Source organism: Necator americanus, chromosome II, assembly GCF_031761385.1.
Source record: "Necator americanus strain Aroian chromosome II, whole genome shotgun sequence".
Lineage (NCBI taxonomy): Eukaryota > Metazoa > Nematoda > Chromadorea > Rhabditida > Ancylostomatidae > Necator > Necator americanus.
In genome coordinates, this window is record NC_087372.1 from 2836268 (window position 1) to 2965252 (window position 128985).

Sequence of the window (128985 nt, forward strand, 5' to 3'; positions counted from 1 at the left end):
TGTGTTGTTGTTGCTAGCTGAAATCGCGAAGATTCAAACATGTTTAGGTTTAAAAAATCAATAAAATAAGTTTTAAAACAGAATTATAAATAAATTAAATAAAGTAAATCTCGAAAATAAAACTATAAAAATTCAAACATTAATGGCATACATACATAGGACAAAAAATCAATATTTGAGTGAAACCATTGTGTACTTTTGTACTAATCCTATACAATCAGTAACGTCTTTTTTTGTTCATACAGAAATAAAATACGAGTAAAAAGTATCCTATCGTGACTATGAATATTTGGGAAACTGCGAAGTTTCATTTTGGTTGTATCCATCCAGTAATTTTATGGAGTGGTCTCTATCATTTACTAAAATGTTCGATACTAGTGCTATGTGTGTGCGCTGATTCCAGATGTGCCGACGGGATTGGAATCATCGTAATGCGTTGAAATTTGCAAAGTTTTGTTCTCAACTATACAAATAAAAGGCATCACCACACGAATCCGAGGAGGTACGGATTTCAGGTGGAGTATTCGTATACGGGATCGTAGATTATGGAGAGAAGGGTGATTCCGTCCAATTCTTCCTAATTGCCGTAAAAAAATAGCTTGGAAGATACGGCACCGAACGTTTCGGTGCGCTATTTTCTACAACGATTTCGATTGGAGCGCGCCAGCCTTGTGCACGCGCCGTATATTCCGGACCGTTTTTAACGGCAATTAGGGAGAAATAGAAGGAGTAGCTCCTCTCTTCATAATCTACTATCCCATATACGAATACACCACCTCAAATCCGTATCACCTCAGATTCGTGGGGTGATGCCTTTAAGATTGAAGAGGTTTCTTTCACCACTGCCGGGTGTCATAATCTACCATTTCTATGAGGTGGACGTTTTTAAGCATATTAGCGAATAAGATTGTACAACTTTGTGAAGCATTTTATCAGTTCTACTATGAAATCTTTTAAAAAGTACAGCAGTAACTGTGATTGTTCAGATTAACACAAATTAATGCTAACCACTTGATCTTTTTATCAAAATATGTAATATATATGATAATATATAATAATATAATGTTATATATAATGCACATGATACCTCAAACCTTATCAGTGAATTTTATTGTCTACAAATTTCTATCAAATAAAGTGTTGTGAACGAAAATGACAAAAAAAAAATTGATTCACTTCATATTTTAGCCTTCTCCATTTTACAAGTTTTCAAGATCGAGCAGATTTTGAGACTCTTTCACCCAATGAAACAGAAACTGAACAAAAAGATATGCCAAGAACCGGAGTGAAAGTGGGAGATAGTCCCCGCCCATGAGAAAGTTTTAACCATTTATAAAAAGACCAAATTAAGGTCGTAAAAGCTTAGTCGGACACAAATTAGTAGCAGCAAGTTTTCTGGAAATGTTCCGGACAACATTTGTCATATTGCAAAAGCAATTTTCGCTACGGAAAACATACGCATGATACTTAAAGGCATTACAAATCATTTTACATCTTTGCAATTTATACTGGAAAAAGGTGTATTTCATTACATACATCCTGTTAATATGTGCATAGCTTAGCGTAATGAACACTGTACTCACCGGCGAGATTAGGAGCATAGAAATAGAAAAAAGGAGGTCTTGAACAGCAGTGAAAAAGAAGAAATACTTGTGAGAACGCAAACTTCTTGAAGAGCAACCGAAGAATACATAGACAAGCAAAAAATTCGTCAGAATTGAGAGAACACTGATGATTGCAGTAATTGCATTGTAGGCAGATTCTTCCATCTCTGAGATAACAAAGTCTGCAATAAATGAAAAATTCTTAAGATATTCATGTAAGATCAAAGGAATCCGCTATTCCTGTAGCATGTGAGCAAAACGAAGCGATAGTTTTCTCTTTTAGAGTAAGCTATGCGGAAAACATTGTATACTACATCAAATATGTAGTATACAATATCCGTTGGGACTTCGTATTTCAAGTGTTATTGTTACCTACACCCATTAGTCTTGCTTTCAAAAAGCAATCACGCATCTGAATATACGCATTAGGGGCGTATTTGTCGGCTCTCGTTTAACAACACGAAATTAGTCATTTAAAAGTTTGTCTTGGGGGCATATGAGCTGAATAACTCTCACAGTTAAAGGCATCACCCCATGATTCTGAGGTGGTACGGATTTCAGGTGGAGTATTCGTATACGGGATCGTAGATCATGGAGAGAGGGGTGATCCCGTCCATTTCTTCCTAATCACTATAAAAAACGGCTGGAAGATGCGGCTTGGAGCGTTCTGGGGCGCTATTTTCTACGACGAGTTCTGTTGGAGCGCACCAGCCTTATGCATACGCCGCATCTTCCTGACCGTTTTTTTACGGCAATTAGGAAGAAATGGACGGAATCACCCCCTCTCCCGTATCCCGTATACGAATACTCCACCTGAAATCCGTACCACCTCAGATTCGTGGGGTGATGCCTTTAACTGTGAGAGTTATTTAGCTCATATGCCCCCAAGACAAACTTTTAAATGACTAATTTCGAGATCGCACCTTCATTAGCATCAATGTTAGAAGTATACATCAGGCTTTCCCTCCTGGACACTCAATGGTTGGAGCCTAAAGTGGAAGCCTGATAGCATTTAACTCAGCCTACGCCACCTACTGCAACGATGATGACAATTGGAAAGTAGGAAATTATGGAAAAGGGTCCCCTACAACAACCTGGTGGAGGACTTTGAATCAACGTGGTCAGAATTTGTGTTGTATTTGTGTTGTGGGATCGCAGAGGACTCCAACTCTCCACACTAAGTGTTCACGCATTGCTGTTTAACATACCAAGCCAGCGGCCAATAGCTGCATTTGATGTAAATGCTTTGATGGGAGACGATCAGCATGTGCTTGGAAAATGGTATTATCCCGCGAAAGAAACGTCGGACAACGGGAGACCTTTGTGACCAGATGTATTCATTGCTCATCATTGCTCCCTCGCACAAGGAATCGTTGACGCCATCAGTTTAGCAGGGGACAACCATTCTAACGATAGAAGAGCAACCTAAACGGGAGATACCTAAACTTTAGCTTGATTACGTTATGACAGGTAGCATTCTTTTGTCAGAAATCCGAAGATATGGAGCTGTCTGGGACGTTGCATTCGATTTTGACCACCTCCAAATTCTTATCCGTTCAACCGCACAGTTCAGGAAAGGAGTCGCGGAGTTCCATCTTAACTGAAATTTGGCTGCGTAGGACTAACAGACGATGGGTGTAGAAAGAAATTCCGTTAACGGGTTTCGATTAGTATTGGATTACGTACCAAGAAAAGAGTGGATGGGGCCTACTCTTTTATTTAATCTGTACTGGATGGTACTCAAAGTCTATGTAGTTAGCTTTTCTGAACTTTTAAGTCAGTTTCGACTTACCTTATCGAGGCCGTCTTTTCAGCTGTTCTGATAGAATTTCAGGAAATCGCTTAATGTATAGAAGAATAACTGCTGCGGTTCGACTGCTACTCAAATATGGTCCATCGTTTGAAGAGAAAATTGGAATGAACTGAACTATGGGACCCTTTCGCTTCAACTTTGCCCTTCGTTGATGATATGCGGAGAAGAGTTGATCACTGTCATTTTAATGTCGTTTTAGCACCATTAGAAAATCTCCTAGCCGATCTCGAGTACGCCAACGATGTAGTATTATTCGCTTCAAGAAGCACGAAGTTGCAATGTTGTTGTGTTGTGAACCTTGTATTGAGATTTGCTGCACTATGTGAACTGTGATTTCGACCTGACAAGTGCAAGCAGATGTAGATCTCCGCAAATCAGGGTGGACCGACGAAAATCAACTTGTGGATGAGTTCTTCTATCTGAGATACGTGTTGAAAAACGATGGAAGCTACAAAAGAGATCTTCATGCGCTATAGCCAGTCCAGCATACACCTCTTTGACGAGTGACTCTGATCGACCTCCATCACCAAGAGGGTAGTTGGGGACTGCCATCAACGGCGATGGAGCATCTTCACTTCAGAGAGAAAGCAGAAAGAAGGAGAGAAAGCTGTTTCGTCGATCGTTAAGCTACTTTCGGCCGAATGTGCTATAACAAGTAACCCTACGCAGAAGTAAATATGGTGTGCATGCGGATGACACGTCTCAGATTCCGTCGTGACTGTCCTTGTCTAGTAGATTTCAAACCTTCTTTTGGTAATTCTTCTCGTTTTTTAGAACGATAAAAAAATAAATAGCATGTTGTAGAATTTAGATTGTAGAAACAAAATAAGAGAGGCCTTTTTTTGGAGGAAAACTCCTGATATAAAAAAAGCTAATAAAAAATTATTAATAATAAATAAATATTAATAAATGAATAATAATGAATAATAACAAAAAATAATTAATAGTAATAAATAGTGATGAATAACTGATAACAGCTAATATTCTTCGAACTAATTATTATAATTATTTACCAAATAATGTAATATAGGTAGTAAGAAGTTGCACTACACGGTCTATGGTTCAAACCCCTGCTAAGTCAACGGCGCCTTTCATTCCTCTGGGATCAACGGCACCAAACTTATCTTTGAAGATAAAACACTAACTTGAAAGAGAGGCTGGATTCGAAAGGATATGACTGTTTTTAGGACAAAGCATCTTTTCTGGAAAAACTACTTAGATTTTTCCTTTTGATTCTCTCTTATATCGAAACTATTTGCGATCTCCTAGACCTAACAATGTTCACCGAATCTCGGCTTTTGTGGTAATTAAATTCCATCAAATCCACTTTTAAGTGCTGTAAACTACATCAAATTAAATTCTTCATTTTCTTAAAAAAAATTGACTCAGCCGAATGTCGAAGCTACGAGGTTTTATTGTTACATTGTCAACACGTTATCATTTTCAAAACAAGATGTTGGGACTTCCGGGCTGTCTTACGTTTGAAACTAAATATACTATTTTGAAATTTATGTAATCATTTAATATTATTTCTTGTAATACTTTATAATGCATGAAGTTTTCTACTGCGTAATATTTTGTCGTGGTTATCATGCCATCCTCCATTTACTACAGCCCGCGGCACATTACCTTACGACCCGTTTCACTGCAATCCCTTCCCTTTACGACTCCCCGTTGGGAAAATCCAATCACACGCTTGACATTGACTTTATGTCTAGTTTTACTTATCAGTTGAAAGAGAATTGAAAAACAAACTAGCTTAGCTGTTCTTTTAGACGTGAGAGAAAACTGTCACACCCACATTAATCATAGACCACTTGAAACGACATGAAGCATGGTGCATGGGCGCGGTGTATCATAGCGATTTGGATCGAGACGATACGTTTGGTAGCTTCAGTCGGACTCCTGTGATGAGTAGCGCAAGAATAGCAAAGGTTCTTTTTCCACTTGAACTGCTACGCTCCATCTTGCCGCATCGGGGGCAGGCGCTTACGCTCCTACAGAGAAAAGGAGATCGTTTTGATCCGACTAAGCACATTGGATAATTTGAATAATTAACAACAAAGAGGAATTAATGTCTATAAGGGAGAAATTTCAGCTAATTACCAAAAGGCAAATAAAGGCATCACCCTACAAATCTGGATTGGTACGGGATTTAGGCGGGTAATGCCTACCCGAAGTCGTAGTCTGTGGGGATAAGGGTGACTCAGTTTATCTCCCCCTATATCAGTGTAAACGGACAACTCCGGAACGCTGTTTCTTACGACGTCCCCCATGCAGCGCGCTATCCTTGCACCCTTTCGCCTGCGATTCGTCGAAAACCCATTCGAACGAATCGAAGGCGGGGCGGGGCGCAATGGTTGCGCATCGCAACAAAAGCCTTCGTAAGAAATAGAGTTCCGGGGTTGTCCGTTTACACTAACACAAGAAGAGATGAACGGAATCACCCTCTTCTCCACAATATACGACCCCGGATAGGCATTACCCGCCTGAAACCCGTACCACCCAGGATTCGCGAGGTGATGCCTTTAGTGAACATTGAGCATAATTTTAGCTTTATACATCCGGAACGGTAGAATTGAATGGACTTTTTCTCTGTAAATGCGAGTCTCTTGAGCACGAACTCAAGTAGTCCCAGTTTGAAATTGTGATGTTTCAGCACCTGTGCAGAAAGGATGTCTGTTTATTTCTTCAACTTACCAGAATGTTGTGCGTATGAAAGTTTCTCTTTCCTTTTTTAATTCATGCAAAGAAAGACTGAAGGTTATGTAGTTTCTGTGACAGCATCTTCATCAGAGGTACAGAAACCTTTGGGAGCTTCCAAGTCCCACTTTTTCGTTCTTTTCCGCTTTCAAATGCATAGTCCCAAATCATTCAAAGTATTTATTCACTACCTTTAACAGTTGCTGTCCGTCGTTGGTCACATTTTAATTGAGCAGCTGGAAATTTTTGGTAAATGACATCGGAACGTATGGAATTCACATTAGGCTAAGTGCACTACGTATAGGTTTACAAAGGAAAACAATTTTTGCGTGAATCTTTATCCGAAATCCTTCCGAATCCTTCATCCTCCGTTGACAATTCGCTTTCGCAAATCGTAGAGGAACCGTAGAGGTGGATACTGTAGTGGATAACGTAATATCTGTGAAACTTCTAATGGCTCAATAGAATTCGGAGAAAAAAAAATGAATACATTTTTTGTGACTTTCTTATTAAATGACATGAGTCATTTATATTATGTCTATTCCACGACCTATTCTTATTTTTTATTTTCTTTATTTATTCATTATATTTATTATTTATTTATTATATCTATACTACATATTTATTATTATTATACTTATTATTGTTGTTACTCATTATTTATTATTATTATGTTCATTATATATTATATTATTATATATTTATTGTTTATTATTATATTATTATTTATTTATTATACTTATTTATTTTTTTTTATTTTTCTTTCCTATTGGAGCACGTTATTAAATTCCTCCCATGGTTCTTACCGTATATATATATATATATATATATATATATATATATATATATATATATATATATATATACACGGACGTATGCTGGAAATAAATGATTCTGAACTCTGAGACTCAACCAGGAAAAGCTGTGTCGGTTGCTAGTCACGTTTTAATTGAGCGGCTGCAAATTTTCGGTAAATTACACGGAACATATGGAATTCACATTCGGTAAGGTGCACTGTGTTTAGGTTCACGGAGAAAAAAACAATTTTCTCGTGAATTTTTCTAAGAAATTCTTTCGAAGCTGGCATCCGCCGTTGGCGATTCGTTTTCGCAAATCAACGAGGAGCAGCAAAAATGAGAGCACGCAGAGATTACTAAGACATTTTCAAACTTAGGGAAGGATTGAATTTTGCTTTATTTTTTTCTCATTTTGCGATTTTTTTCGATTCATTTTTTTAGTTTTATTTTTGTTCCCTCATTGTGCGAGATTAATTACAACTACTATTCTTACGTCATATGGATGGCTATTTTATTACTACACTACAAATTTTTACACGTGTTCTAATCGCGTTTCCGGTACGATTTTGGCTCGAATTTCTAAGAAAAAAAGCAGGAAATAGATTTTAACAAGGACATATGTATTTGTGACGACACTTCTTCATTAAGCAGAATCGCCCCCCGTTTCACACTCATCGAGTACGTTCAAGTACACGGTTACCTACAAGTAAAATAATTATTTTTCTTTTTTTATTACACCACAGCAGATGTTTTCTCATCTATAGAAACAGCTGAAAAATGACCAACGAAAATTTTATGTGTGTGCGTTTTTTGTTTGTCCATTCAGTATTCAAACAGGTGTTTTTAGAGAAATCTTTAAACTGCACGGTGACAGAAAAATAGCTAATTTTGTTCTTGGATAGAGCTCAACAGTAAGAGGACGGGAATAGATTTCTAGTAGCGAATCTTATTGTTTCTGTAAGTTAACTGGAAAATTGTTTAGTTTATTGACAGATATAGATACGTAGAGAAATATAACATATATTCACGATTTTCACCTACAAATTTAGTGAAATCATTTTAACCAACGAAAAATAAATTACATAGGGAAAGGCAGTTAAGGGAAACCATTGTAAAAGCTCTGAAGTGAAATAGGAAGCGTTTTGAAGGAAATCACCTTTATTGGGAGTGAACCCAGTCTACTTTTCGTGTATCATGTCTAATATTTATCAAATTTACTGGAGCTGTTTTTTTTAAATATTTATCACTTTTCTTTTGTTCGTGACGTCGCCGCGATGAAAGCTGGTGGACGGAAGTTCTTGAACAGCTGAACTATGAACACGGTTATCGTGCTCCAAGAAAATATCAGCTTTATTAAGTGAAATTCTGTTTTTAGAAGATATAAGATTTTTGGATTAAAACAGTACAATAAAAATCTAAACTAGCATACATTGAAGAAACGGAATCTGCTTACGAAAGTTTAGTTTTGTTTACGAAAGCTGTAGTTCCATTCTCTGTAGAAATGATAAGCGATTGAGTAGTAGGATTTTCTAATCGAACCAGTCTTAGAAAAAATCTTGTTGGTTTTCATACATAGAAACATTATTTTTGGAGAACAAAAATTTTAGGAAGCCAACAGTATGCCAACAGCCTATTTACTGGTGGAATTGGGATACCGGCGAAAAGTAGAATAGTGGTGCCAAATAGAGGAATGTATAGAAAAATTAAAAAAAAAAAAAAAAAAAAAAAAAAAAAAAAAAAAAAAAAAAAAAAAAAAAAAAATAAAAAAAATTAAAAAAAAAAAAAAAAAAAAAAAAAAAAAAAAAAAAAAAAAAAAAAAAAAAAAAAAAAAAAAAAAAAAAAAAAAAAAAAAAAAAAAAAAAAAAAATAGAATAGAAAAGACTGTAAAGCTCGAAGTTATAGCTCTGTGTTTAAAAAAAAAAAATTTTTTAAATTTTAAAAAAAAAAAAGAAAAAAAAAAACCTAAAAAAAAAAAAAAAAAAACCCAACAAAAAAAAAAAAAAAAAAAAAAAAAAAAAAAAAAAAAAAATAAAAAAAAAAAAAAAAAAAAAAAAAAATTGGTAATACATACGTTTACATGCTTCTAATTTTACATATACACATGTAATGATCCGACAGAACCTAGAACTTTTCTTAATGGGACTTTTACTCATGTATTTATCAGGATCACGTTGCCAAGGGAAAGTGTGATCTCCTTCAAAATGTTTCAATACTTGTTACAAGGATCGTATGTGCCGCCCTAGTCAAAGTATAACTAGGGGTGATCAACGGTCACATCGTTGAGCGATCGTCGTTCACGCCTCGTACGGCACACGTTCACGGTTGTGTTAAAGGCATCATCCTACGAATCTGGTATGGATTTTCGTTGGAGTACACCTATATCGAGTCGTAGATTAGATTTTTAGAATCAATTCGGACGCCCCGATAGGGAATCCATTTCATTCGACGAATCCCAGGCGGGGGCGGGACGCAAGGGTGGTGCGTTGCAATAGAGGGCGTCCTAAGGACTCGCATTCCGAAGCCGTCTTTTTACCGTGATGTAGAGAAAGGGAGAGCGGAACCACCTCTGTATACATAATCTACGACCCGATATAGGTATACTCCTACGGAAATCCATACCACCCCAGATTCGTGAGCTGATGCCTTCAATTTCACATAAACTGCTCTTATCAAAACCGGGAATCGTTCGATCCCCCTCCTTGCAAGCGTGCATAAGTCACGTGAGAATTAAATATTGGAGTGAATGACGTCTTTTTTCTTATTAATCTCCGTAGCAAGCAATTTCATTAGTTCAGCAAGCGAGTGGATAGAAAAAATCTAATTTCAATTCGAAAAAAAAAAGAATTTCTGGGCAAATCATTTGTATTCATGGACAGGGTTTAGAGAAAAAAAGAAGGAAAAAGGGCAGGTAAGTGGTTTTCATTAAAACTGACAATCCTCAGAGCACCTCGTTTACGTTCGGAATGTTATAGCTCAAGTAGTTGCAAAGAAAGTAATGTGGTGGGAGTGGAGGCAACAGGTAAGGCAATCAGGTTCCAGCTATTGATTGATTAGTTTGCAAGTTGCGTTATTTTATTTTTATCTATGTATTTATTTTATAGTTTTATTTGTCAAGCTAACCTCACCAGATAGGGTTAGGGATGAACTACACAAGCATAAGCTCCATCAATTTCACTTGATTATACAGAAAAACAACGTTAGGAACGCGATTTTCTACAAAATCCTCCTAACTTCCTACGAGAGAACAGACGTACACATTTCGTTTGCGATGGAACGAGAGAGACAGTGAGCCTGTTGATTGTCCGCGTGCTGGTGGACGCAACGCTTGCTTCCGCCCTCGCATACGTGCAGTGTTGTCAGGTGCTTCGTTTGGGAATTTGAGGCAGAAAAACTGCTTTCTACGTAGTATTTCTTAGTAATTGGAGAAATCCACGCGTTATGGTGATATTAGTGAACAACTCCCTTACCCTATCTATTCGGAGAGAGATCCCAACACCATCAGATTCAAAAGAAAAACCAACAAGGATTCTTGCTGGGCACCAGTTCTCGCCGTAGGTGCTACATCGCGATATCAAGTTATTTCTACTTACTGTAGTCTTTAGTAGTTTTACATAAGATGAGAAGCATTCAAATCTCCCATGTACAACGTTCCACACGTTTTTTGCGACTTTTACGTCATTTATTTGTTTATTTGTTTGTTTTTCTTTGTTTATTCATAATAATTTGTTCATTTATATTTACTTTTTTATACTTTTTTACATTTTTATTTATTTTCATTTGTTTGTTTATTTATATTTACTTGTTTATTAATATTTGTATTTATTTACTTATTTATTTTTTAAATTTATTTATACTTACTTATTTATTTATATTTTTATTTATTTACTTATATTTACTTATTTGTTTACACTCATTTATTTTTATTCATTTATTGACTTTTATTTATTTATTTTTATTCACTTATTAATTTTTATTTATTCATTGATTCCTTTATTTGAAAACACCTACAGGTGCGCCTTCAAACAAAAAAAAAGAAAATGGAACAGAGATCACTAGAATTTCGCCTAAGTTTTACACAACAACACTGGTCCTTCACAGCTAAATGTGTGGTTATTTTCCTGCTGGTGAAGGTGAGAAATCCTCGCGCGACATCCTTTCGCAAATCCAGAACGATGCAGTAGACGAATGGATACTAGGGTTTGGGTGACCAACTTAACCCAGAACGGAGGAATCCGTCTGGGACATTATGCACTAGGCTGTGTACTTTAGAGTGCATAAAATCATTAACGTGTGAATCCGTGGGAATCTAATAATCTTCGTGTGAAATTAATCAAAATCAATCATATGGCTTCATATATATCTCGGATACGGGTCTCAACGGATGGTCTGATCAAACTTTGCACCCAGAGCCCCCAGACGGTGGAGATGCCGGAGCAGGTTGCATAAGAGAATTTCCCCTTCGTTCACTTTAATTGACTTAAGAATTGCTTGCGTATGAAACTTGTAGATGGTGATTGGTGACACACACACTGGTTAAGAATACGGTAATCTTTCCGACGTTCATGTTGACTTTATCGATTTATTGACTGTTATCAAGTTGAAGATTATCATATTCTTGAACGGTATGTGTAGGAATAGCGAGTGTTACGAATACGGGAATTTTTCCGACGTTCATGTGGACTTTATCGATTTATTGACTCTTATCAGATTATTGATTGAAACCCTTTCTTCCTAACATTAGTATTACGTTGGTCCCGGCTATTCCTATACATATCATTCAAGAATATGAATAATTCTCAGCTGAAGATGTCGATTAGGTAGATTTATTGATTTCCACGGACTCTCCTCAAAAATTCCTCAATAAAACCTTGTGTTTAACCTATAAGACAGATATTTATGGTGATTATTACAAATTTTTTAAGACAAATTTCAATCCCGTGTCTTTTTTTAGTAGCAAGTAGAGCTCGTTATGTAGTTTGCAAAGAGCACAAGACGGAAAATTTTCACGAATTCGAGGATTTAAAGCCCTGAAACCTGGAATTGTTGGGAAGGGCGAAAGCACTGACTCGATACATGGACTGCCGTTCGCAAATCTGCAAGTTCATTTTGTAGGCTACATACGCGTTTGTGGGATTCTCATGATTCCAAAGTGAAGTCGAAAATGATGGCGCATCTGGAGCAGATCGACCAACGCCAAGCACTTTACCTTTCCGCCACTTTATTAGATAAAATACTGTCAACAGCGTTTGCAAAACTAAATATAGTCCTTCGAAGAAATTCTGGGAAATTGTCTTGACTGGATTAAAACTGTCCCGACGCAGGAAACAGTGTGTTGTGTGTCCATGTGAATAATTCTATATGTTAGTTTTACCATTTTAATTTTTTTTCGCCTTGGTAGCGGCTGAAATTCGTGTATAGATATACGATGAAAGGATAAAGGATAAAGTTTCTGATGTGAATCAATCCGCTTGATATGCGCCACCACGTCCACTTCAAAAGGCTCGGTTAGCACCGGGGTGGACTCGAACCTCCGATCGATCGAGCGGGCAGCGGAACCTCCTACCGATTGCGCTCTGCACGCCATATGGATATAAGATATGACTGCAAAAGTATAAGGAGACAGTGAGTTGACGCATCAAGTAGAGGAGTAGATGATCACAAAGGCAGCATTCCGATGGGTGCGTTGCGATCGCCAGGTTAAACACAAAAATATTTTTTATTCAATTTTTGTATTTATTTGATGCTTCAATATGTACCATTGAGGAATTTTTATTACACGGTGTATAACGAAAGCTTTATTTGAGCGTTTACTATCTGCACATTACAAATATGCTTATTAGATCGAGAATAGTTTTCAGATTTGTTTATTTCGTAGTTGTCTTCCACGGATTTAAAATTCCGTTTCTTGGAGCCACGCTAACAGCTGCTGTTGAACTTATAACAGGTTCTACAAGCTTCAGTTTTACCAGAAAGAATTGACGATACTCCTTCATGGATACTATTATTATAATCGGTACAGAAAGAGGAAATGTAGCCATCAGAACACCAATAATGAATGTCATTACAATTGGGCTAGTAATTCCAGCGAAGAACAACAAGTACATCGTTCCTAACGGTACGTGCATGAGTAACGTTGGACAGGCTGTCTAAATAAAAAATAATAATAAAATAATAGTAAAAAAAATGACGCTAAAAGAGCTTTGTTTTTAACAAGAATAGCTATTGCAACAAATTTACCTGTACCGTTAACAATTTCAACATTTGACGATGTATTTTCTTCGTCTGCAAACTGAGCGCGTTCATCTTTAGACAAGTGTGGATTTTCATAGCACAATAGGGATTCACTTGAGCTAAGGACAGCAACAAAACCAAGGATTCAATTAGTAAGGTGGTTTTGAACGGATCCACTCTATCCTGAAAATATTTTCATTTGTATCAGCTGAAAAGCTACAAAGTATGTTCCGTAGAGGGGTTGTCATACAATCTTGCAAAGGTAGCAGTAGGTTACTGGTGTCTTACTGATTCCGAGCGATTATTCTAATCCATAAAATTTCTATTGTTATTTCTAGTTTGTTTCATTAGAGTCATTCTCTACATATTTTTTCTGTGTATCTAAGAATTTTTTTCTGGCAAAAGTTTTGGGAAAACTGCTCGAAAGTGCACGGAACAACTTCCACATATTTTAGACGCGTTCACACTATGGAAACCCTTCTTGCCCAAGTGGTTACCAATATCTTAAGCACTCTATTAGTATGTGTTTTATGGTAAAAATTGTGCTTTGTTAATTAAAAGTGATCTCCTTTGTTCAAGAGCACGTCACACCTCATCTACCTTTCTTCTTCCCAGTTTGATTCTCCCCTCATTTTATCTTTTCGTTTTCTTCGTTTCTACTGTAGTTCTACCGCAACTACTGGACTTTTGCAAGAGCGTCTGTGAATGTGTATTTCAACTCGGTACCAACCAGAAAAAGAAATGAACGTACCCGATTAGATATACCTATGTAGGAGGTCATGGCAATAGACGAACTTTTATTCGGCCATATTTCCTCAGTGACACTGAGGTACTCATCGCTAGGCCATAAACAGAAATAGATCATTGCCATCCAGTTCGCCACACACAAAAAATTAATGACAACGCATACGGATCGGAGTACGTACGGTGGATGGTGAAGCAGATGACTTCTGAAACAGTCTGAAGAATTATTTACAGCAAATTCCAGAAACTATTTGCTTTTCAGTAGCACCACGTACTTGCACAGTTGTATATATTGGTACAAAAAATTAGTTGTGGCAAACATTATTGTCGATATTGTTGTTAAACAAAAGAAAGTCATGAAAATCATTCCATTAGGCCAACGACGAAGTGGTCCAGTGCAAAGAAATATGAATGTAAATTCACGGGTAAGTGCCATCTGAAAGTCATTGTTTTTCTTTATGTTTAGTACAGAACCAAGTTTGTTAATGGCTCTTTGCTTTCAGAAAAGCGAAAGTTTAAATTGGACTATCGAGTTTATTTCAGTTAAAGTTTTGGTGCAGTCGTCTTTTTTCAGACCCTAGAAAGTCAAGGATTTGCAATCTACTCTCCTAGACGTTTCATTAGAAAACAAGCATTCAACAAGAGAGTAAAGTAAGAACTGGGTCAGAAAATTACAAAACCGTTATACTCGTAAGACCGAAATGTGGGCAGCTTGCCGCTTTCGGAGATGCACTCTTCATTTCCGCTCATTTTTGGAGTTTTGGATATTATACGATCCAGTCGAGATATCCTACGCCAAGTGGATGATCGTTATGATTTCCTATGCGATGAGCACCAAGTTGAGTGGAACATCTTGACTTTACCACAAAATTTAAATGTTTTTTATACGAATACAAAATTGAGGTCCTGCTTCTCCATCATAGTGTTGTTCTCCAAATCCTGACGAATGGTTAGAAAAACCATACGCAAAGTTATGCGATCTCCTCTAGTACTTCGTATCTCCACAGAGTTCAGCCAGATACGGTTCAGGAACCTTATCAACGTCACTCGCGAAACTTGAGAATATTTTGGATGACGATGGCAGGGGAACGAAACGATTGGAAGAGTTGCTGGGATTCGCACGTTTGGTGAAGACGGGGCATCTAAGTATCTAAGTAAGTATTTAATGAGCTATTCCACTTTTTATTCCACTACTTCTACGTAGTCCACGCGTTGCCCGCGCCGTTGTGAAGTCTGCTGGCAGAAACACACTTCGTTACGGTTCCATAGTAATTTTCTATAGTTCTATAGTGTTCTATAGTTCTTCAGTTCTATAGTGGGATAGTGTGAGATTTTCCTTAAAAAGTGCTACTTAGGACAATAATGACTCATTTATTTACTTTTTATGCCAAAAAGGATTGGCGGGGACAAATACAAAACAAACACGACAAATATCCAGCGAAAGGAGAAAAAAGGGAATAAAACGAGCATAGAGCAGTTTCGTGTCCTACACCGGTTTAGGTGATTTAGCACTCAAACAGAACCATTTTAAAAACATTTTTAACAGGTAAAGTTACATATTGAATGAGAGTGGCACTTCCATCTACTAACATTATGCAAATCCCCAGTTAACATTTCTATCACCTTTAACTCTTTATCAATGAACACAAGCTGACTTTAAAAAAAATTCAGTAATTCTCACGATAAGCACTCTGAATCTAAGCGATGTTCCTAGCCAATTAGAAAAAGGATTTTGGAGATTTTAAAAAAGGAAAAGAATTAAGCTTGCAAACATTCGGGAGCGAGGGCACAAGTTGGAATGCAGCATATTTTCGTCTGGGATAGTTCCAGGGGACATTTGTTAAAGGCATCACCCCACGAATCTGGGGTGGTACGGATTTTAGATGGAGAGTTCCTATACGGGGTCGTAGATTATGGAGAGGAAGGTAATTCCTTCCGTTTCTTCCTAATTGCCGTAAAAAACGGCCCGGAAGATGCGGCGCGTGCACAAGGCTGGCGTGCTCCAATCGAACTTGTTGAGGAAAATAGCGCGCCGGAATGCTCGAAGGCGTATCTTCCGGGCCGTTTTTTACGGCAGTTAGGAAGAAATGGACGGAATCACCTCCCCCCATAATCGGCTCCGATCCGTATACGAATACTCCACCTGAAAACCGTACCACCTCAGATTCGTGGGGTGATGCCTTTAAATTACAAAAAATTACAAATGTTCCGTCACGAAAAAACACACACAAATATTTCAAAACATCACAAATTTTCGTATATCTCCACAATATACATTATAAAAAGACTTCTTTGATTCTTTACGCGCTATTAGTGGCTTTCACATAGCTTAGCTAAAAACAAACTGAAAACAACACTTACCGGTGAGACAAGCAGGAAACATGTGGAAAAGATGAGATCTTGAAGAGCAGTGAATAAGAAGAAAATTTTATGAGAACTCATACTCCTTGATGAACAACTGAAGAACACATAGACAAGCAGAAAATTTGCCAGGATCGACAGAGAACTAATAGCGGCAGTAACTGCATAATAGGCTGATTCTTCCATTTCTGCAACGAGCATCGCTTAGAACAGCTGAAACATTCCTGAATTGGCTCACAAGAGCTCCACTATTCGTGTACGTGTGTGTGTGAGAGAGCGAAACAAAGCCGAAACATTCCTCTTTTAGAGAAAAGAGTGACCGCTTAACCACGCCCACAACAGAAATTTAATGCTACAATCAAACACATAAATGTACAGGCATAAGCCTTTTTTCTCCTCGTCGTCGTTTGCTGCCTGTTCTCATTTAAAAAAAAAGATCAAAGAATAAAACATGAGATCCGGTTCAAATCTAAGATGAAGATAAGAAAGAGGATGATTGCGAGGATGATCAGGATGATCGCTCTGCTAAAAATAGTTGAGTTCCTAAGGTTTAAACGGTACATAGTTGTTCTTTTTTTCTCTCTTTCTCATTTTTTTTTTTTGATAAATTTAGGAAAGGGGAAAATGGCTTTTAATAAATCCATGGGAGCACGTTCACTTCAATTCGGCAGTCATATTGGATTTATGAACGCGTATGCAGCCTGTGGGTATGACTTTCGAGACGGAGCCGATGTACCAAGTCAGCATTTTTATCCATGAAGATAGCCAGCAATTCCGGAGGAGTGAAACACCCCACTGAAAGAAAACCCAACGGGTTCGAATTGTCTAGCGCTTGCTCGTAGTCGCTTCTTACCTCTTACCACCTGCACTAAATCCTCCGGACTGATTCTTGAATAATTCTATAGCTCCTAAATTATGGATATTAGTTTCGAATTCTTGTTCATTAGAAAATCCCCTAGAGAAAACAGGGCACTTGGTTCGTTTTATGATCCAAATCTCACGATATTATGATTAATAAATTCATTCATGGTGTCCGAGTGAATGAAAAAAGTCAAAAGAATTACTATTGGAGGATATGAGACCTCAGAATTCGAGAACAACTAAACTATCACACGGATGGTAGGACTAGCGATTATGGATTGAGGTTGAGTGTAGCTCTGCACATCTAGTAATGGAGTTTAAGGGCATCACCCCACGAATCTGAGGTGGCACGGATTTCAGGTGGAGTATTCGTATACGGGATCGTAGATTATGGAGGTAGGAGTGATGCCGTCCATTTCTTCCTAATTACGGTAAAAAAAGGCCCGGCAGATACGGCGCCGCATAAGGCTGGCGCGCTCCAGTCGAACTCCCTGCAGAAAATAGTGCGTCAGAGCGCTCGAAGCCGTATCTTCGGGCCGTTTTTTACGGGAATTAGGAAGAAATGGACGGAATCACCCTCCTCTCCATAATCTACGATCCCATATACGAATACTCCACCTAAAATCCGTACCCCTTCGCATTCGTGGAGTGATGCCTTTAAGAATTACTTTCGTTTGAAACTTGTAGATGGTGACTGGCGGACTCGAACCACCGATCGATCGTGCGGGCAGCGGAACCTCTTCCTGACTGTGCTACAGCCGCCACATGGATATAAGATATGACTTCAAAAGTATGAGGAGACAACGAGTGGAAGCATCAGGTAGAGGAATAGATGATCACACAGGCAGTATTGCGGCGGGTGCGTTGCGGTCGCCAGGTTGAACACAAAAATATATTTTATTTAATTTTTGTATTTATTTGATGCTTCAATGTGTACCATTGTAGAATTTTTATTACACGGTGTATAACGATAGCTTTATTTGAGCGTTTACTATCTACACATTACAAGTATGCTTATTAGATCGAGAGTAGTTTTCAGATTTGTTTATTTCGTAGTTGTTTTCCACGGATTTAAAATTGCGTTTCTTGAAGCGAAGCTAACAGCTGCTGTTGAACTTATAACAGGTTCTACAAGCTTCAGTTTTACCAGAAAGAATTGACGATACTCCTTCATGGATACTATTATTATGATTGGTACAGAGAGAGGAAATGTAGCCATCAGAACACCAATAATGAATGACATTACAATTGGGCTAGTAATTCCAGCGAAGAGCAACAAGTACATCGTTCCTAACGGTAGGTGCATGAGTAACGTTGGACATGCTGTCTAAATTTAAAAAAAAAATAAGATAATGACGTTGGAATGGACATAATTTTCCACAAGAATAGCGATTGTAATAAATTTACCTGCACCGTTAACAATTTAAGCATTTGACGATGTATTTTCTTCGTCTGCAAACTAAGTGCGTTCATCTTTAGACAAGTGTGGATTTTCATAGCACAATAGGGATTCACTTGAGCTAAGGACAGCAGCAAAACCAAGGATTCAATTAGTAAGGCGGTTTTGAACGGATCCACTCTATCCTGAAAATATTTTCATTTGAATCAGCTGAAAAGCTACAAAGTATGTTCCGTAGAAGGGTTGTCATACAATCTTGCAAAAGTAGCAGTAGGTTACTGGTGTCTTACTGATTCCGAGCGATTGTTCAGATCCAGAATGCTCCTATTTATTATTTGTACTTTCTTTCATTGCAGTCATTCTCTACATATTTTTTCTGTGTATCTAAGAATTTTTTTTCTGGCAAAAGTTTTGGGAAAACTGCTCGAAAGTGCACGGAACAACTTCCACATATTTTAGACGCGTTCACAATATGGAAACCCTTCTTGCCCCAGTGATTACCAATATCTTAAGCACTCTATTAGTATGTGTTTTATGGTAAAAATTGTGCTTTGTTAATTAAAAGTGATCTTCTTTGTTCAAGAGCACGTCACACCTCATCTACCTTTCTTCTTCCCAGTTTGATTTTCCCCTCATTTTATCTTTTCGTTTTCTTCGTTTCTACTGTAGCTCTACCGCACTTTGACGCAACTACTGGACTTTTGCGAGAACGTCTGTGAATGTGTATTTCAACTCGGTACCAACCAGAAAAAGAAATGAACGTACCCGATTAGATATACCTATGTAGGAGGTCATGGCAATAGACGAACTTTTATTCGGCCATATTTCATCAATGACACTGAGGTACTCATCGCTAGGCCATAAACAGAAATAGATCATTGCCATCCAGTTCGCCACACACAAAAAATTAATGACAACGCATACGGATCGGAGTACGTACGGTGGATGGTGAAGCAGATGACTTCTGAAACAGTCTGAAGAATTATTTACAGCAAATTTCAGAAACTATTTGCTTTTCGGTAGCACCACGTACTTGCACAGTTGTATATATTGGTACAAAAAATTAGTTGTGGCAAACATTATTGTCGATATTGTTGTTAAACAAAAGAAAGTCATGAAAATCATTCCATTAGGCCAACGACGAAGTGGTCCAGTGCAAAGAAATATGAATGTAAATTCACGGGTAAGTGCCATCTGAAAGTCATTGTTTTTTTTGTTTACGTTTAGTACAGAAACAAGTTTGTTAATGGCACTTTGCCTTCAGAGGTGCGAAAGTTTAAATTGGACTATCGAGTTTATTTCAGTTAAAGTTTTGGTGCAGTCGTCTTTTTTCAGACCCTAGAAAGTCAACGATTTGCAATCTACTCTCCTAGACGTTTCATTAGAAAACAAGCATTCAACAAGAGAGTAAAGTAAGAACTGGGTCAGAAAATTACAAAACCGTTATACTCGCAAGACCGAAATGTGGGCAGCTTGCCGCTTTCGGAGATGCACTCTTCATTTCCGCTCATTTTTGGAGTTTTGGATATTGTGCGATCCAGTCGAGATATCCTACGCCAAATGGGTGATCGTTATGATTTCCTATGCGATGAGCACCAAGTTGAGTGGAACATCTTGAGTTTACTACAAAATATAAATGTTCTCTCATCCGAATACAAAAGAGAGGTCCTGCTTTTCCGTTATGTTGTTTTCCACATCCTGACAAGTGATTAGAAAAACTTCACGCAGAGTTATACAAGTACCCGCTCCTCCGCTAGTACTTCGTATCTCCACAGAGTTCAGCCAGATATGGTTCCAGAACCTTGTCAACGTCACTCGCGAAACTTGAGAACATCTTGGATGACGATAGCGAGGGAACGAAACGATTGGAAACGATGCTGGGGTTCGCACGTTCGGTGAAGACAAGCCACCTAAGTATCAAAGTAAGTATTTAATGAGCTATTCCATTTTCTTTCCACTACTTCTACGTAGTCCACGCGCTGCCCTCGTCGTTGTGAAGTCTGCTGGCAGAAAAACACTTCGTTAAGGTTCCATATTAAGCTTCTGTAGTTCTTCAGTTCTATGGTGGGATAGTAAAAGATTTTCCTTAAAATATGCTACTTAGGACAATAATGACTCAGTTTTTTAATTTTTTTTATGCCAAAAAGTAGCGGCAGGGACAAACACAACAAATATCCAGCGAAAGGACAAAAAAAAGGAATAAAACTAGCATAGATCAATTCCGTGTTCTACACCGGTCTAGGTGATTTAGTACTCCAATAGAACCATTTAAAAAAAACTTTAACCGGTAAAGTTACGTATTGAATGAGAGTGGCACTTCCATCTACTAACATTATGCAAATCCCCTGTTAACATTTCTATCAGCTTTAACTCTTTATCAATGAACACAAGCTGACTTTAAAAAAATTCAGTAATTCTCACGATCAGCACTCTGGATCTAAGCGATGTTCCCAGCCAATTAGAAAAAGGATTTTGAAAAAGGAAAAGAATTAAGCTTGCAAACATTCGGGAGCGAGGGCACAAGTTGGAATGCAGCATATTTTCGTCTGGGATAGTTCCAGGGGACATTTGTTAAAGGCATCACCCCACGAATCTGGGGTGGTACGGATTTTAGATGGAGAGTTCCTATACGGGGTCGTAGATTATGGAGAGGAAGGTAATTCCTTCCGTTTCTTCCTAATTGCCGTAAAAAACGGCCCGGAAGATGCGGCGCGTACACAAGGCTGGCGTGCTCCAATCGAACTTGTTGAGGAAAATAGCGCGCCAGAACGCCTGAAGCCGTATCTTCCGGGCCGTTTTTTACGACAGTTAGAAAGAATGGACGGGATCATCCCCCTCTCCATAGTTTCCCAATACGTATACGAATACTCCACCTGAAAACCGTACCACCTCAGATTCGTGGAGTGATGCCTTTAAATTACAAAACCATGTTCCGTTACGAAAAAAAAACAAAACACACATACACAAACACAAATACTTCAAAACATCACAAATTTTCGTATATCTCCACAATATACATTATAAAAAGGCGTCTTTGATTGTACACGCGCTATTAGTGGCTTTCACATAGCTTAGCTAAAAACAAACTGAAAACAACACTTACCGGTGAGACAAGCAGGAAACACGTGGAAAAGATGAGATCTTGAAGAGCAGTGAATAAGAAGAAGATTTTATGAGAACTCATACTCCTTGATGAACAACTGAAGAACACATAGACAAGCAGAAAATTTGCCAGGACCGACAGAGAACTAATAGCGGCAGTAACTGCATAGTAGGCTGATTCTTCCATTTCTGTAACGAGCATCGCTTAGAACAGTTGAAGCATTCCTGAACTGGCTCATAAGAGATCCGATATTCGTGTACGTGTGTGTGAGAGCGAGATAAAGCCGAAACGTTCCTCTTTAAGAGAAAAGAGTGACCGCTAAACCACGCCCACAACAGAAATTGTATGCTACAATCAAACACATAGAAATACAAGCATAAGCCCTGTTTCTCCTCGTCGTCGTTTGCTGCCTGTTCTCATTCTTTTGAAAAAAAAAGATCAAAGAATAAAACATGAGATCCGGTTCAAATCTAAGATGAAGATAAGAAAGAGGATGATTGCGAGGATGATCAGGATGACCGTTCCGCTAAAAATAGTTGAGTTTCTAAGGGTTAAACGGTTCATGCTTGACCTTTTTTCTTCTTTCTTTCTCCTTTTTTTCATAAATTTAAAAAAGAAAAAATTGGCTGCTAATAAGTCCATGGGAGCACCTTCACTTCAATTCGACAGTCATATTGGATTTATGAACGCGTATGCAGCCCGTGGGTATGACGGGTTGGGGCGGAGCCGATGTAACAAGTCAGCATTTTTATCCATGAAGATAGCTAGCGATTCCGGAGGAGTGAAACACCCCCTCCCCCCCCCTAAAAGAAAACCCAACGGGTTCGAATTGTCGACCGCTTGCTCGCACTCCCGCTTCTTACCTCCTGCAATAAATCCACCGGGCTGATTTTTGAATAATTCTATAGTTCCTAAATTATGAACATTAGTTTCGAATTTTTGTTCATTAGAAAATCCGCTAGAGAAAACAGGGCACGTGGTTCGTTTTATGATCTAAATCTCACGATATTATGATTAAGAAATTCATGTTATCCGAGTGAATGTATTCTTCGGAAAAGTCAGAAGAATTTTTATTGGAGGATATGAAATCTCAGAAGTCGAGAAGAACTAACCTATCACACGGATGGTAAGACTAGAGATTATGGATTGAGGTTGAGTGTAGCTCCGCACATCTAGTGATGGAGTTCAAAGACATCACCCTACGAATCTGAGGTGGCACGGATTTAAGGTGGAGAGCTCCTATACGGGATCGAGGATTATGGAGAGAAGGGTGACTCCGTCCATTTCTTCCTAATTGCCGTAAAAAACGGCCCGGAAGATACGGCTTCGAGCGTTCCGGTGAGCCGGAAGATACGGCTTCGAACGTTCCGGTGAGCTATTTCCTACAACATGTTCGATTCGAGCGTGCCAGCCTCGTGCACGCACCGCATGTTCCGGACCGTTATAAAAAAGTTATAAATGCTTCAAAGTTATTTTTAAAAAAAACCCTCAAAACTTATTTGTACCCCTAATAAAAGTAGTAAGTACAGTAATTGAGGAAATTTAAGTGTCATACATCCACAACAATCGAATCATCGAGTTTTTTTTCCGCTTCTGTTAGTATGGGTTGCCTGAGTACAATCGAAATCCAGAAGTTCTACAGTGTGAAATTGCAATATTCCTACTGTAGTAGCACATAGGCACCTTATTTCTCTCCTTCTTTCTTTAAACCGAGTGCTGCGATTATGAAAAAAAAACTTTTTTTCTTCTTCTTTTAATTCCATAAAGAGATAGAAGAGTATGTATTCTCTGCAACAGTACGTCTAACAGAATTCCAAGAGACTTCTGGAAATTTGCTGGATGTTTTTCTTCATTTTTCCATTATCATGTTTTTTTTCTTCATTTTCAAATGCATAATCGTTTGATATGTTCCAATACATTTTTTCCTTACGCGAAACAGGTGCACATTTGTCGTTTCAATTTACTTTCAATTGAGTGTTTGTAAAATTTTAGGAGTAACAGAGAGACATATGAAATTCACTTCATTTTGGTTGTTTCAGTTAAAGTTCACAGACGAAAAGACTTTTAAGTGTGAGACTTTTACGGTAATTCGTTCGAAATGAACATCTGCTGTTGGCGGGACCTTTACCGATTACTACTGCACTATTTCTTCTAATTCTAACATATCAACGGGTGCTACGGTAAGTGCAGTAGCAGCCGAACAACGATCAACGCGATATCTTACATTTGTTTTTGAAGGCAGCATACTATGAATCTGACGGAGTAAAAGTATTTTTCACTAGTAGAGTAGTAAGAGGTTTTTTTTTGAAAATTCTGAACCACCCTCTTACATTTGGGCTCTGTCTAAAAAGGAAAGTAGGTATCACGTGCATTTATTTAAATCTAGATGCTTTGATCAATGATGCTAAAAGGCAGGATACTAGGAATTTGGGGCGGGTGTAGTGTAGCGATTAGAAGTCCCGCTTCTTGTACGATCGATCGAAGGTTCGATTCCGCCCTAGTGCTCACCAAGTCTTTCATCGCTCCGGGGTCGATAAACTGGTACCAGACTTGTCTGAGAGGATAAAAACACTGACTTGACACATCGGCTTGACACCGCAAGTCATTGTATAGGCCAGATACACGTTAGTAAACCTCAAACGATTCTGAACTGAAATGAACCTGGTGACACATCCCGAGCGGATTGTTTACCGCCAGGCAATTTCCACACTTTACTACGAATCTGATGCGATTAAGGAATCCGCGAGAAAGCTAGAGATGGGATTGTGGATTGTGGGATCCGGGACGGTTCCGCTCATCTCTCCTTAGTCGTCGTAAAGAAGAAGAAGTTAAAAAGAAACCATCTTCCACGACGATTTCAGTTGCAACGCGCAACCGTTGTGCACGCGACGCATCCGCGAGCGAGCGGTTGAAGAACAGTAATTTCTTCTCAGCACCCTATTGAAGTGTTACTAACGAACAGACTGATGAGAGAACCGCAACGTGTGCGTAGAAGAATGTACTAATGTACCACGTAGAAATTAAAGAGTACAAGACGGTTCACGATTTTTCAAAAAAAAAAAAAACTCTTACCTTTGTTTTTTTCTTCATGTCAAAATTATACGTCTTTTTGCTTCGTAAATTCCTTACTTTTATAAACATTTATTCAATAAAAAGTGCATAAGTCGGCCGCTAAGAGCCAAATCCGCTTCACTTGCTTCCAGAGTGATCAATAAGAATTTCAAACAAGCGCCACTTTCCGTGTATTTCTGCCAAAGAATCATTTTAGAATTGTATGTTCTCTAACAAAGTTTGTTTCGCTCTTTTTCTTTGGAAATATTTATGGGAAATTTCATCAATCTCTACCCTTGGATTTTTTGCTAATTGCGTCAATTCTAAATTTGGAGAGTATTCAAACTTCATTTCACATACGTGTATCCGTCAAATACAGCTGTATGTTGTTGGATACAGTGCCAGTTTTTAAATTTTTGATATCCAAAGTTTTTAAAATGTCAGATGAGGTTCTTTCCTTCTAGCAGTTAACATGGAATGACGTAATAACAGAAAATTACGTGAACATCAACATCATCATAGTAAAAAATATAAGCGTCCTACGTTAGAACATGTGACCTTCTAACTACTGTTGAACGAGCTGTCCGCATTCATCCAAACTGCATTCAGTTTTTCAAGACAGAATATGGCAAATATTATTAGGATAACCAACAGAGAAGTAGATCTGAGAAGAAGGAAGAAGTAAGAAGGCACGCATAAGGATGGAACGCTACGAATCCAGTAGTCTCGGCCATGAAATGCTTCATAACGTTTCATTTATCTTTGACAAAACCCCTGGAACTATTCAACGCTGTTGGTGCACGAGCAAACTCGTTGATTCCAATTCCATAACTGATGCCGTTCGAGCCTTCTCACTGTTTTCTGGAAATTTATACATCCCCCACCCATCCACCCACAAACAAACACGCATGAAACAGAATCAGCCCATTATCATACAATTATACCGCCACATAGCATGATTGCGGGGAACGGTAAAGAGGGTACCGGCGGAGTCTCCGTGAGTACCTTCGAGACATTACGTGTCCAGTGGATAGGCCGAAGGATACACGGACATCTCTCGATGAGGTCACGCTACAGTCGAAGACGCAGACAACCATCTTAGGCGCTGTCACTGTTCCGGGCATAGAGACGCAAAGAACTACAGTTATAAAAAAAATATGTAAAGAAGAATTGTGTTACTTGTAGGAATTACCGAATAAATTGTAGCTAAAGGTACATGTCCTTTTGAGGGGTGTTATAATAAGAGAACGTGAGCGAGATCTGTTCAGATATTACCTTCAGTAAGGTAATAGCGCCCCGCCCCCGCCTTCGATTCCGCCGAATGGGTTTTCGACGAATAGTAGACGGGAGGGGGGCAAGGGCTGCGCATTGCAACAGAAGCCGTTGTAAGAAACAGCGTTATGGGGTTGTCCGTTTACGCTGATACAGGAAGAGATGAACGGAATCACCCTCTTTCGCACAATCTACCCCTCGTACTGGAATTACCTGCCTGAAACCCGTACCTCCCCAGATTCGTGGGGTGATGCCTTTGAATCTTGGAGTGAAAAGGGAAACATTTTGGAGAGAGTCACCTATGAAGCAGCGAAAAAAGTCCACTTTCGGTACCACTGTAATAACCCAAACCTTATCGAGTGTGCTGTATAGATCTGGCACAAGTCGACTCCGGATACGGTAACCTTTCTCAATGAGAATATCAGAAAAAATAAAATATCAGAAAATATAAAATTTATTAGTTGAGATTCTGTTTGTAGAACATATAACGTATTCAGATCAAAACAATACAATACAATTCCAAAGTAGCATATAATAAAGGAATGGAACATGTTCAAAATTGTATACGAGTTGTGTTTCCGTCCTCTATATGAATTGTAGACAAATTAGTAGTTGATTTTTCCAAACCAAACAATCGTAGGAAAAATCTTCGATAGTCTCTCATAAATAGAACAATTATTATCGGGAAACAAGCATTATAGGATGCTAGGAATATGCCAATCATATAGCTTATTGGTGGTATACTTGAGATACCAGCAAAAAGTAGAATAGTAGTACCAAATAGAGGAACGTGTAGAAAAATTGCTGGACATAAGGACTGAAATTCTGGCCTCAATAAAAGCACTAAGGCTCAATTTTTTCTGTGTAGAATGAGAAAAAAAAACGAATAAAAAGACATTTAGTGGCCACAGGTAGTCGCTTCCTAAGAGAAAATCTTTATTTTAACACAATGGATGGTCCCACTATACATTCGGCAATATCGTTCTCTTTGGGTAGCAAAGGTGACATTCCATCCGTGCGTGAAATAACAGTCACCTTGGAGGAAAGGGGTGCCATTTTTAGAGACACAGGCAGCAAACGAAAAAAAAGGAGACGTTTGTGAAAGTTCTGGACAAAATCTGTAAGAGTTCCCAGGTCATCCTTATGCACCCGAGGACATTCTAACGCAGGATCATCTTGTTAGGTGACATGGCGTAAATAATTTGCTTCTCCTTTCTTTGCTTACTGCTAGTAGCTCCGCGATCTGAGTAGGAGAGCTGCCCAAATGCTTTCTGTAAGGTTATGAGGGTTTTGATAGTGTTAGGTCACCTACGCCTATGGCCCTTACAGGCACACAATTCGATGGGCCCAGACGCTACTCTTTACAAAATTGAAAAATGTAATCATTTAATTGAAATCAACAAACCTCAGCCACCAACATCATGAACATCTGTTGATGAAGTCTTTTTAGGTTTGAACTCATGGCACACTGTTTGAGACAGATATGAGTGTTTATAGCACAGTACAGACCCACGTTTACTATGACAAATGCCACCACCAGACATTCTATGAATAAGGCTACATCGAGTGTTGAAGCCGTCTAAAACAAGACATTCATATACGGGTATATAAGCTAATTGAAATAGAACCAAAGTTTAACACCTACTCTTAAAGAGAATCCGAATAATGCCACATCATCTACGTTTCGATTGTAACGCGAAAGAATAAAAGGTCTGATCAAATCTCTGTATGCCTCAGTTGGTGAACTACTGTACCATATTGCGAACATCCAATTGACGACGATAGCAACGTTGACTAAGGATAACAAAAATATCCACTTTGACGAACTATAGATATACATTAAGTGGGGCCTAAATAGAGTCCTTATTGATGTTGGATCGTGTCAATTTGTGATGTTTGAGAAAAGCCCACGAACATGAGTTTTGTACATCGCTCACTTCATGATGTGATCGGCTCATGACCTGGCATATGTACATGCTTTTGCATCAGAAACAATAGAGAGAAAAAAAAACCCATGGTAAGGTCAAAACATAAGCAGCTCGAGGTGATCCCGTAAAACTAGCGGCTGCAATCGTGACGGGACCCTCATTTATCTGCGGTCTGATTGCAGCGCGCGGCTTTTCCGCTCTCAAAGCTGCGGCTCTCAGGCATCAGGCCGTTTTGAGCCGACCACATCACACTAGTTTACGGCAGCTCGTAATAATTTTTGTACCGTTGACGGAGATTGGTCGCACCCAGTACAAACATTTTATTAGGTTGTTGCAAAAATAATGCTGGTTTTCAAACATTCACTTCGAAACGCTATAACACGCCTCAAAATCGACTTTGTCGATCGAAAAAAGAACAATTACAGTCCACGCATCTTTGATAACGAGACACAGAGTTGGTTATTCCCACTGCATAAAAGTCCGAGCTTTTGGAATCTACGAACTTCCGCAAGTCGTTTTCGGCATCATGTTGGTTTTGCAAGATCTTACCACTTAGACAGCTGTCCAGATGTTTGAAAAAGTGATAGTCAGTTGACGAAAGTTGTAGCGAATATGGTGGGTGAGGCAGAGCCTCCTAGGCTAAATCGTCTAACTTCAGTAGGGTCACCTTCGAAATGGTGGCCGAGCATTGTCGTGTAGGAGAATCAAGCCTTTTCTTTTCACCAACGCCGGACGAAGAAGTTGGGGTTTCCGGTGCAATTCTTCCAGTTCTTTGCAGTACTTCTCTGCGGTCATAGTCTTGCCGGGTTTCATGAAGCTGTATTGGACTACAATTGTAGCACATTCACACAGTCAGTCCTTTTGGTTGCATTTTCGACTTTGGAAAGTGCTTGGGAGTTTCATCCTTGTCCATCATTGAGCGGGACGCTTCCTACTGTCGTAAAGGATCCACTTTTCATCGTACATCCACTTTTTTTTCCAAATGGCGAACGACTGTTGAATGGTCAACGACTAGTTCTTGGGCAACCTCTCATGTTTTTTCAAGCGGATCATCTACGATGATTCCCTTCAGGTGATCGTCAACTTTAGAAGGGTGGCTGCAACGTTGCTTAAGTTCGAGCCTCATATTGCCACAACGAAACCTTTGGAGCCGACGCCGTACCGTTGATTCGTTGTTATCAATGCTCTCACTCCTAAGAGCATTGATATCCCGCAGACCTGCCCAGCTTGGACTCACCTTACCAATAACAACCACAACGATATGCGCTACAAAATGCGGCTACGGCTTCCAATGTTAAGGATGAGTGTAACCGGAAAACATTTGTCGTGAAGATAAGGCAATAAGAAACGGGCATTATTTTTGCATCAACCTGATATATCCAATGTCTATACAAGATTTCAAAATAAAGCGATTCTAGCTTGGTCTTTGCAGGGAATACTTTGTTTTTTTGTTCTAATCAAGTTTCCCGCAACAGTTCCCGACTAGTTTTCAAAGAGATCACCAGTTAAAGGATTAGCCAACCGCACAGGAGGCTTATTTCTATGCTCCAAGAAAAAATGCTGATGGAGAATGCAGAATACGTTTGTGAAGCAAATTTTTAAAAGTTAGAACTTACTTGCAAACTTGGAGGTATTGAAGCAGAAAACTGTTTATAACATACACAACGGAAATCATAAACGTAACATTCCATATCATTAAAAGCACAAAAGCACAATCCATATGCTCTCCAGGTCCTATAGCGATGAAACCGTATCCATACTCGATCGTAAATGGCCTCTAAATATTGCCGAAAAATCTACTTTTTCTAAGACTTTTGTGTAAAATTAATAAACTTACAGGTACAATAATGGCAATACAAATAGCTGATACGAGATCATGAACGATAGCAAATAAGAAAAACATTTTATAAATTGCTATTGCTTTCAGGTGAACTTTGAACAAGAGAAGAAGAAATAAAGTATTGATTGCGATTGCAAATCCACAAATGCATTCCACGACTATGAAATAGCTTCTTTCCATCATCAGTTCGTGATCCGAGCCCATCGGGAATCTTTTGTTTTTAGTCGAGTCGAAACTAAAGTTCTCTCGAAGACACCTGTCCAGTAACTTTAACGACGAGTATTCGATGTACGGAACACCTTCATCAGGTGACATTAATTCTGTATAATTTGATCTCGGAGCGAATAACAGTATAAGCGGTAATTCTACAAACAACACTAAATAGACAAATCTCAATTCATCGCGACTGAATTCTCTTCTCTATCTATCGCTCAAATGAGATGATCAAAGCGAAAACCCTATTCATATTAGAAAAAGAAAACCTCTTAACACTGGTTGAATTCATATCCTTCACTTCAAATGAATTTTACCGCTTCATTTTTTCATTTACCGCTCAGAATACATCTATTTTCCAGGACAGAACGTTAAACGTTCTTTAACTTCCTTGTTATGTACAATAGTGAAAATTCTGGCCGCTAAAAAATATACGAAATTACACTGTAACTGATCAGTTCTAGAGTTAAAGATGGAATAAAAATACTAAAATAAAAATACACAGAATAACTCTATTAGTGCTACTTTTCATTAGCTTTCAACGCAAATATATTGACAGCTTTGCTTAAGGCGAATGTGCGAATTTTCGGGGAACAAATATGATGAATTAATATAAAAACGTATATAGGCGAACAAAGATGAAGTTAACATGTGTCATAGTTGGAAATATTAATCTTAAGATTTAAAATTAGAGCAGACACTAAAAAATTTGAAATTCTATAGCAACAGAAAACAGTTTCGTCAATTTTTAACTAAGTAGGGAAGTGAATGGAATTTCCTAAAATTTGTAAAATGTCTACTTTAGGTATCTATTGCTCTTCACGTTATACAAAATCGAATTGCTATTAATTTTCTTGCATTACTATCAAATTTATTACTAGTTCCTGGTCAAAGCGTAATACACACGTATATATGCTTATAATAATATATAATAAGGTATACTATTATATAAACGTGTGATGATCTGACAAAATCTAAAATTTCTACTAATGACAATGTTACGATGTATTTATCGAGATCAGGTTACTATGGAAATGTTGATTATCTTCTTCAAAGTATACTTATATTTATCAGAAGAATTGTATGTACAATACTAATCAAAAGATAGTCAAGGATGAAATCAACGGTTGCTTCACTAAGCGATCATCGATCACGTTCACATTGTTTTGAATTCAGATAAACTTCCCTCTTTCTCATCTGGAGATAAAACCACCTCATCAAAAAGGGTGGTTAGTTCTGGAAGTGTGTGTAGCATGAAAAAATGATGTCTTTTTACTTCCTAACAAAATCCATGTGCTAATCATTCGCCCTCGAGAACAGCGTTAAGAAACGCTTAGAATTGATCATTTCCATTCCGAACCTATCAGAATGTACGACTTTCGATGTATCTCGGCACAAAAAGATATGGCCGGGTGAAAACGAACAACTGAATGAAGCATGGTGTAGTTGCAACGGCCGTCTGCGAGCGGACACGCTGCAGCAACGCGTTTTTCGACCGCTCGCATATGGCCTGCGAGCGGTTTGCTTGGCAATTTGCCAAATATTGACAGCGACGTTACCCGGGTCAATACTGACCGCAATTTTTTGTCTGTTTTCATTCTTTTTGCTTTATTTTTCGATTGTTTAGCCTTTTATGTTTCTTTCTTCGTTTTTTCTTATATTTGCTGTACTTTCCTTTTGTTATATAGATCTACCCTGTATCTCCTTTTGAAATTTGGTCCAAAACTGTGTTTGTTTCTATGTTCTATTTCTAATATTCTTTTTCTGTTTATTCGCTAATCTATCCTCCCTTACAAACAAAAAGAAGAACATTAACATGAAAATAAATTCGAGGGTCAAAAACAATACAATAAGTTAAGATCAATACAGATACAATACATGTCTATCAACAAAAGCACATAGTGCAAACATAAGAAAAATACAAAAAAAAGAAACATAAAAGACGAAAAAACCAAAAAGGAAAGCAAAAAGAATGAAAACAAACAAAAAATTGCGGCCAGTATCGTGACAATTTCGCCAAGTGACGTCACTCGGCGAAATCTGGCAATTTGCCAAGCAGACCGCCCACAGGGCGTTTGCCTGCGATCGAAAATCGCCTTGTTCCAGCGCTTGTACAACTAATCCTGCTTTATTCAGCCGTTTTGACCCTACCATATAACCAAGCGTACTTTTTCATCATAAGACGATTCAACTTCTATTTCCTTTCATAGCCCCACGTCAGGAATCCTGAAACCTTCGCGTCTTCACCGAGTTCGTCGAGCAAGGTACTTCTCCGTAATCCACACGTCGTACATTAAAACTGTCACCTGATCTCGGATGGATTACGATAAGACGAGAGATCACCTTGTGCTGGTTTCGTCAAGGAGAGTGATTTTTCCGCAATCCACACAAAACACGCTATTACTAACCTCTAAGTAGGACTGGATTACAGTAAACGGAGTCCTCAGAGTTCATTCTAGCATTTGAATTTTCATGAGAAAGAAAGATAGTTGAGTGGTCTTTTTTTTAAAATAAACGCTCCCGAGGAAATACTTTGCCGGCAGATACGCAGCGTGCGCCATTTCTCGTACACGAGACATGATGTTAGGTGCCTCGTAAGGGGGTTCGGTGCGACTAGGAGGCTTCCAGACTATTTTCTGGATAAAAGACACAAGGTTTCTGGCAGAGCAATCTGTTTGGAATGTACCTACTCGTTTTGAAGGCATCACTCCATTCGGGGTCGTAGATTATTGAGAGAAGAATGATTCTGTCTATTTCTTCCTAATTGTTGTAAAAAACGGCCAGAAAGGTACGGCGTTCATTTCAGCGCTATTTTCTACAACGAGTTCGACTGGAGCGCGCCAACCTTGTGCATGCGCCGCATTTTCCAGGCCGTTTTTTTTACGGCGATTAGAAATGGACGGAGTCACCATCCTCTCCATAATCTACGAGCTCGTACAGGAACTCTCCACATGAAATCCGCACCAACCCAGATTCGTGAGGTGATGTCTTTAATTTTAAGAGGACAGTTCGAGATTTTTTGAAAAAACCTTACTTCTGCATTTCTATTGGAAAGTTGTACATCATCGTTTTCAACTTTCCAAATTCCTTTCTTATATAAATATTTATTCAGTTATTAAGATAAATATCAGCCACTAACGGCCAAATTCGCTTCGCGCCTGCTTCCAGAGTGATGAATAAGAATTTCAAGCAAGCACCATTTTCCGTGTACATATTTCTGCCAAAGAATTATTTTAGAATTGTGTATTTTCTAACAAAGTTTATTTCGCTCTTTTTTTCGAAAATATTTATGGAAAAGCTCATCAATGTCGTACATTCCTTGCTAATTGCGTCAATACTAAATTTAGAGAGTGTTCAAACTTAATTTCATATTTATATATTCATCAAATACAATTGTAACATGGATACAGTATCAGTTTCTGAGTTTTTGATGTTCAAAGTTTTTAAACTATCAGATAAGGTTCTTTCCTTCTAGCAAAATATAAGCGTCCTACGTTAGAACATGTGACCTTCTAACTACTGTTGAACGAGCTGTTCGCATTCATCGGAATTGTATTCAGTTTTTCAAGACAAAATCTGGCTAATATTATTGGGATAACCAACAGAGAATTAGATCTGAAAAGAAGGGAGAAGTAAGAAGGCACGCATAACGGTGGAACGCTACGAATCCAGTAGTCTCGGCCATGAAATGCGTCATAACGTTTCATTTACAATTGACAAAACCCTTGGAACTACCGCACGCTGTTGATGCACGAGCAAGCTGACTGAATCCAATTCTTGTAGCGTTGACACACCAGCCTGCTGCCGTTCCACCCTTCTCGCTACTTTCTGGAATTTCAACGCACCCACCCACATCAACACACACGCATAGAAACAGAATTAGCACGTTATTATACAGCATGGAGATTTTGCTGGAACTTTATTTTTAGCCTGACTTTTCGACAGTTTTTTATTTTTCAAAGCCCTGAAAATGATTCAAGGTTTTCAACACAATGCACATCTCATCAAATTCCATTCTCCTTCGCTGCGAAGCTTCGAAACCTTTTCAACTACACTACTCAATAGCCAAAAACATTCAGACAAACTGACCAGCAGTTCCTCACCGACGAACGGAGCTGAATCCCCCATTCTTATACATTTTATCCACGGGGAATGAGATCTGCATGTTATGCAATGCACTTAAGTATTGAAACCACTGTAAAAGTTCTTGAAGGGAATCGTGAAACGTTGAAGATGACGGGGAAGCGAAAGTAATCCATCTTTCGTACGACTGTATAAATCCAATTTAAATTCATAGCAAGTATATTTATTTCCTTTTATTTGAATTTCTATCAACCGTGTTCTAGGGATCTTTTGATTTTGCATCATTTTTCTTCCATGGCTGACGTCAACACGTCGGGAACTCGTGAACGGAATGGAAATTCTTACACACGTCGACAACGGATACGGTAACTTTTCTCCATGAAAATATCAGCTTTATTAGTTAAAATGTTGTTTGTAGAAGATATAACCTGTTCGGATCACAACACTACAATAAAATTCCAAATTAGCTTACAATAAAGGAATGGAACACGATCAAAATTGTATATGAGCTGTATTTCCATCCTCTATATGAATTATAGACAAATTAGTAGTTGGTTTTTCCAAACCAAATAATCGTAGAAAAAATATTCGAAAGTCTTTCATAAATGCACCAATTATTATCGGGAAACAAATATTATAGAAAGCTAACAATATGCCAAATATATAGCTTATTAGTGGTAGACTTGAGATACCAGCAAAAAGTAGAATAGCAGTACCAAATAGAGGAACGTGTAGAAAAATTGCTGGACATACGGACTGAAATTCTTGCTTCACTTCAAAAACAGTTGAGGACCAGTTTTTTTTTCTGTACAGAATAAAAAAAAAAACAAATAAAGAAACCATTTAGAAGGCACCGTTGTTAGTTGGTTAGTTGTTCCCTAAGAGAAAATCACTATTTTAACACTATGCATGGTCTTACCACACTTGGACAATACCGTTCTCTTTGCGCGTATAACGATGGTAATTAAAAATTATATTACAGATAACAGTGACAGCTGAGGGAAGCAAATACCGTTTTTAAATTCGTAGACAACTGGAGAAAACGTTCGGAACCCTTTATGAAGCTTCTAGGCAAATCTGTAGGAGTTCCCCAATCTTCTTTATGCATCCTAAGATATTCGAACACAGGAATATCGTGTTAAAGGCAGCATACCATGGATCTGACGTGGTGAGGAAATCCGCGGGAAAAGCTAAAGATGAGGTTGTGGATTGCGTTGTAAGGGGTAGTTCCGCTCAGTTCCTCTCCCTTAGTAAGAAACGACGTATGAACCACTTTGGTTATTACAAGACACGGTCCTCTACGCGCACGCACCGGTCCCTTACCAGCCCATTCGTTGGTTTCACTTGATTAGGCCGGAGAAGACATCACCGATTTCCCCGCGGATTCCTTCACCACGTTAGATTAGTGATATGTTATACGTCGTATCGATTTTAATAAGCTGTACACGAGGTTGTTAAATAAATTTATTGGCTTAGCTAATAAACTAAAATGAACCGCAAGGGCGAATGTCATTCGATAACCCGGGAATTCGCGCCATATCTTGAATGGTTCTTCCGATCCGAATGTGACATTCGAACCATTTGCCCTCGTCATCGATCAGTCAATGGTCCATGCTAGGCGTCTCCGATCTAAGGTGAGCATTCAGTGTAGTCGCTAAATTGGTGATTGAAAAAGTAAGCATGGAGTTTATCAGTTAAGTTGTGAAGAGGTTGGTCGTTTAAGTTGTAGATTGAATCGCCCTTCAGGCTTTTCAGTCTCTGAAGAAGGCGATATTGTCGAAACGTTAGCCAATAAATTTATTTAACAACCTCGCATACAGCTTATCAAAATCGACACGACATTCAACTATGCTGAGGTTCATTGAAAGTCGAACTTTTCAACGTGATATGTTAGCTTCTCCTTCCTTTCCTTATTGCTCGTAGCTCTGGAATCTGAGTAGAGAAGCTGTCCGAATGCTTTCTATAGAATGATGAGGAAATTGAGAGTATAGGCCACTCTCTTTTACACGCGCTTACGAACGCGATGGCGCCGAAACGCTACCTTTTAACAAGTGCACTACTTTTAACAACACTTTTAACAGTGCCAATTTCAGCTAGAACTTAAGCAAATCAAAAAAAAACTTATGCAATCATTTCAATGAAATCAACAAACCTCAGCAACCAACATCATGAACATCTGTTGATGAAGTCTTTTCAAATTTGGGCTCATAGCACACTGTTTGAGACAAATATGAGTGTTTCTAGCACAGTACATACCTATGTTTACTATGACAAATACCACCACAAGACATTCTATGAATAAGGCTACATCGAGTGTCGAAACAGTCTGAAATAAGACATTCATATATGGATATACGAGCTGATTGAGATAAAGCAAACGTTTAACACTTACATTCAAAGAGAACCCGAAAAATGACACATCAGTCACGTTTCGATCGTAACGCAAAAGAATAAAAGGTCTGATCAAATCTTTGTATGCCTCAGTTGGTGAACTACTGTACCATATTGCGAACATCCAATTGACGACGATAGCAACGTTGACTAAGGATAACAAAAAGATCCACTTGGTCGAACTATAGATATACATTAGGTGGGGCCTAAATAGAGTCCCGATTGATGTTCGGCCGTGTCAATTTGCGACGCTTAAACAAAGCGGACGAATGTGAGTTTTGAACTCCGCTCACTTCATGGTGTGATTGCCTCAGGACTTGGCATATGTGCATTCATTTGCATCAGAAACACTAGGGAGAAAGGAGCCAATAGTAAGGTCAAAACGTAATCAGCTCGAGGTGGTCCCGTGGAGCTAGCGGCTGCAATCGTGATGGGACCCTCACTCATCTGCTATCTAATTGGAGCGCGCGCCTTTTCCGCAGCAAAAACTCTGACTCTTCCGTGCCACGCATCATTTTTGGTGCCTATGGAAGACTTCAAAAATAAATAAAAAAAGACTTTAGCTTGACCTTTTGTGAATACCTCCAATACCCTGAATAGCTTTTTTTTGTTATGTTCAAGTTTTCCACAACGGTACCCGACTGCTTTCACAAAGATCACCAGTTAAAGAATTACCCAACCGCGCTGAATGCTATTTCTATACTCGAAAAAGCGAAATGTCAAGTGTGGTTGATTATAACTGTTGCAACTTCACAGCAAAAAAAATTAAATGATATAGAAAAATAATATAATGACACATCAAAAAAATTAAATAATGTAGAAAAATAATATAATGATGAAAATAAAGTAGTAAACTAACATAGGTATAAATACAATAATAAATTACAAAGGTATCACACATTAGTACTGTCTAAATTTCACCCATGGATAAAATGCAGGTGGAAAACACGCAGAGGACGTTTGTGAGTGCAGTTAATAGTCAGAACTTACTTGCAAACTTGGACGTATTGAAGCAAAAAACTGTTAACAACAAACACGACCGAAATCATAAACGTAACATTCCATATCATTAAAAGCACAAAAGCACAACCCATATGCTCGCCAGGTCCAATAGCGATGAAACCGTATCCATACTCGATCGTAAACGGTCTCTAAATGTTGCCGGAAGATCAACTTTTTCTAAGAATTCTGTGTAAAATTAATAAACTTACAGGTACAATAATGGCAATACAAATAGCTGATACGATATCATGAACGATAGCAAATAAGAAAAACATTTTATAAATTGCTATTGTTCTCAGGTGAACTTTGAACAAGAGAAGAAGAAATAAAGTATTGATTGCGATTGCGAATCCACAAATGCATTCCACCACTATGAAATAGCTTCTTTCCATCATCAGTTCGTGATCCGAGCCCATCGGAAAGTTGCTAGTCGACTGGAAATTGGAATTCTGTCGAAGGCGGCAATCAAGTAACTTTAACGACGAGTATTCGATTTCACCCTATTCATATTACGAAAAGAAAAATTCGTAACACTGACTGAATTCATACACAACATTTAATTGAACTTATTTCGAATATACGCTTTTAACCGCATTATAGGGAAGATTCATAACATTTTACCTAGCGCTTTGTCCTTTGAATTATTTATTTATTTATTTAATAATTACAAACACATGTTAGGACTATTTGAACTAATGTTATGAACATTTCTGAAATATTATCAGCCAAAAACTTTGCTATATGCACACAACACCTATTAGAATCCAGTTTTACAGATAAGTGACACAAACCTAACAACCGTAACGTTTCTTTAATATAAAAATTCTGAAAAAAAGCGATTTTTCAACATTCTGACGAGTCTTTTTCATACTGTTTCTCCTTCCTGGGCAAAAAGTAAAGAATTCTCTGACTTCCACACTATGTACTACAGTGAAAATTCTAACCGCAGGAGATTCAGGAAGATTCGCTATAGAGGTTTTAGTTCTCAGTGAATATGATATAATACCAGGACCGGAATTTTAACAAAACGACAAAAAAAAAGAGTTTTAACCGATGTGAGCAGTACGCAAAGAAGATCTAGGAAGGACTTTTTAGGGAATTGGTTATGCTAAAATGATCCTCAATGCGTATATGAAATTACGCTGTAACTATTCATCTCTAGGATTAGAGATGGAATAAAAATACCGCTTAGAATAGATCTGTCTTCCTGAACAAAACATAAAAAATACAGATTTCCTTATTATGTATTGTAGTAGAAATTCTATTGGCCGATAAAAAGTATACGAAATTACGCTGTGACTAATCAGCTCTAGGATTAAAGATGGAATAAAAATACTAACTACTAACAAAAATATTAACATAGTCAGATAAGAAAGCCTAGAAATAGTAGTCAAGTCCAGTTTGCTTCACAAAAAAACTCTATTAATCATAGTTTTCATTAGCACTCAACGCAAATGTATCGCAGGCTCCGGAAAACAATCTTAAAGAAATAAATATGATAGATTAGTGTAAATATGATTATGGTATTATCGAAGAAAGATGACGCCAACATGTGTTAAAACTGGAAATACAAACTAAAGATTCAAAATTAGAAAAGACACTAGAAAGTTTGAAATTCCGTAGCCATAGAAGACAGCTTCGTCAATTTTCAAGTAAGTAGGAAAGTGGATGGGATTTCCTAAAAATCGTGGAATTTCTACTTCAGCTATTCATTGTTCATCCGGTCGTATAAAATCGAATTGCTATCGAATCCTACGAAACTAACATATCAAATTTATTACTAGTTCCTGATCAATACATACAAATATATGCCTATAATAATATATAATAATAATAATACATAATACATAATAATATAAAAACGTGTAATTGGTCCGAAGAAACCTAAAATTTCTCTTAATGACAATGTTACAGTGATGTATTTATCGAGATCAGGTTACTATGGAGATGTTGATTATCTTCTTCAAAGTATTCTGATATTTATCAGGGGAATTGTATGTACAATACTAATCAGAAGATATTTAAGGATGAAATCAAAGGTTGTTTCACTAAGCGATCATCGATCACGTTCACATTGTTTTGAATTCACATAAACTTCCCTTTTTTTCATCTGGGGATCATTCGATTTCACTCCTTTCAATCATGCCTAATTCAAGTGAAATTTGAATATTAAATTAATTAATTAATTGGATATTGGTAATGTTTTGAGGTTAATCCTCGTACAAAACCACCTCATCAAAAAGGGTGGTTAGTTCTGTGTGTGCAGCATGGAAAAGGAGGTCTTTTTTGTAACAATATTCACGTTCGGATCTTTTGTACTCGTGGGCGGTGTTCAGAAATCCTTAAAATAAATCACTTAGGTTCTATTTTGTTTGCCCATTTCATTTTTTTTTCTTTTCATGCCCTACCGCTGCCATATGAAGTCCCTTCGATGTGTTGGATAAACGAGTTTTCGGATAAACGAGCGAGTGCAGCGGGATTGATAGATTAGTGCCAGACTTGTATGAAAGGACAAAAGTACTGACCTGATACATCGACCGGGCTCTGCAACTCGCATACGCGGACTGACACACTTGAAACGGTTCCGAATTCGAGTCGAACAGCTGTTAGCGCATGTCAACTGGATTATTCAAAGGAAAACACTTGACTGAATAGAACTTTGCCAACAACTGTCGTGATGCAGTAAACAGTATGTGGTGTTGGGGCTTATTCACACTCACAACGTGTGGTTCCCAAACCTTCCCTCGACAGACGTTAAAGGCATCACCCCACGAATGGTGCAGATTTCAGGTCGAGTTTTCTTATAAGAGATCGTAGATTATGGAGAGGTGGGTGTTTCCGTCCATTTCTTCCTAATTGCAGTAAAAAACGGAGCGGAAGATGCGGTGGCGCGCTCCAGCCGAACTTCTTGTATACAGCAGAACTTCTGGTCGCTTCTATGTTCTTTTCATGAAAATTATGCCTATTGAATCAAACATAGTCTTCAGAACTTTTTTCTTCGTGCTTATTTCAAACGGATTTGAACTTGCAGTTCTTCACGCATATCAACAGCTACTGTTGAACTTCTAAGTAGGTTCCGCAAGCCCCAGTTTTACCAGAAAGAACTGACGATACTCCCATATGGATAGTATCATAGTAACTGGCACAGAAAGAGGAAATGTAGACATCAGAACATTAACGAACACTGTTATTGCAATCGGACTACTAATTCCAGCGAAAAACAGCAAGTACATCGTTCCTAATGCCAGGTGCATGAGTAAAGCTGGACATGGATGTCTATATTTAAAAAAAATAGTACTAAAATAATAACAAAGTATGTTGAAAGATATCTGGTTTTTAACATTAATAACGTTTACATGGTAACTAATTTAGTTGCATCTATAAAAATTTGAGCATTTATCGAAGTATTTTCTTGATCTGCGGGCTGAATGCGTTCATCTTTAGATGATTATGGATTTTCAACACAAAATAGGGATTCACTAAGGCCAAGAACAGTATCAAAACCAAAGATTCCGAAGACATTCAATGATGTTTGTTCTAAAAGACTCCTTTACTGCAAATTTAAACAATAATCCATTTATCCCTGCAAGAATTGAGAGCAACAACCAGAGGAATGGTAACATCGATAGCGAATGTAGATCATTCTCGACATAAAAGCACAAATAAAGTGGTTTTTTTAATGAAATAATTAACCTAATTATTAATTCATACTTGAGCATCATTACCAGTAAAAAATGGTTAAGTGAACTGGATATCTGAGCGATGTAATGCCGATCCGTAAACGACCACCATGAAAAAGAAATTAATGCAAAAAAACACAAATCTTTGGTGAGCACCCATTGTCACAACTAGCTGAGTACGCTTAGAAAAAAAAGTTATACACATAAATTCGGAATAGGACACAGATCCATGCGGTCTTACCACCAAGATCATTGTCACTATCCGATCAGTGAAGCATATGGTGAATCCCAGTCTCTGTCAAAAATAGCCTGGAGCTGCTGAACGATGCCGTTTTCTCCATGACTAGTCATAGCCAGTCCTACACCAGCCGTTGTGATGAAATAGTCGCCAGCCCAATTCGAAGTACCTGATAAAGATTCCAAATTCAGGTACTCAAACGCTCCGGACCTCAGGGACCTCTTCACTTCTCTTTCTCTTCTTTAGCTCACAAATAATAACGATAAAAGACAAGGTAAAGTTGGACTGCAAACTCACCAACATAAGCCGTCTGATCTGTCACCATGTATTTGTTGTGGTTTACACGAGCAAATGGAATCTTTCGTTGTTCTTCAGTTGCAGGCACAGTGAAAAGTTTCTGAAAAGGCAAAGACCATACGAAACCGAACTGACGTACTGAATCCTCTTATGTAGCTAATAGCGCAATGATGTAAATAGGAAAATGCTCAGAAAAACGTAGTGTAGAAATATTCCATATTTTTCTAATATTATAATAAAATATAATGAAGTATATAACAGTAAAGGGGAAAATTCCCAGAAAAGTTTCAAGTCAGAACAGGTAATCCCTGGCAAGGCTTTTGCGGAAGTGTTATATTCGAAAAGTAATGAAAAAGAGAGTAGTGAGAGAAAAAAAGATAGAAATAATCTTCATAACTGTATCACTCAAATAACCCTGCTCACGCCTCAGCCGCTAGAATAACAGCTATTGAGACAGATTTTTACTGTCACCATAGAAAAAACAGCTGTCTTTACTTCTCTCTTCCATTTCTTTAGCATTATAGGATCTTCAAACAAACACATGCACTACAACTAACCACTTGAATACTTCCTTTGCCACGCTTTGTTCTCGGCAGCGCATCATTTATAGCAATAAGGCTTTTGAGGAATACCAACTCCTGAGGACGGGAATGTTCCCAGTTGCTCACTAGGAGCTTTACCGAAACACCACGGAAAGCTGCCATACGAATTGCATCATCAATAAAAGGCCAATAACTGTAAACAACGCCAAATAAATATACAAATACGGTAGTTTTGGATTCTTGAACAGACCTGTTATTGCCCATATACAACGTCTGTGGTATGAAATCCATAACAGACACGCAAACTGTTCGTTCAGCGGAGGAAATGAGAGCAATAATTGTTTGCAAATCATGTTCACGATGTTTTGTGTTAAATGGTGCCGGTGAACTCCGAAATGAAAGCAGTTACAGATCCACTAACCTCGTAACTTCATCAAAAGAGTTGAAAGAACAAAATAAAAGAAAAAAACAATGTAAATCGTGTTCTTTTACATTGTTCAAGGAGTTTGCAGTCCACGGAATAAATGTGATTCTAGGATAATACATAGATGATATCCTGCTACCTATTATTTAAATAGAAGATATATTTGATAGTAAGTTATTCGCACAACGGTTAAAACTACTGCTCGAGTAATAAGTGGTAATAATAAAATTATAATAACAATAATGATATAATTAAAAGAATAAATGGTAATAACAATAACAATAAGCTAAAGTTCTGAAGAAAACCACAGTGAACTGCTGGTAATCTTTCAAAATCGCATTCATTTTTCGCAACTTTGTTCATTTGCGCCCAACGGCTGTGACCTCTTGACACAAAGCAAAGGTTTACTGTAAAATGCGCGCGAATATTGGGTTATTGGAACAGAGATGTTGATTAACTATCACTTTCATATCTGTTAGGTAGAAAATAGTAATCCTTCTCTTTCAATTTATCTCGTAAACTCCCTTTATTCATGTGATACTCGTCGCTTTTTCTGTAGGCAAAAGTTCCCCTGCGTAACTAAGACATAGCACTGTGTGAAATATTTTAATTAATAAATAGTAGCCTGTTTCTAGAATTATGTTTTGATGTAAACAGTTGGTAACTTTATTTCTCGTAGTTTCAAAAACGGCATCATTACATCGAGGAAAAACGTGCGATACATGAAAGTGACAGAAGTGATCACTGATCAGTTAACATTGATTTAGCACTATCGACAGCCGGTGATCTCGTTCACTCACCACGTTTCCGGCTTCAATCCTTATAATAAAGTTTGGAAATCCAAAAAAATAGTAAGTTGTTACTAATTGTTGGACCAGTGGCGGTGTCATTCTTAGCTATTATGAAGACTTAAAGGTTATGACTATAAGGTACAAAATCAAACAAATTTTTGAACATCGGGGCTGCTTTTATAGACTTCGAAAGTTGACAATTCAATCGTGTTGTTTTTTATTACACCCTATCTATCAGTCATATCCTACAAACCTCTACAATCAACATAATTAGATAATTAATTAAACACAGCACGAATAAACCTCCATATGAGCTTCAGAAATGCATAGATAGTTTTAAAATTCTTCTTTAAAAAGCACAGAACTACACATTACCACGCTTTTCTTCTTTTGAATTCAATGTTCATTCGACAAAAGCTCACCGATATAAACACATCAGTCTTCACGCCTTTCAAAATCATTTCCATTGGTGAACCGATGTTGAATGATGTCTCGAATTTTGCTGGCCAAGTACGTGGGATTTTTGAGCCTGTCTGGAATCAGAAACGAAACAGCAATTAGCTATAAAGCACGGTATGAAGCCTAGCACTTACCTTCCCGAGGTGCCAGTACACCCTAAATATTTTGTGCAGATCTTCAGCAAGACATGGGCAGTTTTGAATGTGAACACCAAGTTCTTTCACCTAGAAATAAACTTTCCAAAACCTAGAACAGAGCCAAAAAGCGGCAAAATAACCTCAGCTAACGATTTCCAGTCCATGTTTGCAGAGCCAAGATAGATGTCCATCATGTCAACTATGATGAATTTTGTGTGTAAAACTCCTGAGCCGAGCAATCTATTAAAATCCACCGTACGCACCTAAACTGTATGCAATCCATCGAGTTATTCTACATAAGAAATCCATAATATCTACTTTTAATGCTACCTGAGCAAGACCTTTTTCGGCAAGTCGACGTGAATCTTCGTTATCGGACAAACCTTTGCTGACATCTTGTGCTATTCGTATCTAATAATAAAAAGAACAAATCAAGTGCTCCCCTACTGTCTGTTGAGGTAACGGGATAAACTCATTAGGAACTAGGAGCTAGTGTGCATTTTGCTAGCGCAAGACAAAGAGGTCTGGGATAGAGATAAGAATCCAGAAAATAGAAAACACCGTTGCATCTCACAACACAGCTCCTGCGGACTGTAAAGTCATAACCATAATTCGTAAGCGTGACCCGAAATTCATAGAATCTGGCTCGGATTTTCGATTACACTTCAATGAAGAATTGGATCGTAGTAAAAATAAAATGTTCTGAGCGGCGCTAGAATTTTTGACATAAGTCGTGCAATGTAATGTAAATAATAATAATTAGTGCAATGCACGTATGTAGATCTTCGGCAACTATTCATACATCAGAAATACTACAAAATGCTTGCATTGGCTCCCCCGTCAAAGTATTATAAGTAAAGAATAGGGGGGAGATGTGACAAAACCGAGAAAGCGCCAACAATTGTCTAATTGGAAACTGAGACAGAAATGTTTTTAATGGAAAAAAACGTACATCCACTCCGCGTCGTCCGGCATCGACTAACTGATCATATACATGGCGTCCATATTCCGCTGTTGGATATTCGGACGAATTGAGATTCCAATATAGGGCAGCAATATGAATTGTCTTATTCGCGTTACTAAGTAGATCCAGCCACGCCTCATGAGTAGGACGGTGAACTGGACCGCCGGAGAAGTTCAATCCAGTAGGAATACTTTCCACAAACTCAATTCTAAAAGCAAATATGGTTTTCTCATCTTGGATTTCTGAAATGTTCATAAGACGTACCTGCATGGATTTTGACAGGATACATGCGTAGCTTTCTGAATGGAACGGCTACCACTGTCCAAAATAATGTAGCAAAGAATAATTAGTGAAACTATCACGAGAGCAGTAGTTGAACAGCGTACTTTCACATAGCTGTAATTTATGAGATAACTGAATGGGTCTCATAACTTTAACAAAATGTCACCGGCTTACTTTCGAGCGCTCTCAACGTCAGGATCAACGGGAGTTTTTGAACGATGCTCGTCGGACTGTAACGTAAAAAAATCAATAGACACTTTCTTCCATGCGTGTTACCTCATACTGCAACTCTTTAAAGCTCAGCTCCTGACGTTTAATCGGTCAGATGCCTTCACAAAACCTTTAGAATCTGATAACATCTCATCTTAGCTGGAGAAACCAGCGGAAACACTTGAGAATGCCACAGTAGCACCGTTCGACTTAGGATCAGAACCCTTCGCTTCTCAACTATTCCAGGAATATCATATATCATCCTGCAAAGAAATATGGAGAAGATTGGAGGCCCTTAGTCAGATGTAGCTTCTTGAAGACTATAGTCGTTTAGTAGTAAGGACAGACGCAGCATATTTCTACAGTGTGATCATTCTTCTTAAAGGTATGCGCAAACAAAAATTCTCCTCTACTTCCAACTTTAGAACTACATCTGATGACGTAACAAACCGACATCGATCTACGGAACAACGTACATTTTTCACAACGACGATCCAATCTCAGATATGTAACCACAGATAAGACCGTAGATCTACGGTCTCATATAGGGGTTACTTTTCAATGACCTTGACGTTCTATTTACATAGCTTATTGCAGTATTTTTTGAATTAACATTGCTTGTGTTCTTGCAACGGTTCCTGGCTCCCAAAAATTACTCTGCTCGTAGTAGATCTGCTAATCTGACCAAACCGGCGAATGTAGTGAGTGTTCTAGCAAGTAGAGTCACTGTGATCCTACGTACAAAAACTTTATGCCATGTTAGGGAAGGAGAGCATGTGGTAATTTTATGGATAGGAGCAGTGCCTTGCTGGTACTGTGCACGAACTTGCCTATAATGGAAATAACCTCCCGAGCTAATCCTATGACCTACTTCTTTTGAACATCCATCCAGTGCCGACTTGGTGATCGAATCGATCGAGTCATACTATCGTTGTTGGTCGAACCTATCTTCCTCCTTTTAGCATCTCGAAGAATATATAAGATGTTTCACCAATTGTATTCATTTAGGGACCTTCTTCGCTGTGATGTTGTGTCTTGGCGACTGATTTTTATTTGTGTTTGATTAGATGTGTCGCTAAGTACAAATTTCTACAAAGTGATAAATCACACATTTCCTAATGAAGTGATATAAAATTACAAGTCTTAGTACCGTTAAACTATCGACTCTTAACAAACTTCACTTAGCCGCCACCTGTTAAGTCGATCAAAACAGCTTTCATGAGGGGCTATTACCCTCCATTTAGCTCATTCGCCATTCCTTAACAAACGCTACTCATCGCCTTGTTCTCTAAAACGTTAACTTATCATGACGGTCTCCTATGTACTTCTCCTTATAAGTGTTTGAATGTGGGATTAGACAACCTCAAAGGCAACAGAACAACAAAAACATTATGCCAGTAAACTTTCGAAGAAGACGTATTGAAATAGGGTTCCACTTTGGTGAAACTTCACTTAGCCGCCAACTGTTAAGTCGATCAAAACAGCTTTCATGAGAGGCTATTACCCTCCATTTAGCTCATTCGCCATTTCAGTAGATGTTGGCAGAGAAAATAACAAATCATACAAGTTATACGAATCAACAAACACATTTTAATCAATCCAAGGAAGATGCTGCCAGATCATCCTTTATTGGACTCTATTTTAACCTGTCTATACTAATTAAAATGCTATTTCGTGGTATAAAATGTGTATTCGCCAACTCTGCAACTTCTGCTCATTATATGGTGATTTTTTTCTTTGAAGCAGATTCAAACGCTTGCCAAAATGTCAGTCACCTTCAATATTTGTTCCGATAGAAGTTGCTCACACCTCACCTTCATACCTAAAACTTTATACATTACTGATCCATTTCTATAATAGCAAAAATCAGACTATAACACGAATCACAGAATAGTCATTAGAACCAGATGTTGAGGAAAGAACATTAATGAGATAGAACTATACATTTAGTGGGAATGTGTTTGCAGTATATGGACAACAACCATAAGACATTTGCAGGGCATCTCACCCCAGATTTCAACAGAAAACAAGAAAAGAACTGACTTTTCAAGACTATCACTATAAATAAAGTTCTCTAAATCATATATTGTACCTCTTTTTGGCACAGAATCAAAGCGATTATGCTGGCAATGTGTCATATAAACCATTCGGATGAGCTGCCCAGAAATCTTACAATCCTATATAACGAACAAGCAACATTTAACACAGAGAAGACCTCGTAACCAAAATAGAAATCTCACCAGAAAAAAATAAGTGTAGCCAAAAAGTGGAAAAGCCCATTGCACAACAATAGAACAGGTTAGCTGAGAGGAAAAATGACGGGAGATGAAAGAAAACAAATTTCTTTCCTTGGGAAAATGCTTAGAATAATACTTCTAGAAGTTAGTATATCACTTGAGAAGAGCGGAAACAACTGCTCCAATGTTAAGATTACGTAAATCCGAGTATGTCTGCCCACAACCAACGAAGACTATCGGTTGTCCCGTAATGTAAGCCATAGAGACTGCAGCCCCAACCTTATCATCGATAGTGTCGAACTTAGTCAGTACGATGCCATCAATAAGACGAGGAGCAGCTCCTGGAGTTGCGTTGTCCGCAAGCGCTTGGTTAAATTTGACCAGTTGATCCACAGCTTCATTTCCAACTAGTGCTTCACCGACAAACAGTACTAAATCTGGCTCGTTTATTCGTATCAGCTTCGCAAGCTCTCGCATAAGTGGTTCGTTATCCTGCATACGACCAGCAGTGTCGACCAATACTACATCAATGGCACGTTCTGCAGCAATTCCGATAGCAGCGGCAGCTAGACTCGCCGAATCTTTTCCATATCCTTGTTCGAATAGTTGAACCGAATTTGGATGAAGGGCATTGAGATGTTTGGTGTGAGTTCGCAGCTGCTCAACAGCACCAGCACGAAAAGTATCTCCCGCAGCGATAAGGACTCGAAAGTGATTCTCGTTGAGCCAGAAAGTGATCTTTGCCAGATTGGTACTTTTGCCTACTCCATTCACACCACAAAACACGACCACATATGGACGTCCTTCGTGTTTTGCCTCCGCAATGTCACGCAAGATGTCAACACGACGTTTCGGAGTAAGCAGCTGAGTGAGAGACTCCCTGACAGCTTCCTTCACTTCAGAGCTGACTCGGCTAAAGGTACTAACAACCTTGCCTTCCAACTTTCGTTCGACGGACTGACAGATCTTATCTGCTGGCTCCGCGGCCACATTCTTCAGAATCAGATTCTCCCTCATCGTCTCAAGGACTGGCTGTATGTCCTCAGCTGTAAGCTTTTTGTTACCGACTAAATTCTTGAATGCACCAAACCATCCACCGCTGGCTTTAGTGGCCACAATTTCTTCTTCGCCGTCACTTTCTTCATCAGAAAACCCTTGCAGTTCAGCAGATTTACCAACGAATTTACGTTGCTCACTAATAAACGCCAAATCTTCCTCATCACGACCATTCGCTTGCGACTTGTCTTTGTCACCAGAGTAGTCAAGATTAGTGGCATTCTTCGTATCGCCAGACAGCTCCCACACACGCGCTTGTTTTCCTTTCTTCTTTGTCTCAGTGTCTGGTGTCTTCGGAGCAGCCTTTTTGGGATTCGCATTCATCTTACGCAAGAACTGCTCTCTCCTTTTGACAATGTCATCGGTTGGCGAACCAGGAGTAGAGCCTACATCGCTGCCCGAATCCGTGGAAACTATGGTAGTCTCCTCTTTTATGATCTTTTTTGATGGCTCAACCTTTTTCTGCTTCTTCTCCTCTCCAGGACGACTAACAATAATAGACTCTATGGTTTTCTGTGATTTCGCACTTTCTTGGAACGTTCTAGGTTTCTTCGGAAGAGCAGTCGACCTAACGTTCATTCTCATCAGATCATCACGGATGTTGACGAATTCGTTCTCGAAATGACGAAAATACTCTTGTCCATACTGATAAAGCACTTGCTTGTTTAAAAGCACATTCTTGTACATGTCGCGAAACCGCTGACGAACATCTGTGAGAAGCTTATCCGTGTAAGACAACTGAATTGCAGACTGGTAAATAACTACAAACACCAGCTCAAATTCGTTGTCTAGAATAAATTTGATGGTAACGTCATTGTATTTGAAATGAGTTACTGCGCGTTCTTGGATGAGGACGTCTTTGATGAAAGCATTGATTGCCTCTACAAAACGGTCTGCTCCCTCCTGGAACGCCCATAATCCAAACCCTCCCTTCGTGAAGATTGCAAAAAGCTCGATCATTGGGAGTTCGACCTGGAATTTTAGACTACTTGCATATCAGAGATTTGAATTTCGAAGAAAAAAAATTTCACAGATACGTTTCACTGAGCATCATTCATGGAGCTCCAAAACCATAAATAACCACAAACTCCCGACAAACAAAGAGTTTATTAACATATAACGTCATAATACAGCTTCAAGTAAGCATTCTTTGCATGCTGTCAGGAATCAGATTACAAGATAATCAGATATTATTGATAATTTTTGAACAACAACATCTCATCTAATCGAACGACGAGCATGATACAGGAATAAACATGCTTGAAAGTAGAGGAGTATTTCGAGACGTAGGAGATGCATAACGTACGGCAATATGACGAAACACACCTCCGATAACTTTCAAAATTAGCTCACTCTAAGATAACATAGAAACAACTGTAATTTTACAAGAACAGGATAAAACAGACATCAAGTTTGGCGGGCCTTGGCCAACTCCTCAGAGATCTGTGCAGTACCAGGCTAGAAATTGTTCTTCCCCACTCAAAATGCGACTATGCAGCCTCTCTAAGTATACGAATGCAAACAAATATTAGGACTACTGTAGAGTCCTGGCTTTTTCCTGATCATTCAAATTTACTGCTCCCATTTTTTCTTTTACTATTAATTATAGTAGGTATTGCGTTGTGAGAACGATTCTGTGACGTAGCACTGTTAACCGAAAGCTACTAAGACCAAGGAGCAGCAACGGCCCGAACAACTTGCTCTGGCGAGATGATGGTTCAGTCCCAAGACATGCACAAACACTCATCTCCACTCCTAACGCCGAAATGGCATAAATATCGCATTAAAACAAAAAGATGAGACCTGGATAACTCTACAACAGCCATATGTACAACAACAGAACGAGAGTGTGTTGATGTCTACACGAGACCCTCTTGACTAAACATTGCTCAAAAAAGCCAAGCATCTTGTGGTAGCCTCGAAAGAACCAAAACGGTGCTTATAAGGTAGTCGCGAGGTTAGACATAAACCACAAAGTTCGTCGGATGATTAAGAGAAAAAATTGAGAAATCAAATGCAAACGGTATAGATCATATCAACAACAAACACGGATTAATGGAGGAGTACCTGGCAGAGATTATACAGATACTGAGGCGAATCCATATAACACATGAGTTGAAGAAGCCGTTGCAGGACAACTTCCTAAAAGAATGATCGCAATTGACAAATAACCTCCATCATTGTTGAACACCGTTCGAAATTTCTATCTTGAAAATTCCAGAAGAAAAGAAACTTTGAATCACAATTACATAAATGCACTTTACAAACAAATTGTGAGCTAAATACCAACTATTATTATCGTAAATATGCATAGAAATGGAACGAAGAAACTGTCAACTAGAAATTGATTTCAGTGTAACATCAAACATAGAAAAACAGGTTTTGTTTTTTTGTATAGGTGTGCCATACAATAGGATCAATCGAAAGGCAAGAAATCAAGTGATAGCGAGAGACCTTATTCATCTTGATGATATCGTGTTTCCACTACAAACAATAAACTGTTATTAAAAGCGGCATAGACTGAGACGCTAACTACTGCACCATGAAAAAAGAGCTTACCTTGAAACCAGAAACTTAGTCCTAGAATATGCGGATCTACTATTGATGACATATGCCGTACTAATCACCTCTACCACCAAAATCTCTTCCTTTTTTGAGAGGAGGAGGAGGAGGGGCGGGGGTTTTGACGCTACAGCTTCACTGAGGGTTAGGTAGAAAATTCGTTAGATCAAACGAGATTGTGCACCCTGACAGCACTATCCAACTCGCTACATAAAACCTAATTTAATGACAATGTAATGACATGATACGCATTGCATACCTCTTAATAAAAACCTTTTAATCATCAGCAGCCCTCCCTCTTTTCTTGGGAGGAAGATTGTGGTCGGCGCCAGCGGCGCGCTTCTTTTTAGGCATGACCTAAAAGCAACGGATTTTCGTCCGAATAACAACCGGAAAACGGAGAAGTAAAAAAATGCAAGAAATATACCTCATCACCGCTAGCAGGCTCAACTGCATCATCGGACTTAGAATCATCATACACCACTTCGTTATCATCGTCATCGTCTGAGTCATCGTGTCGCTTACCCTTAAACCAACTACTCTAAGTACATGTAGGCAAACATATAAAAGACCATCATTACTTTATGGGAACCCGCAGCAGATCCTCTACCACGTCCACGTCCCCTTCCGCGTCCACGACCACCGCCTCGTTTCTTCTTAGAACCGAACTCCTATAAAAGAGTTATATCAATAGAATAACGTCCTTTCTCGAAGAAAAAAAGTTACCACATCGTCTTCGTCGCTAGCAGGCTGATCGCTATCACTGTCAGAGCCTCCGCGTTTTCCTCGGCCCCGTCCTCTCCCGCGTCCTCCACGACCGCGACCAGACTATGGAAAAAGCAGCTGAGCCAACGAACTTAGATCATACAGAGATTTCTACCTCCACCATTAATCTCAGCACTTTAAAAAAATAAGTATGGTTTTCGGAAAACTTAACCTACCCGGAAAAGTTTCCCAGGGATTTCATCATCCACTTCTGCTAAAACAGTGGACGTATCTGGGTTAGCGTAATCAACTCGGGTAGATGTAGAGCGGCGAGGACGCGAAGAAGCTATCGAAGATGGCTAGAACAGAATCATAAAAAAAAATCAAATCAAAGTGGGAGTGAACTGAATGATGTGACTTACTGCATCTTCGGATGGAAGTGCATGAGTACGAGGAGTCCGTGGAGTACGAGGTGTAGCGGTAGCTCCTGCCGGTCTACCTCGACCACGTCCGCGACCTATAAAGGTGAACATGACCTTCATTGATACTTGCTCGAAGGAAATTCATAAGGTTAACATTTGGCAGGCGAAATTATGCAGACACATTACAACAACAAAGAACAAAACGCCTTCAAATTAAATATTGTTCAACAGACAAGTGCACTTCTTTCTGGATCAATCCCTTGGGTTTGATTTTCCACATTCTCATCCCATAAATAGTACGTACAACATCAAAAGATAACAACAATAGCAGATCAAGAACGCGACGTAACGTATTTACTATTTGGATCTAATACGTGTTTCTACAGTTTTTTGCACCAAGTGCGAATGATACAAATGTCGTTGCTCATTCTCCTTAATCTATAACATATATTCTCTGTGCCAAGTAATGATGTGTAGTGATATGCAAACATGATGGCAACATGACGCTGTGGATTCAGAAGGGAGCGGATGCATTACGTTGACAAATAAAAGTTTTGACCTTTTGCAGTAATACTATCATACAAAAACTAAACAGATAACTCTAAGTGAGTGCAAATAATAAGGGATGGTCATAGTAGTAAATAGTCGTTACAAATGACTGCATATAATGAAACCAACTGGTAATGATTAAACCCCTATTCTAATGCTGGAACCACTACTCCCATAGTCGAAGTAGGTTGGCGAAAGAAACCCTTCACTTTTGGACGGGTGGAGAAGGGATCCTCTTCACATGAGCTGCACCTTATGAGATAGATAACGTTCACCTGACGAGGGATAGGCTTCTCCCTATCGCACCTATACTCCTATCTTACAAAAACCTTACTTTGCTGTTGAATCTCTGCTTCATCCAATTTTTCACATGATATGGAATACATGTTTAATATAAGCGGCGATAATATAAAGTACCTCACCATGATAATCAGAACAACCATTTATTAAACAACTTTTCAGCTGCCATGTGAAAGTCTCCTAACTCAAAGTCAAGTCAAACTAACACTAGAATACTACAAAAATAATTTTGTATAGCGTGATGAATTGCAATCCTTAGCTATAAATCGATAAAATAAAAACACCTTTTGAAGAGATAACTATTAGACTACCTTCCAAAAATAAGTTTTAGATAAAGAGATGCTCATACTTGTAGGCTAGATATTTCTGATAATTCTTCCGAAAAATCTCGTGAGAAAATAATCCTCAATTCTAAGGCTTTAAGAGAACCAACATTATCCAGAATATAGGATAGGAAGTTGCACTGATACCCTTGAATAATAATATCTAAGACTTACATCGCCCCTTTGCAGTTTACCAATACCATATCAAGCGCATTACAAAAATGAACGATTCGAGAACAAAATAACACTAACCGCGTCCTCTTCCTCTGCCACTTGGTGTAGCTGCTACAACAGGAGACTCCGACTCAGCCTCTTTCGGCTTTTCGTTCTCTTCTGCTAGTGGTTCTTCATGTTTGTCTACGTCTTCAGCCGCTGGCTCTTTCTTCTTTTCCTGAAAAGTCGAAATCTGCAGTAGGAGACGCAGAATCTCACCCGTGAATGTGCAAATTCAAACCTCCACTGCTGCCTCAGGGTCTTCCTTCAAATCTTCCTCCTCAGGTTTTGACTCTTCAGGCTTATCGTCTTCAGCAGGTTCCTGCGCAGCTGCGGGAACATCAGCAGCTCCGGCTGGTTCGGCTGCAGCTTCCTCAGCCAGAAAAAAAAAACAACATAATTCTTGCTGCAAACATGATATGAACATGAAATGAATACCTCTTCAGCTTCGGCTGGTTTGGCAGATTCTTCAACTGCTTTGGCTTCTTCAGCTTCCTTTTCCCGTTGAACCGCTTCAGCCTCTTTAGCCTGAACATCCACATCGAGTAATTTGGACTACAATAATGACTGCGAGAGACTGACACCTTACCTTAGCCACTTCATCCTCTCCTACAACTTCCCATTTCTCCGTGTCGCTCTCTTCTTTGTCATCTTGTGGCGGCACATCACCAGCAGCTTGTGCTTCGCTCGCTTCGGCTGGCTCAGTCGTATCCATAGAAATCTCCTGTATACAAAACTACTCAATCTCGTTGCACCATTTTCAAAAGTGAAAAGTAGCAGACTGAAGGTTTGATCTGGAGAAACAGAAAAACATACAACTCAGACAAACACAAAAAGTAACACCAATATTAATTTTCAGTGATACCTTTTTCTCAACCACTTCTTCTACCGACTCAGCTGCTGGCACTGGATCAGAAGGTTTAGGATTGGCAATGGTAGCTTCTGGGTGGCCATTAGAGTCACCGTTCGGCACAGACGATTCTGTGACCGGTGCTGGGTCTGCTTCTGGCTCTAGAAATAGAAATATAATAGGGATAGAGAACTGTTAACGTCTATATTCATCAAGTAAAAAGATGAAATTTTTACATCTCGCTCAATTTTGTGGTTTTAGCGGTGGACGGCATTTTGTAACATACCAGAACTGTTGGCTAGTTTTCTTTCACCAGTTAATCCAATGATGAATTATATCCAAAAACTTTGTAATAAAACAGTGATGAAAAACAGGCACAACCCTACCAAACCAAATACTTTAAGTATACATACGAATAAGGAGCATAAACATTTCAAAAATTATGTTGTTGCTCAGAAATAATGCTTCCTAACATTCTAAGAAGTGCAATGATGTTACGATGTTTTACAACTTACATTTCTTCCTATGAACGTTCTTCCAAGTAGAACTGGTTATATAAGTCCCAATTAGTTCTAAGATTAGTACCTCATACGAAAATTAACTATGATCTACAGGATGAAATCCATAAAGATGAGAACAACTACTTTCAAGAGCACAAAAAAGCAGATGATTAACTTGTGTATACTTACATCTTATCTGAACTACACAAAAAGAGCAATGAAGAATCACCATACAAACAAAGGTTGTCAGCAGTTTTTTTTTCTACGTTATGAAAGTTGTGTGCAAATAATCGAATCTTGCAAAGTAATCCAGTTTCCACGGAAATACATGTCAAAATATACGGTACTACAACGTTAATAAAATGAGCGGAAAAAAAAAGAAAAGAACAAAAAGCACCGTAAATAAATAAGAAGGGTAGCCTTGGTTGAAATATTCGAAAAAGCAGCCAATTGTAAACACGGTATAGCCGAAATCTCACCTGTTGGTTCTTTTACTGGAGTTGATTTTTGCACTGTTTCTTCGGTGTTGTTGATGGTTGGTACTTGCGCCTCCTCAGACATGGTGTAAAATGCGCACTGCAAAAAACGATCGGGCAGATTGCCAACTTCGAAAAAGAAACACGGAAAGCAAACGAATAGTTATCCAATGGAAAACATGGAATTCAAAGGCGAAAAGTGGGAAAAAAGTGATCATGACCCGGAAAAAACTGGTCGTATCGTGCAAAACTGCATTCATTTAGAACAAACAAATACGAATATCAATACGGACGCCAAAATAGCCGCGACGCACCGAGTCGCGTGCAGTTTTCGGCGCGTCGACTATTGATCACGTCCGTCGATACGCAGCCGTTCGGTGGCAGTCCGTCGTCCGGATGGGGACGTTCGTGGACCAACGATTGATAAGGGGTTCAGCTGGGCTCTGGTAGTGAAGTTGGGACTCGCTGGGTCTGTTAGTTTGTTCCGTTGTGGAGGGAAATGTGGCCAGGGGCGAGGGGCATTCAATCGTGCTCTCATTTCTGGACTCCCATCTTCCTTTTTCTTCTCTTAGTAACTCTAGCTCACATGTTATAGATCCACTGAGCCTAATGCTTAGGTTCTAGGGCCCAGATTAATGTAGTCATCTACTTCCAGAAATAAGAGAGAGACTGAATGTCTTCCTCCAATGACTTTTCCCCCCGTTGTGTTCTTGGTACCTGTTCCGAATGGGTTGTTCGCTCTTTGTGCAAACTACGAATGACTGTTCGAATGTTGATGAATGGTCCAGAGATATCTACTAAAGAAAGGTGGAAGTACTCTAGTAATCCTCTAGTGACCCTTTTGAATACTCACCCTTTTTAAAATGTCTGCTTCGGATGGTATGAAAGAATTGCATTCATTTGTTAAGATATCGCAACAGAAGTGTTGTCCGACTCTACCCCTCTAATTAATTATTACTTATTATTATTATTGTTATTTATTACCTGTGACATCATGAAGTAATAAATAATCGAAACTGTGCTTCTACTAATAGACGACACTTCCCACCAGCAAATTTGTGCTTCGATTACGGTGCTTGATCTTCTTTGCTGGCTGCTCTTTCGTCTAGCTGTTTAATGGATCAGCTACCTAGCTTCTTTTTTTTCCACTACTTTGATCGTTTTTGTACCGTAAAAAAGTGGGAAGGAGTGTAAACTTACATCATATGTATCTAATGACTTTTACTGACGAGTGGACTGAGTTTTTTTTTTTTGTTTTTGTTTTGACCGCAACATCTTTTTTTAAAGAGTGCATGTCAATTTAACGAATGTCGCTTGGAGGTGAGATGAAGATGTAACATGAGCTATTAAGTCTGAACGCTTGTCTTTTTTTACTTTTTTTCCGAAGTTCAAATGCAAGAAAGACTGCCAAGAGCAGTTTAAGCTAAAGCTATAAGTGATTTTGCTTTCATTTTTCTAATTTTAGCCTCTATACTTTTTTTTGTGATGTTTTAAGAGAAGGCGAGAAATATGGGCCGAGTACTGGATGTCTCCTTAATCCTAGTGAATGGTCTATCGATTGGAAAGGATAAGAGATGAGCAATACACATAGATTCGAGGTCTTCTTCCTTAGTGTCGAGAATAGAATTAGGAATCATTGGAGAATTAAGGACGTAAATGGTGAGCATAAGAATAAAAATGAGGACCTAGTATTCCATTTTGGAAATTCACATCGGTAGTAACTTCACATTTTTATTTTCGGATGTTATCATTTCCTAGAAATCGAGCTGCTAATGATATGTATATGCCGGAATTTTATAATATCTAGTTGTTGTGATTGTTTCGGCGATGACATCATTGTTTTTGAAGGAGAAAACGGTGAACAAAGGAATGAGTCCCGTATATGTCAATATGTGTTGTTACTAATTCCATTTCACCATCCAAGAGACAAATATCATGCTCAATTTCTTAAAAGTCTTAAAAAGTTTTAAAAGTAGTGAGCAGGATGTTCACGATCTGGTCTCATATGTCTCATAAATACTGAATCTTTGCCATAATTAAAAATTCCATGCAATCAATTATTCACATTAAGGTGGTAATTCAAATGTCAATTTCTTCGTTATGGTCGGAAAAGGGGTATGTGACATCAAAGATGTTTGCAATCGATTTCTTTCATGACTTGTTGGACGTCTCTGCAAAACGTTCGGTTGCACCTGAAGAACGTTTTATTTTGTTCATTTTATTTTCCACTTCAAAAACTTTTGAATACGTTATTTTATATTCAGAATAATTGTTTGAACTAACTGAAGGACGAAGGAAGGTAATGACGTCATTTTATATACGATGGTATATTTATATTTATTTACTATATTTATATGCGAAATACGCTATTTTTCGAAAGAAAAACAACAACAAGAGGAACCAAATGATGAGAAGGAGGAAGCAGAACCAGCAAAATAAGTGGAATCCTCACAATTGTTCATTTGAGAAAGTGACTTATCCACATTGAAACGTATGGGGACCTAATTAGCTGTTGTGAGAGGGATTTCCGTGGATAAATGTTTTTCCAACGGATAAAAGTGCTTGATTACTCGATAAACTGTGCGATAATAACTGTTTCGTAGTTTTTAAAGTTTCCAAGGTAATGATGCCTCTACTCCATGTACTGGTATACACACTCTCCTCAAGATACACCTCATGTAGTACCCTCTCTGAGATTGAAAGGGAAAGGTTGTTCGAAGGGAATGTCTGAGCCATGAAATCAGTGAGTCAGGGTGAGAGCCTGAGAGCGAGTTGTATCCCAGCGTTTCTTTGTTGTATTCGGGTAAAAGCGATCTGAATTTCGACGCTCAAATGGCGCGGTGAAGCTAGCGGCTGCTATCGATGTGGGACCTCACTCATCCTTGCGGTCCAATTGCGGCGAACGAAGGTTCCACCTCCATTGCAACCGCTAGCTTAACCTCGTCACTTCGAGTGGAGTGCAGATACTCTATACCAGGATTCGGGTCGTTTTGACCTAACTATGGCCAAGGTCACATGTGATTATCCCAGTTCTATCTTTCTTGTTCCAAAAGTATAGCAATCAGATACTGTAAAAGTTAAAAAAAAACCGAAGATCATTTATACTCACCATTAGATAACAATCTTCTCAAATCAACTTCATTTCGTCTCTACTTTGACTCCTTCATCTTCTCGAAAAGTCAAGTCAGTGAGATTGATATTTCGGAAGGATCCTAGCCGAAAAGCTTGTGTAATTTAAATATAAACTATCTATCTAATATTTAGGCGCTATTTATTTCATTCTTAGTGCAAAAAGTTACTATTTAAAATTTTGTGCCTTAGTTTCTAGAACCACCTATTCTGAAATTTCTAAAACTATCGTAGGTAAGAGAAAGGAAAGCTGAGCAAGAATTTCTAAAAATTCTAGAATTTGTGGCACAAATTTTGTAGGACTTTTTGCATGGAACTCTTCAAAACGGTCCAATTTCAAGGATTTTGTGCGGTCACTGGTTCCAGTAATAGAAAAAAGAAGGAGGAGATATAAGTGAGAAATTCGAATTTATGAATGGAAATGTTGTGAACGAATATGGTAGACTGCTGTGCAGTCAAGGGGGCGAAAAATAAGCTTCTTAGCCGTCCGAGACGGATTTTTCTCAAGTTCTCCATATTCCCAAAATAAATTGACATCAAAGTACTTGTAAATGTGGATAAAATCTTGAGGATTAGAAGTCATGCAACTTCATGCAACCAGTGGCAAAGGAAACATGAGCGATTTCGTTATGTTCATTTCATCCGTATTTCATTATGTTTATTGATTTGTCCATAACATTACAGGAAGAATGGCAGAACATGCAATTATATTAGTTTGAAATGATTTGATGGAAAACACAAGTTTTTCACACTGAAAATGTTTAGCTTTTATGGAAAACTCACGTATTTACAATTTCCATAGCCGTTAATCAGCTTTACAGTCATAATACTGCGTTGTGCCACGCTTCCAAGGAAATTACTGTTGTAATTACTGTCGTACACACAGAATGAGGTTTAATTTCTGGAAATTTGTCAAATCTGAAAAGATTTTATAAATGGGAGAAATAGATTGACGTTCCTGTGTCTATGCGTAACGGTCCGTGAGTACATCGATAAATATCGACTCGAAGATCAACTCGATTGGCGATGAATGTCGGCTTCAGCTATATGAGAGTACGGTATCGATTGGATAGAATTCATGATACCTCTGATCCACTGTCCTGTAAAATATTGATATTTGAATTGGCATTTAATAGCTGATGGGTCCCTGCGTTCAGAGTTACGCGGAATATTTTCTTTAGTAAATTCCTGGAAAACCATTGTATGGGCTATAGCGGAAATGATGAAAGCCAAGCGAGGACAAACCTTGATAACCTTGACTCGTATTGTTCTTCGAACTGGTCGAGCGGGTGCCAGCAAACCTTCCAATTGTCCCAATATTTGTATTTTTTTTTTTTGAAAATAGATTTTTGAAAATGATGAAGATCCGTGTAGGATCAATCTATCGCAACAATCCAACATTCCCAGGTGTTTTCTTATTGCCAGGAATCAAAACTTTGAATAGTAGGTTGCTTCAGAAATTTTCTATGAAATATCAACAACATGCTCCTGAAAACATAATGAAAGGCAAGAGAAAATCATGCGAAATTGACAATTACGTGACAAAAGATTGAATGAATGAGTGAATGAATGGATGAATGAATGAATGAATGAATGAATGAATGAATGAATGAGTGAGTGAGTGAATGCATAAATGAATGCATCAATGAATGGATGAATGAATGAATGGAATTGTCGATTCAAATAATGAGTTCTCGAAAACTCTGGGAATCTGAGGAATTGAATAAATCAAATCATACGAACGAGTGAATAAATGAGGTTAGAATGCACACACACGTTTCTGTATGCTTAGAAAACCATATATTAGGTTGAATCATTAATAACTTTTGTCTTATTTTTATACATCTCCATATGGTTGCAAAAAGTTGATTATGACATATTAAGCTTCTCTATAACCTATCTCGTTGTTCGACATGGATTTTGTCCCAATATTTACATCCAAAATATTGTCATCGAAGTTCCAGCTGCGACCCACTCGGTTCGTCTTTCAAGGTCCCATCTCCAGAATGGAATTTGACGAACCAAATTCTAGACCGCTCATCGGTTACCACTCTTTCACCATACACACCGCATATTTTTTGAGCCGTGGCTGCAGCACTATCACTTTTTTTAAATTCCCAAATCATCCCATGGGCTAAGTGTGCTTTTTGACTCTTTATTTTAAGGGTGAAGAAAAAAATTAAACGTAATGTGCACAACACTAGACTCCTGTCTAAAAACTACCCAAAGTTGTGCCTGCGTAACGATAACAAAAATCCTTCGTTTGGCTAACCCATTGTATACGTAAACAATAACAACAGGCGCTGGTACTATGTACCTATTTATTATTCAGGGGGAGTTATTTATAACTCAACCTAATACGTCCAGACCATCAATACCTTGGAGATTTGTGAAGAAAAAAGCACTTATAAGAATGAATGTTGCCTCATTCAAGACTTTGTTCTTTTAGACAAATTACCAAAAACGAGTATTAAAATTTCAAAGCGAGTACTCCTTGAAGTTGTTGTCAGCGCTTTTTTTAATTCATAGAAACCAAATTAGACCATAACCTTTGTAGCTTTGATGTTTCAAGGAATTTCTGGAACTGCGACTTGATTATCCATAGTCTAAATTTTGAAATAATTAAGATAGATGTAGTGAAAACGTAACACTTGCTGGGGGTATCCATAGAAGTATCGCTTGAAGGTAGCAACGAATCTGATGAGGTGAGAAAACGCGCGGGAAAAACTAGAGATGGAGCTGTAGATTCCAGGATACGGGGTGGTTCCGCTCACCTCTGTCTAATGGTCCTGAAAAAAGGCGTGGGAGACTCCGTTTTTTTTTTCAATGCGATTTCAGTTGCAATGTGGCACCCTTGTGCACGCGCCGCATCCATCTGCGCAGCGGTCGAAGGCGAATGAGTTCTCTTCGACTGCCTATTCTAGTGAAACCCATAAATAGGTTGCTGAGAGGACCGGAACGTAAACACAGGGGAGCGTTCTAACGTATCTCGTAGGAACTAAAGCGGTTCTCACGCTATTTTTTAGGACGACGAGGGAAAGGTGAGCGGAACCACCCCAGATTCTGCAACCTACAACCCCATCCCTAGTTTTTCCCGCGAATTCCCTCAGCACGTCAGACCCGTGGTATTGGTGCCTTGAAGTACGTAGGTAAACGATCGAAGTAAATTGTTTGGGGGACTGTACTGGAGCTAACCGTTTTTCGTTACATAATATTTCTAGTTTCGTAAATATTTTAAAAGTTTTAAGCAAGAAGTAACAATCTGAACAAATTACTTGAACTTGAAAGAATTGACTCAATGATGTAGTAGAAAAAAAAAAACTGATGTTGTATCCTACCACGAAGCATGGAATAAGAGTTGAGCGGAAAAATTTGATGCACTGAGACTGAAATAGAGACCTATAGGAGACCTCCTTTGCGCAAACGATTTATTTTGATCTACAATCTCCATCTAGATCGAAATAAGTAAGTTAGATACAGTCTTTGATGTCGTAGTAAAGGACCGTGAATATAAGTATTACAATCCAATCTAGACAAATTAAAATAGAATTCATACGTCTCCAAGTTTTCCTGAAAAAAAAAAACCACTTTGTTGCTTCCAAGAGTCGATGACCTAAATAAGTCAATGACCGCACTAGGCACCCTCTTCCGATTCAATCAGAACCTGAAAGCGATTTACTACGAAAAATTGCACAATATATAATTTTAAGTCATACTTCCAGCAAGTCCCAGGATTCACTTTCTTTGAATCTTTATGTTGTAGCGTTGAATCGTGCGCTACTTCCTGAGGAGAAATAGGATTGTTATCGATTTTTATTCTGGCTAGCATATCGGTGTCGTTACCGAGGCGTCAGAGGCTGGGAAACCAAAAAGACACGTGTAACCCCCTCAAAGTGCCTCGTCACTCCACAAAATATGATTTAACAAGCAGATTACTCTGAACTGAAAGCGTAAGGAGAAGCAGACCACAATAGCACTCACCTTGATAGCCATAAAGCCTTCATGTTACCGAGTCACCGGTTTCCAGAGCTGCGCCACTAATAGTAACTAGTAGCGATGCTCCTTCTATATGACCCCGTAGGTAGATCAAAACCCGCAGAGGTGTTGATACGGGACCAATTCGTTGGTCACAGCGATGTATTCTTCTTCCCACCATCCCCAAAATGACTTTCGCCTGGAAGCCATTCGTCGGAAGCGTTATCGCGCACAGTTTAGTCCAGACTTATGGAGCTCTGTGATCATGATGTCTCAAATTCTCGAATATCTCGGAGGTGTAAAAAATCTCGAAGTTTCGGGAAATTCCCCTGACCACTACCCTTGCAATGTTGTGGTTTCCAAGCTTAATTGCAAAAGAAGCATGGCTTAGCTTCCAGTGATGACACATATGCTCAATAAACAAAGCTGAACAAATGCTAATGTATATGAAGATATAATGAGTAAATGAATAAATTTTGCATATTCATTAAATCTGACTATGAACAGAAAACAATTTACTATTGCTTTTTAAGTTTCTCAGTTGAGATTACAACCCTAAACATTCTCTGAGCGATGTTGAACAAAGAACATACGGCGAGTAAAAGAAAAACAATAAACAAAAGAATGAGATCGATATTATAGTAGACAATAAGTCCTAAATTGCGTCCAGCAACTTTTAATTCTGCTAGATCGCCGAACTCAGCCGCTAATTCCACCGTTTTCACCAATTTATCCTCTGGAGTGAATGGTCGTTTCGCAAGTAGATCACGGATTCGGTGAGCAGCTTTTTGGTAACTACAATACAATTACAATAGAAATTCTAAAATAATGTTAATAGATCATTTTGAGTCCTAAAATGATTAGTGAAATACAGGTCGTCTTTAAATATCCGTTGAAGATATCCACTTTGGCTCAAAAATTTTTTTGTCCATCCTTAATGACATACGTGACTGACCTCTTATCACTAAGAAGCTTCTCAGTGGCATTTCGTAGCGCTTTGCTGTCCAAGAGATCCGCCTTTTGTATCATGATGCCTTAAAATCTTCCGTTTATTTCAAATTATGCAGAAGAAAAAACATGGCTCGAAAGTCCCCTCACGACATTTTTACTTCTACAAAGAAAAAGAAATATTTTTGGTTGATTTCGTTACGTGAGTTTCAGATTTTGTTGCTTTGTTTTTTTTTAGTGAAAATTCAGCAGAAAGAAGATATGGATTTCCAAAACCGAAAATGAATCACGATTAAAATTCTGACCAGTTTTTAACCGTTCCAAGCATTTTAAAAATACTTTAAATAATATTAATATCGAAAGTGAACTTTACCTCGGAAAATGTTAATATCTCCCATATGTATAAGGTTTTCGTAAATTCTTCTTCTCTACCGAATATTTCTACTCACCAAAGCCAAACTTGGTAATGAGCTTAGCATTCCTGGTCTGATCGGCAAAGATTGGCACAACAACCAATGGTTTGCCGCAAGAAGCGCTTTCCAGCATACTTGCAGCACCGCCATGAGTGACGAATAACGCCAAACGATCGTCAGCTAAAATTTGAAAAAAAAAGAAATTTGAAAGCATCCAAAAAACTACGAGATTACTGCTTTACAAAGAACAACGATTAGAATTAATTGCGGGATCATTTGCCGCAGCCAAGTGCAGATTTTGCAATGGAAATTCACGAATTCACCAAGCAAATCACTCTGAGGAGTCCACGGCGACAGAATAAGATTATCGACACCGGCGGCAAATGGATTGTTCTCAGGTTCTTCATATTTCCAAATAAATGTCACGCCGGGAAAGCTAAAAAGAATGAAAACATCAGAAGATTGGAAGAGATTCTGGTTTTAGTTTGTGAGCACTAGTAAATGGTTCACCTATAATGGGACCCTACATTGAAAATGAAGAACTCACGACTTAACAACATCAACAATGGATTTTTTCATCTCGACAGGCATAGTCTTGCTTGGTACCACGCTTCCGAAAGAAATTAATACTGTTCGAGGTCGTAAGCTCAGAATGTTGTTCCATTTCTGAAAATCACCTTTTTTGGAGAGAATTTTTCCAGCAGATGTGACAAATAAGCGCACCTCGTCAAGTGGTTTTGGCTTTTGAACGCCGATTCCACCAAGATCAACCACTTTGTGCAACGTAGGCTTGGCATACTCGAGAAGAGGTTCCACGTTGGTAATTATCCACGACATGTTTGATACGGTATCCTGTGAAATCACTTAATAACTTATCTGAACTGACAGCTAATAGCTGTGGCAGCGCTGAATTGCTACGAATAGGTCGAAATCAGTGTTGTCAGGAATCCTAAAGTGCCTCCTCAAGTCTAGAGTTACGCTGAAGATTTCATTCTGTAAATGTATATTGAGATTATTGAGACCCGCCTGTAAAAAAGTGCACGGCTTTAAACATTGGTTTTTCTTCGAAAATTAAAAAAAAGGAAAGGGGCGGTTCTAGCAGTACCTGGAGGTTTTGATATCGTGCTAAAGAGGTCCCTACCAGGATAGCCATATTTTCAGTAGAAAAATCCCCAACCTACCCATATTGGGGTAGCAGAACCACCAAGTTTCTCGTGCATTACACTCTCGGCTGCAGCTGCTATACTGGTTTGGAAGTACCACGACAAAATCGTGAACAGCACATTTGTCGCACGAGTTGTTAGCGACGATGAATCATCGGTTACTCCAAGAGAAGCTGTAAAGACGCAGTCTAACTGGGTAAGGTAGTTAAAAGGGAATGAAAGATATTTAATTTGATCACCAGGCATGAAGCTGGGAATCACAGGCTGACCAATGGCATAGGCGGTACCTTCCTGAAGACAAGCTGTAGAGTGAGCTCCAATAATGTTTTTTAGTCCAATCGCTTCGAAAACCACTGAATTCTCCAACAATTTGTGGTAAAAACCAAAACTTGATAGTTAGCTTACCCATGCCAGTAAAATCGAAGAGTTCGGTGATACCAACATCAAACTTCTCCGATTTCAGCTGCTTCAAAAGTTCTTTGTGCTCCAGAACACCTATAAGAATCTGGTTGGAAAATCGCGCGGCTTACTCCAGCACACAGGAGAGGAGGAAAGGAATGTATCTGGTGAAAACAAGGTTATATTCCAAATATTAGTTTATTAGTATGTCTACTTGTTTGTTAGTTAGTTCAGATCCTGTTTTGATGTTTATTTTCTAGTACTGGTTCAGAACTCTAAGACTGAAGTAACGATTGATCAGTGGACTTCGGTTATTGGACCTGGAAAACTGTATCTGTGCTTGCAACAGAACGAAGAGGGCATTTTATAAAATAAATTACAGTTTGATAGAAGAAATGAATATATGCGGTAAGCCACGGACTCGACGCGACGTAAAACACTTTCCATCTGGGGTCAAAGGGTCGCCTAGCGCGGCAAGGTCTCCATTGCGCGCGCTTTTCACCCCGCCCACTTTTGCCTCTGTAAGTCCCGCAGTTGCATGCTTCAAAACCCGTTCCGTCATTTGGTCACCGAGCGGAGCGGTTAAAGGCATCACTCCACGAATCTGAGGTGGTACGGGTTTCAGGTAGTGTATTCGTATGCGGGGTAGTAGATTATGGAGAGGGGGGTGATTCCGTCCATTTCTTCCTAATTGCTGTAAAAGAACGGCCCGGAAGATACGGCTTCGGGCGTTCTGGCGCACTTTTTCTACAGGGAGTTCGACTAGAGCGCGTCATCCTTGTGCACGCGTCGCATCTTCCGGGCCGTTTTTTACGGCAATTAGGAAGAAATGGTCGGAATCACCCCCTCTCTCCATAATCTACTATCCCGTGTACGAATACTTCACCTGAAATCCGTACCACCTCAGATTCGTGGGATGATGCCTTTAAGGAAGAGCGGATGTGATCCAAGTGGGATAAGAAGCGCAACTCTCGAGTCGTGCAACCAATCAAAACGAGGAGGAAAAGCTGCCGTGAGCTGGAGGTAACTGGTGTTAATGAGATTGTCCGATAGCGTGGAAAACACGCTCTTCTGTTTGATTTCTGCCTCTTCGTCTGGAGATTTGCACTTGCTAAGGCCGTAGTGGGACACTGGTTAGACCCCGCCCATGTTTATATATAGAGCGGCAATAAGGGCTAAATTATAATTAATAATTGTAATTCAATAATAATGTGATTAATGACATAATAATACATACCTAAAACCAATAATTAATTAATTATATCATGATTATGTATGCCAATTATATATGATGTACTGTATGCAGTCGAGTGCACAGGAGCCACGAGAAAGGCGCTAATTCGATATATTTTCATGCCATAGAGAGCTGTTTATAGCTGCAAGCACCCTAAAAGCGACTGGAAGTTGATCCGCATGGGTGGCAAAGCATAGTGTAATAACCCAGAATATGGGGAAAGCGGACAAGAGCGCTGTACTACCTGACGGTCTCCAGATATAGTGATCCCGCTAGGAAAGGCGTGAACTATTGATGGAGAAAAACCTTCTCTTCGTGCGGATGTTACTCTGTTCTGCTGCCGAGCCCTCAAACTTCGCCAGTGGACTTAGCGCTTGTTATGAATACGTATATCAAAAATTCATAAACCACATCTAACAGTCATTTCTATAACACTTGCTATAAAGATAATAATCACTTACTTGATAGGGAAACAGTTGTTAGTTCCTTGAGACGTGGAAGGAACTGAAACAGGGAACTGGAACATACTGTATTGGTTAGGAAGAGTGCAAGGTGTTGTACGTATGTAAAAGTAAATTTAAAAATAAAAATTCGAAGATGTTTCCTCACTCCGATGGCACCAATGGGGTTCGTCGCACTTGCTGTCCACAGTGGGGTCTTATCTTGATTACGATGCGCTTCCAAGTCTTTCATCAGTTTCTCATCCATTTCAACTTGAATGAGTCGGGACTTTTTTGTGCCGTTACTGACATGCGGTGCGATCAGCGGTTGCACTGTGACCTAAGAATTATCTGACCTCGGGATTTTTGAGGAGAAGCAAAAATTCTTGAAGGCAGAAGCAGAAGTATGTTTTCTGCATGTATTTTGAAAACTGAGCACTGATAGGTGATCTGTTTATTACTTTGCATTTATTTCCCGTTAGCACTTCTTTCCCACTTATTTTCTAACCCCAATGTGCAAAACGGTTTTACAAAAGTGCTTTAATGTATATGTCATGGAACATTTTCCAAAATCTTCACAATCTAAGCAAAAAACGCTTTCATATGGACCATATAATTTTCTAAAACTTAATTTTAGGCAAATCATAGGACAAAAATAACTAGGGCTATATTTTCAGACTGGCTTAAATGTTACTAACTGTTAACCGTATTTTCCCTTTTCTTAGTGCTCCTAACTTCTATAATGAATGATTATTATATTAGAAAAATGGCAGTGATGTGGCTTCTAAGTTTTTCTTTTTGCGCACAATAAGATAACACAATAAGATGGCACTTACAACTTCATGACCGGCATCAACGAGTGCATCGGCGACTTTCCCTAGGAAGTTCATATGACTGTAACCTGTCTTTGGATTAAATACAACAATCTTGTAGGATCCGCAGACATTAATAGATAGTATTAGTAGAAGTTTCGGGAGCATGCTGAAATGAAGCGATAGAAGTCTGAGAAGAAGTCAAATTACTATCGATGTTAATTCGCATTGATATTATTGTCGAATCGATCGATTCAAACAATCTCCCAGTGCAAGTTTGCTGCCTCAAAACTGACATCCATAAAAATTTTCATCTAAAAGATTTTACATTTTTCGTGTAAATATACGTAAATTTAGTGATAAAATTCACTTCGTGAAATGTCAGCGCTTCATAGTAGTAGCACTGCACATTTTAAACCAGTGGCCGAAGAAATGAGACCAGAACTTTGATGCGACCCGAAGAAGTCATCACTTATCAGTCGTTCCAAAATCAATGGGAATCAAATCAATGTTTCTTTCACGTGAATTTCAGCTGTTTGGAGTGTTTTTGCAAGATTGGCAAATTTTGAGGGAGATGTATAAGAAAAGGCCTTATCGAGCACAATAATATTTGTAGGACCGCATATCGCAAACTTTTTTTTAAGGAAATATGGCAATTCATCGCTCCATGTATTCTACAGAAAAACAATCTCAAACGAATGAACTATAGGAAATATAAAATAATGGGGAGGTAAAGTGTACAGCATGAATTTGTTCCCCTTAGTCGAGCATTGTTAAAGCTGAAGAAAAGAAAAAAAGAAGGATTTTTGTGGCAGAATCGGCAAAAATTTGGAGTCATCGAGTAGGAGGAAGTTGTGTTTGTAGCGGGTGTGCACGGAAAGAACGTATGCACTGTTACAAGAGAAATAATGTAAGAAACCAGTTCAACGAAGTGTTGCTGATGTTGGGGAGGAGACTCGAAAGTGACACAAATACGAACACAAATTACAAATCCAGTGTGCTTGTGTCCACGATTCTTTTAGTTACATACTCAATGTTTTGATGAGTTGAAGTTTTTAAAGATTTCAATGCCTTGAAAATGAAGATTTGTTCGTTGATCACTCAAATAACCAGTTGAACTCCAAAAAAAATCCATCCAAAAAAAGAAACAACAAAGCCAAGTGGAACTACCACAGTTTCAAGACATTTTTTCGATAAAAAATTCTACAGAGAATGGATTATGGATCTAAAAAAAATATGAGTCAATCATCGAAACATGGACACTCGTCTATAACTATCCATTTGTATCCCGATCATTGAAGTATGCCGTGAAGAAATGGAGGCTTTTTAGCATTTTTGCATTCGCTATGCATTTTTATGAGGTTAATTTTGGCGTGATTCTCCAGAAAGACGTAAATTTCCCCTAAGAGAACTCAGAACGCTGGTTAACATCAGATTAGAACTGTGCTACATGTTTTACAGTGATCGAAGCAGGTGTTTAGAAGGTGGAGCTTTTGCTGTGCGTGTAAACAAAAACAACACCACTTTACCATCGATTATTACTGATTTCGTCTGGGTTGATCGGATGTTGGTCGTTCTGTATTTTTTATGACACACTGTTTTTGACTAAGAAAGTACATTCCATTTAAGGAATGATGACAATTCAACGTCGCTGAGTAATTCCTGAAAATCTGTGAAGAAACCACAAGCTTATATTTACGGCAAATGAAGGTTAAAGAAGAGGAACTAATTCGCACGATTATCTACGTAAACAAGGTTAAATTGTCATGAGCACTTTTTAAAATGAAAATTAATCTTCATAACTTAAAAAAGCAAAGAGCGATGACAAAATGGTGTCGATCAGGACTGAAATCATAATGTGCAAAAAACGTAATGAACGTAGTACGAAAGGGTTTTCTTACTTAAAGGCCCCACGAATGTGAGGTGGTACGGATTTCAGGTGGAGTATTCTTATACGGGATTGTAGATTATGGAGAGGGGGTGATTCCATCCATTTCTTCCTAATTGCCGTAAAAAATGGTCCGGAAGATGCGACACGTGTACAAGGCTGGCGCGCTCCAATCGAACTCCTTTTGGAAAATACTGCGCCGGAAGCCGTATCTTCCGGGCCGTTTTTTTACGGCAATTAGGAAGAAATGGACGGAATCACCCCCTCTTTATAATCTACTATCCCTTATAAGAGTACTCCACATGAAATCTGCATCACCTCAGATTCGTGGGGTGATGCCTTTAAGCTGAGAAGCTGTATGGTGATTTGAATTAAATCCTCCAAATCGTCAAATTTCAAGGATATGTTACTTACAATAAGGAATCTAGTATGGGCTTCTATACGTGCTTAGATTCTCAATTCCATACAGTGAAGGCAGCGCTACCACGTGAAGTTAACGATTAGATTTGTATACACGGCCCTTATCGAATGGTAATGATGCTATCCGAGAGAAGTAAATCAATGAAACATAAATTTTCATTCAATCCGACTATGTAAAAATCTATACTATTGTTTTTTAATTTTCTCACTTGATATTACAACCCTACATATTCTCTGAACGATGTAGAACAAAGAGCATACAGCGATTAAAATGAAAACAATAAAAAATAGCATGAGATCAATATTATAGTAGACAATAAGTCCTAAATTGCGTCCAGCAACTTTTAACTCTGCTAGATCGCCGAACTCAGCCGCTAGTTCCACAGTTTTCACCAATTTATCCTCTGGAGTGAATGGTCGTTTCGCCAGTAGATCACGAATTCGATGCGCAGCTTTTTGATAGCTATAATTCAATTAAAATAAAGAATGTTCTTAAATACCTTGCAAGATGAAAGCCGTCTTTAAATATCCCTTAAAGATATGCACTTTGGTTACAAATATCTTCATCCTTAATAATAGCATTAGTGACTGACCTTTTATTATTAAGAAGCTTCTCAATGGCATCTCGTAACACTTTGCTGTCCAGAAGTTCCGCCTTCTGCAGCATGATGCCTTAAAACCTTCTGTGTGTTTTAAAGCATAGTAATGGCTCAAGATTTTCCTCACGAAGTTCTAACTTCTGCAAAAAAGTGAAATAGTGTGGGTCAACTCCGTTACGTGAGCTCCAAATTACGAATGCGCCCAAGATTTGTAGCTGTTCTGCAAATTTCTTTATTGTACTAATTTTTTTCAACTCAGATTTAGTTTCTTTATTTTTCACTGACTATTCAGTAAAAATAAGATGTGAATCTACGAGACTAAAAATGAATGACGATTAAAATTCTAACCATTTGTAAACCGTACTAAGCAGTTTAATTAAATAATAAAAATGGTAATAAATATAATTATTACTTTAAGTATTCACATCGAAAAAGAACGTTACTTCGGAATTTCTGATTGCTTTATGTACTCCCAAAGTTTTCGCAAATTCCTTTAGTGTACTAAATATTTTTACTCACCAAAGCCAAACTTGATTATGAGCTTAGCATTCCTCGTCTGATCGCCAAAAATTGGCACGACGATCAACGGTTTGCCTCGAGATGCGCTTTCCAACATACTTGCAGCACCACCATGGGTAACGAATAACGCCAAACGATCGTCAGCTAAAATTTGGAAAAAAAAATGAAATTTGAAAGCGTCCAAAGATCTACGAGATTACTGCTTTACAAAGAACAACGATTAGAATTAATTGCGGGATCATTTGCCGCAGCCAAGTGCAGATTTTGCAATGAAAATTCAGGAATTCACCTAGCAAATCACTCTGAGGAGTCCACGGCGACAGAATAAGATTATCGACATCAGCTGCAAATGAATTCTTCTCAGGTTCTTCATATTTCCAAATAAATGTAACATCAGGGAAGCTGGAAGTGAAGAGAAGATCAACTGAACTTAGAAGAGGTTCTGGTTTTAGCTTGTAGACATCATTAGAAAACGGTTCAACAATATTTAGTATTCGATTTTACTGAACACGGAAAACTTACGACTTAACAACATCAACGATGGCTTTTTTCATCTCCGCAGGCATTGTTTTACTCGGTGCAACGCTTCCGAAAGAAATTAGTACTGTTCGAGATCGTAAATTAAGAATGCGGTTCCATTCCTGAAAATCCCCCTATTTTGAAAGAATATGGCTACTATAGGATAAAAATTTGCCCACCTCATCAAGCGGTTTCGGTTTTTGGACACCGATTCCGCCAAGATCAACCACTTTGTGCAACGTAGGCTTGGCATACTCGAGAAGAGGTTCCACGTTAGTGATTATCCACGACATGTTTGATACGGTATCCTGTGAAATCACCTTATAGATTATCTGATTTCACCGTTAGTAGTAGTGAGAGGGCTGAACTGCTGAGAATAGGTCAAATCTATGATCCTCGCAGATGATAAAGTTTCTTCTTCACTCTCGAGTTACGCAGATTTACTTCACTACATTCAGACGAGCCTAAGGATTGCAATGAAATTGGTAAACGCGGTTTTGTCGCAGAAGAAAATAAGTCAATTATTGAACCACTTGGCATAATCCTTAAAAACTATAAAATTATCGGGTTGAACAATTCATTGGTTTGAAGTTCCCTAGCAATGATTACGATATTTATTTGTATCGTTGTTCCTATTGTAGCCATAACCACAATGAGAACATCTTCTTTATGTGGACTATCACACAGCCAAAGCCAATCGTTTATACTCGGGGTCAAGCGTAAACAAGCGACCTAGTGACGTGTCTGTTTGGCGCCCATTCACTACTTTATAAACACTTTTTACTCCCTCTCTCCTTTATTATCCACTGATGTGCAAGTAAGATCTCCTATGAGGTCTTTTTCAACAAAAAAAAAAGATTGCTTAACCTACCCATATTGGAGTAGCAGAACTACCAAGTTTCTCGTGCATAACACTGTCAGCCGAAGCTGCTATACTGGTTTGGAAGTACCACGACAAAAACGTGAACAGCACATTTGTCGCACGCGTTGCGAGCGACGATGAATCGTCGGTTACTCCAAGAGAAGCTGTAAAGACGCAGTCTAACTGGGTAAGTTAGTTAGAGGAAATGAAAGAATTTCAATTTGACCACCTGGCATAAAACTGGGAATCACAGGCTGACCAATAGCATAAGCGGTACCCTCCAGCATACAGGCCGAAGAATGTGCTCCAATAATGTTTTTCAGTCCTATCGCTTCGAAAACCACTGAAATAACTAACAATTTTTTGGAAGCGAATTTGAAAATTGGTCGTTAGCTTACCCATGCCTGTGAAATCGAAGAGTTCAGCAATACCAACATCAAACTTCTCTGCTTTCAGCTGCTTCAAAAGCTCTTTGTGCTCCAGGACACCTATAAGAATCTGGTTGCGAAATTGCGCGGTTTACTACAAGAGTACAGCACACAAGAAGACAGAGTAGGAATCCATCTGAGACGCATAAAATATCAAGGTTAAGTTCTAAAAGCTAGATCAACAATAATTCTAGTTGTTTGCTCGGTAGTACAGGTCTTACTTTGGTATTCATTCCCCAGCACTGATTAGTACTCCATGAGATCGCAACTTATCTATGGATTTTGGTTAGTGGGCTATCATTCTGAAACCATGGACCTCCCTCATTAGAGAGATTACAGCCGGTTAGTCGTCATGCTACATGACAACGCCACCCACCAAATGCTGCATGTGTTACTGGCTACTCCTAGGAACATGTGACAGCAGAGAAGATGGTGGAGTCAGTGTCCTCGTCAACATGAATATGGCAATGGGCATCGACTCTTTCGAACAACTGACGACTCGAATCAGACGTTCCCAGATGAGATGTGGATCATTCCCACCTTTAGTGAGCATACCAACACTGACTATTTTCGTCACTTACGGTCCAACATCAAGGTACGAAGAAGAAGTTGAAGTTTTCTTTTGTTTTTTGAAAAGTTTTTTGAAAATTGGGCAGAGAAGAACGCCTGGGGAACTTTACATCCGAACCCTTTTTCGAATGCCGACATTTGCAGCATCTTTCTTTCGCTGATGACGCCGTTCTAATGAAATCAAGCATTAGTCAAGCGGAATGGATGCTGCGGGAATTTGATGGAAAGTTTAAAAAGAGCGGTCTTTAGCTGAACCTGGACCAGAGGATGTTGATGAGAAACTGATGAATTTCTGAAGCCCCATTCTCGCTTAGTGGAACGAGTATATCCGAATGCTCCAGTTATGTGGTCGGAAAATTAATATGATCAACGACCTGACCTCTGATCTGGGAGGAGGAAACGAGCGGTTTGTAGAGTATATAAGAGCATCGAGGATGTAGTGAAAGAACTAAGAACATCCGGCTCTGTGCTCACTTATTCAACATTCCCGTTTTCCTGCTTTGAGATAGGCTTCAGAAACGTGGGCGTTTCGGAAGCAAGAGAAAAATGCGATCAGCGTCATAGAACGCAGAATTGAAAGGGTGATTCTGGGGGTAACCTTTTTACGCAAGTGAAAGAATAAATTCGAAATCCACTCCCACGTCATCGATCGAGGATCAGAGGCATTGCCAGAAATGCCAAGGAAAGTAAAATTAGGTGGGCCGGACACGTGATGCGTTCTAACGACAATTGTTGGACCAAAGCTAGGAGCAACTGAACACCACACGATATTAAACGCACTGTAGGAAGACCTCCGACAATCATGTCTTTCTTCGAAGGACTCCAAAGAAGGATATGATGTTTCTCGAGTCCCTCGCGAGAGGAGAAGCCATTGGGCAACCTTTAAGCGGGGTCAGAATCACAAGAGGAAAAATTTCTCGGCCCGCTCGAACTGATCAACAAACGACGAGGGCACAGGTGATCACTTGTATCAGGGCCGGAGCAAGGTCGCCTTTGGGCCGCGATCAGCTCCCTATCTGCCACCTGAAGACGAGCCTCGCGACTAACCGGCTGTGTTCCTTCTGATGAGGGAGATCCGTAGGCACAGATGATAAAGGTGATTATTCTTGAAAAAAATTCAATCTCTCTCTCTCTCTCTCTCTCTCTCTCCCTCTCTCTCTCTCTCTCTCTCTCTCTCTCTCTCTCCCTCTCTCTCTCTCTCTCTCTCCCCTCTCTCTCTCTCTCTCTCTCTCTCTCTCTCTCTGATTGTAACGGAATGTGATACACATTTTTCAAGATAAACTACTGGTTAAGGGATGGAATAGCTGTAGCACGTCATATGCAATAAAAAATTCCATTACTGCAAACAACTGGTTAGTGGTCAAACTTCATTAAAGAATCCCACATACATCGTAAGTACAGATTTTATATTCTTATTAACCGAATTCCTCCACCATTTTTATAACACTCGGTAAAGAGATAATAACTACTCACTTTCTAGGGAAACAGTTGTTAATTTCTTGAGAAGTGGAAGGAACTGAAAAATTGTTAAGGTTAGAAAGAGTGTAACTGCACTGTAACTGCTATTTACGTATGTAAAGGAAAATTCACAGAAAGATTGGAAACGGTTCCTTACTCCAACTACACCAATGGGATTAGTCGCACTTGCTGTCCATAGGGGAGTTTGGTCACTATTAACAGTCGTCTCCATTTCTTTTTTCAGTTCCTCATCAACATCGATTTGAATAAGTCGAGACTTCCGCGTACCGTTATTGACAAGCGGTGCGATCACCGGTTGCACTGTGACCTAAGAATGATCTAAACTTAGGGTTTTTTCCCCAAGAAGAGCTTAAAATACTAGAATTTTTAATTACGGTTTGTACTAGAATCCTCTTATTTTTATCAGTTTCCGTAACTACACATTCATTGAGGTAAAAGTAAGTTTTTTAGATATAACTTTAAAAACATTTAGCACTTGTAAGTAATCTACTTATTACACTACATTTAATACATCTCCTTAGCACTTCTTTTCTACATATTATCCGAATTTATTGCACAAAACGGGATTACAAGCTTGATCCCGTTCAAAAATAATATTAACTATGTAGTTGCTTTTTTGGGAATCAGGTGAAACAATTGTTTTCACCAATACTGTGGAGTTCCTTCCGATTTTCTACAGAGAAAATGGTCTACTGCAGTTTTTTTTTCGCATCGAGAACTTGAAATATGGCCTAGGCTTTTTTTTTACTATTTCTACATTCAGTTCTCACAAAATTCAAATCAAATGAAAAACGGTCCCGTGGTAGGTACCTGGTTATGTCTTAATTTTTGGGAAATCTTAAGTAAAATACGTAAGAAATAAGTAGAACATTTTCAAGTTGATTAATATGCGTTTAATCTCTAGGCAAACTATTTTCTATCTGATTAGTAAATAAAGTAAAGGAGTGAATTCATAAATGTAGAATGAGTTCTGAGCAGTTATTAGGGTGAGGTCTTAAACTTTTTTTTCCGTTATATTCGTGGACGAGTTAGTGGAACTATCAATCAATAGAATGACACTTACAACTTCATGACCAGCATCTACAAGCGCATCGGCGACTTTCCCTAAGAAGTTCATGTGACTGTAACCCATTTTTGGATTGAATACAAGAATCTTATACGATCCGCAGACATTAATAGAGAGTATTAGTAGAAATTTCAGGAGCATCCTGAAATGAAGCGATAGAAAAAATCTGAAAATGGCTGGAATGAAAAAGACGAAGGGGAATGTCGAGCAATTAATTCATTCTCGGTATTTGAAATGTTTCTGGAAGAGAAAAGGATTCCTTAGTAAGTAAGCACCAAAAAATTACTGTCTGTTTGACTTTCAAGTCAATCGGTTCGAATTACTATGAACACAAACTGTAATCTATTGTTTTGCTCAATTATTTTGCTATAAATTTAAATAAAAGATCGCGGAAATTAATTCCGATAAGGGGGGGGGGGGGAAAGAAGTCAGAGGAATTTGTAGTTGAAGTGCGTCTACATGGAAAGAAGTGATTCATTGCTTTGATAGAAAAATTCGAGAAAACCAGCTCGTATTCGGCGGTGTTGTTTGAAAATGGGGTGGAGATTCTTCTGTGACACTATGGCGAACACAACATAAGTACAAACTACAAATCCTACGTACTTGTGCATCATTTACGCCTCTTTTAACAATAATTATCATTTTTGGATTAAATACAAGAATCTTGTACGATCCGCAGAGATTATTAGAGAGTATTAATAGAAATTCCAAGAGCATCCTGAAATGAAGCGATGGAAAAAATCTGAAAATGGCTGGAACGAAAATGACGACACCGGACAATATCGAGTTCTTAATTCGTTCTCAGAATTTTGAAGGTTTGCGGGAAAAACAAAAAGAGTTCCTTATCAACAGTAAACAGCATCAAACATTACTGTCTATGTTAATTCACATTGATATTACTGTCAAATTGTTCGTTTCAAATCATTTCAATTCAATTTGGCAAAGGTTTCCTTTCTTAAAAGTGTAACATTCACAGAAATTTCATCTCAGAAGTTACTCAGGGACTGTTCGTAAACATTGAGAAATCGCATGAGAAAAACTACTTCCTGCAAATATCGCCACTCGACGCTACTCTCCTTGCACCTTTTGAACCACCGGCGGGAGAAATGAGGCCAAAAAATTTGCGGCGACCGAAAAGTGATCGCTGTTATCAGTCGTTACAAAATCAATGGCGGTCAGCTAGGAAAAACACCGCACTTCGCACCGGACATGTGAAATTCAGCAATTTTAAGACAGTTATTATTTACAGTTATTATTTATTTATTAACTATTGTTAGTTATTAATTATTTACATTATTCATTTTATTTGTTAGAAATTGGCAATGTTTAAAGTAAGTAAAACTGTATTCTCTAAGCAATGGTATTAAGAGATGGCCATACCACAATTTTTTTCGAACAGTGACTTGACTGTTGACTTTTCAGTGTAATAAACAGGTTAATAACAAACAACAACAAGCAACAACAAACAACAACAAGCAACAACAAACAACAACAGTAAGTAATAAGAAATAAGCGTAATCTATAGAAAAGCCAAATTTATGGCTTTAGGAAAAATAGCATTGAAGTAAACAAACAGTACAGCAACAATTTGTTCTCAAAAGTGTTGAACTGTCACAATGTGGTAATTGATGTTGAGAAAGAAGAAAAAAGAAAACAAAAAACCAAAGAAGAATTTTCGTTGGAGGAACCGCAAAAATTCCGAGTTACTATGTCGAATAAACTTGCGGTTCTAGAGAGTCTACTCGGTTCGCAGAGAGAACGGAACGCACAAGAGAACTAATGCAAAAAAAAACCAGTTTACTGGCTGCGTTGTTTGTTTTAATGGGGTGCAGAGTCTACGGGAACACACAAGCGGAAACCCTGCGTAGTGCAAGGATCAGTTCGATGGTACCTGCGCATCCTTTGCGCTTCTTTTAGCCACAAATTTAGTTTTTCTTTGAAGGATTAAACTTCACCTTCTTAAAAAAAACGTTACTTCTTTCAAACTCTTTTCCTGTGATCATCTAAATAGGCACTCGAATTAATTTATAAAAAAAAAGAAACGACGAAACAAAAGAGAAACTACTACACTCCAAAAAGTTTTTTTTTTATAAATTATAAATTCTAGAGAAGATGGATCTGGAAAAGAGAAAGAAAATGTGAATTTGTCAACCAAATACGAATACTCGTCTATTATTATTTATTCATGTCGTAATGATCGAAGTATGTTGTAAAGAAATGGAGAACTTGCAAACGTGTTTTTTGAAGTTAACGTAGTTTTGATGTGATTTTCTGGAACTCAGCAAATGGAAGAAAAAAGTAGGAAAACTAAAAAAAAGAAAAGGAAAACTTAGGAAGCTTAGAAAATTTCGACTAAACTACTGTGAATACCATTAGATTAGAGCTGTACTACTAATGTATCTGTTTCACAGTAATCTATGCAAATATTCTTTTTTTCAAAAAAAAAATTGAGCTCTTGCTCAGCGAAAGTAAACAGAAACGGGGCTCTTTAACCCAATCGATTGTGATTAAAATGACAAAAGACGATTTTCTCACAAGAATGATAACAAATGTCAATGAGGACTGGTTCTATAAAAGTTACAAGGAAACAACGGCAATCTCTCAATTACGGGAGAAAAAAAGTGAAAAAAAAAGAAGTACTCAATTCGTACGGTTATTTCATCTACGTAAACAAGTTTATACTGTCATGTGCACTTTTCGTGAACACTAATCTCTAAAACCACAAAAAAAAAAGAAAGAAAAAGGAAAAGTGGTGAGGTTGAGAGCAGAAATTATCACAAACAATAATAAATGTACGAAATATTTGAATTATGTAAGCAATCTCAGGTGCATTCTTTTAGACCTTGCGTACGCTATATAGATTCATGTAGATCAAAAAATTCAATATTAAAGGATCATGAGAAAATATATGATGACTCTACTCGTGAACAATGCTTATGGGGAAGGACTTCACCGCTTTACTTTCTAATAGTATGCCTATGAGGTTTTTAGATGGATCCTTCATTTGCACGATGTTTTGGCTTTCTCACCGTCTTCTGAGGCCTAAATAAATAATAACAATGAATAAAAAAATTATAAATTGTAATAATAAATAATAAATTATAATAATTAATTGATTGGAAGAATCCTTCGTTTATTCCATCACAACGCCGTGGGCCAGTGTTTCGATAATCGTTCAGGGTAGTGAAAAGTATGCCAGAGAAATCAAGACACAAGAACGTTCCAATTATTTCAAAGCTTTTTTTTTTTGAAGAACGAGTATAAAAGAACGCTGAGATTCTGAGGAGACCTGGTATCGAGCAAATACGATAAAGAGCTTTTCAGGTCACTGGAAAAACCATATCAGTTAGTTTATTAATTGGTTCTGATGGAGATCGGTGAAGTTTGCAATTCGAAAGAACGGCTACGTGATTGTTTTGTTGTAATTTTGTATAAGAATTGAGGTATGGGGAAAGTTTTGACCTAACATCGATTGAGCACTCGATATGGAAGGCAGAAGGTAATGCGCGCCGTCCGTTTCGTTGCTTTCGATTTGCGAGGTCATGAGATCCATTTTGAGTTCTACTCAAAAAATATCGCATGGCTTATTACAGGAATTTCGGAAGAAGTGCGATAGTACGGCCGGTGATCCCATTTCGATAAGCGAGCCTATTATCCTTCCGAGGTCAATAAACTAGGTACCAAACTTATCCAGAAAAATGAAAACATCGAATTCACACATCGGCTGCTCCATGCAAATCATTGCACATGACAAACATCGCTTTATTAACCTTAAAGGCATCACTCCACGATTTTGAGGTGGTACGGATTTCAGGTGGAGTATTCGTGGACGGGATCGTCGATTATGGAGAGGGGGTGATTCTGTCCATTTCTCCCTATGTATCAGTGGAAACGGACGACTCCGGAAGGCTGTTTCTTATGACCGCCTATGTTGCAATGTGCAATGTTTGCGCTCCGTCCAATCCCGCCCCGCCTGCGATTCGTCGAAAACCAATTCGGACGAATCGCAAGCGGAGGGCGGCGCAAAGGTGGCGCGCTGCAATTGAGGACGACGTAAGAAGCAGGGGTTGTCCGTTTCCTGATACAGGGAGAAATGGACGGGATCGCTCCCTTCTCCATGATCGACGATCCCGTATACGAATACTCCACCTGAAATCCGTACCACCTCAGATTCCTGTGGTGATGCCTTTAAACGATTTTGGATCGAAATCGAATCCAGAAAAATAAATCAACACCAGGAGGATCGATCAACCCTAAAACACTTTGTCCTCTATCTTTATTAAAAGAATTCACAAGAGTTAGCAGCACAATCTATGTATGTTCGAAATGCGATGTCGTAAACACCATTCCAATTGTACGGCTGTTAGCGGTCCCGCGGCGAATATGCTGTCTATTCGTAACTAGACTAATTACAAAAGTTCGATAATCTTTTACAAAAGATATGGTTACAATCGGATTAAGCAACGGATACGTAAAGAAAATGATTCCAATCGTATCGGTCACATTTGCGTCGTACTGCGATACGCGAAGACGTACAAGACATACGCATATCGGTGCGTACAGGAATAATATTGGACAAACGCACTGAAATTTTGCATTTTACTCGTAAACGACGTATTTGAACGATGTAGTTTTATTATTATTTATTATTTATTTATTTATTTATTACCGTGAATTACCTGTACAAGTAGTATTCGGAACATTTTTTGATGCATATTCTTCGTCTTCTCGCTCATTGAAGTCTTTTTTAATGTGTAACGAATTCGAAAAGCTCCATATATTCCTGCTATCGAGAATACTACCATCATTAGTAAACCGTCTATCATAAGGACAACAGTGAGGCTGGTGAAAGAGTGCTGAAAATTATTTGTATTACATATATTCGTATATTTGTATTTGTAATTACATATTGTGGTAAATTTTAGGATGAGTTATTCTAATGTTCGTCTGAAATTATCGTCTGGTCGCACAACTATGCACCTTTCGAATCCATGGCGGATAGCCAGGAATGTGAATATCATTTTCTAGCGATTGTTCATGAGTAGCACTGGTAAAATTACTACGGATGTATTGTTTTTGATTAGTTTGTTGGGAAAGATTGGAGTTTGTTGTGGATTTTCGGTCAGCTTTGTTGTGGGAAGATCAAAAAGAAGAGGATGACAAGCAGTGCACTGAGCAACGTTAAAGGCATCACCCCACGAATCTGAGGTGGTACGGATTTCAGGTGAAGTATTCGTATACGGCATAGTAGGTTATTGGGAGGGAGGTAATTCCATCCATTTTTTCCCAGTTGCCGTAAAAAACGGCCCGGAAGATGCGGCGCGTGCACAAGGCTGGCGCGCTCCAATCGAACTCGTTGTGGAAAATAGCGCGCCGAAACGCTCGAAGCCGTATCTTCCGGGCGGTTTATTACGGTAATTAGGAAGAAATAGACGGAGTCGCCCTTTTCTCCATAATCTACGACTCCGTATAGGCATAACCCACCTGAAACCCACACCATTCCAGATTCTTGGGGTGGTGCCTTTAAGTGCATCTGATGCCAGCAGTAGTGCAAATCAAATATTAACTAGTATCAAACAAAAAGATTACTTAAGAAAGCATTAAGAAAGCATCTAAGGAATTAGTCGATTCTGATGATTTTGAAAGTCATACCGTCTTTTTCCTAGAGTTCGCTCACCTCTTTGGAGAACCCTAAGAAACTCTTCTCCTCCAAAGCATTTACATCGATATTTATTTTCTCACTGTAGAGTTGTTCTCGAAAATGATAATTAGGCCAGAAGCATTCCACCATCACAATACCACAATTCAATAGAAGAAATGCGTTTACCGCACACATAATCAATTTATATTCTTTTCGTGTGTAAATATCGGAATATTGTAACCTAAATTAAGGTGCATTTTTTCTCCTTCTCAGGAAATTTCTTCGAATTCTTCAACTCACTTGCAGACATGGATATAACGATAAACAAAACTATTCGCTAGAATAACTAGCGATAAGCACATCATTACGGAAAAAATTATGAGTAAAACTTGACCGTAAGGAAATTTGGACATGAACCCGATGGCGATAAAAATCAAATACGAATTACGTGACATTGGTCTCTGCAAAGCAAATTTTACAGGAAATCATTACCTCTGCCAGAAGAAAATGTACAAATTTGTACCTACCGGAACCGTTAACAGTATGGACAGTGATGCTATTAGATCTTGAATTGCCGTAAGAATAAACACATATTTGTAGATTTTCATATTTTTAAGAGGGCAACGGAAGTAGAGGAAAATTAGTAGGATATTCATTACGGATGATAGCAACGAAATCACTTGGATTACAACTGAGTAGGTTGCACTATTCATCGCTATCTGAATATGGAAAAATTCTCTTTAAAAAAAGAAAAAACCGCTTTTCATGCAAGATTTGTATCTCACAAAAATAAACTTTGTTTGATTATATTATTCTCTCATTATTTTGCTCCTATCGAAATTAATATTTTCAAAATTGCATACTGTGTTAAATCTCTCCATTCAGGATTCGTCAAAAAAAACACCAGAACTTACGGACGTTTCCAGGAGCCAGAACCTTTGGGGATTGAATAAATATCCATAAAACTGGAGGCATAATTACGTGTTTACGATTGGGGGGGGGGGGGAATAATTAACTGTTTCTCTCACAAGAAATATTACCAGAATTGAGCTCTTATCACTTATTTCTGAATGCCTCGAAGATTAATACGATTGTTTTCTATTAGGCATTATGTATTGGTTTCAGTACAGAAACAAAAAAACAAGTAATCCACCGACGAAAAAAGATATGCAATACATTGCAAAGTACAGGATAGTTTTTAAATAATGAAGAAATAAGTTCCTCGTTTATAATAAGTTCATTTATCCATTCCATTCTATTTTCTAGATCTATTTATTCTTTATTTATTACATATTATTATTATTTTATTTATTATTTATTTTATTACATAATAAATAAGCTTACTTTGATGTAGAACTTCTTCTAACTCAAACGAGTTTGCATACAACAACCTACAACCTTCCGATCACATTGTACAGGTTTCAATAGAACTTAGTCCCACATTTCAAAGGAATATTGGTATAAATGTTACGAGGTCCAGAAAAAATTTTTTTATTTTTAAAATATAGACAATGATGTTCTTTTACTCTAAATTTTAAAGATTATATCACTCAAATGATGGTCTTGACGAATCTGAGGTGGTACGGATTTCAAGTAGAGTATTCGTACACGGGATGGGAGACTATGAAGAGGGGGGTGATTCCGTCCATTTCTTCCTAATTGCCGTAAAAAACGGCCCGGAAGGTGCGGCGCGTGCACAAGGCTAGCGCGCTCCAATAGAACTCTTCGTAGACAACAGCGTCCCGGAACGCTCGAAGCCTCAGATTCGTGGAGTGATGCCTTTAAATTGTCTCCATTTATCGGCAGTTACACCATTTTCGTTTCGCTGATGACGTCGTTCTGTTCTGAACAGCAAACATCAGTAGACAGGACCACAGTTGGTCAATTTCTATTCCTGTTACGATTATAATATGCACGAAAGAATATTGTGAATTTTTTACGCTTAAATATAAGTGTTTTCATGTATAACCAGCAGTTAGTGGCATAATTACTATTACATAACTGCTTTGACGTGAAAGATTAGCATAAGGAATAAAAGACTTTTTTTTTACATAACACGATATTTGAGAAAACGGCCACCTTTTAAAATTTTTCACTGGTTTTCATGCAAGTACTGTAATAAACTGGTCCCTAATTGATTACTAAGTGTATGCTCCTTTTTTGCTTACTATACATACTACCTCTTTCCGCCGTGTCCTTTCTTAATCTAAGCCTAGTATGACTTTAAAAGATCTCTTGTAATGACCAAAGATTGTTGCACATGTTCTTCGTATTATTATTCCTCCAGCAGAAATGTTGGATTCCCATCCTGAAGATATTTTGAGGATTTTTTTTTCCATGAAAGTTCATCGTTGACAAATCTTTACATTTGGAATGTGCGTAAAATATCTACGATACGATATTTTAATTTCTATGCAAGTCTGATCCCAACTTAGTGTTCACGAGGTTCGTCTTATTTTAAAAGATTTTTAAAGCATCAACCGTGCAGTCGCAGGCAAACCTCTCATCCCCTACACCCGATAGATTTCACAAAATTTAAAGGCATCACCCCACAAATCTGAGGTGGTGCAGATTTCAGGTGGAGTATTCGTATACGGAATGGGAGGCTAGGGAGAGGGAGGTGATTCCGTCCATTTCTTGCTAATTGCCGTAAAAAACGGCCCGGAAGATGCGGCGCCGCACACGACTGGCGCGCTCCAATCGAACCTCTTGTACAAAAGGGTGCGCCAAAACGAATGAAGCCGTATCTTCCGAGCCGTTTTTTACGGCAATTAGGAAGAAATGGACGGAATCATCCCCCCTCCCCCCTTCTCTCTCCGTAGTCTCCCATCCTGTATACGAATACTCCACCTGAAATCTGCACCACCTCAGATTCGTGGGGTGATGCCTTTAATTTGTATCTCGCTCAATTCATTTTTTTTTTCGTAAAACTTTTCGTTCCCATGGCAATAGTACAGATGAAAGAAATGCTCTTTATTATTGCGGGATTAAGATTGTTTTTTTTGGAATCTTGAAACGATTTTGAAAATCAGGGAACACTTCTCTTTCAAAGCACAGTGTCCACACACGTATCGTTGATATGCTGAGTTCTTTGGTGTAAATGATTGGCGACTACGTGTACATCAGAAACAAACGGATTGTTCCGAGCTACTGAGCTGCCCGCTTGTCGGCGAATTGAACCTATTCGTAAAATATTAAGCACGAAATTTCTATAATCCTTCACAAAAACAATGATAATTAACGGATTCAGGAATGGATAAAGTGCTAGGAGAACACCGATAGTGTTCGTGATTGTTGACGTGGTGGAGATACCAGTAAACAAAAAGAACGTCGAAGCAGCACATGGAATGTGTAGACAAATTGCAGGACAAGCTGCCTAAAGGTGTTTACTGGATTAGCTATGGAAGTGCCGGTGTGTTGGATGAACCTCACTCTACGAAGTACACCGAGCGTCTCACCTGTACCACCAATAAAATAAGCATTTGACGGTGTATGCTTTGTGATTTACGCGATTTAGTGGATTTTTTGAGGAAATTGTTTATACTTTTCGCACAGAAGAAATGTATGCACTCCATGAGCACCATAACAGCGATCATATCCAGCATTAGTGCAATATTTAAAGTGTTCATACCGTACTGAAAATATACACAGATATAGGATAGGAGCTTGTAAATTCCGCCCTTACCGGTTATGGAATACAAACCTTCATGGATAATCCGATAAAAGTCACAGTGGTTATGTCTAAATCATGGAGTTTTATAGTGTTTTCAACAAGACGAGTGAAATGATCCTCAGGCCACATAACAACGTAAACAGTCACAACGTAATTGATAATTACGGCCAAATTGATAAGAACAGCGATCGCAATCGTCCGACGAGACGTTTGGTGTTGGAATTGGTTTAATCTGAAGGTGGAGAGCCGGAAATCCATAATTTATGGATTCTAAAATAGTAGAATGGCCAAGTGCTGGCTCCTTCCTGATTTTGAAGGATCGATTACTGTCCTTTCAAGTGATCGTATGAGATTTTCTTAGCTGGCGATCGTTTTTCCACATGTATACGCACCAAAAAAGGCCGAAAAGTTGTTCATAACCGTCATTAGTCGTTTTCTTATCATTTAGATGAAGAAACGTTGAAAAAAAAACAAACAAACGAAGGTCAGAAATTTCCAGAGAGAGTGAAATACTAAGGAACTAAAAGAAAGTAAGAGAAATTTACTAAAAAAACTAAGAGAAATTAAGAGAAAATCACCTTTCAATTCACTTACTTGCGTACTTGAAAATATTTGTAAACAAATCCGTCGGTAACAATTAGTAACGAAGTATTAAATGATAAGCAAAATACGATAAGTGGTATGTAGCCGAATGGTTCTTGATCTAACCATCCAGTGGATATAAAAATAAAGAAATTGCTCTGCGAGACGACTCTCTACAATTTATTTATTGTTGCGTATGAATTGAAACGAAAGTGGATTTGTTTAGTGTGGTAGAATCTCGACCTCTAGCAATATTTTCCCCTCTCAACTACTCTGAGAGACGAAAATGATTGGAGGCATTATCCCATGAATCTGAAGTGGTACGGATTTCAGGTGGAGTATTCGTACACGGGATCGTAGATTATAGAGAGAAGGGTGATTCCGTCCATTTCTTCTTAATTGCCGTAAAAAACGGACCGGAAGACACGGCTTCGAGTGTTCCGGCGCGCTTCTTTCTACAACGAGTTCGATTGGAGCGCGCCAGTCTTGTGCTCGCGCCGCATCTTCCGGGCCGTTTTTTTACGGCAATTAGGAAGAAATGGACGGAATCGCCCCCTCTCCATAATCTACTATGCTGTATACGAATATTCCACCTGAAATCCGTACTACCTCAGATTCGAGGGATGATGCCTTAAACTCTGTATGTGGACGCTGTTACAGTATCCGTGGTAAGTTCCAACAGAGTTCCAAAGACTGAGTGGTGGAAATAACTGTCATCAAGATATGGAACGTATATGAACAAAGTTACTGATTAGACTGGGCATGAAATATAGTACAACCTTGGCCAATTTCGTTGATTTGATATTTCTCGGGTGCCAATTAGTTAACTTTTTCTTAATAAACTGTCAATTGCACTTTTTTCTCAAATTTTCATAGTACATAAGTTCTCAGCTTTTGTTTTTTTTTTATTTCTCACATCCACATCCTTCGGGGATCACACTCTCCGCAATGACACACTGTCTCTGCATCTGCTCTTCTTCTTATCATAATTCATCGTGATTCTCTTTTTCATGGAAGGATAGGACTACGTACGTGATCACGTACTGTCCCATACAATCCATACGTGGATACAGTACGTGTCCTCGGTTGGGTTTTTAGTTGGTCGAAGTAGACATAATGAGAAACTGAGGTACAGTAATGTGAAAAAAATTCTAAGCTCTTTACAAAAATCCATAGGGACTTGTGAATATTTTCCTGACAAATCGGGTGCGTGTAAAGAGGGTCCCGGCGGAATTTCCAGCATGCCCCGGTCATGCCTCGTCAAGGCAATTAGCGATGGTGCGTGTCCTAAAGAGATTCACTTTCGTTGGCACCTAAATAACTGACTCTGCTTACCTACCGCTAATCATACACTGCGTCATCGGCTAGGATATAATTCACTATGTGTTGAATTGTTCTGGAGAATCAGACGCATTCACTGCAATTTTGTAACGTGAGGTGATCTCAATTAAGTAATCGTACCAGAAGCAAGAGAAATCCTCACGTGAAGTTTGAGATAAGGATGTATAGCTAATAGCTTCAAATTACGTGCATAAAAATTTTCGTTAATTCCAGCTCTCAAAAGTAACTCAAAACAAAAGTAATGAGAATTAACGTTATCCTGTAACTCCCAAGCTTTTTTGTAGCTTAACTTATTTCTGGACAGAGGGACCTTCTGTATCTCTGACTTCTTGGAACTTAGAGGAAGAAAAAGAGTTCAAATTTGGTAAGATTCCTATACTTTCTGAAGGTGATAAAAAGACAAACTCACTCCCTTTCTTTATTAGAACACCATACAAAATCCCATGTACTTCTATCAAACTCTGTTATTCTTTGACTTATTCGGTAATTTCGACAGTTCACACCACTCTTCTTTACATATTTCCTTGTAACTGCGCAGTTTTCTGCGTCTCTGTGGTAGGAAGGACATTTATGGCGGTTGTCTGCGTCTTCATGAACGACTGGAGCGTGACCTCGTCGAGATATGTTCGCGTATCCGCCGGCATATCCACTGGGCACGTTATGTCTCGGAGGCATTCGCGGAGAATCCGCCGGGACCCTCTTTACCGTTCCCCTGACAAATCGCGGTTAGTAAAGTGATTAATTTTAGGGTTTTGTTGGGTTACCGGGGTTAGAGTGAGTGAAATTATAAGCAAAATATGGTTTGACTGTTTATCAACTGTTCTGAATCTCTGTAATGCAATTAACACAAATCGACAAAACAAAATAAAATCCAGGAAATAAAATTCGAGTAACTCTGTAAGATTTTCCACCTCCCCTTATTGATTAGATTACTATGGATCTGGAATGCATATAAAGATTTATGTATGAAACTCACCGGTACAGCTAGAATTAGCGATACAGAATAGATGACATCTTGAATAATGGAGATAATAAAGAAGTACCGGTACGAATGAACATTTTTGAGCGGACAACGAAAAAAAAGAATGAGAAGAATGGCGTTGTTGAACAGTGCGAATGAACATACCAAATAGGTTGATGTGCTTAACATATCACTGATTGATGCAGACATCTAAAAATTAATTATACATACATCAACGGGTGGGTTTAAAACAATTTCGATGTAACTCTAAAATTTAAAAGAAAACGTAGCAAATCCGCCCGACGGACGAGTTTGTTATGGAATTAATTCACCAGAGAAATGAAGGAGAAAAAAAAAAAGAAATTCACGGTTTTAACTGGAGATTCTTTCCAGAAATGAAAAATATAGGGATAAAAGGTGACGTAGTTTTGACTGTTACACTTCTGAAAATGGCCATTAGGGGAATATTGTGCATGATCAATGCTCAGAAAACTTTAATTCGTAAAAAAAAATCGACGACAAGTTAATTCAGTAGAGTCAACAATAGAGTGCTGATTACATTAGATTCCTTAGTGCAGGCACAAACACATATTCGAGGAAGTTTCTTTTCCCTGTAACATCTGGAGGTACCGGTCACACTAAACCATTTATACAAATAACCCCGTTTTCACATTAAAAATAGAAACATAGCGTGTCTCACGGGTTTCTAATTATGTTAAGACTTTTATGAAAAGAAAAGAAATGTCTAAAACATGTGATCTTGATGCATGGGTGACAGATTTGGTGAAAATAGCCCGTTTTTTCTTATGCTTTTAGGGGTTTCTAGATTTCCATTCGAATTGTTCAACCCTTTTCTCCCTTCTCCGTGGAACTATTCATAACAGACCATCTTCGTAGTGGTAAAATCCTAAAATTCAACTAGGAAGAACGCTAGCTTTGCTTAGTTCCACGAAAAACTTGAACAGAAATTCAATTCTAAAAGATGAAATCGGGGAAATGTCATGTCAGCAAAAAGAAGCCATTGTAGTACCGAGAGAGGATTTTCTTAAAACTACAACTTCAAAGGACGATAATATTGCTCAATATCTCAAAAAAAAAACGGGATGAAATCCAATCTATACAGAATAAAATTTCACAGGAGACCTAGCAGTTGAACTTAGAACAAAACTAGCGGAAAAGAATTTTGATAGAACCATGTTTCCTCATTGGCGCAATAATGAACTGAAAGAAAGGAAAGAAACACTGCTCAAAACAAGAAAAAGAAACTTCGAGAAACTTGTCGTTCTCGGCGCTGGTCCGAGTCCACAAAGGACATGACGCGTCTCGCCGACACAATACTTCCTACATTGATCTACATAGATTGATCAAATACAAAAAAATCATTGAATAAAAGGATGAATAAGAAAAATATGACTACATGCGTGATTTACGTAGCTGAGAAAAAACCTGTGCTTGAAGGTACTTGAGATCTGGAGTCGATCCTGATAGCAATTATAGTAGGAAATAGCATAAATTACTCAGCATTTATTTTGTTACCATGCTTAGAGAGATCACTTAACCCCCAAGACCTTGTTAGAACTCACTTTTTTATTCCCCAGCTAAGGCTGTGGGATCTATGAAATAAATCTAAGAGACAACTTTGTTCGTAGTAACCGTTTAGTAGGTAAATAGTATGACAACGGTTGAGAATAAGATCCTTCTATCAAACTTCATTCAATTCAAGCTCAGCTACTCGATCACACATCACTTTGTTGTACACATGTTTTTTGTCGGATTCAAACCTCAGTCCCGCCTCTTTTTCCCCGTGATTTCCTCATTTCCCCTTTGAAGGTTTAATTCTATAAGAAAAGCAGACTATCAGCATTTATAAGAAAAGATTCGGAAAGAAAAAAAAAAGATGGGCCAATAGTGAAATAATTTTCGAAAACGGTCCTATTCAGTAACTCAGCAACTTAGTTTATTTATTTGTAGAAACTTAGTTTATTCACTTATTTATTCGTTCATATACACCAATAGAATGTGGAAAAAAGAAAAGCGTATTTGTTTTGGAGTCAGTTTATGAAATTTTACATGATATGCACATGCATGTAGAACCCGTGCACACCTCTATCATTGGGAGTTTTCTCGTCCTTTTAATTCATCCAGATGGAGAATTCCATGGGGAAATCCATCTTTTCTTCAAACGAGAGTGCACAAATTAAAGAAAAAGCAAGAGGAATACGTAAAACGAAAGCTAGAAGTGGAATTTCAATGCAATGCACAAAGTTAGCCGTACCAAAGCCGGATCAGTACGGCGTGAAACTCGCGGCGATTGCGTAACCGGCTGACCTGACATTGATCGGAGACGTAGATCGAAAGGAGCCGATCTGCCGATCATAGGTACTCTTCCATCATTCTAGTCACAATTTTATTAGCGATACTTCTGCGATTAACTAATGTTGATGGAGACGATGGGAAATGGAGCGCAGTACTCGGGAACAGGTATCCTGGCTGCAAAGGCGAAGCTGATCCGTCCTTTTTGATCTCCAGTCACTCGTAGCTGGAAATCAATTGCTCGTTTTGAGTTCATGATTTCTTCAACAATACGTTGTATGTCTTCGCAACAGCCATGGATGTAATTGTATGTATGTATTATATTTATATTGTATTTGTATTGTATTGTATCTATTGTTTTTTCTCCAGAATAAGTGCACATTCCCTGTTGAACATTCTTCGTAGTTATCAAGCGGACGCGATTACGATAAATGGACTAGACATGTGCGTTGCCATAGTATTTTAGAATATTTCGTTGCGTTTACAAGCAATTTTTCTTTGTTTCTTTAGAAGTCGTGTGGGATTTTCTTTTTAGGTAGATATTAGCTGAGTGAAATCATCTTCCATGCTTCGTTTATGAGTCTTCCAAGCCGATAAGGCTGTTTCTTACTCCTACACTGAAAATGAGTACTTCTGTCGAAAATTCATTGAAATACAATAAGAAAAAAAGCGGATTTTATGGTAAAATTCTAGTAACGAAGCTGGGATAAAAGAGTATTTGGACGACCTATCAAATCAATTAACCGATAATCCACCTACACCTACTCATGTATCAGTAACGTTAACATGTTAGAAAGTTTTAATGTGGTATGTGTTTGAGCTAACATTCCGTTGACTCATTGCAGTTGCTCGCACCTCGGAAACAAATACAGATCTTGACTGTACTTCAGAGCTTCTTTTTGTACATTGTACACTTTTTTTTTTGGTGATAAGGTGCCTATAGAAAAATTCGATCGACAAGGAGGTTTCTTGCGTTGTTTTTTCCGGGACAATGAGAAGAAATTAATTGGGCGTGTTCGCTTCCACACTCGCGATCAACACCTCAACCCTATCTTTTTTCGAAGAGATCGCAATATCGTGAATTTCGTCTAATATCAGCTTTAATTTTGACTGATTTATTGATTCGTAAGAAAAACAACCGATTTCTGAGTCCTTCGGTATTGTTACAACATATGAGTGGTAGATGACAATTTCATCCAGCACTTGTTTGCGGCGAAGACAGTCATTGTACTTATTCTGCCTCTTGTGTGTCAATTACCATTCTGAAATGAGGAAAATGGAAGCATATACTTCAATCAAAATTCATTTCCACTCAAATACAAAGTGAGAAAACGAAAGCAAGTTTCATGTTAAAATTTGAGCAATGAAGCTGGAATAGAGGGTTATCTCAAACACCGAACCGATCAGTAAATTAAAGGTATCACCCCACGAATCTGAGGTGGAACAGATTTCAGGTGGTGCATTTGTATACGGGATCGTAGATTATGGAGAGGGAGGTTGGGGGAGTGGGGGATTCCGTCCATTTCTCCTTGGAAATGGACAACCCCGGAACGATGTTTCTTACGACGTCCTCAATTGCAGTGCGCCACCCTTGCACCGCTCACCCACCTGCGATTCTTCCGAATGGGTTTTCGACGAATCGCAGGCGGAGGCGGGGTTGGGCGAAACGCAAACGTTGCACACTGCACCATAAGCCGTCATAAGAAACAGCATTCCGGGGTCGTTCGTTTCCGCTGATGCATGGGGACGGAATCACCCCCTCTCCATAATCTACGATCCCGTATACGAATACTCCACCTCAAATCCGTACCACCTCAGATTCATGGAATGCCTTTAGTCCTTAGAACAAACAACCTATACATAACATATATAAACATAAACATACATACGAACCATATAGTAACCTTAATAGCTTGAAGAATTGCAATGGTATATATTTGAGCCAACATTGTCTTAACTCATTGTGGTTGTTCGAACGTCAGAAGCGAGTACAAACTTAGTTTGTACTCGCTTCCGACGTTTAGAGCTCTTTTTGTAATATCGCATAATAGCCAAGGTATAATGGCGATATTCACCGAGGAATCCGATAACAATAATAGGACTGAAAAAAGGAAATAGAGCGAAAAGTACGGTAATGATGTTGAGGGAAATTGTTGTCGATTGGAAACCGGTGAACAAGTACAGAAATCCCACAAAGCATGGTGTATGAAGAAACAACAAAGGGGAGGCAGTCTGAAAAAGTAAATTATTTTATATTCCATTTTTTATGGGTTAAATTAAGCGCATAAGTTCGCTTATGGGTAAATTTGAATGCAACAAATCACGATGTTGAAGATATTTGAATCTCTTCACGAACGGATATGGTTAGAGCGTACGTTATGACCGTGATATCGCTGATTTCTCCCTCCACATCCAGAAGAAAAAGAAAGAAAGAAAAAAATTTCTAGGAGTGGAAAATGGTCCTCTCTGACGACTTTTCCTACCAATTAGCGGAGAATAATACAAAGATGGCAAAATTCAGTGCCTCGTAGGGGAGAAGGTACAAAACGCCGTTTTCTAAGCCATTTTCCGGGGGAATCAGGGGGATTCAAGCGCGATGACGATCGTAGTCGTGATCTATACCCATAATCCTGCCTCTTACCTCAAAATCGTCAAATTTTTGATTCATTCCTTTGAACAAAAAAGTTTCCTTTCAATCTTACACCATGAGTCTTTTGTTACCTGCAGAAGCAACAGTGTATATATTTTCCAATGCATTTTCCGTAGATTTTCGCTGAACGTCGATTTTACTAGTGTACACCGTATCCGAATTGCCGAGTAAATTGTGATGCCACCCAATACGGACATAAGTAGCAGAAGTTCAGCAAATAGGCCAAAATGTAGCGGTTCAAGAAGTCCATGCTGAACGATGAGGGGCGTTACAAAAATTTTTCTTTTCGGTCCTACCCGGAATTTCAACATACGGTAAGCGAGGCGCCGAATTGAGCACACTCGGAGGAATTGAATCCGGTCATCGACAGCACCTCTCCGCTAAGTTGTTCTATTGTGGTAGGATTTGGCCAAAACACTACGTATACGATTGCCAGATAATTTGTAATTATAGCTATATTTATGAATAGGACAATAGCTACTACATGTAGTGATGAATATCTGGCAAATAGATGCGCTCTGAAAAATACTGAATAAGTTTCTATTATTTTTAAATTATTTGAAAATTTAGCCCCAAGCGTTCCGGAGCGAGATATCTATAATGCGATCTGCCTAAACGATGGCAGAAGACCGTCGATACCAATGAGGCATACTTCAAATGATTCACAGTTATCGTTTAAAAATTGTAAGATAAATTTGAAAAATTGTTAAATTGTTCGAGGACTTTCAACTCAACCTAATATTTAAAAAAATTTAGCGATACAGGAAATAAGAAAAAGCTGGTGGGAAGTGTCCACCATGCTGTTTCATGGTCGACATATACCTGCACACTTGAATGTATCGATATATGAAACTGTTAGCGACAATAAGAAGAGAAGTGAAGAAGGAGAGCGCGAAAATTACGATGAGCACTTGTCCGACTTCCCGATAACGTAGCGGTCCAATGGCCAGAAAAACAAATGCAAAGTCGTCTGCGATGGTCACCTATAAGCAATAACTATTCATTTTTTTAAGCGTTCATCACAAAAATGAAAAAAAAAGTAGAAATTTAGCGAACTCACTGGGACAAGCAGTAGCATACAAGCTGCATATATAATGTCTTGAACAGCCGTAATTAGTAAAAAATATTTGTAGGAATTGATAGCTTTTACCGGACAAGCGAAGTAAACGTAGATCAAGTAGATGTTCGTCAAGATTGAGCATCCGGAAATGCTCTGACTGATCAGTGCCACACTTTCTTTCATATATCCGATCTGTAACGTTGACTGAAGACGAATTTGTCATGCGTTTACATTAATTATATCAGGAATATTTCTTGATTATAACAAAAAGTTTGATAACATTCAAAATATTCCGGAGCCGTCTGTTCTCCGTGATGCCGGAAGAGTATGGACGGAACCACCCCTGTATCCATAATCTACGACCCGATACAGGTGTACTCCAACGAAAATCATTACCACGCCAGATTCGTGGAGTGATGCCTTCAAATCTTTCTCAGGTAAGAAAGTTTTCACCAGCTTCGATGACATCAGTTGAATGGTCGCCGCCTTCTGCGACTCCCAGCCTTCCCAGTTCTGTTCTGGGAGAAGGGGACCGCTGACCTGGCCATCAGATGGAGCACTGCAGTGACCCAGACCAGTGGTGATTATATTGTTGATTGATTTCCATTGTATGATAAAAAAAAAGGAGAAAAAATTGAAAACTGACAGCAATTGAAAAGTTGAAAATTATCTCCTTCCCATCAACCTAGCACAAGAATTCCCCCACTGAGGGCGTATTCAGCTCAATGCCAAAGGTAGATTTCAAACAATATCAGCCATTGAATTTCGAGGAAATTGAGCGTGGGTGAATTTGACGACGGTTGTTGATGATCAAGTACAAAATCTCTCCACCTGTCTTGTGTTTCTCTTGGACCTCCTCAAAAGAAAAACAACAGAGATCTCGTCAAGAAATAGAAGAAGAGATAGAGAGGACTATCTGATCTTAATACAGGATTTACAATTTCGCATTCCACTCTCGACGTAAACTTTTTCTCAAGGATTTTTTGTAGGGCGAGCAAGCCGTTTGTCCGCATAAATTACTCCCGATCTCATCTTTTCAAGCTTTTCAGGAAGATGGAAACTCGGCGGCACGTTAATCTATGACAAAAGATTACAACAACCTCATACCCGCTTCAACTCAGGACCAGAATTACTGAGTCATTATCATATCAAAGTCTATTGAAAATCAAACATGGACATTTTGTGCAATCAGTTATTTAGTACTGAATACTTCCTCGAAAAAAGTTGGATCTATGTGGTTGCAAAGGGATTTACTTCTAAAAATACAGCGAGGAAGAGTAAGATCGATAAACTATGGGAGTGCTAGGAAGTCTAAGGTTGGCTGCAGAGCATGTTTTCCGAACTAATAGTTATTTTTTAGGAATTTTAAATTTCGAATTTTTAGTACCTAAGGAGGGAACCTTGGATAGACAAAGTAACCTATGTATGAATATTTAGAACAACTGTATTACATTTATAAATTATACAACCACTGTGGCACAGTTCCAAATAAATAATTTAAAAAAAGATTAATAAAATCGAACTGGTACTTGCATTGGGTTCGTACGAAATGGAAACATACTCTTGTGAAAAATACGTGATCTCCAAGAGTTTCTAAGCTGAGACGCAATTTTTTTCCTGCCTAATTAGGGCGATTTTATTCGTAGATGTTTCAAAAAACTATTTGTTATAAGGAAAACATGGGAAATAAATGCTTGTTGAGAGAAAGAAGATTTTATGAAATGCCACTGATTGTGCATGGATAACAACAGCATAAATAGGGTTGTATGTGTGTCTATTCAACTGTGACACCTTAAACATGTCATTTTTTTGAGGGGATTTTAATAAAAATAGAAAGGTGCGCATGTGAAATTAATTAGTATAAAAAACAAATACAATTTGAACGTATCATGTACGGATACACAAATTGGAACAAAAAAAAACGAAATTTATGAGAATGTATTCATTTTTTCATTTCCATTTTATTTTACTTCTTCTTTGACTTAAGAACGTACAGCTGGCTTTTTCTCACTAAAAGCGACATTTTTGTTTTGTTTAATTATTAAAAAAAAAGAAAAATTATTGCAAAATTTTGTTTAGATACTCTTAAAAATGCGGCATAAAGCCGATTTGCGGCATATTTCACCCTCTTCACAATGGAATTATGCGTTAAAGTATTTCGTGTACTCCTATACTCTTTCAGATTTTCTACTAATTTTTTTCCCATTAATCGGACATGTTTTCCAGTTTTTCTTAAACCTTTTTTCCTTGTCAGTGGAAAAAATTGAATTTTTGAAAAAAAATATCGCATGAAGGAAAATAGGTCAAACCGCTAAACATTGTAATAGACAAAAAAACCAGTTCAAATATATTTTTCTATACCTTAGTGAACATGAATTTTTCTAAATTTCCAGTTTTTTTTTACTGCAAGAAATATCATTGGCAATATTTTTTTGAGTAGAAGTTTTCGGATTAATTAATACAGCGAGATTTCTCGGATTGTTCTAGTTGATTAACGTTTTCAGGTTGATGTATGTAAATACGAATCTCCAACGAAGAGTTTTCGATCTTCATTCTTCACGATAGAATTTTTATTCTTATAAAAGATTCTTATGATTACTTTTTGAATTTAATTAGTTTTAGTATTATAAATCACCCGATCATTGTTATATTAGTTGCGAAATAAATTTAGAGACAAAACAATCAATATGGTACAAAGTAGTAAATGGAAAATTAAAATTAATTGGAAATATGTGCGAAAATATCCCAGAAAATAAATGTAATATAGTGAATGTAGTGGAATAAATCCTGCGGTCAAAATCAGGCTTCGAGAACTTCCACATTTTTTTTGCCGCATTGTGTTCTGTGACCTCTTGCCGTAGGGCATAGGCAGCCTGTAAAGTGCGGCCGTCAGGGCCGTGAGGAGCGCGATCACTGGATTATTGTGAATAAATATTGGAAGAAACAGCTGTCGTTTCTTTATCGCTTGCATGATAAACGATAGCGTTTCTCTCTCCACTTCCACTTGAACCCTGTATCCCCACTTCCTGGTGGTGTGACTCGTTGGATTTTTGTCATTCGCAAGCTTTGTTTTGTAACGTTATTCACTAACCTTTGTATTTCTCTGGTACACATTTTTTTTTTCCAGAAAAACAACTTATTTTTTCTTGACGAGATTTGAATGGTTTTGTTTCTCTTTCTTTAATTCACGTGAAATTCTGCAGAAAAATTGTTCAAAATTTTGTAGCGACTCGACTGTGAGGAAGGAATGTTACAGTAGTTATCAATTAATCAATATTAGTCCAAATCTATCGACTGATCTATGTTAATCTACGTTGTCCATAAACTTTGTTTTGTCCTCCATTCTCATAATAGACTAATAAAAAGAAAAAGATAAAGATAAGATAAATGGATAAGATAAAGATAAAGATAAAGAAAAACGACCGAAATTCTTGTAATTTTCCCTTAATTTCCACCAATTTTAGGATACTTTAGGCAGTTGCACGTCCCATTAAATTAGCGTAGGTCCCATATTAAAAGTGCAGACAGCAAACATTTCTTAGAGCACGAATAATTCCTTCAAAAGTGCATCGATAAACTTAATGAATGAGAAATCTCATTATTCTAAAGGTGTCTGCCTAATTTAAATAAAGATCACTATTAAAGGGCGACTCCGCCATTAAATCGTGATTTTGCGTTCGTCACTCAAATTCACTACCGTACCGTAGCCGTATGTGTGCACTATGTACGGTAGCAGCGTTAGTTTCTCAATTGAATTTCACGAGATATTCGGCAGAATGCTATTTTTACATACAAATTTTACGTTGATGCACAAGTTATGGGATAGTAGTAGTCGATACTTCGACTAAAACAATACTTTTTGTTTGTAAAAATTTTCCTAAGATCCACTCTTAATTTGTATGGTTGCTTTTAGGGTCTATGACCGATAAGAAAATCATTTAGAGTTGGAAATACGTTTTTTCCCGATATTTCGACATGCTGCGAAACCCACGGTAAAAGCAGAGAGTTCCGGTGATGGATTGCGGATCCCAGGATAGTTTCACTCATGTTTCCCTAATTATGATAAAAAAAAGATTGATGATGCCGTTTTTACTACGATTTCCGCTCCAACTCCCCACCCTCCAGCACGCGCCGCATCCACGTGCGAGCGGTCGAAAATCAATTATGTGTTCTTTCCAGAGTAGTCAAGTGGAACCAATGAATGCTGATGATGATGGGACCGGAAGTGTAAATAGAGTAGCGTTCTAACACACCTCATAGAACTAAAGCTGTTCCCACGTGGTTCTTTTATGACGGTTAGGGAAAGCTAAAAGAAACCACGCTGAATTAATCCACTACTCGAACTCCACACTTTCACTGTGGAAAAAGAAAACTTTCTAAAAAAGGGAAATCCTGAGAAATAACCGTTGAAGAGTGTATGGCTCACGCATCTAAAAAAAAGTGCGTGTCCCACCGCTGAACAAAGCTGTCGTCAAAGGGTGAAAACACTAAAAGTTAGAAAAGTAAATGTGTTTCTATTGAATGACGCGCCGGCCCCGAACCAATAGACTCAAGAGACTCGGCAAGTCAATGCTGAATAATATAAGGAACTTCACTGAGGTCAATAATCTTATTGCAGAAAATCTTAGATCGCTCCTATCATAAAGTTTTTTTTTCTGTAATTATGTTTTTCACTTCCTTATTTTTTTATCCCATTGTCAAATTATTCCAGTTGTCTTTATTTTCATTTATTTTCTTTTTTCTGACAATTATTACTACTCCTACAATAATACTACTACTGTACTGTGATTTTCCGTTATTTTTCAAATTTTCTTGTCCCAAACTCGTGGCTGTTCCAATATCTGTGGATTTTTGGAATTTTGAACTATTGGATTCTTGGATTTTCCAATAATAATGAGATGAAGAAGAGATAATGAATCCATAATTGCAGTTCAGCTCTTCTGCGTCCTTTAGTTATCGAAAATTTGGAAGCAGAGCTTCAAAAACTCTTCCGACTCTCCACTTTTGATTTATTCTCACATTCTCAATTTTGAGGGGTTTTTTCTCCGTAGGTTCGACCTGTCGCTGTGTTTTCCGCGCTCGCTTCTGCGGACATACTCTTTCTTTCAATGTGAGTGGAGACGAATTTCACCGAGTAAGTACGATACGGTATTTAAAGGGATTACGATACAGTATTTGTTAAGGAAATTCAGTTTTCGGTATCATTTTAGTTTTCTGTATCATTTACTTTTAGTGGTTTGCAAAGAAAAATCTATAATTTTTCCATTTGCGTTGTTATTGAACCTCTTCGTTGCTCTCCTCAATCCTCATATGTGTCTTTTGCCCGTTTCCAAAAACAATATATCCAATATGAGTCCCATATTTCTTGCATCACCATTAATTTAACGTGGATCCACTTAAAGAAAGCGCTTGGAATTTTTTTCTACCGCTTACAAGTTACATGCTTTCTTCTCGGGACCTTCTAATACAAATTTAGCTATTATGTAATACTAATCTCCGCTTCATCAGTCACATTTTTATGTAAAACTGTTTAATATTTGAAAATTTCGTAAAGAACACGTTTTTAAAATAAAATTTCTACGTTTTTTCTACCGTTTTGACAACAGTAACCGCGAATGGATTCTGTATCCTTGAAAATCCATGTAGGCATTGCACACGATTTCTATTTTCCAGCGTCCTTACACCAGCGATTCTTTTTATATTGTAGTTTCTTATTTGGAAAAAAATTATTTGCGCTTAAAAATGTTTTGATTTTTTTCCCATTGATGAGTCATCCTCATTTTTATTTTTCATTAATAATTATGATGAATCAGCGAGTGCACACGCTTTTGGCTGTACTAGTACAAATGAAATAAACAATCAATGCATCAAACAAACAATCCGTGTAGTGTTAGGAAAAAAGTGTGAGATCGATGTTGTTCTGTTCATTGGTCTAAAACATCGGAACTTCTTATGAATGGACAATAAACAAAAACACGCTAACTTTTCTTCAAAAAAAAAAAACTTTTAATTGATCATATGGGCAAGTGAACAATTTTTCTGAATGTTGAGTAGATGAATATTTTGCAATGATTCCGTAAAATTTACCTTAACTAGAAAATTTGTATGTTATTATTAGTGTATTTAAAATGATGAGCTAGTCTCATGCAACAGAATTTATGTTTTCTTACAATCTTTTCCTTTCATCGTGTACTGTGCGAAAACTGATCCCCTAATTCCTATCAAGTGATCCAAAAATCTTATCAGAAACGCAGTAACTGGAATAAGGATATAACACCAGCAAAGGTATCAAAAAGTCTTCGTAGAGCATATGCGATTCAAAAAAAAAAAACAGAATTTCCTTGTCACAGATTATGACTTTCGAAAAAATTAATGGATAAAATCGAAAATGAAGGCAAACAATTTTCCAGACATGTTTGGAGAAAAAACTTTTAGCGTATTTGGAGAAAAGTTGAAAATGCCAGAGATGATGTGTAGTCTCTTCACGGTCAATCATACAAGCTACAATCGAGTCGTAACGACCTGAACCTCGGTTCAGTTACGTAAGCGGCTGCGTAAGAAGCGGAGCGGTTGCGACCGAGTTGGGCCATCGATAGCTTCATTCATAGCCGCAGTCTGAGTGGGGTTAGCGATGGTCCCATTTCGGTCTCAACAGCTACGCTCCAGCGCACCGCTTCGAATGCAGCCACTTACGCAACTACAGTAGTCGGTGTCAAACTGTGATCATTGATGGTGATCGAGTAGCGAGACTCTATAGAAGACCAGTTCTCGTCAGAAAAATTTAAGAATTAAAAATAATTTTTTTTCTGACATTGGGAGGCCGCAAAAATATGGCAAAGAAATTTTAAAAAATGAAAATTTATGTATTTTATCTTATTTTTTATTTAAAAAAGAAAAAGAAAAACAAGAAAGTCCTATCTATTTCAAATATAGATCAGATGAGATGTTGTTACGTTAATCGTCATTGGATGGATTTATTGAACTGAACTTTTTCACACAAAGCAGGCGAATTAGAACAGCTCAATTCTTTGTATTTCCCTTTTTTTCAAGTTTTTTTCTATTGCCCAAATATTATCAGCAAATAAAGCGACTTGGTGATGGAACGTGTTATCGAAATTCACTGATTCTCATAACGTGTGCCGAAAAATTTGATTTCTCCATGGACAACCTTTCATCCGGATTAGTCCAACGTCAAAGCCGACGAGGCTTTGCGGCTAATGGACTGCTACGACATGGGAGAACAATGAGGTTCTCAACGTTTCTCTGCTTGCTGACTTTAAAATCAGACGAACTACTTATTTCGTTATTTTATTTTATTTTTTATTCGATTGATTCTCAAAAAAAAAACCTACGGACTTTCGTCCTACATATTTCTTCAAAAAAACATGAACATGGTACCCACACATTGTTCGTTCAATATATAGAGCTCTAAAAAATGCGATTTTTTTATTTATGAAGTGGTAAAATCCTAATATTTACTTCACTTGTTTCCGAGAATATATTACCAAGGTTGATTTTTTTTTGTAACATTTGCGAGAAAGTTTTAGTTCGGAACTTTCTTGAAAATCTGGAGAAAACTGCAACGAATCCTTTTTACTCAAGCGAAGTACCGCCTTTCTTATACTCACGCTTTATTCTTCCTTCTTCCTTCTTGCATTTTTTTCAAATTACTTACTTCTTTTTCAAGCATCAATTTTCTCGCCGAACGCCTGTTGATTCAAATAATTACGTATTTCTTTCATCTCCATCCTAGCAGGTGATAAATGAACCGATTTATCTAAAAATTGTGTTCCTGCCACCATTTGCTTTCACTTTCAGAGTTTTCAAGCAGATGTCGACGATCGCTCAGCTTTCCCTCACGTTTTTATTACATATTTTCTCGGAATGTCCACTTTTTTCTGGTCACACTTCCTGAGCAAATTCTATTGATTTATCGTCGCCAGACGTCCACTTCTTGTAAGAATCCTCAGGCTGGATTTATATTTTTTTCTGGATTCTTCTTCTTTTCTTTTTTTTTCTTTTTCTTTTTCTATTTTCTTGGTGGAAGTTGAGGAATCATTATGGTCTGATCTTGTAGTTGTATTTTTTATATTATTTTTTCTCTCTAATTGCCGTAAAAAACGGCCCGGAAGATACGGCTTCGGGCGTCCCGGCGCGCCACTCTCCACAAGAAGTTCGATTGGAGCGCGTCAGCCTTGTGCACACGTCGCATGTCTTTAACAAATGTCTGAAAATGGTGGGAAATCTTTGATGCTGTACACATTCCATCAAGCTCCTCCTCACGCCTTGCCGACCCTCCACATCGTTCCTGGTACACTACACGAAAACCCCAAGCAGTAAAACAGAGTGTGGCCAGTCACACCGATTAGCGGGGTTGGTAAACCACCGCGTTCTTCCAGACTGTCACCTAAGACGAATGAGATCTACGCACTGTACAGTATCCTTAAGTACTAGGGTCTGGATAGTGTTGAGAAACTGCATCGGGGGAGAATCTTATAGCTCACAGAGTGTTACGAACGGCTCGAAGTCATTAGTAATTGATAAGCGCTCCTTCTCTTCTGCTATTCATGGATGAATCCTTGCGGGAAACCAGAATACTTCCATAAGCTCCCGAAACTTCTTTTTATTCAAACATTTCTTAATGTCCATCTCCCTCCATCTGCGCTTTTTCTTCGTAATTGAAATTTCTTGAAGGAATGTTGAGAATGAAGCTGTGGATTGTTGCTGCGGCACAAATCTGCTTCCATTTTTTTTCTCGACATCAATTTTGTCATCAAAATTTAATCGTCATCATCGTAGCGTAAAATTCGTGTGAGCAATTAACAGCACTTAAATTATAAAGTAAGATGAGAACGACATGAAACACGTACGTAATTGCGTACGCGGCTGCGCTCGAGGCGGTGCAGTGGAGCGTAGCGGTTAGGAGCGAACTGGAACTTTTGCTAACAGCAGCCATCGCTGCAATTTCCAATTGTTCCACCTCGGTCCAAACTTCTGCTACTTCCACCGCGCCGTTTCGAGCACGTACGCAAATGCACCGAGCTTCATGTCTTTTCTATCCGACTATATATGAAACGCAATTTCGACTACTGTATCGTTGCGTTTGAAGGTACAATGGTAGTTAGTGGCGATAATTCCGATTTTTTACAATTTCTTCACTCTCAAGCCTTCCAGGACTATTTCTTGGCTCATTTCACACCCAATGAAAACAAATTACACATTCATTTGGCAAATAAATTAGTTTTTTCGAATTTTGTGTGTATGGTTCTTGAAGAAATTAAAAACGATGAAAACCACTTTCCGCAGCTGTTTCCGTTTTACTAGGACTGCTTTCGAATTCAAATTTTACAAAATGTGAAAAATGAGTGTTTCATTCGCATTTTTTCGTTGAAAATTACCACGATAGGGACCTCATTGACATCAGCTTTGGGTCCCATCTAGAATCCCCTGTTCCGCCTACAAACACTTTTAGCACCATTTATATCCAGAATTAGAATATTTAATACAATTAGATATAAAATAATAATAATGACAAAAATACAAAATATTTAAATAATAAAAATATACAGAGGTGTTTATCCAGGAATGTTTTCATTTTCAGATACATTTTACCAATATCCACAGTAATTCAGGTTCTGTGCTTCAAAATCGTATCGAGCTGCTATCCTCTCCTCTATGAAAAATAACTTAAGTATAGTTGGTCAAAACAACATCAATCACTAGTGTAGTTGCGGATTTTAATAATACAAGAATATTTATCCAGAAATGTTTTCATTTTCAGACACAAGTGTTCCAACTTTTTTCCTTCCTCATTTTTCTTTCTCTCGTAATACTAGTGAGTAGATAGAATTTTATTGCGACCAAAGGAACGAAGGAAGCTGAGATGAGTTCGCGATTATTTATGGCGTACCCACCAAATGGAAAACATTCAACCGGTGAATACTAAATAACATCACTTAACCAAAATATGAGATATGTGGTTTCTTCTTGGTTTACTGGGAATATACGACGTGATCCATAAATAGCGTGTACCTATGTGTCTACAGCTTTGAGCGTTCCGGCGCGCTACTTTCCACGAGGAGTTCGATTGGAGCGCGCCAGCCGTGTGCACTCCGCTCCGCCGCTTCCGGACCGTTTTTTTTACGGCAATTGGGAAAAAATGGACGGAATTACCCACCTCTCCTTAATCTACGATCCCGTATACGAATACTCCGCCTGAGGTCCGTGCCACCTCAGATTCGTAGGGTGAACTTTACCGTTCATCGTTACATTTATATTAGTGACACAAAATTTCATTTTAAAAAAAGTTAGAAACTTAAAATTTTGAAATCAAACCGATTACGGCTATTCAATCATTTTTGCGTAGTGTAAGCTACTTGGCATAGTTTTGCAAGGATCGATCAATAACGAGCTCTATCGAAGATCAAAACGACGATGGTCGATGGTCAAATGTTCAATCGATAGGTGACGCGCAAACCCATTTCTGCTGCCGTGCTTTCTGCTGTTGCTGTGTCAAGCCGATGTTTCTATCTTTCCAGACAGTTTTGTGGGGCCAATTTACCGACACCGAAGTCACGATAGGCTTGATTGGCACCGGGGCGGTTTCGAACCTCAGATCGATCGTGCATTCACAGCGTAACCTCTTGCCGACTGCGCTACACTCCACTCAAACTTTTAAAAATAATAAAGAATAAAAAAATTATTTATTAAAGGTTTAAAAATACACATAACCTTCTAAAAATCTGAAATCCAAGTTGTACTTGGTGTTTACAGAAAGTTTAGGGCTAAGCAGAAAGCCAGCTGAAGAATAATTGAGTGTCTGGTAAAATACTTTACATATTTGATTATATTTCACTAACTATATTTTATATTTTTAACTACTTTCTATGAAATTTAAGATATAATTAAATCCGTAAAGTATCTAAACAATCACTTTTTTCTTGTGGCTGGTTGAGGTGTGCCACGAATTTTCTCGTGGCGATGCTTCTGATGATTGTGTGTCCCCTGCTTTTCATTTATTGGATCAGATCCAAGATTTAGCTCATCAATTTTGGTAGATGTTCTAACGGTTATAAAAAGTTAGCAAATAGTTGGTTTTCGCTGAATAGTAATATTGTCACATAAATTTTTAAAGGAGGACATGTAGAAATGTTTTTTTTATGTTAGATTATTATATTATTTTGTTAGAAATTTAAGTTTTAAATGTTGCTAAAATGTTAAATGTTTTATTTCTCGAACCAAGGCGAGGTTTTTTGGTCACATTAAATAATTGCCATTCGTAGAGGACGTTTTTCTTTCTTTTTCTTAAGAATTCCTTAGTCAAAGTGGTTATAAGATGGTGGCTTCTTAGATTACGAGTGAATGGACAAATAAATGGGCTTTTTTCCCTGATGATACACATTTAATTTGATTTAATCGAGTTTTTTTTTGTGGTACTGTATCAAATAATTCGTTCTTCTCAATTTCTGTCGCCGTTTCGAGGGTTTCATTACTGTGATGGTGACAATTTATTCGATGTCCGACTCGATTTCACTCGATCGTTGTACTTCATCGTACGTACGCTGCCTCAAATTTCCGCTTTTCCGCCCGAAAGGGAAATACTGGATGTTTTACTTTTGGTCTGACTTGGTTCTGTGTTCTGTTGCTTAATAGTTTTACGAAAAAAGAAGATATTTGAAACTTTGATTTGATTTTTCCCTATTTTCTGACAGTCTTTGAATAGAAACCCGAGTTTTTTTTCTGAAAATACCCAACTTTTATTTAAAAATACAAAGGAATAGGTTACAAATTCTTTTGTAGCTCCTGTTTTGATTTTTATTTGGAACAATCACGCGTTTTTTTTTATTAAAATTTTGTTAAAGGGTACGGAGACGAAAAGAAGCCAAATGATTTCTATAGGATATTTCTTTATCATTTTTTTTCAATCCTAGTAAATTGCAGTCATTTTCCTAGCGCTACTTTCCCCTTTTTTTCCGCTTCTTTCGTTTTTCTTTGGCTGTTTCTTATCTATTTGATTTCACCGCTGTTGTTTGATCCGCGATTTCGTTTGGCCCATTTTTTTTTGGTGAAATTATTCCTTTATTTACTTCAATCCCTTTTTTATTTTTACTCCTTCATTCTTCACTTTTTTTCGAGTATTTTCATATGCATCCACTCATATAGAAGACACCTCTAGAATAAGTAAATAAATATAGTAAATGAATATAACAGAAGTGTTCAGACGTGGGACCCTGTCTAAATGTCTAAAATCACCTTTTAAACGGCAATTTGATCAGTTGAAATTGTGGTCCGACGGTAAAAAAAAGCTTATCGGAAACTAATTTGTTTCGATGGGTCTGTCCGATGATGTGACGATGGAAAAACTCCCTATACCGTGAAATTAAAGTGGTGCACGCAAGTCATTTTGAGGCTGTACGCACAGGAAATTTTCTCTAAGAAATTTAAATGATCCTTTCCTGAAATTGAACGCGTAGGCGCATGCGCATCCTCTTTTGGGGAGGAGGGGGTGGGGGGGGGGGGAGGGGAATGACGCACTAGCCAGTGCGCACTTTTCCTTTGTTGACGAATGACAGTAAAAAAATTAATAAACAAATTCTTTAAAAACTAAAGCAAATCAAAAAATAACAAACAGTTTCTGGAGGATAAAAATGAGTGGTGCAAATATGAGAACCGGTAGGTGAGCGGAATTTCTGAACTCGTCCAATATCCCGTAAGTGGTCGTTAATGCATTAATCTGTTGTTTTCACGATCACATATGTATGTATGTATGTAGTTGCTGACAAATACCAGTAAACCTACGTAATTGTAAGGATGTTTACCCGATAAGCGTACGCTTCGACGGAATTCAATTGTATATTCTCGTCCAGAATCTCATGTTTATTTATGAGCAGCAAAGTTCTATACTACAAGTTCATCACGGTAGTATTGTTTTCTCATAAAGTTAATTTCTCTCTTTGAAATTTTTTTCCTTAGAAATTCTGTTCAGCCTTTCTGTTTTCCTCCAATAAGAGTTTTTTTTTTCGCAATTTGTTCCTAGAAAATTCGCTGTTCATGCGCACAGATACGGACCAACAAAATTCTAAGAGACCTGATTTTAATTGAGCTGATTTTAAGAGACCCGGGGACCGGGTTGCTTTTGCTGGATCTCGACGTTTCCTTTTCTCTTTGAACCGAGATCAGGATGGACTGAAAAATCCAGCGTGTACCCTCAAAAAACTGAAGTAAGCGAGAACTGGTCCCTCTTTTTTGTAATAGTGGTAGTAAATTATATATCGTAGTTTTACAAGTAAATAATAAGAAGAAACGCTATGCCTATTTGCAGGGACAATGAATAGTAGTAGTGGGAAAAAATGTTGTACGTATAGACTATTATTCAGTTCAGAATTACCAATAAAAATGTAAATATATTTTATTCAGGTTTTTTTTTTATTTTTCGGACTCTAGTGTAAGAAAACACTGAGAGAATAGTGAGAATTAAACATTTCTTCAAATTTTTTTTTATAGAAAAAAACGACGCTGATATTATGTGAAGAAAAAGAATTAATATTGAAATATTGAAAAAAGACTAACACCTAGGAATAGGAACTTTAGTACCTGGACACGTTTCCGAAGTCGACTTACTTAGAACTTCTCGTCTTTTTTCCTCTGAAATATATATTTACGTATTTATATTTACTTACTAAATAAATTAAACTAAAACTAAACTAAACCAAACTATATTTACTAAATATGTGTATTTACGTACTATTCATATTCGTTTCTTCACAAAAACCCGTACTAACGTGCTCCATTTAGAAAAAGGGGACTTTTACTACTTGTACTTTACGTACACTTTCTATTATTACGTTAACGTCACTTTAGGAGACTTTTTGCGTCTTTACCATTTAAACAGTAAATACATTTAAAAAAAGTGAAAAACAAATAAATAGAGAGCGAAAAAAAAAACAAACTTTCGCTAGGAATCAGATCGGTGCATCGGATGAGCCATCTGTATCATTTCAAGATTTCATCCCAGATTATCCTTTGAAAAGCATTCGTAAACTGAAAATATGGTGTGGAAAGTGCAAAGGTTCAATGAGGACAGAAAAAATTGCGAATAATTTAGTTCCATCATGAAACTTCACGTATAGGAGATTGACGTAATAGGATTCTTTTTAGGAATTTCGCCTGGTATGAAATTTATTCCCTCATCAAGGATGAGAGTACGACTCAAATTATCTCAAAAATATTAAAAATAAATTTATCGGTTCAAAAATTAAATTAAGGGACGAATAAAAAGGTAAATTCTACGAAAAAAATTAGAAAATTAAATTCAAAACATTCGAACCGAATTTCAAAATCAAATTCAATTCAAATCAAATCAATCAATCAATTTCAAATTCACAGCATGCACCCTGGGAGCCCTAGGAAAACGTAGTGAAGTATGTTTATCTTCTTCTTTTTGAATGCTTTTTTAACGTTCTTTTTTTGCCGGTACTAATGTTTGCCTCGGTGACCGCGTCACGTCTGCTGTGCGCGCTTTCTCTGCTGACCGTCGAATGGAACGTTCATGCTTTCGCAAGTGGGAGCATGCGTGCCATATTTCATAAATTTCACTTTGAATTGTAAATTCCGCTGAATTGAGGCAGGATCGACATTTTTTATGAGGATTTATATGCCCTTATATTTTCGTGTAAGGTTAGATTTAAGAAAAAAAAACCCTAGTTATTTTCAGAGCGGAGCTATAGATCAGGGTTTGGAATTTTTCGAACAACAATTCTTGGCGGAGTCAATTTCATTTTATGAATTCGTGAGCTGTCAAAGTATAGCCCTTTTACGATTTTTGATGAGTTAACTCTGTTGTGTTTGAAAGCTGCGTCGGCGGAACACATTGATTTTTGAACCGAAGCTTTGGACCAACGAAATCAAATCTATTTCTCTTTTTTTCCGCATGCTTGTCACTACCTCATTTACATATGTTTTCCGATCATTTCGTTTAAATTTGATTCCACTGACGCTGTTGGTTTTTTCTTCCGCCTACATTTGATGCTTGGATTTGAATTTTCTTTGCTCCTCCTCGCTCCTCATCTTTTTCGATAGTGCTAGGAAAAATAACGTTGGATTTTAAAGGAAAAAAAGAAACCGTCTCTTTTCGAAAACCTTTTTTTTTTTATTATTTTTCTGAAATTTATACACAAGTGTATATACATTCATTTAAATACTGCTTCTTTTTGCAGTGATAAATCATTATAGAATTTTTTTTGAAAACTAGTTTTGAATTTTTTTTCAACCCATCATTAGAGTTCTGAAGATAGGTTAAACTCTAATGATGGGTTGAAAAAAACTTTAACTCTAAAATTGAAGATATTTACTCGGACCAGCGATAACTCTTGACACTTTCCGGATTCCCGGAATAAGTGGAAACTTGTCACCTTTTTCAAGCACAAAATCTTCTCTTATTCACTTTCGATGGTTGTGCACACACTGCTTGAGAGGTGATGTATCTCTTCAAAAATTTATTTCAGTCTCCTCTGTTCTTCATACACTTTTCTTTCCACTTTTGAATGACTTCCATGAGGAGTGAAATCAAAAATTGCTCGATTTTTTCCGGAAGATTTATCAAAATTATTTTACACACACATCCAGAATATCTCCGATTAATTCCTACGAAGAAGACAGTGAACTTTGAAATCTTTGAAATCTTTGAAAAAACTTTGAAATCATCATAATCCTTTTCTTTGAGGATGAACGATAATGTTGCCGATTTTTCTTTTCTTTTCTTTTTTTCTTCAAAGTTCTGACGCAGACACGCAATGTGTTTTGTTTTTTGTTAGCACCATAGTTGTATGTGAATAAATAGATAAATAAGTACACAAACAAATAATAAATAAACATCCTCACTTGGTAGTTTAATGTGTCTTTAAAATTTATTTAATTTTTAAATTTATATTTTAAATAAGTTGATTTTAGCACTTTTTTTCCTCGAATTTTCAATGCTTATGTGTATGGTGGCGCGGTAGAAATTTGCACATGTGAGCAAATAAATTTTGGCTGAAATGTCGAGGAAGAGCGGTTTTTGTCGCATTCAAAATTCTATGCGTCCTTTTAGAAACAAAAGTCCGACATTTCCATCCCATTATTTTCTTTTCTCTTATTTTTTTTTCGTAAAGCTTTCATCTCTCTCTCTCCCTCTTCTTTGTGCTATGCTGTTCTATTCATTCCGCATGCATTGTTGATTGCAAAGCGATTCTCACGTCATATGCTATTTCTTGAGTTAATGAGCTGTGTTTCCGACTTTTTTTTCTTCCTCACTTTCCTTTTTTCTTCTTTTTTCCCTCTTCCTTCTTCTTTTTCCTCCTTCTTCATCTTCATCGAACCACAGTTTTTTTAAAAGGTATTTTCCCATTTTTTTCTGGATTTCTGACTATTCTTGAATACTCACTGTGCAATTCTAAATCCGTTCAATATTGCATAAATCAACAAATCATTGGATCACATCACAATGAAAAAAAAAATGAAATTGCTTAAAAAAATGGTAACTCTTAGACGTGTTACATAAGCAGTCAGAGAGTTGCTTTCGTAAAAGAAACTGCTCCGGCTTCCGAAGCTTCTGTTTTTCGTGTGTTTCACAGCGTCGTTGTCTGTGTCTTCCTTCAATTTATGCGGATTTGAAGGTGCGGCCTCTTTTCAGCGTCGACAATTTCGTTAGGTGGTGGTTTTCATCGGAGAAAAACAAAAAAACGTTGATACACGTTTAGTTCTTTGAGATCGCTGTCCGAGCCAGCGACTTTGACATTCGTTGTTTATTGCGTGGGCGTCAGCTATATAGTTTGGATGTATAGTTACATTTTGCCACGGAAAATACTTCCAATGTTTTTCCGTTCTTCCTTGCGTACGCTGGTATTCAATGAACTTTCGTAAGTCCGTAAATTGTCGGAGCGACTGAAAGTTGATGGAACTAGGGAATTTTTCTCTCCACTTTTTGTCACTTTGCACTTCCGGAATAATTAAATCAGATTTAAAAGCTGAAAGCTGCACATTGCGGGGTCTCGAAAAACTGTTTATCATCGCAACTTTAATAATAACAGAAATAACATATGGGCTGCAGTCACGGACGGAAACAAAAAGTCCCAGTCTCTCATGACTAATTTTTTCTGACATTGTCGTCAACGTGTTAAATTAAATCTCGACTTTGACGTATTTTGTTGCAAGAAAAAAAAATACAAAGTTTGAATTTTATTGCAAAAAAAAGACATCATTTTGCTCTTGCTTTTGCTGCACACACTTGAAGAACTAATCGCTCTTTTTGTTGAAGTATTTTATGCCATTCCACCTCTCTTATCTACTCTTCAAAACATCTGGAAGACGAGAATCTTCGGGTGATTGGCGGATTTATCGTACCGTATATGCGGGACTAGAATAGTGTGTTTCTCACATCCGAGTATATACATCATAACTTGCAAAGTTATCAGTTAAAGGCACGACTTACCCCAAGAATCTGAGGTGGCACGGATTTCAGGTGGAGTATTCGTATAGGGGATCTTAAATTGAGGAGAGAAGGGTGATTCCGTCCATTTTTTTCAAATCGCCGTGAAAAAACGGCTCGGAAGATACGGCTTCGAGCGTTTCGGGGCGCTATTTTCTACAACGAGTTCGATTGGAGCGCGCCAGCCCTGTCCACGTGCCGCATCTTCCGGGCCGTTTTCTACGGCAATTAGGAAGAAATGGACGGAATCAGCTTCCTCTCCATAATCTACGACCTCGTATAGGAGCTCCCCATCTGAAATTCGTACCACTCCAGATTCGTGGGGTGATGTCTTTAAGTGCAAATTTCGAGTAACCTTCGAAGGGAGCTGTAGAGTAACGCGAGAGCGTTGTGGTAATAGCGTAGGCAAAGCAGAAGAGAAAAGGAGTAAGCGGTCATCATCTGTGGTTAGTTTAATCTTAGTTATGTGAATAGAATGAATTGAAAATTAAAACGCTTAGGGGCACTGGTAGAAATGTCCAGAATTTTTGTTTGTTTTTTTTTTTGTTTAACAGTAACTCCTCAGCTTTCGCACTTGGACTACTCAGCAAAGCAGTTTGAAAAGATGAACGGTTCAAATTTTTATTTCTTTCGATTTCGATTCCACGGAGATCTGCTCAGATCTTCTGCGTTCCATCATCACATCCATCTTACCTTGGTTTCCGTAGTTCATATTTCTGCCTTCCAACTCCTATCCATGCTTTTTTTTAAAATCCATCTCTCGTGGTGCCTGAACCTTTTTTAGTGAGCGAGCTCGACTGTAATCCTTGAGGTGGCGATTGAGGACCATTGATTAATCGGAAATCAATATTGATCAGTTGGTTGAGATTGTTGTCGACCCTAATTTGGAGCCAATGATTGTTTATTTTAACCTTTGCCAAATTTGTTGGAAATTCGGGAAAATAGGTGATTTACTCTTCCAAACAATATGAGGAGTTATGCAGCGCTGACGAGTTGCTCTGGTGCCGAAGTTTAGATCTGCAGCGAAGTGTAAAATAAATAAATGTGCTTAAATAAATAAATAAAACAAATGGAACTTTGTGGACGAAAAAGAAACCGTCTCAACGGGTCCCCGAGATTAAAATCAAGGAGATTGCGTGGATTCGTTTGTGGGACCTAATTTGACGCTGGACCTCTCTGCCCTTCAGCACGTCTACCATTCTGATGCCGGGTGCACGAGATCAACAACTCACTTGAACCTTGTGGTATATCGACGCGATTTGAGGTAAGCGCCTTAGCGAAATTGGGTTCTTAAGAGCTTGGCTATCGTTCTACTTGGATCGAATTCTCCGATCCTTAGATCTCATATGCGAAAATGCGGACAGTGTTGCTACATTCGCTATCGAAAACTTTTCTTGGTCGATAACTATTAGAACGGCTGGCAGACGCTGCCTTCTTGAAATTTCTACGACCATCAATCAATACAAAAATATATTTAGCAAAAGTTATTTTGAAAAATAACGATGGTCAGGAATCTTATCACCTAATCTAGATTAGTAAGCATTTTTATTCCTTTATTATTTTATATTATTTCCTTTTATTTCCTTTCTTGCGTGGAATTTAAACATATTATATATTTAAAGGTGAATTGCGGATGAATGAAACCTGATGGTGCTCATCTATTTTTCTTAAATTTAACCTCTTATCTGACATAAGTTATATTTAGATTGAGAAAAATTAGCCGCTCTTCGATCTTCGTTCCATCCAACCGGTAAAAATTCTCTCTTTTTCTGCATTCTTGCGTGAGCGTGTGTGCGAAGCCATTAAACATCAGCAGCGGCGGCTGGCCCTTTTTCTGTTGCTGAATTAATGTAATATATTCATTATTGTTAATTTTGTAAAATTGTTATTCAGCAAATAACCTTGTCATTCTATAGTCGTTTTATTTAAGTTATTGTATGTCTTGCAGTCGTTTTATTTAAGTTATTGTATTGAATTTCCTGTTGTTTCAGCATTTTTGTTTTGTTCTATTCTTTGGTGTTCTACCTTGAGTGGTTTTTTTTACCGTGGTTTACCCAAGGAGAAAAAATGCTGCTTTCTAAAAGAATTAGAATTTATTGGGAACTCTAATCTAGTAGAATATAGGAATGTAATCTGATATCCAATCCAATGGATAGGATATTTAGTGATATGACCAGCGAACAGATTTAATAATTCACTAATTTACTGCATGTTTAGTAGAAAATTTCAGAAATCCCAGTCCCAAGAAGAAATTGGAACATGCATAGAATAATAAAAATATTAATGACACTAATTTTTCGTCTATCAATTCACCCTTAAGTCTTTTTTAGTTCAACTTGACACAGTTAAATATTAAAAAAACACACTTTTCTCTATTCATTGTTAGGAAATAGTCATTCATGAGTTTTGGGTTCGATTTCACTTTCTGAGGACAAATCATTGTTGGTCCGAGTTATTGCTGAATTTTTTGGATTCTTTTAGATTTTTTTTTGCTCTTTTTCTTATCGTTCGAACGGTATTGCTTTCGTTCCTGGTTTTTAGTAGGGAAAATGGCTTATGCTGCTAGAATTTTTGATTGGAAATTTCACGATTCTTGCATATATATTTCGTATTTTTTTTTATTTCGTATGGGTTTTTCGAGTCGAAACGGAGGTAGCAAATTGTAATTACATAGATGCTATTACATTTCATTTGTTTTCATTTCGTGACTTTCTATTATGTACCTATTACATTTTATTATTGTGTAATTAATTTAATTTTGTAAAACTTTTATTCAGCAAATAAACCATTTAATTTCGTTGTCGTTTTATTGCTAAGTTATTGCTGAATTTTCTGTTGTTCTAGGATTTTTTTTTGTTCTATTTCATATTTCTTTTAACTGCTGGATCTGCACAACAGCCCCGTATTGTTTCGCTGTTACACTCATTCTTCATGCGAAATTGCGTTCTCATCGGTTTTTTCCCTTTCTTTTTCTTCTTCGTCTTTTTTTTTCTTGAGCTAAGTCGATTCTCAGTGGGAGGAATTGTGTTATTGCGTGTGTGTGTATGTGATCCAATTGCTTCGGAATGTTTAGGAGAAACTTTCGTGGATTGGCAGCGATTGGATGCTGAAGTGACCGCCAGCTGAAACAATGTATTGTTTGCACGATTGTAAGTATTTTGTGATAATTTCTATTCTTACGTAGTGTTGTTTTTATTGTTTGCTTGGAATATTCACAAAGTACATTTGAAAAGAGTTTCATTTTTAATTTTGCTACTGCTATTCGCTGGTTCTACGCCTTTTTTTTAAAAAATTTAAACATCTTCGAGACACTTGGATATCTATCACTTGGTTTTTCCGCACATTTTACCGCTTTTTTCAATCTTAACCAATTATTGCTCGAACACTACATATTCAGCTTCTTGATCACCTTAGTCAACGATGGCCGTTAACTCGACCAATATTCAAATATTTGGGTATTCATATTTGAGTATTTTTAACACTAATCCAATTTATTATAATTTGAAAAAAAAGAAAGAATCAAAAGAAAAAAAAAGTTTGGGAAGTAGTTCTTCTTTGAAAATCCCTTTAAAAAAAAGTGAGATAGAATGGGGACCCATTTATTATTTTACGATCAGGTAGGTTTGAATGTTTGGATATATTTTGGTGCACGGAATTTTCTAGTTTTACAAAATTTTCACGCACATTCTATATACAAATATTTGTTTCCTCAAGTTCCCCTTCACGCCGTCCGAGAAAAAATCATTGCTCATTGGTAAACAGAAATTATCTCCAATTTGTGTCGAGTAATGTCTCATTTCCAGAGACCTGCAATTTGTTTTACAATTAACGATATCGTCAACATGCAGATCGAATGTTGTTAATTGCACATCACATCTTTACGAGGAAGTAGTTTTCGGTCAAGGATCATCCGCGCTTCGCTGGCTGGCTGTGCAACCACTTCGCGATTAGCGAAAATGATTCGCATTCCCGAGAATTTCTGCAAAAATGCAGTAGTGGTTGAGGTTGAATAATAAGTGAATATTATTCGTCAAAATTTTCTACTGTATCACGGTACTCCATCCATATATGGTCCTTATTCTGCTATTGGTCCTTATTCTCCCCTAGTGGTGCGTAAGTGTTTAAAGATACCAAAGTTGGCGAACCCGTTCCGAGAACGGTCCCCAGACCGCTCCGACAGGGTCCCTAAAGGACGCGTCTGTTCTGAGTGGGTGAGGTTGGTCATCCAAACCCTGGTAACCGTTGTCTTACTGTAGCGTTCTGAGATTGGGAAAAGGATATCGCCCTGAGGATTTCTCACTTTCTGCAGTAGGAGGATGAAAGAGAAAGTTTCTGGCGTATCAATACATTTGGGATCCACCGACGCGTTTTACTGTAATTCGTAATCGTTGGGGTTTTTGCAGCGTCTGTTAGCCTATACAACAGGGACTTTCAGGGTCCAACCCATGATCATGTCAGTATTTTTATCCTCCCAGATAAGTCTGTTACCAATTTGTCAACTCCGCAGCGATGAAAGGCTTGGTTGGCACCAGGGAGGTTTTGAACCATCGAACGTGCGCCAGCAGTGAACCTCTAACCGACCGCGCTACACCCACCCCTGCTGTAGAAAACATATGGTGAAATTCTACTGAACTTTCTCCCTTCTTCCTTCTGTTCTATACCTTCCAAGTAAATAAATAAATAAGTAAATAAAATGGTCTAATATAATTTACCGACCACCCAAGAAAGGTTTCAATGAGAAATTGCAGTTTTATTTGGAGTATCGACGCTCTCATTTGGGGCCTTTCCGAAAAAACGCGAGTTCGTTACCGGAGAAATTATTACTAAAATAAACTATTAGAATGGAACTGAAAAAAAAAAGAAATTGAAGTAAATGAGAAGCGCGCTTCGCAGCAAAAACTTCATTGAATTCCCTTGTTTGTATGCTGAGTGAACTCAAAAAATCATCGCAAAAAAGATTATCAATTATGCATCACCGTGGCTGATATTTTCGATTTTGTGTTGTTGTTGTTTGTTTTTCCCTGTTTTCCGCCTGAGGCCATGCTGATGTCATCGAACACACTTACTCCTTTACTGTCTGCTTCTTCTCGTTTCTTTCAGAAATATCCCCTCAAAATCTCTTTATTAACCTCTTCAAAGATTGATTGTTGTTTCAAATCCAAATATTTCTCTAATTCTTTAATTCTCTAACCCTGGCAGCGATAATATTTGAAATTTTCTTCTCGTATGACCCTATGAGGTAACTAGGTTTCCCGTAATGGGTGAATTTGTCTGTTTTCTCGCCCGTTCACTCGAATTCCAGATAATTCCGGAACATTTATTTCAAAAGACAATTTTTTTACTGATCCAACGGGTGATGAGTAGAGGTTTTTAATTTAAATTTGAGCACAGAAAAAAGGAGCTTAGCACTACGAAACACGTTATTTGAAAAAGCATTTTTCTGTACAAGATTTTTTTCAAGAATTTGTTTTCGAAATAACAAGGCATTTGGTTTTTTCTATGCTGCTGAAACGACTAGAATCGGGACCAAAAAATGACATCAAGAAGCGTTTGTAGTGGACTCGATTACCCGATTGCTCGTTAATTTTTGTGAATTCCTAGATCAATACAATACAGCTGATCGTCGAAATTGGGAAGAAAAACCCTTTTTCGTATTCCCTTCTTCTTTTTTTGTTTGGGTACATAAATAGACTACATTATAGAGACTTAGTTCTCCTGAAATATGACTTTCTCCCAGGACCTGTTAACAAAGGCTAACACTGATCCTGGGTACAGCTCAAAGAAACCAACGGGAGCTACATACGTATTCAATATGCCGAGATTTAGGGAGAAATTTGAGCATGGGCACTAAATGTAGGCATCGTTAGGGTCCCACACCCGCTCACTTCGTCTCAGTTGTTTACCTAACAAACACTTGAACGATTTTTGCAGCTACCATCTGCATCGTGGCTAACCATAAACACTCATTTAAAGGATTTGCTCGGATTTAGTCAGGCATGTAGTATCACTCCTAACTGTGGAATGTAGGGAGTTTGCGCTTTCCTCACCGGTTTCTTACTTCCTTTCTTTCTTCTTTCTTTCTCCTCCGGCTGTGTCGATTTTCTGAAAAAAAAAAATAACACACGTTCCGATTTAGTGCCTAATTACCAATGAGTAGTAACCGATGAGTAGTTTCTGTTATGAAATTTTTATAAAAATTTCTTTTAAAAGTTTTTTAGTCAAACTTCAAATCATGCTGATGTGTAGTTGTGTTGACCTTATGAGCATGTCTCGTTCAAATGTATCCTAGGGAACACCGGGGTGCACAGAACTGTGGTTTTTATCCATGTAGAAAAAAATCACCGTGATCGTAACATAATTCATCATGAAATTATGCACAACCTACGGGAAAAAAATTTTCTCCAAAAATTCTGAGCGATAATAACGAGGCAGCTGCTGGAATTCCTTGCAAAACTAATAATTGTTTGCCTCGTTATTATGTTGTTATTTAAAAATATCAACGTCGCTAAGGGAAATCATGGCTTTATGCTATACATACTTTGCTTCTCTTTTCATCCAATATGTAGTAGCTGTTAAATTAAGAATCAGGTCTAATAGCATTTGTAACGCTTCACTTCCAGTATTAGAAGGGTTTTGCTTTGTTCGATCTTTTTTCTCTCATTTTCTCTCTTTTTTTTTGTTCTCTATCGTTTGACTCTAGTTCGAATCCAGTTTTTTTCGCAATCCATTTCCCCTATTTTTCTGCTGAGACAGTAATAGTTAGCGTTTGCTGGATGAAAAAAAAAACTTCAGGTGCTTAATGCCTTGAGCAGGTAGCATTTTCACTAATTTTCAGCCATGCGTTTTTGAGAGGAAAAAAAAATAGAATAAGAGATTTAAAAAATAGAAAAATAGAAATATAATAAAGGATGAATAAAATAATGAATTTTTCAATGAATAATTTCCTGCTGCATATTGAAACCTATCTAGTTGAAAAAAAGAGATTATTTTCGCGTTTCTCCGCTCCTCGTTGAAAATTAACAGTTCTATGCGTTTAATAGACAATAATTGACCTTAGCGTTCTATTTTACCGCTTGAATTTCAAATGGCACAGCGGTGCTGATGCGTATCTTTTTTATCTTCTTCAAGAAGTTTGCAATTTGAATCCCAATTACGGAATAGATGTCTCAAAAAACAGAATATTTGCTTATTTGCTCAAATATTACGTGCACGTGATGTGTTTTTAGAAGTCATCGAAGAGCATTTTATTTTTTGAAATATTTGCTTTTCCTGAGACTATGCTCAGACGATGAGTTTTTGTATGCAGTGGAAAAAGCCTCAGCGTTGAATTTCCGATATCCGAAGGTGTGACGTAGATTCCTCTTTGGTATAGCTGGGTCAAAACGACATGAAGCATGATGCTGTGCTTAAAAAGGTGGGGCGTAGCGACTAGAATCGAGTGGGGACCACCCTGCTAGCATCATTTATCGCTGCAGCAGTTCGCGATGGTCCCACCTCGATTTTAGGCGCCACCTCTAGCTAGTTTTGGGCGCAGCTGTTTACGCGACTGTACAGAGCGACATGTCTCTTTTTTACCTGACCATGGTTAGCTATTTTGGCTCTGCCTCAGCCACCAAGTGGGTTAGGAAGCGAGCAACAAACCGACGTCTCCACTGACACTGCGCTCTATGTACCATCATGATTGGCTTAAGCGCATCACCCCACGAATCTGAGGTGGTACGGATTTCAGGTGGAGTATTCGTATACGGGATAGTAGATTATGGAGAGGAAGTGATTCCGTCCATTTCTTCCTAATTGCCGTAAAAAACGGTACGGAAGATGCGGCGCGTACACGAGGCTGCCGCGCCCCAATCGAACTCGTCCCAGGAAATAGCGCCCCGGAGCGCTCAAAGCCGTATCTTCCAGGCCGTTTTTTACGGCAATTAGGAAGAAATTGACAGAATCACCCTCGTCCCAATAATCTACGACCCAGCTTAAGCATAACCCACCTGAAACTCCCGCCACTGCAGATTCGCGGGGTGATGGCTTTAAAGGGCACCTGAAACAAGATACAGTACTACCGTGCACCTATGTGCTCACGTTAGACTCCCGCTGGGTTTACTTACTGATTTTGTTCTGCATTTCCAAGGATTACTGCTAGGACACAAAAGATCCTTTAGGACACTACACATTTATTTGATACTCGTATTTTCGTTGAACAAAAATTGTTCCATTGAGTTTCTGGAAATATTATTTGTTGCGATGAAGAGAAGGCGTTTTGAATTGTTCGTTAATATAGAAGGGAAACGAGAGCAAGTGCTCACTTCAACTTTTGTTGATCATCCGTTTTAAAGTGAATAAAAAAATAAAATCCATAAAAGTGTAGAGTTGGGAGCGATTGAGAAATTATCTTCTTGAATCCCCATACAGTAGCAACGGTGATTCTTCGTCAGATAACTTTTTCCTCAACTTTTTCCTAACTCAACTCATTTCGTCTCTATCATTATATCTGAGCATCAATCGATTCGTAAGTGTGTGCTCTATCGATTGGATATAATTAGAGCTCTTGAAACGTACAGCTAAAATACTTTCTAAAAAAATTGCCTGTGGCTTAAGATAATTGCGCCCCAGGGATATATGATTACTACTGTGTATTGCTGGTGTGGACAAATCCCTCCCGGCAATGAAAATTTTCTATTTCACATTTTATTACTATATATTTTATTAATTACTATTATATTTCATCGTTATTTTATTTTTGGATAAATCAACGGAACAGAAATAAAGTTCTACGGATGCCTTTCATGTTTTTCTGAAAATCACGTCTTGAATGATCAAGTGTCGCAAAAAAATTAAAAAATCAGAAAATAGGAAAAAAAACTAAATATTTAAAGGGAAATATTGATGGTGATGGGAATAGGGAATAAAATTTGTGATCCTTGAAATCCTTGAAAAAAAGTATCCAGAAATTTTCTTTGTTATACTTATTATACTGAATACTTTTTTTTAAGGATTTCAAGGATCACAAATTTCTCTTGATTTATTCTCGAGGGAGTTAACGCTAATTTCTTCTACTTCTTTTGTCTTTCCACCTTTCTGGGATCATCGACAATTGGATATCGAACAGGTTTTTTTTCCTGCAAAGGATTTATGAGTTTTAATTTGTTACTTATTATTTATTATTTATTATTTTTAGTTATTTATTACTTATTTATTACTTTATTATCGTAAACCTATTGGAAGTTTTTAAATGCATTACAGTTATATTTAAAGCAGAATTTCATCATTCCATCTAGAAAAAAAAACCGATTCCACGCGGCGGAAAAAAAGTGTTCCACTCAGTCAAATTCTCTCTCAGATGTTGTTTTCGGTATGCGTATGTGTCCGTCGAATTTGCTGCCGTTGACTGCGCCGGTGTTTTCATCGAACTCCTTCGAGTGGAACAAATCTATTAGGCTTACATCACGTACATTCAACTTGTTCCATGAAATTTTTGTCGGCAGTCGGATACGTTTTTCTCTACGCGGAGTTGTTTTCGAAATAAAACTCCACCATCTGTTTCAAAGACCACTCCCGAGCTAACGACTATTTTTTTGTGGTTTTCTGGAAATTCACTTACATGGGAAGCGTAAGATTTCAAAAACGTGTGCGTGGGTTCCTCAACCTCCCGCACGTGTGCTCGCTAAATCTCCTTGTTTTACATAAGCTGCCGGAGAAATTTATTCAATCATGTTCATTAAATTCGTCATACTTCAAGCTAATAAAACTTCCTTTAGTTCCAATTCAATTTATAGGGAACTCCCTTCTCTTTTCATCAAAAATTCATTTTAAAAAAAATTGTTATTTTAAATGAAAAGTGGCCGAAAAATGCTGAAATAAATTCGAAAAAAGATGAAAAAGTGAAGTAAAGTAGTTTAAAGAAAAAGCTTTGTAATACCTTCTTTTGAATTTTTTTAATTTAATTTTAATCTAAACCAGGAAAATAAGATATTATCCGTAAACGTTTCGATTTTTGATCTTGTTCACTTAACCAACTTAACATTTCGGCACGCAGATCCTCCGTCATTGGTATTCCATAGGCAGTCGTGGGATCGCCTCATCGCCTAAATTCTTGTTTTCGAATGTTGGATAAACGTTGTTTGCGAGTAGCATAGAAAAAAAGTTGTCATTTATTGGATAATAGAGGAATTGTTGTTGTTGTTGTTTGTTTCAGAGGAATTGTTGTCTATTCGATCAGGTAATTCCTACGGTACCATTCTGAAAAAACTGAAGAAAAACTCTTGAATTGAACGTTTCCGGGAAATATTTCCCTTAAATAGAGGCTATATAGATGAAACGTTGTGTGTCAAACCAGAAATTTTTCTACAAATATATTTTTCTCACGTAGATCACACAGAAAAGAAGTTAATGAGCACTACTAGCACTTAAACGAGAAAGAATCAACCCTATAGGTTTCATTATATGCTTTGACATGTAATTTTATAATTCCTTCTTCCTAGAAATAAAATTCTCCAAAATTACTGGGTATAGGAACCAAAACACTTCTCTCTTCTTCCAATCAGCCTGCAAAAACTGCATTTCTCAGCGTTATTGGATACCAAAGGCGTTAATATTTTATGATGTGTGCTTTAAATGTGTCCACTACGCTCTGTTCTTCACCCGGAAACACTTCGTGGCGAAAACCCACGCAGCTTCACCCTCAATTAAAGCTGTTCATTTATAGGTAGACCTATCCGCATCGGATGATCTTTTACTTATTTATTTGTTTATTTTTTTTGATACGCTCACGGTGCTTTCCAATAAAACACGTACAGGACCTCAAATCAGAACAAAAGCAAGAAAATGTTCCGATGTTTTGGTTTAGTTATGGTAGATTTCGAAAAATTAACTTGAGGAAAAAAAACAATAAGCACGAATTGATTCGTGTATTCAACAAATACCTTTTTTGAAGTAAACACCACCATTTCTGATATCTTAAGAAATTTAATAGTGGATTTAAGGAAATCTACGAAAGAATAGCGGATCGATAAATGTATTCCAAAAGCTTGTGTGTGTTTTTTTTTTGTTCTGAAACACCGTTGATTCCCATGCGAAAACTTGGAGTTTTTTAGTGAGAAGATTTTTCTTGGATAAAAAGAGCGTGAGTAGGACTACCCTCCTAGATATTCCGAAAAAATAAAATGTGTTCTTGAGTTTTTTTTTTTTGCAATGTTTACTTTTCCTGCAATGTCTAAGCGGTAGAAGAGATGAAAGAAAATTCGATTAGCAATGAAATTCATTGGAATTTTCATTTAAAAAAACAGCGATTTTCAAGCTAGATTGTGAATAGCTTAGCAAAAAAAAATTTCCCCCTTTTTTCCTTCTTGGCAGCAAAAAGGGAAATGGTTTTAGAGGACTTTGCGAACACAAATTACGAGGACTCTCCAATTATTCCTCTAGCGTACTACTGTATCACTTCGTGCGGTTAATTTATGTAAATAAGAGTGCAATTATGCACGATGTTCTTACAAGGGCAGTCTTCCTAATTAATTTTGTACCATGTTTTTCCTTGCGTTTTCCCAGCGTTGTCCTTAACAAATACGTTTTCAATCCTAATTATCTGTCTGTTCGGGTAATTCTGGGGGAAAAAAGACAGAAATAATGAATTTAAATTTGAACATATTAAACATATTAGGATTAATTTAGAGAATGTAAGGATCATACTGTACTCCACAGTACATAATGCTTGTCGAAGTTTACTGTATGATGCGCTACAGTAACGCTTCGGAGTAACGCAGTAACGGATTTATCACTTTTCCCTGTTGTAGCTCATCCTGTTCCAAATAATCATGCCTCATACATATGAGACGGCCATATTCTACAAGAAAAATGGATCGTTTTATTTAATGACTGAATTTAGTCCTCTTATTTTTTCAAACTGCATCATCACAAAGATCTTTCGCTTCTTTTTAACAGCAATTTTTCCTTTTCTTCAAGGAAAATGGATCTTTTCATTTAATAAGTAGTTTTGAACGTTTTTTCTTCAATGCGTTATCACAAAGATCCTTAGCTTCTTTTTAACGGTAATTTTCGCAGCCAATGTTGGTTTCTTGCAAATGATTTTCTTCAATCCATCTTCGATAAACTTTAACACTATTTTATTTTATTTTTTAGTTTTTTTTTACAATCAACCGAATAATCCCAAAATGTTACTTTAAGACATCGTCAACAAAGAAACCAAAGAAGCACGAAACCGTACGAGTACAGCTTTTAGCAGATCTTCAGCTCAATCAGAGATCTATGGGGTTTGCAGAAAATAAGAAACGTTTCTTTTCTGCTTCCCTAAGAATACCTATGAACCTTGTCCTGAAAAGGATAAAGTCACTGGCGTATCACTTTCCACTTAGGATGCGCCATGATGCTTTTTCACTGGAATTCGTAATCGTTGAGGTTTTTGGAACCTGGGTGTTGGCCTTCAAAATGACCGGGGGCGGGGTCAGCCGATGATCAACTCACAGTGTTTTTATCCTCTCAGATGAGTCTGGTACTAATTTATCGACTCCGGATGGATGAAGGGCTTGGTTTCCACTAGGGCGATTTTGAACCATCGACCGTGCTTTCACAGAGGATCTCTTACCGACTGCACTACACCAATTTTGCCGCAGTTTTTTCTTTTCAACTAGCAAAGTTCGTTCGTTAATTTGTTACTTAGTTCTGTAAAATAATTACATGTGACCATATTTTTGCGGTGAGGCCACTCTAGAAAGCGGGAAAGCAATGGTGACAACGTTATTAAGACGTTATACTCCGTTTGAGCGACGATTAATTAATTGTGAAGTTCGGCGGTGACGCACTACGACACGTGCTGTATCCGATGTCGTCCATCTCTCTCTCTCTCTCTCTCTCTTTCTCTCTCTCTTTCCTGCTGTTTATTGAATTTGTTGAACACGAGAAAAACAACTATGTACATAGTTCCCTCCTTTTTAGGAAAATCGCTGCAAATTTCCCTCTTAGAAATTCTCTGTTATTTTGCTTTAATTCTCGAATACCAGTAGTTTTCTTCGGGAACAAGTAATGAAAAATTGAACGCACATTAATAATAATAATAATAATAATAATAATAATAATAATAATAATAATAATAATAATAATAATAATAATAATAATAATAATAATAATAATAATAATAATAATAATAATAATAATAATAATAATAATAATAATAATAATAATAATAATAATAATAATAATAATAATAATAATAATAATAACAGCAGTTGTAATAGTGATAATAATAATAACAATAATAATAGTAATAGTGATAATAATGACAGTAATAATAGAAATAGTAATAATAATAGCAAAAATAGTAATAAATATAGTTCTTTCGCATCTTTAACGAGAATAATTGCCTAATTATTAATTAATTTATAATTAATTTAATTATTAATTGGTAAGCGCTGAAAAACCCATGAGATTGTCACGTCAATTAAAATCTATTTTTCTTCTCTTCCTGCACAAATGACCGTTTTCACCTCACTAATTCTCGACCATCCGGTCCCTCCGGGTCGAACATTCCGATCACTGCAAGATGGAAGCGCTGAAGGAGTTGCTGAAATCAAGTTTTGTATGTGGCTAGTGTGATTTCGGTACGTACATAGTTTTTTTTTAGACATAAATCTTTTTTTTTCGAACGTACCTCACTTTTCCGTGCTTATTTGTTTATTTATTTATTTATTTAGAATTTAATTAATTAATTTAATTTATTGAAGTACACCTGCAGTGTGCCATAAAACAAAAAAACAACAACAAAGCTCACTAGAAGTTCACCTGAATTTTACACAACAACACTAAGGTCCCATCAGAGAATAAGGGGTGGTGGGTTGGCAGGTCATGTGCTTACTATCGTTTCATGGATAATTTCCCTCACGTGTGTCGATAGAATCTTATTTAGGTAAGTTTAGAAAGAGAAGAAGAACAGATTTTTTTCGAAGTCCATCCTTTCAAAAAACTCGAAATAAAGGTGGCTGGAGAATCAGTAACAAAAACATACCTTAGACACCTTAGATAGATATTTTTACCCTTGATATTACCTTAGATTACCTTACGTAGATAGACAGATGCCCTGTTTTTTTTTTCGCTTCCAAAATTAAAAAAGAAGGAGTAAAACGTAAAAAATAATAAGAAAACAACGGTAAAATTTTTTTCTAAAGAATCCCAAAGAATTGGCAGAGGTTTGAGTGCAAAATTTTGCGCAGGTGCTACATTCTTTTCTTTTCAGACACGTCTGCTTCATGAATACAAATTCAAAGGGGAGACAGAGCTGATTAGTTTAATCTGCTTTCGTGAATGTACTTATATTTCTCGGGGATTATTGAATGGATTATTAATTCGTAGTACAGGATGCGGCTAATAATTCGTAGTACAGAATGCAGCAAATTAAAATTCCCTCAGGGAGTTAACCATGGTTTTCTTCGTCTACTTTCAAATATTCCTGCTCCATACGTAGTCACAGAATTATGTGAAATTAAGTCCAAAATCCAAACGATAAGCGTGTAGCGCTAGCGCTACACGTTAGGAGATTTTCGCATGTCCGAGCTACTGCTTAACCTTCAATTATCTCAATCATGTATCTGACTCGGACTCTAGTGACATTCGTCGACCGTCGGGAGAGGTTCGAAGATCGCTGGCGCGACGAAACGTATGTAGGCTCCACCACGAGCTACATACGTACTCCTCAAAACGGAAAAATGCGAACGTTTTATACGTTCTCTTTTTTTTTATTGGCCGTAACACTAATTAAATGTCTACACAAACAAACAACTTGTTTATCTCACATAGTCTCCTGTTTGTTTGTTTTCACTCACACATTCCAGCTTCTATAATCATACGGGGTTTAACTAAGAGAAATTTATGTATTTATGTTTTGTTTTCGAACAAAATAACGATGGAACCATGTGTGCTTTTGTACAAATACCCCTTTGTTTATTTTTTCTGTTATTCTTGACGAGGCTGTCGTCGTGGTAGCACTAATATTGACCTTAAGAATTTAAGAGTAGTTGCGCCGACGGAGGAAATTTTTCAGAATGAATTCTAACAAAATCGCGAAATATTCAGCACTTTGAGTTTATTCATCAGAAATTTCTAAACTGATTACGTAGTTGAATGAAAAACACATGGAGTAAGGTTTTATTTACCTGCTTGTTTACATATTTATTTGTTAGATCCCAAAGTGGAACTGTTTTTTGTGATTGTATAGGTCTGAAAAATGTTTCCGTTCCTTTTTTTCCTCCGTCACATCCGAGAAATTGATAAATTTCATAAGTGACTGTATCTAGTGTACGAGTTTCGAATCCTTGAGTGGCAGCTCTGTCCGAGCTTTCGGTTTATTCCACGGACTCTCCTGATTAAAGGGTGAAAAGTGGGGAAGTGGGGATTTTTAGGACACAGTGCTAGCCAGTGCGTCCCTACTTTGTCCTCCACAGATGTGTCACCAACTATACTTTAAACGTCTGCGTTTACGTCTACGTCTTTGAACGTCAATCACCGTTTTTTCTTCAGGAGTACACTCTTGAAATGATTGATTTATTCCAATTTTTCATCATTACTTCGAATAACTCATTTTTGAGGTTCCATGCGAATTGTTCACATTAATCATTGTTGTTGACTATTAGCTGAACTTCATTTTTTTTGGAGGATTTTGTAGTTCCATATCGGATTTTGTAGTTCTACAAATAGCCGATTATGCTGGGGCACACACGCAGATTTAATCCCCGATCTATTTTTTCGTAATCCTAAGGAATAGAACAATGAAGAGAAAATTGGAAAAAAATGAAATTTCAGCGTATTCACCACGGGGTCCTGCGTTTTTTCCTCTTTTTCTTACTCATTTCCTGCGTTTTTTTCCCATTTTTTTATTCATTCATTTACTAAAACTGGAGATTATTTGTATTTGCGGGGGAGCTCAGAAATAAATAAACGAATTATATCTCACGTGCTTTCGTACTAAATCCACACCAATCCAATTTCTAGGACTATAATCTATTCAGCAAGCGCAATGCATCAAAATCCTCTAGTGGAGATTTTGATTGAGTGAACAGCATGGCTTATTTGCTTATATGTTCGTTAATCTAGACAGAATGCTTGTTTTTGTTTGTTTTGCGATTGTTTTCTCTAAATAAGATCCAACCGAGGAATTATTCCGCATTGTTTTCGTTCCGTAACCGCAAAATATTCTGTAGGCGGCTACCGGAAATTAACCACTCTTCCATCGGGGAGACTTTTAGATTAGACGAATGTGTGCAATCATTCACAGTCTTTGCAACATTAGTTCTCACGATGACGTCATGAAATGTGCAGTGCCCCTCTGGATTGTAGATCACTATCGTATTTACATTGGAAAATTATTTTGTGGAGATTTTCTCCTCTTTAAAAATTTCAAAAAAGTTTCTACTTGCATTGACTCTCAAAAGATGGGCGACAGTGAAAGTGTTGTGTAGTTGTGCTGTGATTTTTTCAAAGTAAACCACTCTTCCCACTTTTTCGTCCCAGAAAATTCTGAAGAAAACTTCGTTAGACAATATTGCACCTTATAGGTCAAATTTGAACTAATTAATTTTATTTAAAATCTAAAAATTGGTCAAAATCAAAGTTGGTCAACCTTTTACATCAACGTCTACGGACCAGTGTTTGTCTCCTCACTACCTTCTCTCGCACCTTTTCGTGTGAAAATATGTAATGTAGATTCCAAGAGAATTTTTTCTGGAGAGGAATTTTTTTAGAAATAGATTTTTCTAACTATATAACAAGGATTATTTTCTTGATGAAGGTTCTTTTATCCGCTTCCTTTAGAATCCATTTTTTTTT

At 37.8% G+C, this 128985-nt stretch overlaps 8 protein-coding genes across 17 annotated transcripts; all 8 read right to left on the reverse strand.

The window, feature by feature from the left end:
* Positions 1-12852: 12852 nt before the first annotated feature.
* On the reverse strand, positions 12853-37671 carry RB195_016705 (uncharacterized protein; the record flags this gene model as incomplete). Of its 5 annotated transcripts, XM_064183358.1 has the most annotated exons (14): positions 18160-18441; positions 18522-18698; positions 19279-19477; positions 19547-19707; positions 27345-27518; positions 27585-27765; positions 28535-28684; positions 29484-29644; positions 29705-30072; positions 36045-36096; positions 36156-36329; positions 36396-36498; positions 37385-37545; positions 37606-37671. In XM_064183358.1, 14 exons carry the CDS (start codon positions 37669-37671, stop codon positions 18160-18162), a joined length of 2409 nt encoding a protein of 802 aa, XP_064039241.1. The 5 variants fall into 5 exon arrangements, with proteins under 5 accessions (XP_064039238.1, XP_064039239.1, XP_064039240.1 ...); XM_064183359.1 differs by lacking the exons at positions 18160-18441; positions 18522-18698; positions 27345-27518; ... (7 more) ...; positions 37385-37545; positions 37606-37671 and adding exons at positions 12853-12864; positions 12983-13063; positions 13155-13331 and having other exon boundaries at positions 19547-19593; XM_064183360.1 differs by lacking the exons at positions 18160-18441; positions 18522-18698; positions 19279-19477; ... (9 more) ...; positions 37385-37545; positions 37606-37671 and adding exons at positions 12853-12864; positions 12983-13063; positions 13155-13331; positions 13900-14098; positions 14168-14214.
* Positions 37672-41334: 3663 nt separating this feature from the next.
* Positions 41335-47240, reverse strand: RB195_016706 (uncharacterized protein; the record flags this gene model as incomplete). 2 transcript variants are annotated; one of them, XM_064183363.1, is made up of 12 exons in its annotated part: positions 41335-41483; positions 41612-41711; positions 42169-42346; positions 42404-42541; positions 43744-43901; positions 43962-44051; positions 44105-44227; positions 44295-44375; positions 44917-45136; positions 45193-45324; positions 45385-45440; positions 47196-47240. In XM_064183363.1, 12 exons carry the CDS (start codon positions 47238-47240, stop codon positions 41335-41337), a joined length of 1470 nt encoding a protein of 489 aa, XP_064039243.1. The 2 variants fall into 2 exon arrangements, with proteins under 2 accessions (XP_064039243.1, XP_064039244.1); XM_064183362.1 differs by lacking the exons at positions 42169-42346; positions 42404-42541; positions 47196-47240 and adding an exon at positions 45551-45574 and having other exon boundaries at positions 43791-43901.
* Positions 47241-47810: 570 nt separating this feature from the next.
* On the reverse strand, positions 47811-49673 carry RB195_016707 (uncharacterized protein; the record flags this gene model as incomplete). Its single annotated transcript, XM_013452826.2, has 1 exon — positions 47811-49673. The coding sequence occupies one exon, from the start codon at positions 49671-49673 to the stop codon at positions 47811-47813; it is 1863 nt and encodes a 620-aa protein (XP_013308280.2).
* RB195_016708 (uncharacterized protein) lies at positions 48319-49673 on the reverse strand (the record flags this gene model as incomplete). Its single annotated transcript, XM_064183364.1, has 2 exons — positions 48319-48374; positions 48434-49673. 2 exons carry the CDS (start codon positions 49671-49673, stop codon positions 48319-48321), a joined length of 1296 nt encoding a protein of 431 aa, XP_064039245.1.
* Positions 49674-50790: 1117 nt separating this feature from the next.
* Positions 50791-59567, reverse strand: RB195_016709 (uncharacterized protein; the record flags this gene model as incomplete). Of its 2 annotated transcripts, XM_064183366.1 has the most annotated exons (15): positions 50791-50855; positions 51535-51632; positions 51703-51725; positions 51757-51801; positions 51857-51946; positions 52002-52103; positions 52217-52339; positions 52403-52497; positions 53827-53965; positions 54029-54160; positions 54226-54315; positions 54377-54511; positions 54653-54798; positions 55617-55713; positions 59526-59567. In XM_064183366.1, the coding sequence occupies 15 exons, from the start codon at positions 59565-59567 to the stop codon at positions 50791-50793; spliced, it is 1422 nt and encodes a 473-aa protein (XP_064039246.1). The 2 variants fall into 2 exon arrangements, with proteins under 2 accessions (XP_064039246.1, XP_064039247.1); XM_064183365.1 differs by lacking the exon at positions 50791-50855 and having other exon boundaries at positions 51552-51632; positions 51703-51801.
* A 3668-nt stretch (positions 59568-63235) lies between these two features.
* On the reverse strand, positions 63236-76617 carry RB195_016710 (uncharacterized protein; the record flags this gene model as incomplete). 3 transcript variants are annotated; one of them, XM_064183369.1, is made up of 24 exons in its annotated part: positions 63236-63512; positions 63673-63751; positions 64115-64258; positions 64402-64514; positions 64626-64744; positions 64802-64930; positions 65260-65414; positions 65481-65594; positions 65647-65736; positions 67336-67378; positions 67484-67654; positions 68151-68295; positions 70784-70897; positions 71028-71106; positions 71553-71696; positions 71842-71954; positions 72075-72193; positions 72251-72379; positions 72943-73097; positions 73163-73276; positions 73332-73421; positions 75405-75447; positions 75547-75717; positions 76474-76527. In XM_064183369.1, the coding sequence occupies 24 exons, from the start codon at positions 76525-76527 to the stop codon at positions 63236-63238; spliced, it is 2904 nt and encodes a 967-aa protein (XP_064039248.1). The 3 variants fall into 3 exon arrangements, with proteins under 3 accessions (XP_064039248.1, XP_064039249.1, XP_064039250.1); XM_064183367.1 differs by lacking the exons at positions 70784-70897; positions 71028-71106; positions 71553-71696; ... (7 more) ...; positions 75547-75717; positions 76474-76527 and having other exon boundaries at positions 68151-68294; XM_064183368.1 differs by lacking the exons at positions 63236-63512; positions 63673-63751; positions 64115-64258; ... (7 more) ...; positions 67484-67654; positions 68151-68295 and having other exon boundaries at positions 70621-70897; positions 76474-76617.
* Positions 76618-80787: 4170 nt separating this feature from the next.
* RB195_016711 (uncharacterized protein) lies at positions 80788-86048 on the reverse strand (the record flags this gene model as incomplete). 2 transcript variants are annotated; one of them, XM_064183370.1, is made up of 7 exons in its annotated part: positions 80788-81060; positions 81156-81332; positions 82154-82358; positions 82418-82578; positions 82645-82836; positions 85576-85752; positions 85821-86048. In XM_064183370.1, the coding sequence occupies 7 exons, from the start codon at positions 86046-86048 to the stop codon at positions 80788-80790; spliced, it is 1413 nt and encodes a 470-aa protein (XP_064039251.1). The 2 variants fall into 2 exon arrangements, with proteins under 2 accessions (XP_064039251.1, XP_064039252.1); XM_064183371.1 differs by lacking the exons at positions 80788-81060; positions 81156-81332; positions 82154-82358; positions 82418-82578; positions 82645-82836 and adding an exon at positions 83877-83961 and having other exon boundaries at positions 85688-85752; positions 85821-85919.
* Positions 86049-125153: 39105 nt separating this feature from the next.
* RB195_016712 (uncharacterized protein) lies at positions 125154-125695 on the reverse strand (the record flags this gene model as incomplete). The annotated part of the gene is made up of 2 exons (XM_064183372.1): positions 125154-125531; positions 125660-125695. The coding sequence occupies 2 exons, from the start codon at positions 125693-125695 to the stop codon at positions 125154-125156; spliced, it is 414 nt and encodes a 137-aa protein (XP_064039253.1).
* Between the last annotated feature and the right edge of the window lie 3290 nt (positions 125696-128985).